The 142,833-nt window shown below is 36.6% G+C and overlaps 13 protein-coding genes, 1 long non-coding RNA gene, 1 other non-coding gene and 1 pseudogene across 26 annotated transcripts; 7 read left to right on the forward strand and 9 right to left on the reverse strand.

Annotated features, from left to right (window-relative positions):
- Positions 1–11,732: 11,732 nt before the first annotated feature.
- Positions 11,733–13,125, reverse strand: LOC103928859 (squamosa promoter-binding-like protein 3). The gene is made up of 2 exons (XM_009337962.3): positions 12,616–13,125; positions 11,733–12,124 (listed from the first exon to the last, which is right to left on the reverse strand). The coding sequence occupies exons 1-2, from the start codon at positions 12,933–12,935 to the stop codon at positions 11,953–11,955; spliced, it is 492 nt and encodes a 163-aa protein (XP_009336237.2). The 5' UTR covers positions 12,936–13,125; the 3' UTR covers positions 11,733–11,952.
- A 1,707-nt stretch (positions 13,126–14,832) lies between these two features.
- Positions 14,833–19,396, forward strand: LOC103928858 (mitotic checkpoint serine/threonine-protein kinase BUB1). Its single transcript, XM_009337961.3, is given in 15 exon segments — positions 14,833–15,028; positions 15,121–15,212; positions 15,215–15,267; positions 15,511–15,668; positions 15,783–15,867; positions 16,037–16,144; positions 16,239–16,326; positions 17,173–17,276; positions 17,358–17,429; positions 17,512–17,601; positions 17,683–17,840; positions 18,295–18,382; positions 18,469–18,603; positions 18,684–18,805; positions 19,046–19,396. Coding segments are annotated over 15 exon segments (1,593 nt in total). The 5' UTR covers positions 14,833–14,978; the 3' UTR covers positions 19,236–19,396.
- A 947-nt stretch (positions 19,397–20,343) lies between these two features.
- On the reverse strand, positions 20,344–21,942 carry LOC103928857 (leucine-rich repeat extensin-like protein 4). Its single transcript, XM_009337960.3, has one exon. It carries the CDS (start codon positions 21,844–21,846, stop codon positions 20,548–20,550), a length of 1,299 nt encoding a protein of 432 aa, XP_009336235.2. The 5' UTR covers positions 21,847–21,942; the 3' UTR covers positions 20,344–20,547.
- A 2,546-nt stretch (positions 21,943–24,488) lies between these two features.
- LOC103928855 (ADP,ATP carrier protein 3, mitochondrial) lies at positions 24,489–27,795 on the reverse strand. Of its 6 annotated transcripts, none has more exons than XM_048584040.1 (6): positions 27,641–27,795; positions 27,466–27,558; positions 26,981–27,195; positions 25,731–26,223; positions 25,211–25,582; positions 24,489–24,993 (listed from the first exon to the last, which is right to left on the reverse strand). In XM_048584040.1, exons 4-6 carry the CDS (start codon positions 26,199–26,201, stop codon positions 24,694–24,696), a joined length of 1,143 nt encoding a protein of 380 aa, XP_048439997.1. In that variant the 5' UTR covers positions 26,202–26,223; positions 26,981–27,195; positions 27,466–27,558; positions 27,641–27,795; the 3' UTR covers positions 24,489–24,693. The 6 variants fall into 6 exon arrangements, with proteins under 6 accessions (XP_048439997.1, XP_048439995.1, XP_009336234.1 ...); XM_048584038.1 differs by having other exon boundaries at positions 26,915–27,195; XM_009337959.3 differs by lacking the exon at positions 26,981–27,195.
- A 1,557-nt stretch (positions 27,796–29,352) lies between these two features.
- On the reverse strand, positions 29,353–38,407 carry LOC103928854 (transmembrane E3 ubiquitin-protein ligase FLY2). 2 transcript variants are annotated; one of them, XM_048584034.1, is made up of 15 exons: positions 37,769–38,407; positions 36,848–36,920; positions 35,871–35,998; positions 34,961–35,076; positions 34,754–34,814; positions 34,456–34,522; positions 34,297–34,374; positions 33,630–33,787; positions 33,482–33,541; positions 33,293–33,398; positions 32,433–32,600; positions 30,949–31,277; positions 30,342–30,458; positions 30,098–30,261; positions 29,353–29,732 (listed from the first exon to the last, which is right to left on the reverse strand). In XM_048584034.1, the coding sequence occupies exons 1-14, from the start codon at positions 37,937–37,939 to the stop codon at positions 30,160–30,162; spliced, it is 1,734 nt and encodes a 577-aa protein (XP_048439991.1). In that variant the 5' UTR covers positions 37,940–38,407; the 3' UTR covers positions 29,353–29,732; positions 30,098–30,159. The 2 variants fall into 2 exon arrangements, with proteins under 2 accessions (XP_048439991.1, XP_009336232.2); XM_009337957.3 differs by having other exon boundaries at positions 33,293–33,386; positions 37,769–38,406.
- LOC103928862 lies at positions 38,310–44,539 on the forward strand. The gene is made up of 2 exons (XM_048583832.1): positions 38,310–38,393; positions 43,877–44,539. Exons 1-2 carry the CDS (start codon positions 38,310–38,312, stop codon positions 44,288–44,290), a joined length of 498 nt encoding a protein of 165 aa, XP_048439789.1. The 3' UTR covers positions 44,291–44,539.
- On the reverse strand, positions 43,050–43,122 carry TRNAR-CCU. The gene has a single exon. It is a non-coding gene; the product is annotated as a tRNA-Arg (tRNA).
- Positions 44,540–45,046: 507 nt separating the features above from the next.
- On the reverse strand, positions 45,047–48,832 carry LOC103928853 (GTP-binding protein At2g22870). 3 transcript variants are annotated; one of them, XM_048584143.1, is made up of 7 exons: positions 48,647–48,832; positions 48,396–48,472; positions 47,800–47,975; positions 46,905–47,609; positions 46,746–46,815; positions 45,580–45,742; positions 45,047–45,496 (listed from the first exon to the last, which is right to left on the reverse strand). In XM_048584143.1, the coding sequence occupies exons 4-7, from the start codon at positions 47,374–47,376 to the stop codon at positions 45,287–45,289; spliced, it is 915 nt and encodes a 304-aa protein (XP_048440100.1). In that variant the 5' UTR covers positions 47,377–47,609; positions 47,800–47,975; positions 48,396–48,472; positions 48,647–48,832; the 3' UTR covers positions 45,047–45,286. The 3 variants fall into 3 exon arrangements, with proteins under 3 accessions (XP_048440100.1, XP_009336229.2, XP_009336230.2); XM_009337954.3 differs by lacking the exon at positions 48,396–48,472; XM_009337955.3 differs by lacking the exon at positions 48,396–48,472 and having other exon boundaries at positions 47,800–47,989.
- An 878-nt stretch (positions 48,833–49,710) lies between these two features.
- On the forward strand, positions 49,711–51,867 carry LOC125477182. 2 transcript variants are annotated; one of them, XR_007258348.1, is made up of 3 exons: positions 49,711–50,185; positions 50,424–51,542; positions 51,689–51,867. XR_007258348.1 is itself a non-coding variant. In XM_048584148.1 (2 exons), exons 1-2 carry the CDS (start codon positions 51,277–51,279, stop codon positions 51,729–51,731), a joined length of 309 nt encoding a protein of 102 aa, XP_048440105.1. In that variant the 5' UTR covers positions 50,357–51,276; the 3' UTR covers positions 51,732–51,867. The 2 variants fall into 2 exon arrangements, 1 of the variants encoding a protein (XP_048440105.1); XM_048584148.1 differs by lacking the exon at positions 49,711–50,185 and having other exon boundaries at positions 50,357–51,542.
- Positions 51,868–53,872: 2,005 nt separating this feature from the next.
- LOC103928851 (beta-glucosidase 42) lies at positions 53,873–61,959 on the reverse strand. Its single transcript, XM_009337953.3, has 13 exons — positions 61,656–61,959; positions 61,095–61,161; positions 60,909–60,967; positions 60,503–60,578; positions 59,843–59,917; positions 59,613–59,700; positions 57,313–57,538; positions 56,616–56,731; positions 55,521–55,735; positions 55,402–55,436; positions 55,232–55,334; positions 54,919–55,027; positions 53,873–54,281 (listed from the first exon to the last, which is right to left on the reverse strand). Exons 1-13 carry the CDS (start codon positions 61,761–61,763, stop codon positions 54,086–54,088), a joined length of 1,473 nt encoding a protein of 490 aa, XP_009336228.2. The 5' UTR covers positions 61,764–61,959; the 3' UTR covers positions 53,873–54,085.
- Positions 61,960–81,134: 19,175 nt separating this feature from the next.
- Positions 81,135–83,994, forward strand: LOC125477064. The gene is made up of 2 exons (XM_048583833.1): positions 81,135–81,342; positions 83,084–83,994. Exons 1-2 carry the CDS (start codon positions 81,135–81,137, stop codon positions 83,992–83,994), a joined length of 1,119 nt encoding a protein of 372 aa, XP_048439790.1.
- A 9,159-nt stretch (positions 83,995–93,153) lies between these two features.
- LOC103928850 (protein ASYMMETRIC LEAVES 2-like) lies at positions 93,154–95,735 on the forward strand. The gene is made up of 2 exons (XM_048584111.1): positions 93,154–93,542; positions 94,855–95,735. Exon 2 carries the CDS (start codon positions 94,873–94,875, stop codon positions 95,614–95,616), a length of 744 nt encoding a protein of 247 aa, XP_048440068.1. The 5' UTR covers positions 93,154–93,542; positions 94,855–94,872; the 3' UTR covers positions 95,617–95,735.
- A 16,177-nt stretch (positions 95,736–111,912) lies between these two features.
- On the reverse strand, positions 111,913–115,500 carry LOC103928861 (annotated as a pseudogene).
- Positions 115,501–115,565: 65 nt separating this feature from the next.
- LOC125477047 lies at positions 115,566–116,332 on the forward strand. Its single transcript, XR_007258282.1, has 2 exons — positions 115,566–115,693; positions 115,882–116,332. It is a non-coding gene; the product is annotated as an uncharacterized LOC125477047 (long non-coding RNA).
- Positions 116,333–119,034: 2,702 nt separating this feature from the next.
- On the forward strand, positions 119,035–120,472 carry LOC103928849 (F-box/kelch-repeat protein At3g23880-like). The gene has a single exon (XM_009337950.3). It carries the CDS (start codon positions 119,104–119,106, stop codon positions 120,247–120,249), a length of 1,146 nt encoding a protein of 381 aa, XP_009336225.2. The 5' UTR covers positions 119,035–119,103; the 3' UTR covers positions 120,250–120,472.
- Positions 120,473–120,540: 68 nt separating this feature from the next.
- On the reverse strand, positions 120,541–127,443 carry LOC103940906 (switch 2). 3 transcript variants are annotated; one of them, XM_048583978.1, is made up of 8 exons: positions 126,820–127,442; positions 125,803–125,909; positions 123,886–124,531; positions 122,379–122,626; positions 121,864–121,990; positions 121,516–121,791; positions 121,153–121,420; positions 120,541–120,999 (listed from the first exon to the last, which is right to left on the reverse strand). In XM_048583978.1, exons 1-8 carry the CDS (start codon positions 127,177–127,179, stop codon positions 120,659–120,661), a joined length of 2,373 nt encoding a protein of 790 aa, XP_048439935.1. In that variant the 5' UTR covers positions 127,180–127,442; the 3' UTR covers positions 120,541–120,658. The 3 variants fall into 3 exon arrangements, with proteins under 3 accessions (XP_048439935.1, XP_009349363.2, XP_009349364.2); XM_009351088.3 differs by having other exon boundaries at positions 123,886–124,813; XM_009351089.3 differs by having other exon boundaries at positions 120,896–121,039; positions 123,886–124,813; positions 126,820–127,443.
- Positions 127,444–142,833: the final 15,390 nt, after the last annotated feature.

A 142,833-nucleotide genomic window follows, 5' to 3' on the forward strand; every position in this document is an offset into this window, starting at 1 on the left:
CTTGCGTCACATTCGGGTGTCGGCCATCACGTGACCATTCCGATGTCCGTGGGACATTAGGATCGGGGCGTGTCAGTTTGGTAGCAGAGCATACTTACGACTTCATTCTTCCATTTGGTAATCTTAATCCTTCTTGTATCCATAATCTTCAGTCCTTCTAAATCTTGTTTGTTTCTTATCAGAATCATGGATAATCTTGGTGGGAATGTGCCTAGACGACCTCATTTTGGTCTTATGGGGGGATTTCAGCAGTTAACCAATGCTTTAAAGAATGTTTTTCCTAATAATAATAGGCTGAGCCGTACAGATATGGAAATAGCTCATAGCAACGAAGTTTCGGAACCAAGGGTAGTTGGAGCTTGTGAGGAGGCTGAAGATTGGCTGGAGAAAATGGAGGATACTTTAGAGGCCATGAAATGCCCAATGATTGAATTGGCAACTACCGCTGGCTATTTCCTTAAGGGACATGTGAGGCTTTAGTGGAAATCAGCGAAGAGGTATCGTCCACCTGGTTCCTTGATGACTTGGGCCATATTCAGGAAACTTTTTAGTGCACACTTTCTGAGCCCCAACTATCAGTTAAGGAAAAGGCCGGAGTTCCTAGAGTTTCGGCAAGACGGTCTGAGCATCACAGAGTTTGATAATACCTTTCGACGCCTGTCAAGACATCATGAGGGGACTTATGGGAATCTGTGGGAAATGATGATACAGGCATAGGTTGCATTGAATCTGGACTATTGCGCGCTTATGGCCGCACAGAGGCTTAGATCCTACGAGGAGATGATCGAGACGGCCTTGAATATCGAACAGTCGAGATTGGACAGTTTTAATCAGGACCAGCCTTAGATTTAGAACTAGCCTTGGAGACAGAATTGACCTTAAAATTAGAACCAGAGAGGTTGAGGTTTTCGATCTTGGAGTATGAGGGAACCAGCTAGCTTTTCTAACCCTATTGGCCCTAAACACTCTTATTCATTTAAACAGCAGAGCCAGGGTTCAGGATCATCGAGTGACGGCTCAGGCAATGAGTTGGCGAGGCGATCGTTTAACCACTTCACTACGCCGATCGAGGCTTGCGCACATTGTGGTATGCGTCACCTGGGAGATTGCGCTGTGAATACCGCCACTTGTCACAGGTGTGGCGGTACGGGGCACTATGCTCGTGTTTGCCCTTCGGCAAACCCTTCTGAGAGTTATGCTTCTGGCTCAGGTTACAGTGGGGGTGATTATTCGACCACTCAGTATTATGGTGAAACTTAGAACTATGGCAGCAGTGGTAGACAGAGTATGGCGGCAGTGGCAATGGTAGTCAGAGTTATGGTGGCAGTGGCAGTGGTAGTCAGAGTTATGGCCACAGCATACTGGAACAGCTTCAGGTAGCCATAATCAGGGGAACAGAACATGCCATAACAGCCAGAGTCCTAGGACTCAAGGTGGTCATAACAGTGGTGCAGAACGTCAAGTCTATGGGTGTATCAACGCCATGACTCAACAAGAGGTTGAACAGGACCCCCCAAGTCATTACTGGTACGTTGCTCATTTGTGGTATTCCAGCTAGAGTTCTGATTGATTCGGGTGCCATATTTTCATTTGTATCTCCATCTTTGGCATGGAATATAAACTCGCAACCTACCCTACTTGGTTTTGATATGCTAGTACAAATGGCACATAAAGATCTTTTTTATGCACAGTGTGAGTATAGGGATTGCCCAGTGATAGTTGAAGGGGAACTCATGGAGACTAATTTAATTCCCTTTCAACTTGCAGGGTTTGATGTCATTTTGAGGATATGGACTGGTTGTTCAGGCATCATGCTTATGTCGATTGTAGGGAGAAGTTTGTGACATCCAATCGACCTGGACGACTGTCAGTCACATTTCAGGGTGAGCAACGAATCATTCCTAATAGTATGATTTCTGCTATTCAGGCAACTAAATTGATGTAGAAAAGATGTGCGGGATTCTTAGCCCACGTAGTTGCGAGGGATGAACCTGCTTTGCGTCTTGAAGATGTGCCAGTGGTGAAGAAATTCATCGATGTGTTTCTGGAAGATTTGCCAGGGTTACCACTTGCTAAGGAGATTGAATTCACCATCGATTTACTTCCAGGTACAAACCCTATCTCCTTACCATATGCCGAATGGCACCAGCAGAGTTAAGAGAATTGAAGATTCAACTCCAGGAGTTAGCGGATGAGGGTTACATCTAGCCCAGCATGTCTCTTTAGGGCACTCATGTTTTGTTTGTTAAGAAGAATGATAGGTCGATGAGAATTTGCATTGACTATAGACAGTTGAATCGGGTAACGGTGAAGAACCGTTATCCTCTACCTTGGATCGACGGTCTGTTTGACCAACTGAAGGGTGCTCAAGTATTTTCTAAGATTGATCTTCGATCGGGTTATCATCAGCTACTGATCCATGAAGAAGATGTGCCGAAGACTGCCTTTCGCACTAGGTATGGGCACTACGAATTTCATGTTATGCCTTTTGGATTAACAAATGCACCTGCAACATTCATGGATTTGATGAACAGAGTCTTCAGACCGTACCTGGATCGGTTTATAATTGTGTTCATTGATGACATCTTGATTTATTCCAAGAGTGTTGCCGAGCATAGGAAGCATCTGAGGTTAGTGTTGGAAAGGTTGAGAAGCAATTAGCTATATGCTAAGTTCAGTAAGTGTCAGTTTTGGCTGAACCATATCAGTTTTCTCTAACATGTAGTCTCTGCTGAGGGAATTAGTATGGATCCTCAGAAGGTTTCACCAGTGTCTACTTAGGAGTAACCGAGAAATGTTACTGAAGTGAGAAGTTTTCTAGGTCTGGCTGGCTACTGCAAACGTTTTGTGCAGAACTTCTCGGTAATCACCTTGCCTCTTACTAAGTTGACTAGTAAGGGGGTCAAGTTCGAATGGGATGAGAATTGTGAAAGAGTTTCCAAGAGCTTAAACAGCTTCTTACTCAAGCTCTCGTCCTTGCTCTTCTAGACGGCGATAGTGAGTTTAAGATTTACACTGATGCATCTCTATCAAGTTTGGGTTGTGTATTGATGCAGCATGGGAAAGTCATCGTCTATGCTTCCAGGCAACTCAAGAATCACAAAAGAAACTACCTCACTCATGATCTGGAGCTCGGAGCAGTAGTTTTTGCCCTAAAGATTTAGAGACACTACTTGTACGGTGAACAATGCCACATCTTCACTAATCACAGGAGCTTTAAACATGTCTTCGCTTAGAAAGATTTGAATTTAAGGCAGAGAAGATGGATGGAACTCATCAGTGATTACGACTACACTATCGAATATCATCCTGGACAAGCCAATGTAGTGGTGGATGCATTTAGCCGGAAATATCATGGACAATTTGGTTAGCACACTTAGCCAGAATATCTTCGAGAAACTGACATTACCGTGGAACCAGAAGAACAGGGAGCTTGGTTAGCACACTTCCAGGTTAAACCTGTTTTGGTGGATATGGTTAGAGAAGCTCAGAAACTTAATCAGGAATGTGCCGACATAAAGAGACAGGTGCAGGATAGGAAAAGAGAAGATTTTATAATCCAAAAAGATGGAGCCTTAGTGATGGGAAACAGGTTGTATGTGCCTAAGGATAATGAAGCGGTGAAAAAGGAAATCCTTGATGAGGCTCACATTTCAGCGTATGCCATGCATCCGAGAAACACCAAACTGTATCACATTATTCGTCCATTCTATTATAGGTTGGAATGAAACGAGATGTGGCAGATTATGTGAGGAGATGCATTATCTGCCAACAGGTGAAGGCAGAGAGACAAAGACCTGAAGGGCTAGTACAGAATATCCTGATACCAGCATGGAAGTGGGAAGACGTCACTATGGACTTTGTGTATGGTTTGTCAAGGATGCAGTCCAGACTTGACGACATTTGGGTGATTGTAGGCCGACTCACTCAGACTGCTCATTTCTTGCCTGTTCGACATACCTATTCACTAGAGAAGCTGGCAAAGTTGTTCATTGATAATATTGTTAGACTTTATGGTGTACCCGTTTCCATCGTTTCAGACAGAGATCCCCAGTTCACCTCAAGGTTTTGGAGAGCTTTTAATGCAGCCATGGATACTCAATTATTGTTTAGCACTGTCTACCATCCACAGACTAATGGTCAGTCCGAACAGACAATTTAGAATTTGGAGAACACGTTGAAAGTATCTGTTCTTCAGTTGAAGGGAAGCTGGGATAACTATTTGCCGTTGGTTGAGTTTGTATACAACAACATTTATCATTCCAGTATTGGCATGACATGTAACAACCCGTCCAGGAATTTACGGAAGAAAAGGCTATTTTTGTATTTTCACTAAGTTTGAGGATACTTTCCTTTTTAAAATTGTTTTTGAGCCTTAATTGGTGAGCCCAAGGGGCCTACCCCCCTGTTTTGTTCCCCGATTCCCTTTCCCTTTCCCTTTTCTTTTATTTCTTCTTACTCTCTCTCTCACCCATTCTCTCTATCTTTCTCTCCCTCCCTCCGAGCAGAACACACACCCACACACACACACACACCAACAAACCCTCATCTCCCTTATCATCAAACACCACAACGACAACAACATCACCATCTTCACCATGTCAACTCTCTCCCTCTCTTCGTCTCTGTGGAGCACAGAGGAACTCGGACGAGTTCCTCATCCTTTCGTTTTGGGTAAGCCTCAAAACACTCCAAATTCTTTTCTTTTTATCCCTATAGTTATGTTCTGACCCCGTGGTTGTGTTTTGGACGTCAAACCATGAAGAAACCACCTCGGAGACATTTCCCAGTTTTCCGGCGAGCACCGCCCCTTTTGAGGCAATTTACGGCCAAACCACGGCGAGTTGGCCAGCATACGAGGTATCAATCTCTTCACCTCGCTGAGTACTACAACTTTCCTTTTTGTTTCACTCAATTTCATTGAGTATTGAAGAAGTTATACTCATTTGAATCTTACCCAGTTTTCAGGCGACCTCAGTGACTTTCGAGGTGCTTTCCAGCCAAACCACGGCGAGTTAGATGTCGTGTGAGGTACCATTCTCTTCGTCTCTTCGAGAGATACGATTTTCATTTTTGAATCACTTGATTTCGTCAAGTATTAGCAAAGTTATGGACGTTCAAAGTTTGTCTAAATTCCGGCCGAATTCCGGCCTTCTTCTCCGGCGTGAAACCCAGCCCAAGAAACCACCCAGGCCTTCGGGCCGCTCCTGCTAAGCCTCAAAACACTTCAAATGCTTTTCTTTTCATCCCTATAGTTATGTTCTGACCCCGTGGTTGTGTTTTGGACGTCAAACCATGAAGAAACCACCTCGGAGACATTTCCCAGTTTTCCGGCTAGCACCGCCCCTTTCGAGGAAATTTCCTGCCAAACCACGGCGATTTGGCCAGTATACGAGTTATCAATCTCTTCGTCTCGCTGAGTACTACAACTTTCCTTTTTGTTTCACCCAATTTCATTGAGTATTGAAGAAGTTATACTCATTTGAATCTTACCCAGTTTCCAGCGACCTCAGTGACTTTCGAGGTGTTTTCCAGCCAAAAAACGGCGAGTTAGACAGTCGTGTGAGGTACCATTCTCTTCGTCTCTTCGAGAGCTACGATTTTCATTTTTGAATCACTTGATTTCGTCAAGTATTAACAAAGTTATGAACGTTCAAAATTTGTCTAAATTCCGGCCGAATTCCGGCCTTCTTCTCCGCGTGAAACCCAGCCCAAGAAACCACCCAGGCCTTCGGGCCGTTCCTGCCAAGCCCAAAACCCTGGGCAGCCCAACCCAACATTTTTTCTTATTTTTATTTTTGGTTTTGTTAATTTAAAGGCATTGGGCCGTTTCTTTTAGGGCCTCCGGCCTGTTAACCCTAAAACCCTTTAGGCCCAAACCCAAGTCCAACCCTTTAACCCAATCCAGATCCAAGCCTAAACCCGTTTGACCTGTTGACCCGGACCCATACCCGGTCAACGGTCAGCGTTGACTTTGACTTTGGCCGTCAACATTGACTTTGACCGGTCAACGTTGACCGTTGACTTTTTGGGTTTTCGTGCGGGACCCCTCCTAGGCTAATTTCAACGTTCTGAACCCATTTCTGATGTACGTTTTTCCAAATTCAATCGTTTGAGTAGAGTTTGACTAAATGTACCATTTATGTGCTTAGGGGCAATTATCCGTGGCGTTTCCTTCTTTGCTAGATGGCGTGGCTTTTCGACGGCGAAGTACTATGAGTGGACCCCTTCTAAATATGCATGTTTTGATAGTAGAAATGCATACATGAAAAGCATGATTTGATGATTATGTTTTACGAGATAACATGTTTACTGAGGCTAGTTGAATTACTACTATTTTTCCTATAACCCATGTTCTTATAGAATATCTGATGGGTGACAATATGATATTTAGAACATATTTAGAACACCTCTTTATAGTATAGATGATGCATGACTTTATACTATGAAGTTGATTTTCAATATATGTATGTTAACTGGTTTTGTACTTACCTAGTGGTCATTTCCGCTACGGGACGTAGGGATAGATCCGGTCCATCCCGGGCGACGGTTTGGTGTTGGCATTGGGCCTGGAGTGTGTTTTCCTCTGACTGTCTGCTCAGAGACGGGGAGCCGGCATGGGGCCTGAAGTGTATTTTCCTTTGACTGTTGGCTCAGAGACGGGAAGCCGGCATGGGGCCTGAAGAGTTATCGGACATTCACTAGTGTTTATTATTTATGCGAATTATGATTTAAGACATTGCACGACATGCTAGGTTTCGGAAAACCTATGTTTATCATTATATATATGTGTTTTCATAAAACCTGGGGGTTAGTATGTTGATAACTGTTTTATTATATATATATCAACTTGGTCTACTCATGTTTGTTTTGCGCCCCCTTCAGGACTTAGAATCAAGGCATACAATCCCGACGTCCAGGCACTTCCGCATCGGCACCTTCGAGTCCTCTCGGTGTAGGACCCATTCCTTCGTTTCATTCAATTTTATATTATTTTCTTTTAGTGTTCTAGATTAGAAGTGTGCTCTGAATACGGTCCTTATTTGCATATTCATTATTCTTTTATATTTATAAACCTTATTTACCCCTTGTTTTCAGCATTTGCACTCAATAAATGGCTTTCGTCACCCTCGGGTGTCGGCCAGCATGTGCCTATCCTGGTATTCGGGGAATATCGGGGTCGGGGCGTGTCATGACACCTTTTGAAGCACTTTATGGGAATGCGTGTCGAACGTTGTTATGTTGGACAAAAGTCGATGAAAGGGTGTTAGTGGGACTAGAAATTGTTAACACCATAAATGCTAACATCCAGCTAATTAAGAAAACTTGAAGGCAGCACATGATCGACATAAGAGTATTACAGATCGCCATTCCAGGGATCGAGAGTATAAGGTTGGTGACTTTATTTTCCTGAAGTTGTCTCCCTGAAAGGGCGTAGTTCGATTCGGTAAGCGAGGAAAGTTGAGTCCTTGATACGTCAGTCCCTACCTGATTACAGAGAGGATTGGTGCAGTTGCTTATAGGTTGGAGCTACCACCAGAATTGTCACAGATTCACAACATTTTCCATGTTTCCATGCTTTGGAAATACTTGCCAAATCCCTCTCATGTCATTCAGCCGGAAGCACTAGAAGTGAATCAAGATGCAAGCTATGTGAAAAAAACCAATGGCTATCATTGACTGACAGGATAAAGTACTGAGGCACAAAGTTATCCCATTGGTGAAAGTAGTGTGGAGAAACCATGCCGTCGAGGAAGCGACATGGGAAACGGAGGAGTTGATGAGGAACCGAAATCCATTTTTATTTGGTTGAGTTGTAATTTCGGGGACGTAATTTTTATAAAGAGGTAGATAGTGAAACCCCACCCCCATTATTAATTTGTAATTTCATTTTGTCCCTGCAAGTTTATAAAAATGTGTAGTTTGGTCCTCTATCCTAATTTAATCCGGACCCTCAATCTAGATTTCCCTTCTCCCCCACGCTGCCACATGGCACCACCCTAACTCATCCCATATCTCTCTCTCTTTCCCTAAGCTCTCTCTCGGGTCTCCCATTCTCTCAGCCCTCAACTTTTAGTCTCTTTCCGGATCACACCCACCACCCCGACAACGGCGCAGCTCCACCACTACCTCCGAGTACCTTTCTTATATCTCGCTCGTTTCTGTGAAGTTAAGAAGCCCAGATATCCAGCAGAAACCCTAGGTGCACCTGTGAGTCTCGAGGTAAAATCCAACCACTTCCCGCCCACCACTTGTCGTGAAACAGGTACCAACTCCTTCCTCTCACCTCCACCTTTATTTTAGCACCTAGATCAGAGCCTAGGGTGTTTAGTCGCCGTCAACTGGAGTTAGGAAAGCTCCGACGTTCGTTTTCGGTTGAAACCAGGCCTTTTGAGCCGTGCCAAAACTTGGGCCTTAGGTCTGTTACCCCTTAAGTCCAACCCAAAATCATTTTATTAATTTCTTTTAAGCCGTGCCAAAACTCGGGCCTCAGGCCTTCAGCCCAAGGCTTGTTAAGATAAAACCCAAACCCTTTTTCTTGTAGGCTTTCAGGCCGTTTATACCATGGGCCCTCAGCCTTAGGGTCGGACCCTAAGCCCATTCCCTAAAGCTAAACCCAGCCCACCTAAAACCCTAAGCCCAACCAAGCTAACCCACTAAGCCCTAACCGGCCCAACCCAAACCCTTGACCTGGTCCAATCCTAAACCGGTTTGACCCGGTTAACTTTGACCCTGGTTGACCCGACCCGTTGACCTTGACCCGATCAATGCTGACCGCTGACCATTGATCGTTGATGTTGATCGGTCAATGTTGACCGTTGACTTTTTGAGTTTCTTCCGGAACCCCTCCTAAGCTAATTTCGACGTCCTGGACCCGTTTATTACGTCCGTTTCTCCAAATTAAATCGTTTGAGTATAGTTTTGTTAATTGTACTTTTTATGTGCTTAGGTGCAATTTCTAGCGGCGATTCCGTTATTCCTATTTCGTACGGCTCATCTACGACGGAGTATCTGTGAGTGAGCCCTTTCTAAAATGCATGTTTTAATAGTAGAAATGCATACATGAAAAGCATGATTTAATGAATACATTTTGTGAACGTTTTATGAAAATTGATTATCATGCTATACTGAGCTTATTTTGGAATACCATATTTTGTATCGAACCCATGTTCTTTGTAGGATATCTGATGGATGATGATATACTATTTAGAATATGTTTTTACACACTTCTTTATAGTATAGATGATGGATGACTTTAAACTATGAAGATGTTTTTTCAGATATATGTACCTATGTTTGGAAAGATTATGTTCAATGATTTTGTGCATATCTAGTGGTCACTGTTTTGCCTCAGGGCGATGATACTTATATTGCCTTCAGACAAGCATGTGTAGGGCATTGTTCTGTGCATATGGAAGATGATACTTATATTGCCTTTAGGCGGGCGTGTGTAGGGCACTGTTCTGTGCAGAAGAGAAATACTGATACTGATACCACTAGCTAGCACACTATATACAAGATACGTTTTATGAATATTTTATGGCATGCTAAGGTTTTCGGAAAACCTACCACTTACTATGCTATTAGTTTTCATAAAACTTTGGGGGTTAGTATGTTGATAACTGTTTTATTTATATATATATATATATATATAACTGTTTTATTTTATATATATATATATATATATATACATATCAACTTGGTCCACTCATGTTTGTTTTGCGCCCCCTCAGGACATAGAAACGAGGACTACGATCCGACGTACGAGGCATTCCCATACCAGTGACATCGTGCTATCTCCTCTGCTTGACCACTCTGGTAATAACACATTCCGTTGTAATCTGATTTAGAATATGCTCTGAACATGCCATGCATTATCTTTGTGAATTCGTTGTTGGCAGTTGAATATTATTTATATCACATTCTATTATCTTGCTACAATTTAGGTGCATGTTCTCAGCATTTGCATTCATAATGGTTTGCGTCACCTTCGAGTGTCGGCCAGCACGTGACCATCCCCATGTTCGTGGGCCATCGGGATTGGGACGTGTCAAATAATGTAGTTCAAATTCGCAATAATTGAACCTAAGACCTCTTACTTACAAGTGAAGAGGAATACTACTAAATCATAGTACTAAGTGGCAAAACAAACAAATTGATAATTAAATAAATAAAACAACATATTACTAAAGTGTTCCCATGTTTCCTTTGCTTTGTGTACTGCTCTTTTTGGGAGAGATTTTTCAAAGTACAGGTATTCAAACGATTCTTCATATGTTATAATATAAGCGAAGAAAATAAAATGAAATTTGTGGTTATTTATATTAATGAGATTTAAAATAAAACTTCATAATTTATGAGATTAAAAATATTAAAGATAAATTATACTCTCCAATATATTGTGTGTGTATACGCACGCGCGCGCGCACACACACACACACACACATGGGTACGTTCATAAAAAACTAACCAAAAAATTATTATACCAAACCATGTGTTCATTTTTCAAAAACACAACAAAAAAAAGTATTAGGCTTAATAATATTATTAAATTTCTTCTATTAAACTTGACATAGATACATTCTCAAATCAACGAAATAGAATGTACCCATATAAGTTTAAAAATGGATTACATAAAAGATTGAATGAATTTTATATAAAAAAAGGGGTACATTTTATATTAAAAAAAGAGTACATTTTTCATATAACATATTGATATATTTAAGAATGGGTACATATCAATTTTCTATAAAAATTTAATGGGTACAAGCTTATTCTAATTTTATTTTTTATATTTTGGAAATGTTTGAATTGAAAATTAATTAGGAGTTTAATAAGGGTATGAGTATTAAAATTCTAAATCAATTATTAATTTTTATTATGAAAATTATGTAACTTACATGTATTCATTAATATATTAATGATAGAGATTTTGATCAAAATCTAAAAACTAATAAGATTTTAATCAATGAACATTAGAAACTAAAGATCGAATACTAATTTTTCCTTTAGATAAACCAGTCAAAATCATTGCCGACATAAAAATACCACACAAAGTGAAAAAAAAAATTAAGTATTTAGGTTGAGCCTTATTCACCAAGAAAAAAAAAACCTTAAGGACATTATTCGGCAAAAATGCAAAAGACTCGATGACATTAAACGCCGAAATAGTGTCTTGAAGTAGACGTTCTTAGAATTTGGCTGATGATAACCACTACTTGCTTGCTCCAGTAAATTACGACAAAAATGCGCATGGAGGGACACTCGGACAATTAAGTTTTGGTTTTAGTGTCGTTATCGTCCCGTAAAAACTTGTCATGTGTTTAAAAAATGCACTTTCTATTCAATGAACAAATGACACATATTGACATGTGATGATCTCTCGTACCACTGACCTCGGTTTCACAATTTTTCCAACTTGGACATCAATGCCGACCCTCCGGATGTCCACGAGTAACAGTTCCATCAACATTTGCTTGTCCGAGTCCAATTGTCCCACTTAAGCTTAAACCACCAAAATTGTCCCACTTAAAATAACAGTTCCATCAATATTTGCTTAGTCAGATTACACAAAGCTTAAACCACCAAAATTGTCCCACTTAAAAAAACAAAAGAGAACATCTAGAGAAAACAACTCTTAAAGAACTCATTAGCATATTTCTCCCATTTCGATTACAAATTAATAAACGAGCCGTTAATGTTTTCTTGTGCGACCTCCGACAACAAAGTATTGAGGCTTTTTTATTCCAGTCCATTCGATGCATTCTCTTTCTCCTTCCAGATAATTCCGCATACACAAGAAATATACCAAAAGATAAATCAGCCGAGTAGCAGCAATCCTAGCACAGTACATGAAATTGATTTGTCTTACAAGCCAAATATCCAACATCTATTATTATTATTGTACATCTTTAAGTTGACAGAAGAGAGGGAGCATGCTTGTTCTAAATCTTATTTGATTTGGAAGTGCTTGTGAGTGGACTGAGTCCTTGTACCAACATTGCGGCTTGAGCCTTCCACAGCATGAGACTCGGCTGGATTCTTCCTTCGTCGTTCATTGTGTCCTGACAAACGCCTACGACAACTCCGTTTGGTGTCGTCAAACTCTGATAGCTCATGAAATCTGCAACACAACAACAACATTCTGCATCAGGATGCTTGTTTATTTATTATCTATGCAATGAGATCCAAGTCTTCGTCGATCGAGCAATTTTTGTTTACTTTTAGAGTAGCAATACATATCATCAAATTGAGGAATCTTCACCTACTGCTATACAAAACATGTTATATAGAAATAGATGAAGCATAAACTTGTACCAGCAAACCGCTCTGACGGTATTCTTGCTAGATATATACTTAAATGATTCAGCCTCATTACTAATTGGAAAGAGTAAATTAAGAACGTACATTCACAGAACCATACAACTTTGTATTGTGAACTTAATATTGTCAGCGATCGATATAAGAAAACGAAGAAATGTAAATTAAAGAGCAGCAATGTACATGATCAACCCCACACACACACACATATAGAAGAAACCAGTAACTACAAATTATGCAATTTCTGCAAAATCAATATATAAACTCAGAGAATAAAAATGAAAATTGCAATACCTGCTGCATTGCTGGCAAAACCTTTGGTGGAGGCCAGCGACAAGCACAACCTGAGACTTGGAATGAAGGTCACAAACCTTATGCTTTCTGTGATATTTCTTTTCATCACTCAGATCAGCTGTGCACCTGTCTGCCTGACACCGTCTCATTGCACCTCCTCCTCCTCCTCCTGATGATGACGACGACGATCTCTTACCTTTCTTCTTCCTGTCCACTTGCAGCTCATCATCAAATTCCTCCTCCTCCTTCTTCACCATCACCACCACATGCGGCTTCTCCTTCATCTGCTTGTCCGAGTCCAATTTACTCATCCCCTCCATCAATGGATTGACCCCAGTATTATTATTTGGTTTGGTTTGGTTTGGGAGTTGGGATGTGGTGCAACGAGGGGAGGGGGAAGGAAGGAGAAGCGTAATAAGTAGAAGTGATGAAGGGGCAGGAGGAGTGGGAGAGTGAGTGAGTGAGTGAGGACCACATCAATCTCCTCCATAATTCATTTTTCTGAGGAGTTTTGTTTGCGTCTTGTCGTTGTTTAGCAGCTTCTACTTGTACAACAATAATGCGTAGCATAGGGCATAGCATAGGCCATAGGGGTCAGAGACTCCAGAGGGGAAGGGGTAATACCGAAGAAAAGTTAAAAATAAGCAAACCCAAAGGATTTGGGTTTCAATCTTCCATGTCTACAAATCAAAGCATGCCAACTATGCAGACTTTTTTTTAAACAAAGCCCTTAGCCACTTAATAGCACTCCAATATAAAATTTCGAAAGGTTGTTTAACCTATTCAGAATGGGACACTTAAACCTCTATAAATAGAGAACGAATTTTGATGTTTTTACTAACGTAACTACATACAAATGTTCAAGGAAAAGCACCACAAATATCTCTACATTTTCATTGAAAACCAAAGCACCAAAAAATTCTTCATGATTTAATAAAAACAAAAATAAAAATAAAAATTAATAAGAATTGGTGAGAATTAACATGAAATAGAAATCAAAATCATCATCCATCCATCAAAAAGAGCTTGTGCCTTTAAGGGTTTTAGACAATAAAACGTAGGAGAAAGATAGGGTTTTAATTATTTGGTATAAGTTTACTGGTAAATTTTAGTTTATTTTTGTACTTACTAGTAATTATATAAAGGGCGGATTCGTGACACCACTTTTTTTTACACAATTTTTTACGCACGTTTTTGTGGACCCACTTCGTAATGTATTTCATCAATCTGAACTGTCTTATCTTTTAGGTCCCTCAAAGATCATGTCTACCAAAAATCACCCAAATATGAATCCATATGATTGTTGAATTAAGAGTTTAGGCTTTTTTTTTTATTTTTTAAGAACCGCATTCGTCCATTTTTTTCACTACAAATGAATTTCTTAATGGTTTTGGATTTGTATAATTTTTTGCAAGGATAATACATGAATGGTATCCATATGATTGTTGGATTAAGAGTTGGTTTTTTTTTTTTTTTTTTTTTTGGTTTTTGTAAAACTGTATTCGTCAATTTTCTCTCACTTTAAATGAATGTCTTAATGATTTTGAATTTATACATTTTTTTTGGATTAAGAGTTGGTTTTTTTTTTTTTTTTTTATTTGTAAAACTGTATTCGTCAATTTTCTCTCACTATAAATGAATGTCTTAATGATTTTGAATTTATACATTTTTTTGCAAGGATAATATATGAATGATATCCATATAACTGTTGAATTAAGAGTTTAGAGTTTTTTTTTTTTTTTTTTTTTGTAGAACTGTATTCGTTTAATGATTTTGGATTTGTACTATTTTTTTGCAAGGATGATATATGAATGATGTTGTAAAAGATAGATGATTCAGATCGTTAAAATATATTATGAAGGGAGCCCACAAAAACATGTGTGAAAAATTATGTAAAAAAAGTGGTGCCATAGATCCGTCACCATTATACAATAAAGTAAAAAAAAAAAAAAAGGTAATGTTAGAGAGACCAAAATTTTAAATTAAATGATGTGTCACCAATAAGAAACAAGCATGATAATTAACACTTAGTTAATAATCCATTCATCAACAACTACATCATTTGGTTTGCAAACTTGGTTTAAAAAATTTGATCTTCCTAGTATTATAAAAAATAATTCACATTTAAATTTTAAGCTGGAGTGTATAGCGAGGTTATATTGGTTCAACTCAACTTTTCCAAAGAAACGTTACAAATTACAAACCCTTCCTTCCAAATTCAAAAACACATTTCCGCGCTTCTTTTTCATTCTCTGAATGCGAATGAATGATATCTCACTCAGCTTCGCTCTTCCTAATTTCCAATTCACGTTTCTTCTCATCTCATCTGTCGTTTTGTGTACATAAGAAACACAGCAGAGGCCATGGACTCCGACACCACTCCTCTCCACGACCCTCTCTTGCCCTGGCTCTGGTACTCTCTCTCTCTCTCTCTCTCCTCTCTCTCTCTCGCTCTCTTACCCTTCAATCTCTTCAAATTGTTACTGAAATTAGTTACCGAACCAGGTCCGTGAAGCAAGCCCTAGAAGATTTTCACTCCGGAAAGGATTACGGGTCGGATCTCACTAAGCTTCTATCCGACTGCATCGCCGCATTCAGGACAATGCTCAATACAGGGGCGACATCAGATTTCTCAAGATTTGGTTCCTCTATGTATGTATTAATACACTCCCTCTCTAATTTCTGACTTTTTTCATACATTTTGCTTGAGTATTTTTTATGGGTCAATTTATTTTTATTACTTTCAATTTTGGTTTTTGTTTAGCTGCTTTGATTATGCTAATAAATATCAAATTTGGTACATTTTTTGGGTTAAAATTTTGAGGAGGTTGTTTAGTTTGTTTGTCAATGTGATTGATATGGAACATTTAATTACTTGTCTATGTGGATTTGCAGATGGATACCAGTGAAGATTTCGAAGGCATTTTTCTCGAAATGTTGCACAGGGAGATTTGTGTTGGCCACTCCTTGCTTTATGTCTGGTACGCAACCTTTCTCGAAGCCAAAGAGAAATTGTACGATGCACACATGGTTTATCAGATGGGTATTTCAAGGTCCGCCTCTGTCTCCCAACAGGATTTTGCGTGCGCGTGCGTGCGTCCCAAAATGGAGGTCTGCAGTTTTGTTGTTGAATATAATTATGCTTATGATGTTTCATGTTGTGGTAGGAATGCTAAGCCAGTTGAGTGGGTGGAGAAGGCGCATGCCTTATTTCTTGCTCGGATGTATAGAATAGCTTCTTCAGCTCAGAAGGTAAGTGAACCTTGTTTCATGTACGTGTAGGCAATTGATATGTTTTACCTTCTCTTCTTCATTGCTCTATATTTTTTTACAACTATTGCTTTAAGTGTTTTGAATAGTTGCAAAGTAAATATGTTGTTGGATGTACAAAAATTGATCAGTTTGCATTTCCTTCGTGCAGATTGGAAACGATGAAGCAGTTCCTCTTGGGAGCCTCATTAACCCATGGTCCAGCTCCACCATGAAAGACCTTTTGAAGAAAGTTAATCATCAACTTACAAAATATGATGTGAGATACTTTCTTCCTCATCAAGTCATCATTGGATAATCTCTAATGTTGTTGGATTAAGAGTTATTTTTTGGATTTTGCACATATGACTCAGGGATACCATTCTATTACTAAAGCTTACTCGGGAAAAGTGGCCTTGTCTTCTCTCAAGAACTCGTCCAGGAACAAAACTATTGAGATAGGTGATTCACATTACTGGTTCATTTTCTTTTCTATGTCACAATATATGAGTTTAGACGTAAATTTTTACTTCTGAGTTCTAACTTCTTAGCTAAGTAAGATGGTTTTTAACTTTTCTTACGAAGTAGTCCATGAATGCTAGGCTTCTAAACAAAAAAACTCATAAGTATCTTGTGCTGAAACCCACTAATGCTTGGTTGAACTTGGATTTAGAAGAAGACATTTCTCAACATATGAGATTTTAGAGAAGGATAGACATTTAGTCTTTTCTACTGTCTGTTTGCATTTTGCCTTCGATGTATAAGAAAGACGTTTATTCTCATTTTTCAATCTCATCAAGCACACATCCTTGAGTATCCGGTTATCAGATAGAAATGATGTTGGAGGATATGTTATCATCTCTACGTTAGGGACCTGTGACTGTTATGGTTTTTGCCAATACCAACAAGCAGTTCTATTTATACGCAACGCAACCTCAGTTAGCTGTAATCTCAACTGTTTGGAGTTTGCTTCATGGACCCTTACGGGAAATGCAGTTCACATCCTGATCAAAAGTCTTCTCTCGAAGTTGTAATGCATCACTCATTTCTCTTTTATTTTAATTTTAATTATTTATATTCTCTATTTCACTCAAGAATTGGACTGTTACCAACTTCACCACTAGGTGTTACCACCTGAGCTAGGGCTGAGGGAGCTAGAATCTTCTTGGATATTCAGAACATTTAGTTCAATCAAATTAATTGAGTGTTTCGGTTTTTCAAATATTCTTCCATTTTATCTATTGATGCACCATTTGAAGGTAGAAGATTAACGTATTATGTTCATTACCCATATCGTGGTACTCATAGGTCGTACGAAGTACCAGATCACTGGTTGTGCAGGCCAGGGTGGCTTTGCTCAAGTATATAAAGCATATGTCAACTGTAATCCTGAAGATGTTGTTGCATTGAAGGTAAAATCTACCAGACTTCTTACTCTCCTAATGATGACCAGTGTATAACCAGATAATTTCAGTTTTGGAAATATGTGGCAGATACAAAAGCCTGCTTTCCCTTGGGAGTTCTATATGTATCGTCAACTTGATCAACGGATCTCAGACAAGGAAGTAAGCATTTTCTGATCCTCCAAGTTTTTTATTGGTAGTTGTTGGTTCTGTTTATTTTATAATTGATATGTTATTGTATCAGAGGTCAAGCTTTGGGTTTGCTCATAGAATGCATCTCTATCCCGACTGTAGCATTCTCGTCTCCGACTATCTTTCTAGTGGAACACTTCAGGTTAGTTAAACATACATCATACCAATTTTCATGTCTGCCATACTCTTGTCATGCTTATTGTAACCTAAAGATCTTGTGCAGGATGCAATAAATTCATATGCCTTCAAAGGCAAGTCCATGGAAGAAGTGTTATGCATTTATTACACCATAGAAATGCTCTACATGCTAGAAACTCTGCATGGTGTTGGCATCATTCATGGAGATTTCAAGCCTGATAATTTGCTTATTCGTTATGCTAGGTAACAAACATTCTCCCTTGTAGATCTTGAGCATTACGACAGCAGACTGGTACTTGAACATACAGAAAACTGGACCTTACTAATTATATTTTACTCACAATCTGATTTTCATCTCCCTTTGTTTGTCCCCTCGTAGAGGTCATTACTTACTAGTAACATTGTTTGTCATTCTTTCTTTTTCTAGTCTTATTCTTACTGCATACTCTGGTGATAGGACATGTTTTTAGCTTAAGTTTCTATTAGTTAACCTATGCCTTGCGTGGGAGACAGTTTCTTATCTTCAATAGTAACGTGGGACAATTTTATTTCTAGGTAGAACTGCTAGCTCATACGTGCAACTTATTTTAAGAAGTCTAATACAGAGAGGAAAAAAAATCCAATTTTCATTTAACAGCTTGATTGTGTGTTATGAAGCTTACCCATTTGCATCATCAATTAAATTACCATTGGGCAGGAATGGCCTTACAAAAGCCGGATCTCGTGACAGAACTGACTTTACAGAAGAAGAATTTCGTGAGAGAAGTGGTCCGTGGCTTGATCAGGTTATTTCTGGTTGCAAAAGACTAGTATCAGATTGAAGACTAGTATTCAGCTTAGTTTTTATGATTAATCTGGGGTTATCTTACAGGGTCTATGCCTTGTCGACTGGGGAAGAGGGATAGACCTGCATCTCTTTCCTGACAATGTGGAGTTTACGGGAGATTGCCGGACTTCTGGATTTCGTTGTGTGGAAATGCAAGAGAATAGGCCATGGACATATCAAGTATAGTCCACGTTTTTTTTTCTATTCTAAATTCAGTCAACATTTTCTTATATCTAATTTGTGTAACTTCTTGTTACCAGGTAGACACGTACGGACTCTGTGTTGTTGTCCATACGATGCTGCATAATTCTTACATGGAAATTGACAAGAAACCATCACCCGAAGGTGGTCACTTCTATCTGCCCAAGTCATCTTTTAAAAGGTACCATTCTCTCAGTCCTGCATACATGACCACTTGTCCATCTTATCGATTTTTGTTTCTCTCCAAAACTTGATCTTTACTTTAGCAAAGGTTGCCTAAAAATGAGAAAGTCTTGCATTGGGTCGTAACATGAGCAATGCGAACGCAAACACATCTCTTCCATCTCTTATCTCTACTTTCCCTCTTTAGTTTACGTTTTGACGATTTTGATTTCAATTCTTGTCGTTCAAATGAGCTCAGATACTGGAATGTTGAACTCTGGAGGAACTTCTTTAAGAAACTGCTTAATAGTAGCCCCGGCTGTAACCACAAGAAGCTGTTGCAGGATCTGAGGGAGTCCTTCCAGGATTACTTGTGCTCGGAGCCTCAGCTTATAAGGAAACTAAGCGATTTGCTGGTCAAGCAAAGGGCCTCACTGTGTTCTGCTTAATTACCCAATCGTTCCTCCTGGCTGAGCTCATCTCAGGGAGCATCTGTTAATTTAACTCCCAAACTTTGTCGGACGATTCAGGAGATGTATGTTGTCTCAAAGGAATGCGCTTGTTGTACATGTGTTTACCAGATTATGGAATGAAAAATTATCTCCAAATATTTTGCAAGCGCCATACGATTTTGTCCAGGGAAACAAACTAACAAATCGTAAAAGCAAACAGAAACAAAAGACACCAATAACTCGAAACCCTAATGCCAACGCTAAAATGCAACAAGAAGGAAAAACAAGGCTGCGGAAAATTACATAAAGCAATGACTAATTAAAGCAACCTGCGCAGCGACAATTAGGGGTGGAAAAAATTCCCGAAAATCCCAAACCGAACCGAAAAAATTCCGATCCCAAATCAAAAATTTCTCAAATCGAAATTCCCGAAATTTTCGGGATGCTATCCCGAACCAATCCCAAAATTTCGGTATGGGATTCGGGATTGACTTCTCGATATTTTGGGAATCCCATACCAAACCGAAAATATATAATATTAATTATTATATATATTTATACATATATATATATTATTCTTTTATAATTGATGCTAGTAGTTTCTAATTCATGCTCAGCAACCTAAAATGCCCTACACCTTGCATATTTTTCTTGTTCTGTTTGATATTCATGTGGATTTTATTATTGCTGCTGCCATGGCTGATGATTTCAGAAGGCTTGATTCTTTTGTCTCTCAATAGATTGCAAAAAGAGTTTAATTAATTTGAATTTTGACTATGATAAAAAGAGTCAAGCATGCCAGTGTTCAATTAAATGGTAGTGTGAATGAAATGAAATTCCTAGTTCATAAATGTGTTCTTGAATTATATATTTGAAGAACAATTCATAATTTCATATTTCAATTTGGGATTCCCGATTTGTCCCAAAATCCCGAAAATATTTCGGGATTCCCGAAATTTAGGATTTCCGAAAATTTGGTTTGAGATTGGTCTTCAAATTCCCGTCCCGAAATATTTCGATTTGAGATTCGGGATACTAGTTTCGGTATGGTATTTCATACCGAACCACCCCTAGCGACAATCTAGTTAATGAAAAAAAAAAAACCAAAGGAAACCGTTAGGTTGTTTCACCGAAAACTTCCAGATTAACTATACAAGTTTCTCGACTCCATTGGAACTTCATTGAACAACTTTTACATGATCCAGTATTAATTTACAATATCAAACTGTATGAAATGGACTTGTCCCCTTATTCTTGGTTCTAGACCAATTGACATTCTTAATTTTATGATGATTATTACTAATTTAATTCATGTATAGGTAGGAGCTGCCGCACTAGGAGGCGAAGACAGAGGCGTTGCTGCTGGCACTGCAGCAATGCTTGGGGCGGAAGCAGATGCACCACCACTGTCACAAGGATATTCGAAGCAATCAACGGGATGCTCGAGTATGGCATTACATTCTTTCTGGGTCCTCTGGTAAGGTTTCTCGGGGAAACAGTTACGGCGTTCATCAAAGGCAATGCCTTTCGATGTCAAATTCTGGCAGGTCCCCTCTTCCTCGCAGAAATAGTTGTAAGAGAATGTGAAATTCGCCAAGTTTGGCAGACAACAAACTCCAGCGGGTACAATCCCGGTCAGCTTATTGTGGGCCAAATTTAGTTGCTCCAAATGAGATAGCCCCGCCAAGCTGTAAGGTATAGGACCAACAAGCTTGTTGGAGCTCACATCCAACACCCTCAGTTTGTACAGAAACCCAACTTCTTGGGGCAAACACCCTGACAAACTTGTGTTAATTAACAGCAGTTCCTCCAGAGTATTTGCGAAATTGACTATGCTTGGGGGAAGGCACCCGCCAAAGTTGTTATTAGCAAACACCACTACACTGGCTGAGCTTCCACCCAATGTCGCTGGAATGACACTGGTTAAGCGGTTGTTATTAACAAATATGGCATCGAGTTTTTTACTGAAAAGTTCTGGAGGTAATGGCCCTTCAAACTCGTTGTACCGAAGATCAAGATAACCTAAGGTAGGAAGAGAGAGGACAACTGTTGGGAAAGGGCCTACAAATCTGTTGTTACTAAGATCAAGCTCGAAAAGGAGCGTAAGGTTGGCCATACTTTGAGGGAGGATGCCACAAAAGCGGTTGCTATTTAGATGGATAAGTGCAAGATCCGACAACAGGCCAAATTCCTCAGGGAGAAATCCGGCGATGTCCCTATGGTTAAGGTCGATGCCAGAAACAACTTGGATATTTGGGTCATCAAGAGCTGGTGAACAATACACACCCATGTAGTTACAAACCGAAGGACCAACCCAATTGGTTGTGATGTTGTATGGATCAGAGTAAATTACGTGCTTCCATGCTTGGAGAGCAAGAAAAGCTCGGTAGAGTCTTGGGTTTGAATCATCGGATGCTGCAGCAGGATGTGGATGGTTGTGGTGCCCGCGGTGGCTATGACGGTGATGAGAGACATAGACGTGGCTGCTGCTGCGCTTTGCAGCAGCAGCCAGACTGAGATTGCTGAACAGACAAGATAGAACTAGAAGGAAAGTTAGGAGCAATGAAAATACATGGCAGGCAATGGAAGAAAGTGAAAAGGAAGACATTCTTCACTCTATCCACACACCTCGGTGAGTTGGTTTGAGATCGATATGGTAGAGACTTGTAGAAGTAGTAAAGAGCTTCTGTTTATATATACCTTCGGAGCTCTCCCTCCCCGCTTCCATTCAATTCAAGTAATAAGTAGCACGCGCTAGACATAATATCCTAGTCTCATGTTTAATCATGTTCGTGTACATGTGACTCAATGTAGACAGATCGAACTGCTTCACAGACAAGATGATAACACAGAAAGAAAATGTTACATGGTATAGACATACAAGTTACAGCGACAGTTAACCATTACAATTGGCCCGAAAGATAAAGATGAATGTTTTTGTGTTTGACATATGAAAATATGATGGCAACACAGTTTGACAAAGTGGTGTTTTATAAAATATAATGGCTGTAGGTAGAATAATTGATAAGGATTAAGGACCTAACTCCTCCTTCCTTCCATGTAACTTTCACAGTTGTTTCAAGTGGAGCTGGAGAAAGACAGCCTCAAACTCCCCCAAGACCTGGAGAGGGTGGATTTCTTCAAGCTCAAGGAAATGTTGTTGTAATCGAAGTGCGACCGCATCAAGTAGTTCAAGATATGAAGATCATACGTCCCTGTCTTCCTTGAATGTTTGTCTGCCTAAAAATGTATAGAGAGAGAGAGAGAGAGAGAGAGAGAGAGCAAGTCTTCAAATTAAAGCATTGAATCTTAAGTCTGCACTGCATTATAGAAAACCAGCCATCTGTTAAGGTTGTCTAACCATAATTTGTTATATAGCTGGGCAGGAATTTCTAATATTAGCAATAAAAACCAAGACCCTTTTGATAAGCACAGTACGGTTCTCCTAGAATCCATGGTCCAAGAAAATTATGGTCGCTCATTATTCAATCTTAATCCAACGGTAAATGATCATTTAACTTTTGTTGTAGTTGTACTTTCTCCTCCATCATTACGTTAAGATCGAAAGGTGGGGGACCCTCAGTCTCTTAAATCGTAGGGTCTAGGAGAATGGTACTCTTGATAAGCATTTTGTTGTTCATTTTTTTTGTGCTTGGAGAATGTACGGAATAAAAGAGAAATGAGGGATTAAGAAAGGTGACTGGGTACAGGTAAAATAAATAAAGAATGAATGAAAACAAAATCTTAAAAGAGAGAACAACTTCAAATAGTTTTTTGTTTTTAAATTTCTCTGTCTATCATTATATATACATTTTTTTTTACATCTCTCTCACGGTCTTTCCTTCACTCCTCTTCATTCCTCTTTCCCACCATATAATTTTCTTATATCAATTTCCAAACATCTCTCAAATAAAGGTAGGACCAACCAGAGGGGGCGTTGAGGGTGCAAAAGGTGCAGTTGCACAGGGTTCCAAATTTGAAAGGGCCCCCAAAATTTTTGTCACCTAAGATTTATATGTAATAATATTCTATATTTAAAATTGCTTTTGTTATGAAATAATGTTCTATGTTCAACAATTGATTTTGTTAGCACGTTAAAATTTCATCTTACACTCCTTATAAGAGTAATTTTTCTTTTTTCTAAATACAAAAATTTAGAGTACAATAAGATATTTTGAGTACCAATAATACATCATAAAAGACGGTATTTTTTCAATATTATTATATAATAATGTTACATATTGAAGTGAAACTTTAAAGTTAGAGTTTTTGAAGTTTGTTTTCTTCTTTGGTTGTTTAAGATTGAACTGCTTTTGATTATTTAGTGAATATTATGTTTGTAGCTCTTTTTACTTATTATTAATGATATTTTTAAATTTGCAATCAGTGAATGCTAAATTTTGTTTTGATTTAAGTGATTGTTTTCTAACGTCAATACATTGTCCTACATTTTTTAAGACTTATCTTAAGGAGGGGCGCTTTTATAAATTTCGCACAGGACCCTCAAAATCTCAGAGACGGCCCTGGGACCAACCAACATTTTATGGACTACATGTGAATTATATCTCTGATAGAAATAAGGTCACCACTATAAGTAAGTCCCACCTCTATTACAGAGGTGCTTTACATGTAATTTACAAAATCTCTCCTTAGCATTTTCCAATCTGAAAACCAAAAACCAGAAAATTATCAATCGGCCCTTGGGTTTTAGGATTTAAGGCCATTCACCTAACATTCACCTCTTAAAAATCATTCACCTCCAAATATCTTAAGATTCTTTCGATGAAAATACTGCTCATTTGGATATGCTTTTAAAATGATTGAAAGTGCTTTTAGAGAAAATGTTTTATTAGTTCCAAAAGCGCTTAAAGTGATTTCTGCAAGAAGCACTAGTTATGTGCTTATTCCAGGATGCACTTTAAGTGCTTTTTTCAGAATTTACTTGCATTTTTACTAAGAATTGATTAAAAAAGTATTTTCACCAAAAAACACATCCAAATGAGCTCGTAATGTTGTTGCACCAACTGCTAACTACCTGGGCAATAGCCTACTAGCTTGAATGAGTTAGGCCAGACCGTCTGATCACGTGTCTTGCCCAACCAACCTCACAAAACAATGCAACACCATATATGGGCATCCCTACCCAAGAACCGGCGCCCACAAGAGAAGCAGCCTAAAAATAGCAAACAGGAGGCATAAAGGAACGCGAAATTTAGAAGAAACCGCTATCTATTCTCAACAAAGGAACGATTAAAAACGTAAAAGCACTTCCATTCAGAGCTCAAGTACAGATAACAATCACCCAAAATTCAAATTTCTTCATCCTTGTAACTATTACTTTCTAATAACAGATCCACAAACATTTGGAAACATAAAGCACTTCCGTTCATCCAAATTCTTCAACTAGAGTCGATGCTCACACAATAACTAATGATTGCGTCAACATAGCATATCATTAACCACCGCCGCCAGACCCATACTTTTTGCCAAGAAGTACGACTTGCAGCTTGTCATAGCCAGCAAGTACACCGGCACCTGCAACAGCACGCAATATGTTTGCTCCAGCACCCTTAAACAGTGACTTAGCACCTTCGTTTTTTATAATTTGCTTAAATGCATCCCAAGAGCTATTGTATTTCACAGCTTCTCCTGAGGTCATCATCATCCTTCTACGCACCGTGTCCAAAGGGTAAGAAGCCAATCCAGCACCGATCGTAATTCCCCATCCCAGAAAGAAGCTAGCAAAGAAGCTATCCTGTAAATCACCATGTGAAAAACAACAATGAACATCAACATGCCTTTGATGTGTTATATTAATGTAAACACTGTCCCTTTACTACCCATCAATTTATAATGAAAAACAAGGGAAACATCAACAGTATAAGGGAATCACACAGCCGAAACTATCAAATAGCTCCCCACAAAAAAAAAAAAAATCCCTATAGGGAACAAGATAAAAAGATTTAACATACCCGCAGGCCACCAGTTAGAACAACAGGTTTCAGAGAATCGTACATGCCAAAGTAAAGCCCACGGTACACGATAATTCCAACAAGAGAGATGTTGAATCCTCGATATAACCCAGCAATGCCATCAGACTTGAGGGTTTTCTTGTAAACATCAACCAAACCATTAAACTGCCTTTCACCACCCTTCTTGGCAGCCTTGGCATCATTTGCCAAACGTGTTCTTGCAAAGTCCAGAGAATACACAAAAATAAGAGATGAAGCACCAGCAGCACCACCTGATGCCAGGTTCCCAGCGAACCACTTCCAGTAGCCATCTTTATCCTTCTTGAAGTTGAAAAGCCTCTTGAAGTAATCCTTGAAAGCAAAGTTAAAGGCCTGCAACACAAGTTTAACCAACTTAGAATGTCAATTAAAGGGAAATGCTCAATGGAAACACAACAACACAGATACATGGGAGCATGAAGTAATACAGACAACGTCGGATGACTAAAGATAAGTAGATCTCATGTGAAAGAAAATTGACCTGGGTAGGGAAGTATCTGATAACATTGGCAGTGTTTCCTCTCCACAGAGAAAAAACACCTTCATCCTTAATTGTTCGGGCAAAGCAGTCAGTTATACCCTTGTATGGTTCAGAAAGTCGACCAGCCTTGATCATCTCATTTTGATTCTGTATCAGTAGTTTAACACGCTCAATAGGAGCAGCAGCAGTTTTGGAAACAGCAGCAGATACACCTCCCATGAGAAAATCGATAGCAAAACCAGCTGCACCTTTCTCTGCCGGGGCCTGCACCATAATTGGGGACAAAGAAGAGACTTGTGCAAGGGCAGTGCTGTCAAAAGTTGGCAGCAGGGGGCTCTGCAAAGCTCCATTGGCATACGCACCATTCACCCCATAGTTTCTTGTGTGAATCCTGGGGGAAAGCCTACATATGAGGTAAGACTGCCCATGTATTTTCTGAAATACCGATGGATACGATGACCCATCATCCATGATTATAACTCAAGTCAGTGACCTGCACAAGAACAACATGATTTCAAATACAGGCATGCCTAATACATCTACAAGAGATGTCCGTATTGAGTATTCCATAAATGATACACATGATGCAATGACAAAGCAAAATGAAATAATATAATTCTTCGCACAAGCTTAACCAACGGAAATTTTTTTCTTCATAAAATAGTCAGCTGTTGAAAATTATAAAGAATGCTCCGGTAAGCAGTGTATTACAAATACTTACGTATCCTGAAAGCAGCGTAATTCTACGCAGATCCAAGATTCTAACATCAGGTGGTCCTAATCAAGGTACGCTAGGCGCTATGGGCTGGGGCATGTGCCTAGAGCCTAGATGGGTCCTAAGAGCTTAGGCAGATTTAAGTAAATTTACTAGTCATATAAATAAGTGCCTACTTACACTTAAAAAAACTATATTTGTATTGAGAGTTTGGGTTTACTATTTTAATTAGGTTTATTATTTAACATATAACATACATAAATATCAGAATTTTGCTTTAGTATTTTAGTGATTTTGATGGTACGAGATGAAAATTAAGTGATTATAAGTTTGTAGTACTTTACGCAATATCTTTCAAAGATTGTATAAATTTATAGTGAATTAAAAAATAAAAAAAAGGTGTGGTATAAAAAGTATTGGTACAATAATACACCATCACTTTACTAATTAAAAAGCTAGATGGCACAACCTAATTGGATAACAATTTAGAAATAAAAAAGGGAATTGGCCATGGGATGGAGAGAGAAAGTCTTTCTTCTTTGTTGGAACTTGGAACCAAAGTTCAAGAACAGCATAGCCATGGTGGTCTTCTCTGTATTCCTCTTCGTTGTCTTCTTTGTTCAAAGCTTTTGTTTCACAGCATCTGCCAGCTATGATGGTCTTCTCTCTTCCACCACCTACCCAGATCGCTGGGTGGTCCTCGGAGGTCCTCACAGACGCTTCTTCGGACTTCCAGTTGGTCCGAGATCACTGGGTCCATGAATGGGTCAGCCCCTGACACCTACTAAATACTGGTATATTCTACAATAATTTGAGCCAGATTACGTAATTGACTAAGAACTCAAGTGCAATTTCCAAAAAAGTTTGAACTTCAAAGTTTGGGCATCTCGGCAACCAAAATATTAGCGTGATCACAAACAAGGAAATTAATTAATGATCAGAGTGTTAGAAATTCCATGCATTTTCATAACAAATGCAAAAATTAGAGGTGTTAACAACAGTAACAGCAAAAACAACTACCAGATAAGATCGGCTGCCAAATTTAACCACAATCAACAAGTCAACACATTCCCTTAAACATCCGTAAAGGGTTGTTTGGTTGGCGAGAAAAGTCTGGAAAATGAAGAAAGCACAATTCTCAACAGGATTTTCTCGGGGAACCAAACAAAGCGGAAGAGAAAGAAAAAACCATAACCTGAGAGATGATCGGCGAGGAGGAAGAGAGTGACAGTCAGTCAACGAAGAGAGAGGGAGCGTCGAGCAACCGAGTGCTTCTCCTTCAACTAGGAAATGAAGTGGGCGACATCAGGAGACAGGGGACAAGTAGGGTTTTCTGGAATGACTCTTTTACCCTTATTCTGCCATTTAAATTATCGGCTTGGCCATTTTAGCGCCCTGTAAACGAGTAAAACAGAAGTCTAAGAACCTACTAATTTAGTGCTTGTTTGGATATGTTTTTGAAATGATTGAAAACTCTTTTGGTAAAAATATTTTTAGAACTAATCATTTGTAAAAATATAAGTAAGTTATGGAAAAATACTTCAAGTGCTTCCTTCCTGAAAAAAGCACATAACAAATGTTTTTAAATACTTTTGAAATAAAAAAATATTTTCTCTAAAAACGCTTTCAATTATTTTAAAAATACATTCAAAAGAGCCTTTATTATTTACCAAGAAAAAACCCTACTGATTTATTCTCTAATTTTGTTGTTTTCTCTATTGCACATGCAAAAGAGAGCATTTTCCTTTAGTTTTCTGCTAGTCTCATTCCGCACGCTCATGTGTGTGACAATTTTTTTATTTTTTTTTATTTTTATTTAGTTTGAATATTTTTTTGAAAGTAAATTGTTTATTTTAGAATTCTAATTGAGGAGGGGTATTTTGGAGATAGTGAAAGCTTTACTGTTTTGACATGCTCCCTTTATGTATTAGTATATTACATATACAATCAGTTTTCTTAGCTAACATGGTCCTTGCAATTTACATAACTTCCCATTTTGATTCTTAAGATTTAAAATCAGTACAAGTGATCCTTGAGATTGTCCATCATCAATCATTTTGATCATTCCGTGAATAATTATGTTAAATAAAGATTAAAATGACAAGCTACTTAGTACTACGGTCTGGTGATATTTCTCTTTACTTGTAAGTGAGAGGTCTTAGGTTCGATTGTCGCCAAAGGTGAATTTGAACCACATTATTGCTAGCCCAGTGTGAGGCTAATCTTACCCCCTCCCTCTTAGTGTGGATAATATCGTTTGTTAAAAAAAAAATTAAAATGATAAAACTACCCTCAATTTAATAAATAATATGCCAAAATGATTCGACAATAATTGAGGGTATTTTTGTCATTTTATTTTTATTTAATGGAGATTTTCCACAGAAGGACCAAAGTGATTGATGATAGACAAACTCATAGACCCAATTCTATCGATTTCAAATCTCAGAAATCAAAATGAGGAATTATGCAAATCTTAAAGACCATTTTGGGTAAAAAGCCTACAACATGATGTTGAAGAGTTGATATTAAAGCAAACCCATTCCGGCAGATTCCCTGATACCTTTAAGGCAGGGGTTCGAAACCAGTTGAGAGCACTTTGTGGCCAGAGGCAAGCCGAACCGCAAGAGAGATTAGACCCACCCTTCAGTGTGTTGGGACACTTCATGGTCTTCACCAAAACACCAAACATATTCTCTCAAACGCCAGTTCCTTCGGAATTATTGGGCAAAACGCTTTATGCAAGAGCAACTCCAATAGCCAGCCTTCCGAACTACGAGTAGCTAGTTACTTGGTTCGTGTGGTGCAAGTTCAAAAGAAGGATATGATAAAACCCAACACGATTCACTACCAACATTGTCCCAACTTAACTATATATTACTAAGTGTAGAGTTCCATACAAGACCTCGGTGATATTAAGAGTGAAACTCTCACATATAAGCTGTATATTATTTTGTTACATTTCCGACGTGAGACTTTATTCTCCAATAGAACTCGTTAGTGCAAGTCTACAAGATCCTACAACAATTGTTTACTACATATACATTATACAACAATTGATGGACTTGGCAAGAATTTGCACCTAAAGAATTGCTTCCTACATATGCATTATACATTATACAACAAAACCAAACAAAGCAAAAGTGAAAAATTAAAAATTGTTGGCTCAGGTAACAACTGATGCAGAATCTGTTACATTTTGGAAATGGAAACTGATTGATTATATGCTGTATCTCATCCTTCTTCCTTCGGAAGGTGCGCTCAACCTGAATATCGATTTAATGCCCAACCTGAAACGGAATACAGAATTACAGATTTTACATCTTATTTCGAAACTGGTGGAAGGAAATAGATGGTGAAAAGCCAAAACAACAGAACACGAGTGAATAAGTTTTGCTAAAGTCAGAAAACCGATGTATAATATTCGACGAAAGAGAATGAGTTGAACTGAAATATGATTTCATCGAAATCAAATTTTAAACTGACATGTCTTCAATGTTGGATTTACTACAATTTCGCGTAACTGGCTATTGATGAAGCTCATGGGATAATCCAAGCAATTATTTGTGTGCGAAGAATAAATCCAAAAAAGAAAACGTCAGAGAAAACAAAACTCGGAATATTTCTGCTAAATTGCTGGCATCAACGACTTTACCAGAATTAGTGAGTTGGGCGATGTCAGTTGATCCTATACATGATAAAGACAGACTGGAAGGATCAGGCTGGTGGCAGTGGACGCCGACAAGTTGGGCACTCCATCTTTATATCCATCCACCTTTGTAAACAACCCGAGTGAAAGCAATGATCACATGGTGTCACCTGCAAAGGAAATAGAACATTAAATCAAGCACCTAAGTTTGGGTACTTACATTACAATATAAAACATGCCATCACAATACCATGCGATCGTTTGAACGTTGTGTGAGATCAACTGCGGTCATGCAAATGACACAATCTGTGGTGCGATTCGTATTCTGATCAAGCCTTCTACAGTAGCTATATTTTTCAGGTAGAATCTGCAACCCATCAAACAGAAATGAGATATAAATATAATTACACTTCCACACACCAAAAAAAAAAAAAAAAGGCTTGTTATACTAGCTGCACATAAACTACATTATTTTGATAATAAAAAAAGGAGCTCAAATGTTAACACAAAATTGGGGTGTGAAGCACGATATTGTTTACAGACCTTCAAGATGGGAATTTAAAAAGCATTTAGTTACAATCTTTTTTATGTGATCATAATATTAGTATTCTATATGAAAAGAAGTTTGTTACTGTGCGATTGAAACAAGCAATTTGTATTATATTCCAAACGAATAAACCTGCTCCTTGCTTGGGGGCAATTCCTCAACAAGTTACCCATATAATTAACATTCCTTCATAATACAGCAATGATGACTGTCTTGATGCGAGGTTGTTTGTGTGTCATTGTGCGTCAAAAGCGGAGTGTCAAGGAAAAGAATTCCCAGGAAGATATAAATGACCAGAGTTAGATCGAACCTGACGAGGAATGAACCACCGCGAGCCAAGATAGTGCTGAAGAAGAAGAATGGATGCTTGCAGTCCAATAAATACACCCAAACAAATACACCAACTCTTGTCAGGCTCAATGCGCATGAAGTTGTTAGGGCAACCAAATATGTATAATGGGATTGCAAGCCGCGTAACAGTCATGCCCAAGATGTAATGAGGATGCAAAGGTTTTCTTGAATCACGAATGACATTGGTGATTATTTGAGGTATCCAAAAGGAGTACATAAGGAGAAGAATAGGTCTCAGGAAGTTATGGAACTCATACATGAGCAGAATGCCTCCCAAAAGAATCCCATCTGCAAATAATTATACAGTTAGATAAAGCCTATAATTTGAAACAAAGACTCATAAGCTAGAATATTTTCAGTCAACAGTATAAACCTAAGAGGGAAATCAAAGAGCACACATCATAGGTTGCAAAAGAAAGAACATATTTCTTAATTATTGGATTTAATTTCCTGGTGTTATGGAATTAAGATTACTTTCCCATTTCTAGTAAATTTAGGATTCTTTTTCGTTTATTGTAGGAATAGGTTATTATAAATAGGTGCGTTGTAATTCAATGTTGGGAGATTCAAAATAATTGATTAAACAAACCTTCTTCATGCGTATCTTCTTTTCTAGAGTTCTGTTCTAATGATGTGCTTCTAAATTCTCCTTGACCTATCTCTTTCGGTTTTTTAGATCCAAACCCTGATTTCTGGTTGCTTGTGCTACATCAATTGGTATCAAAGTCAATTAAGGATGAACAAGTACTAGAATTTAGGGTTTGGAAGGGATTCTAGAAGAACAAGAATTAGAGCTCAAGATAAGAGAATTTGGAGAATTTTAGAATTCAGAGACAGAAGAAACAGATAGGTCGAGGAGAGATCTAGAACAGAAGGGAAGATTAGGTTTAGAAGACAGAGGCAAGAGACAACTCAGGGAGATGATTTCATTCATCAATCAAGTGTCTCAATATTAAATCGCAAAACACCTGTTCATAATAATCTAATCGTACAACGAACATGAAGAATCCTAAATCTACTAGAATAGGAAAGTAATCTTAATTCCATAACAATTATGAAATTCAACAATGGAGGAAAATAAATAAAAATATTCCTAATATATTATTCTGTATCAGATACATTGGATTTAAGGGGCTGTTTGTAGGTCTACAAAGTCATCCCATTCATTGTCTACGTTGCTTAATTGTTTCTTTCCATTAAATTAATCAAGTTCTATTTTCAGAAAAACTAATCAAGTTCTACCAAATTACATATTTCTTGAAACAACAAGAGAACTGGTGACAACCCTCCCCAAATTATCCTCCAGTCTTTTTTGGATGCAACTTTTCTACCTTATTGCACTGGGTAAAACAAATAACTTACCAAATGGGCTTTAAAATCAAAACTTGATGAATGGCATTCCACATGCAAACAAAGAAGCATATATTCCAAATTAGTACTTACAGAAACGGCTATATAGAACTGAAAGCTCACGCCTCATCGTCTCCCAACCTTCCCCGCTATTTGTAGGCCTCCTGGCTTTCCATATAGCAAGAAGATATCTCATCTCAAATATTGAGAAGACAACAAACTTGAAAAAAGCGGCAGTCGCAAAAGCATTAAACAAGGATTCTGTATGAACAAGAAACAAGGTTAAAATATATAGTTAATAAGGAGAAAAAAGAGGTTAATGTCTAAAAATACTGTTAATAAGCAAAAACTAACATGTGATAAACAAATGAGGTAATTATAGAGGACATGGGCACAATAATATTAAGCATGTGAAGAAAGATGCTCAAAAATAGGACATGTAATCTATAAACATAACAGACGATACACGTGTATCAGTCTGTAACAAACTCAATTTGGGGTCTTGAGAAAAAGATTTCTTATGTGGAAGCATGCACTTTGCAGTGACATTTTTGAAAAGCCCACCAGGATTTATTTTCTTCAGAAATCTATGTTCCAAAAAGCTGCTAAAGTTAGTGAAAACAATATTCAAAGTAGTTGCAATCAGTTTCTTATCTTAAATAAGAGCATTTATCTCTATTTGCTGCTTTACAACAACAAGGCCCTAACCCACTAAGTGGGGTCAGCTATATGATTCCTGGAATGCCATTGCACTCAGTTTTGTGCCATGTCAAAAGACACGAGTTGCTCATTGTAATCTTAACCCCAATACTTCCTGATCACAATAATTTTAGCTTTTGTAGTGACTATACTTAATCACAACTGCTTCAGAGCAAGTGTCTGGCTAGTATACTAACACTCCTAGGATTGGAAACATTTACAACAAGCAGGTAGTGAATCTCAACCAAACTTACCAACAAGTATTCCTGCAGTCAAATGTAGAAGGCAGAGATAAGCATCCATGATAGCCTGTTGGCCAATCATTAGAATCGAAACTTTGGCAGCCCCCTGAAAAGTGCACTTGTAAATACAAATGGCATGTATTGTTAAAATCCCCTTTTTTTTTTTTTTTTTTTTTTGTATGTTCAGACAAAAGTTCTTACTGAATGAGTGTTGCTATGTTCCATTTGCCGAATTAAGAGAAGAACTTGGAGAAAAGAGACCTGAGGAAATACGTTAAGGAATATGCTAACACAAATATGGCATAAAACATTGAAATTAACCTGAAATACAATGATAAATAAAGGATACAAAGGTGACCATCAAAGTATAGTTCACTGCTTTGTTGTAGTACACCTCCACATTGACAGAAGTAGCATTTAATATCAAGGGAGAGAAGCAATCTCCATCATCATCCACTGAAGGACTCTCCATCAACGATTCTATATGGTATCGATCACGATCTCCATCTAATAAAGATTTGTAGAAATTTGAATGAGTCTTGAACTTTAGAAACAAACAAACAAACAAATAATTATGTCCATTCACAACCTAGACCAAAAGGTTTTGACCTCCCACATGCACAAGCCCCTCCATTCATTAAGTTTATCCATTTATTCAGTAAAAAAAACTAACAAAAAGTAGGCACAATTAAACACTAAAGATGCTATGAGCACGTTCAGTATTAAAGAAAATAAAAGATTATATGAAAGAAACGAATCATGACATGGGCAAGAATTACACGATGAAGATGGTACATTACATAAGCATTATGTCCACTTATGTGAAAATCATAGACTATCAATTAAAAGTGCTTCTGAATCGTATCTTATCAGGAAAACTGTTGGCAGGAAATGTGAAACTAACTTTAGAGATTCTGTCCAAAAAGATTAGAGATTCTGTAGTTTCCAAGAAAAGGGATGGTGGGGCAGCAATTAAAAGGGAAGAAAGAATCCATACGCTGAGAAAACTCAAATACCATTATGGGCGGATGAGACACGTGAAACTTGGCCCGCGATTTCTATATTACAGTGTTTCTCCATTTCATAGATTGGAGCTGCAGTATGAGCAAAATAAAATTATCATAACATGATAAAAGCAATATGAAAATAATTCATAGTGAAGTATAAGAAATTACAATGTTTTTTCCTCCATATCTTATCTCTAGGAGATTCTTGGAAAACCTGGGAAGAGAAAACTCCAAGCTGTTGCAAAGGTAACATGTAACGTGTGAGTAGTTGAAACCTCTGTAATTGCATTTCACTTTCTAAATTAATGACTATTACAAGCACTAACATCTTTCATATATTTTTGGCACTCCAGATTACAAAAATCAACATGACTAGCAGCACCGAGCAAACACCAAGGGATAATGCATACGATTACAGAAAGCGGAGTTATAAGGCTTCATAACAATGAATTGAACAAAAAATTACCATATGATACGGATTTGACAATAAATATTCTTCTGCTTGGCTTGACTCTCCCTCTTTTCCACTGCAAAATGATAAGAGCACATATTTTGTTTCCTTAAAGAGATGGAGCACATATCCATAACAGAAGATATTAAATGCAAGCGGGTTTAAACAATTAATCAATGAAATGGACGAAAAGCCTTCAATAACTGAACCAGGAAAAATTACCTGTGAGCTACCATTCGAAGTTGTCTAAATGGCCATATAAATACACCCTCCACCCTGATTTGAACACCACCAACATTGTGTTCATTGTCAAACACATCATGGAAAATAATTACCCCCTATTGTCAGCCAAATGAAGAAGTAGACTGTTATTTTAAAAAGAACGATAATAACTTGAAAAGTTAACACTAAAACAATTGAAAGAAATAGTTCTATAGTTATGTAGTCCATGAGAAGATAGCATATTTGAGCCTTTTGGCTGCTCATTTAATATATGACAATTTAAAGATGATCAGAGCCCATCACAAGGATATCATACAAGTGCAAATGCACCCCGATGTGATATGGAGAAACTGAAGCAGGTGCAGCAGGAACTGTATACAAGATTCTAAATTTAACACTTGAGAGCTTCAAAATATCTATTAACTCATAATGCAATCTGAAGCAGGCCCTCAAGCTAACAAGAAAAGATAAAGTGCTAAATCATCAAGCCTCTAACGCTAGAGGGAAAATATTTGACTGCTAATCCATGGAGAACATATCTCACAAGAGGAATTTATCATGATATAAAGAATCCTGAGGCATTGCCACATTGGCCTGTCCTGGCAAAGGCCTCCTAGGTTTATGCCATTTGTGTGCATGGAAACCACCCATCTAACATCTATACATAACTAAATTCAGTCACATTAGACAAAACTCACCCTCCCACCACCTGTATGTATAGATAAGCATATTCATTAACAAATATATATATATATATATATATTGGACGTGCCATTTGTCTTGCTGATATCATGCATAATTCCGGTCTTCGTTCTCGATAAAACCCTCTTTATATGTTATGAATTAAGGTATATATACAGATGCAGACCTTACTTTGATATGATAGTCAGTATGGGTTCCAACTGCTCACCTGCACGTAATGTACGCCAGTTATTTTTGTCGGCATGCTAACCAATTCAATGATACTGTTGCCATGGGAATTCCTAAAATCCGGAAATCTGGAAGAGCTATTTGTTGAATCAGGAAACTTCCAAGTCCCTGCAACTCACATGTAAATATATTATGTCTCAGCAGGTCAAGAAATCATTTTACAGGCTTAGTTTTATCCATTAATGTTTACAGTAAGGTTCTTGAAAATCATGTGGACAATGCGGAAAACATTGATTCATGCCGGAGAAGACAGAAAGAAAGGATTCATACATTTCAAAAGATTCATTGCCGTTAATTATTTAGATAATTCATAATCTTAGACTGTATCTAATGAGACTGTGTTGTATGGAATATGTCTTTGGGTTCCCTTTGGATGTCTGTATCTTCAGAATGTATGCATACAATCCAGAGGCTTATGCCAGTCATCATCCATTGGGATAGAGTTCGTTTTCAGGCTGTATTGTATGATTGGAATTCTACTGCTGTACGCTAGGTTTTGTTGGTCTGCTGACATCTCCTTTGCTTAGCTATGCAGTCTTTGTTGGTTTGTTTAGCTAGTAAGCCTAGTATATTCTACATAGATTAGCAGTCTTTGTTGGTTTGTTTAGCTAGTAAGCCTAGTATATTCTACATAGATTAGCAATCTTTGTTGGTTTGTTTAGCTAGTCAGCCTAGTTTATTCTACATATATTTGTGGGAAAACATTTTCCCTGTGTTGTCCTGTTCTTGTTTAATGAATTATGTTTCTTGAATTAAGAAAAATAGCATGGTTAAGAGAAAGAATAAATATTTTGCAACTTCTGCTTCTAATCCAATTACTTCAGCAATAAGCTTCATGATACAAAATTCTAATGAGAACAATAAGAATATCTTATGATCCAGTTAGCAATGAACAAACTTTGAACAAGTAATAGCGGCAATAACTAACATTATTCAAAAGTATGATAAGTTACAAACCTCTGTAAGTTCCTGTTATATTCCATGTAGAAAATGGTCCCAAATCAATTTCATCTTTTTTAACAAATAGCCACTGCAAAAAGAAAATTTTTGAGGAATTTAAAAGGTTGGTTTGTTCAATTTCATACCATTCCAAAACAAATTTTGGTCATAAACCTACTTCCTCATAAAAAGTATACGGATATGTCAAACAAATTATATCAATGCCATGTAATTGAAAAAATTACTGATTAACAGCAAGCGACATTTTTCTTTTATTTGGGGAGGGGAATGGCGAGAGTCAAACTCTTGCCGTGTTGCGGGGATAAGTGTTCTTTTATCTAAATTATAAGCCGCCACATACAGATGCATTTAATGCAGCCCATAAAATGGGCACAACCAAGGAAGTAACAAGCAGACAGAAATATTGCAGGACATGTAAGTCATTGCTCGTATAGTTTAAGTGATTATATCAACATTCCAAGTGAAACACCACTATTGCGGTTCTCTAACTAAACTAACTCGGAACTAAAAATAACGATGGGCTGCAGAACTCAGTATCTACAACTAAATTAACTACGGACCATGACTTTTTGAAGCAGCTGGGTTCATAACAAAGGTTCACAACATGAATGTTTAAGTTTTCTAGCAACTATAACACCAATATTGAGCTCTCCATTAACCTATCTCTAGAAACATGAACTTTGATTTTACATTTATCATCGCATCTACATCCTTCCCATGAGTTAATATAGCTAGTAAATATTATATAAATATTTACATACACACAAACACAAATAGCACTTGGCAGATCAAATTCACATTTCCAACTGAAATTCAGAACCTTTACCCTAAAAACGTCATAAAATTCAATCACAAACAACCAAATGCAACAAAACTAAGCATAGAAAAGAAAAAAAACCCAAAATTTCGACTACCAACCTCATCGCCCCATGATCGAGCTCGTTCCCGCAAGGGTCGAAGACCGGCCACCGGCGGCAAAAGCACAAAAGCAACCCAAACCCAGAATACAACCCAGTACAGCTTGCTCCGCCGAGACCACAAACACCCCAAATTCCTCACGACCCCCGAACCAAACCCCATAAATCCCATCCCTGAAATTCAACTCCGAATTTCCACCGCCACCGCCAAGCCTCTGTGTTGGGAAAGAAATCGAAAAAACGAAGAGAAAAACAGGAAACACATTGGAGTATACAGCTTATGAGAGGGGGGTTTTGCTTCAATTGGAGTCAAGGATTGGAGGAAGTTACCAGCCGATCAAATGGAGAAAGTGAAAGCACAACGACTAATTGACTTCTTAATTATTCTCAAGCAACAACAAGGAAAACTAATAACAAAGGAATATCAAATTAGAATAAGTATTTAATTTGAATATCTATTAAATAATATTAGTAATAATTATTGTGGGTTGGAGGTTAAGAGGGTTGGTTCGAGAGCTTAAGAGGAAGACGAAGGCGTGGAAATGGTGGTTGACATGTCCACTGGTTTTTGTATTCTGGTCTTTGGTAAATGGAGGTCAGAGTGGGCGAGGCTTCTTCGGGGCAAGGTAGGTGTACGCGCCTCATCAAAGAGGAGTTTTTCACCGTAACATGGTACATTAATTGTTTTTTATATACGTGATTGAGGAATTTTATTTTTTAAATTATTAATTTTTTAATGTATATATTTTAATATTTATATAATGACACGTGAATGTATCTTCCCTTGTTCGGTGCCTCGATAAAATTGATGAACGGGTTAAATTGATAAAATTAAAAATTTATGTGGTATAATATGGAAAATTAAAATTTCAAGACTTATTTTGTAAATGATTTCTAAAGTTTAGAGTGTAAAACGGAATTAATACTAAATTTTTCATGTCAACTCATTATTTTACTAAACAAACATTAAATACATTTCTAAGACCATCTCCAGGTTTTGAGTTAATTTTTAATTTAAAAAATTTAGATTTTAAGTGAGAAACAGTTTTTCCACTCAACTTTTTTGGGTAAAATTTTTAGTCCGAGATTATTAAAAAATAAATTTAGGATAATTTTTTTCTTAAAATGAACAAACGATATTATCTACATTAAAAGGAAGGGGATAAACTTAACCTCCTAATGGGTTAGCAATAATGTGGTTCAAATTCGTCTTTGGTGAGAATCGAACCTAAGAATATTTAGATTTTGATAAATATTGAAAAATTACTAGACCGACACCATGAAACTCGTGGAAGTCTATGAAAGAAATTTTTTTTAATTATTTTAGTCGTTGTATTTAAATTTGAACCGTTACATTTGTTCATATTAGATCTTAGCCGTTGGATTTAATAAATTTATAAATATGAAATTAAAAAAAAATTACACATATATGCAGGATTGGAAAAAGTTCCTGAAATCCCGAACCAAACCAAAAAAGTCCAAAACCAAAATTTCCGAGATAATATACTGAACCGACCCGAAATTTTAACACGGAAATCGGTATTGTCTCTTCAATGTTTCGGTAATCCCATACGGAACTGAAAATAAATTATATATATATATATATTATTGTACATTTGAATTGTTGCTAACTACTAGTAGCAATATAATTGGTGTGGTCTACAGGTAGTTATAGCCATTTGCTCCATTTGTTCAACGCTACCGTCCAACTCTGGGATTTCAAAAATTTAACTCTACCATTTGGTTTACAGAGAGTAACCATAGCCCTTTTATCGCCACATCTACCAGTACGAACCTCTCACACACTTCTCAACCAAATGTGTTTATTTCTTCAACACGAAATAAAAAAATTGTATTGTTAGTTTTCCAACATATTAGGTTTATAACTTATTTTTTTTTCTTTTGGGTTTGTTACTTATTTTATTTTGGTTGCATGTTAATTTGACTTTGTGTGAATGATTGTTATTTCAATTTGTATGAACTTTGAGACTATCGAAAATATTTCGGGAATCCTGAAACTTAGGAATATCGAAATTTCGGTTTGGAATTGGTCTTCAAATTTCCGTCCTGAAAACTTTCGGTTTGGGATTCGTGTCACGCCCCGACCTGTGAATAAAGACTATTCACGAGTTAGGGTGTGAGTCATATCTTAGCTATAGAAATAAATTCTACAACCAAGATATGGTGGAAAATAAAATTAGTTTGACACGATTACACCATACATCATATAACAAATCTTACATAATAAAAGCTTGAGTTTACTACATATAATTTATTGAGTGCGCAGCGGAAATAAAATATTAGTATACAAAATTAATTCATAACAAAAGTACCAACTAAATTGAAATGAGTAGCTCTTGCAAATACATAAAATGTATGCAATGAGATGCACAAATGTACTCACTCCCTTCTAATCCCGTCAACACATACCTAAGGCACCCAAGCTTGTACGTTCCATATTATGCTCATACCACTTGGCTCCGAATACCTTAGAATATGAGTTAACTCCCGTTCATCCCTTAACCCCAATTTTTGTAATTAAACTCTCATTTTCCACTTTATTATATAGGCACTTCCCTTGACGCCCAATTGTATATTCAAGCCCTTCCCCCGACGCTTGACATAAACAAGATTTCATTATTTTTATAATCAACAATTTGTATACTCAAGCCTTGCACCCTATGCCTGACATATACTAGGTTCATTATTTTATATTCAAGGCAAACTTCAGCCCTTGAATATCCTCACAACTTAAACACTTTACTTAAGTGAGCACTTGACACAACACAACTCTTTTTCTTGCTTTGCATGAATAAACATGTATATGTCAAGTTCATATAGATATCCATACTCACATTTTATCTAACAAACGTGCAAGCTTCAATATAAATCAAATTGATTAGTAACAAAAGTAGTATAATCATAATATTAATAACAAAATAATAATCTTCAATATAAATGATAAGCAATATGTTACCATTTCCTCATTTTTTTTATATACTAAAATTCTACATATGTAATAGAGTCAGGATTGCTGAAGCCAAAGAAACTCGAGATCTTGGCCATGCAAAGAGGTTGGCATAGAAAGCTAGCTCAACTGAACATTAGCTGTTCGAACTGGGGTACAAGTCAGCACATAGATTGGATTGTCGTTGTTTTTGGATATGTTATACAGGAGATGATAAGGAACAACTTTTGTGAAGGAAGTGTTTCGATCAGAGCTACAAAAAAATGAGGTTTTGGTACTCATAACATGGCTGTCCAGTTTTTTGCGGGATTAGAGACTGAGTTGGTATTTCAATTATTGGACGGTTGCACCGTTGGATTTTCCTGAAATTTGGATATATCATGGTAGAGAGACAGACGAACAACTTTCATGAAGAAAGTACTATGATAGAATCTATGAATGATGGTGTTTTAGTTTGTTAAATAGGTGGAAGAATTTCTAGTTTTTGGATATCTTTCTTTTGATAAATGAAAATGACGATGAGTTTGGTGGAGAGATTTGTTGGGTATTGTCTCATGTATTTTTTTTGGGATTTGTTTCACAATTATTGTACATCATTCTCAAGTGAAATAAATGGATATTTTTGATGGTTTGGTGGGGATGCTTCTTATGGCAATGATCTCAAAATGTAAATGCATAAACAACACAAGATTTAAGTGATTCGCCAAATCGACTACATCCACTGGGGTTTTCTTTCATTGTATTTCACTATATATGAGAAACTTACAAATACAATGAAAGATGGCTTAAAGCCCTAAGAACATGTACAAGAAAAATAGAAAGGTAATATGAAAGGGAGGATGGTTTTTTGTTAGAGTTGTTCTTTTTCTTTTCTTCTTCTTCTTCTTCTTCTCTCTTTTTTCCCTGTCCTCTGTTGGTTTTTGCTCATTTCTTTATAAAGATTGCATGACATCTTCATTCCCATCTAGTTGAGGAGAAAGCTTCCAAGTGTGCCAATAGAAAGAAACCAAGTATTGTGCTAATCATTACCATGAAATGTGTTCCAATAACAAGGCAACAAACGTTGTCCTAATCATTAAACATGATATGTGTTCCAATGGAAAAACAACTAATGTTAGATTAATCATGAATTAATGAATATCATGCAAGATGTTCCTTGCATCAAAGGCCACGTCCAAACTCTAAGGAATATGAATCCCACCCATTCTCACCTCATTGGAAGATTTGGAACAAAATTGAATAGAGAATATTGTAGCCAAATGATTAAGATTCCTCTTAGCCTACTGAATCAACGCTCTAAAACCACAAAACATTGCCAACTCATGCACTTAGACACGTATAAGCCAAAGGCTTCCCACCTCCACATTTAGAGTGGTGAATAATCACCAAATCATTAACTCCTAATGATTTCAAACTTGCTAACTCACTCTTAAGTAGACTTCCATCTCTTCACCTCATCATTAACTTCTATTAATTTCCAACTTCCACCTCATTCTTGGGAGAAAAATGAACCAAGCAAAAACTACTTAAATAATCCCACCTGAAGCTTGGCTATAGCAATGATAATTGCCATTAGCAAGTAAAAACAACTTTAAGGCCTACCAAAAACAATCTAATACATATATAAGTTATGTACAAAATTACAAAACCACAATGAGGATGGCAAACACTAGAAACCTCTCTAGTTGGAGAAATTTGAGTTTAAAAGTACTAGCTAGGCTTAGATATATTCTTGTAGTGAAAGAATCTCTGCTAACTTACATGCTAAAAATACGAGTTTTTTTTGTACTCATAGCGTATATAAGGAACCCAATAAAATTATTACATAAAAATAACTTCGCACATACATACATATATATATATATAACTATTTTTTAAATACGAAGTATTACAATTCGGGATCCCATACCAAACCACCCATTCATATATGGTGGGCCGTCCCACTAACTCAACGGGAATTTTGGTCTAAATTTGTCCAAAAAAAAGAATTTTGGGTTAAAACTCATATTTGACTCAATGGTTTGAGCAAATTGGGTAGGTTTAGAACCTAAAATTTGAGTTTTTCTCCAACGGGTTAGAGTAGGTCTAAAGAGTAAAGGAGAATAAGTAGCAATTTATGTAATTCGAAAAAGAGCATTGGAGATGTAAAATGAATAGATGGAATATGGAGATGCTAGGGAGTGGTTTAATTCTCAGATTAAAGTTCTTGGAAGGGGTGCCAAAACTGAGTAATGCACTGGTTGACAACCTCCTCCTACTAGATAGGTGAGACCATGAGACTCCAATGGTGAAAATGACAAAACATAGTCATAAACGCGCCAGATAGGGGTCGAACCTATGACCTTCTGCTTAGGAAACAGACGCTCTATCCACTGAGCTACAGGCGCTTGATGTCATGGACGTGTATTTGAACATGGTATTTCAATTTTCAAATCTCTGTTAGCCGTTTTCTTTTCTCCTCGCACCTTTTGGTTTGACCACATTGCGAACTTCTACATTATGGAATTAGATCCTCTTAGGATCACCTCATTAGGAATTCAGGAAATCAATTAATATCAATCATTTATCAAAGATCGTGTGATTATAATTGAATGTTTTTTATATTTTCAAAAGTAAAACAGTCTAATTTTGCTTGAAAAATATAAAATAAAAAAAATTATGACCGCACGATCTTTGATGAACGGTTATTATTAATTGATCCCAAGATCCCGGTGAGGGGCTATAAAGAGGATCTAATTCCGTACATAATACAGTCGTCACAGCTGACGGCTCCAGATGAAAAACGTGATTGAAATTCTATGCTTCTTCTTCTTCTCCATCTTCCCTTTCTCCAGCAGCTTCACTCGTTGCCCTTCTTTGCTCATTTCCAATCTATATATAGTGCTTCTAATATTTTCGTAACACAAAGAAAACCAAATCCCAGAAATAATCTCACACTTTTAAGTCCTCAAAAACCCTAGAAGTTTCAAACTTCCACCCCCAATGGAACCATTGGGATCTTATTCCTCTTCCTCTTCAGCCTCCTCCACCACCAAGTACTTGTCCCAAACCATCCAACCAACAAAGGGTTCAACTTCAAACTCAAAGCAGCTTCCCCATCACCATTCATCACTCCACTCGGTTCAATAATCTTCGTCGAAGCCATGGAAGAAGCCTGCGGTTGCACCACTCCCACCAACCCCACCAAGAATCTACAAAGTTGACCCCATTAACTTCAGGGAGCTTGTCCAGCGCCTCACCTGCGCGCCGGAGTTTATGGAGACTCGGTCTCTCCAGAGCGTAGCGCCTCCCACGATCGATATCCGTGTGTCTTCTGTACCAAATCATGTCCATTCTTCACCAGAAATTGGCTCTCCATTTTCTGTTATGTACAAGGACTTGTTGGATACTTTGGAGCTGAGTCCAATGCCTCGCCATCAGAAGGTGCATGATAGCACAGTGGACTCATCAGAGACTGAATTGGCAGTCCCCGTCTTCCCATCATTGGTTTTCCTTCCCTCTGCTCAGCCCAGGGACCCTGTCCAGTATCACCCTCGAATAGTATTTTTGCGATGAGGCTTAATGTCAAGGTTTTAGGGACTGGGCGGCCTCTACTAAATGGGTCAATAGTATCATAATTTAACCACTTACAGACTTACTAAAGGTTTCGATGCAATTGAAAAGTGATTATATTTTTATTTTTGTAGGTTTTCGATGTGGGACATTTCACATTCTTTTACACTTAAAATTAGTAACACTTGAATTGGGATCACTAATGGAAAATCCCAAAGTGAAGTCCCGAGCTAGGGACACCCGCAACCCCGAAGTTTGAGGTCTCAAGTCGGGAAACCCGAATGAAATAATAATTAAGGATTCTTGATGTGGTGTTGTCTTCGGGTGTGGCCCACTAATGAGTGGTCTCAGGTAGGAGGGATTTTTCATTCCTATCAATTCCCTTCAAATTCCCTCAAAATGAAAAATCATTCATATCTAATTTCATTATACCTTGAATTTTATGAGTTACCGAACTCAATCCATTCCTAAAAAAACTAGACAAGCTCTGAACAAAGGGCTTAAAAGAAGATAACAAGGTCTTTTGACCATAGCACAGTCCAAGTCGTGGCAAAAATATATCATACACGGTCTTTTAACTGTTTTTACCGCATATAATATAGCATTTTAACAATTTAACCCGCCCAGCTAACTACCATTTGAAAAATATCATAATTTACTAGTTCCAATTGCATCTTTAAAATATTACTTATATTTACTTTTTCCCATTCCATAGATAAGGGCACACAGATGAAACTGAATATGTGTTTCTGCATAATCTGAGAAAATCATCCATCTATATATACGCAAAGAACAACACATCTTCCAGTTTCCACAGCCACAATTACAAATCTGAATTACTTTTAGCCGGGGAATTCTTTCAAGCGTTTATGGTAACCAGTAACAAGACTGTTAGCACAAAAAGTAAAAAAACTATGAGCAGCCTAGCGGAAGTTCCTTGTTCTTCATGTCCCTTCTGAAGTTGAGGATGATATCGGCCAATATTATGGTCGTGCAGAGCTATTGGTCCCAGTAGTTTCTAAGTTGCGACATGTGGAGCAAAAGTTCATCCCTGCCCAAGCCAGTTACACTGCTAGTCATGATCCACGGAGGAGGTACGCGGTAGTTGTCATTGATAAACTGTTGAAAATCCCTGAGGTTCTCATCTGCCCTTTTACCTTTGCCCGCCCTCATTTTGTCACACTTGGTGAAGACAAAAGTCATGGGTATCTAAAAGAAGAAAGAGCATACAAATTATGAGCAATTTATGAAGAGGTTAACATAAAGGTAATTCATATCGAAGAGCCGTGTACATTGTTACGTCCAAGCCAATTAGCGCAGTCTAGGTCGATTTTCTGAGGCGGAACACTAGCATCAACAAGGAGTAGGACGGTAACAAGAGTATCTCTGCTCAAAAAGAAACCTTTTGTGAATGCAGACCAATCCATTCGAGCAGCATCTGGAGCTTTAGCAAACCTACCAACAAAGAAATCACTAGACATAAGAAAATGAAAAAGAGGAGGAGGCAAATGTATTTTATCAATTACTGTATATCGATACAGAAACTATAAAGAATACTGAAATAACAGGATTAATTCCTTATTGTTCTGCATTAAATGTTTTACTTATGTATGAATTCAACAAACATTAGAAAAAAGCAATTAAAGGAATTTAGCAATCTCGTAAGCAAACAGCTGGTACCAGAACAGCAACCCACGTTAAAATTGAAAGTTTTAAACTTCAAAAGAACGACAACCAGAAAATGGAAAGGGCCACCTAACTATGCTCTTGACTGATCGTTCAGTGATAATCTCTACGTCACAAAATAAGGTCTCTTAGTCAATGTTAGCATGAATTATGTCTAAATTTGTTAAATGAGGATAAAGATGAGTACATGCTCAGCTATGTCCATGGAGTTCAGCTTATATAAAATTCAGCTTAAACTACAGGTTCATAAAAGTAACCATTTTCCAGTGTCATTGAGTGACATGATGGAAATTTAGTAGCTTAGATTAAAAACTATTGGGCCCATTAAGAATAATATCATAGGACATAGATATTCAGCATTTGTAAAAACCTCAAGTCACCAACGCCCTGACCCCGACAACCTGGGACTTGGGATACTACAGAGAGTTGGTTGGCAAGTGTGCTGTATTCATTACGATGCTGCAGGCAGTGGAATACATGTCATACATTATGCAGGATAACAGTTTGTAAGTGAAAACTTAGTTTCATGTGTGTAGAGCGTCTTCCTATACTAATTTGTATTCTTCATTAGTTCACTGATACATATACTGACTTGCATTGTAGGAAGAAACCCAAACCCAACTGATCCAGCGCTAATTCCCATAAAGTTTGAAATTTTCTTGAGCGATGCACAAATCAGTCCAAACAGTCGCAAATGGAGATAACATAACCTAGGAGATAAAAGGTCAAAAGCTGAAACTCTCTTTGCATACAAAAGAAGGAAGGGCCTTACCCATAACCAGGCAAATCCACAAAGTACCAACTTTTGTTGACCAAGAAATGATTGATGAGCTTAGTCTTCCCTGCACAAATTTCACAAAAATAAGCAAAACCCAGATACCAAAACACATTCAAACTTTAAAAAATTCGAACCTTTAAGAAAATCAGAAACCTGGTTTCTTAGATGTAAGAGCAACATCCTTCTTGCGAACCAAGGAATTAATGAGTGAGGACTTGCCCACATTGGACCGACCCAGAATAGCGAATTCGGGTCGATCATGTTTTGGGCAATCCTTAGCTCTGGCACTGCTTTTCACGAACTCCACCTCCTTAATCTTGGCATCACCAGCGTACGGTCCGAGCACAATGTTCGAACCGGGTAGGACCATATTTTCGGTCACCTCCTCGGCCGGGTCGACCCCGGGCGACATGAACAGGACGTTCTTGTCCAGGATTGTTGAGTTAGCCTTGGCCTTTGGAGCAAGGACATGGCGTTTTGGGTTTGGGTTTTGGCTCGGATGGGTTGGGTTTGAGAGGAGGGTTCGGAAGGAGAGGGTGGAAGGTTGGGTTTTGATAGGTGGGGAAAGAGGCAGTGATAAGAAGGAAGTGATTTGCAGGGTTAGGAGGCGGTTTCTGAGTAACATTGTATGGGTTCAAGAGAGGTTTTATTTTGTGAGGTTATGGAAAAGGCTATTTTTGTGACAATGGAGGCTTGGATTTTTTCTATTACTGTTCAGTTCGGTTCTGTTTATCTTTCAGTTCTTTTCGATTCGGTTTTGTTGGTTTGGTTTTTTTTACCTTAAAATTTTTTAAACATGGAAATCTGCAAATTGGTACTCCAAGTCTTCAAACAATTGAAACTCCATCATTAATTGACCTGTAACAAATAAAATTAATGGGGTAGATGTCATATGATGCATCAAGGTTTATGAGGATTTGAGGAGAACGAGAATGATAGCCACTAAGAAATTACCCCAGTCATTAAGGCTCCAACCAATATGCTAATCATATCTTAATTCAAGTCTTTGGCCTTAGAGAAAACACATTAATCATAAAGAAAAACTTACTTGGGAAACTAGAAGCGGAAACACCGACCCTAATGATTGTTCAGCTTTTCTATCAGCAGTCATCAAGGTAATGACAAAGCGAGGATGGTTTGCTAGGAGCCGAACAATCTTCCAGAACATTTAACAAACACCTTCCCTGCATCCCGTGTATCAGCCTTCAAATTGTTCACCACGTCCTGCAATTTCGAAACTTTAACAATAAACATCAACTTCTACGATGAACAACACTCAACTCAACAAATCAAGGTTTCCAATTCACTGAAATTTTACAAAGCAGGGTTTAACTGGGTTTTTTTTCCCGCACTTTCTATAGAGATAAAACACAGCATGACAGTGTTTACAAAAAATCAAAAGCAAACTCGATAAAGCTTCAAACCTTCCTGCGACTAACTTTTTTCATTAATGAAGCATATAACGTTGAATTAGATGCCATTTCCTTCGACTAACTCTTTTCAATTCAATTGAATCAGTTCAATTCAACAATTATATAATCATTATTATTACATTGGAACAAAATTCATTGAATGCACACTTGTAATATCATAATCCATACAAAAAAATTAATTGCTGAAACAGAAGTGTAAATTCGATCAAACCGGAGAGTGCTAACTGCAACAGCCCATCATTCAATAGTTACAATACTAGCTAAAGCTAAAACATGAACCTCCAGAAACTGAAAACAAAAATAAAAAGACATTCTTCATTATATTTCAGTTTTACATTAAATTTGGGTAAAAAGTAGAGATTAATGCGTTGCCAAATGCATCCCTATTGAAACTTTACTGGCAGAAAGGATGAAAGGGAAAATATTGAGCTAAAGTGGAGACAGAGAAGGGTAAGCGCTGACCTTGATGGTGGTGAGCGCACTGCAGTACCTGCTGCAAGTGAAGTGGATGAGGTCGGCAGAAATGGATGGCTTTCAAGTTAAAACCCTCTTCTTCTGGTTTCTGCTTCTGGATATGGAGAGAGAGACCGCAAATTGAAAAAACAGACGGGGATGTAATTCTTTCGGGTTCTTCATTTTTAACTTTATTTTGTATTTATTATTTTTTTTAAAGGAAAATACTTGACCCCATCCATATATTTCATTATTTGTAAATAACGTATTTTTACGTAAAAATTTTAGAACAAAAATCATTCTTTTTTTTTTTTAATTTTCATTAAATATCATCAATGTATTGAATCATCTAAATTTATAGAACAAGTTAACTGTGAGTGTTAAGTAATATATTCATAATGAACCGTTCATTTATTTGATATATTTTGACGACTAAAATTCTTCGATTTGAATTGTAGCAATGACCAAGGACTAAAATGGGACAACACATTATTAAGTTCGAGGACTAAAGAAACTAACATGGAAGTCTTTCAGACAAATTATTTTTGGAGAAAGAAACAAAGTTTTATTGCTTCTGAGAACAAAGAAAAACACAAGTTAAAATCGAGAAAACAAATAGAGTCCCCCTGAAATTGAGACAGTTAGAAAAACTTTTATTGCTGACTGTTGCAGCTTTCCAGTCAAGCCAAAAACTTGTCTCCTCTGCTGCCGGAAAATCCTCATAGACTATCCTATTTCTTTCCATCCACATTACCTAGAACATAACCAAAACCGTGCAGCCCCATAAAGTCTTAGTTTTCTTCCCCAGGTAAGAGCAAGCTATGGATACAAACCAACTAATCCGAAATTCCCTAAACAAATGCAGCCATATATTCAAAGTCACCGGACAACGTAAAAATATGCCATCAGCAGACACCATTGAGGGCATAGGTTAGAATTGGGTCTCCTTTTTTGAAGCATGTTGCAAGTGTTAACCTTCCCATGAGCCGCTAACCAAGTAAAGACTTTGACTTCATGGGGCGCTTTAAATTTCCAAATCAAACCATAAGGCTGAAACCCATAGATTCATTCCTTTTTTTTAAAACGCAGCAACAAAATTTCATGGATAAGCTACCTGATGCAGAATGCACTTATACCAAATATGTCAAAAGATATGACAAAGCTACTTATCCATGAGTTCTAAAGAGACCGAGGCCCAAAATGATGCCCAGAAGTCTACCTGATGCAGAATGGACCAGGATTATCGTAATATAGGGTTTTCTGGTTCTCAAGTATTTTTACTTATGCGTTAACTTTGCTTATGCTCCGGGTATTATTATCTCAGGGTTTTCAAAGCTAGGATTGTTTTAGTAATTTAGTTACACAGGGCTTGTTATCCAGTTTTTGTTCTATAAATCAAGACCTAAGAAAGATAAAAAACTGATGCAGTTAACAAATAAGGGAGATCTTTTATCATCTTCGTCTGAGATCTGAGCACCGTGCTCCGGCTTTTGTTGTCTACATCCATTCATAGAAAACTTTCTAGTTTTTTAGCTAGTTCCAGTCAGGGTCATATGCTTTCTCAATATGAAATATTGTTCTTAGAATTCTGAATACTTTCTTAACTCAAATTTTGTTTTTGGGTTATAATTTGGGGATTTAGGTAGTATTATTTTCTTTTCCAATGTCAGTAATCTCAGTTATTTTTCTATTTTTAGTATTGCTTTTTTTTATTTTTATTTTATTTTTTTATGATGTCAAATTCATCTATCCACTCGTCTACTTCATGGTCTATCTTTGTGTGCAGATTCTATTCTTTTTCCTGAAGTTCCAATTGCTCTCAGGTTGTCCAGCCATCTTCTGCTTGGTGTGCCCCCAAGTGTAAATTCTCATGTTTTAGCTCTAGTTATCATGGTAAAATTGAACGCTGAAATTTGTTATTGATCCGTCTGGAATCCAATAATCTGTAAATATGATTGCTGGTGGCGATTCCTTATTTTAACTTATAAGCAAAATTAGTTTTTTCCCAATGTCATTAAGCTGCAGAAGAAAGCTATGAGTGGTATGCCTGTTATCATATTAAAGTTGGGTGTTTCTGTCCTCAATGATTTGATTTGTTCATTTGGAATTTTTTTTCTTCATGTTGAAGAGGTTGGTCCCTGTTGTGCAGTTATGTGGATGGTTTTGTGGTTTCTTTATTTCTTTGATCCATGGAATGACTTGGGACACTACGAATTTTCTGATGTACCGTATTCATTCTCTACTATTTCAGTGGTGATCCTCAAACATTGGGCCAATCAGTAACACCTCTGGAAGTGCATGATATGTATGAGGGGATACCTGGAACTTCAGAAACCATACAACTCCTCGTCTTTCTTTTTAAAGTCTTGTCCTAATTATTCTTCATTTACCATGTATAAGCAAGGAGGTTCTATTCTGTTTTTTTTTTTTTTTCGTTGTTGTTGAGGGGTGGAGGGAAGTGCGATTCATGTACAATTCTGTATAATACAATTCTTGCCTCCAGATGAATTTTTTTTTTTTATACCCCTTTTGAACAGAATGATGTCCTAGCTGCAAATACTGATTTTGTTACATATGCTCAAGCTCCATCAACTCCTGGACTATTTGAAGAGTCAAACCTGTTTGCGGTTCAGGAGCCTATGGCCTGCAGCGATCACTTGGATTTTGAAGACCGTAATTTATCAAATTTAGCATCCATGGGCGGCTCAGAAAATGCTGGTCGTATGTCAGGTCCGCGTTGTGGGGATGATAGTACAATGGTTTCTCCCAACGAGAATGGCTACCATTTGGGCGATATGGAGATCAAACAAACAAAGCCACAGGAGCATGAGCTGATTGAATCCATTTCTCCAGTATTAGAATGTTTAAATGGGACAGTTGGTGCATTGGATAGCCATATATACTGGTACAGTAATTATACTTAGACGTATGTGTATCCAATTACTGCAAGTCATTTATTGGTTTATTTTGGAAGACCAGTAGAAATGTGAACGATTGATTTACTTCACAAAATCTGTACAAGCCACCTGAATTCGTTTTGATGTTTATCAGGCATGTCAGCAGAACTGATTTATCTGCACACTGGAACATTTGATACAAGTACAACAAGGGTTTCCGAAAATGAGCAAAACAATGTTTCTGCGGTACCATTGAAGGATGTAGAATCCTCTCTGGAGCCAAATTTTACTAAAGAAATTGAACCCCTTCGAAGCACTGAACCTGTAATAATGAGATATTTACAAGGTGTCAGCTGATGTTTAACGTCCGGTCAAGGCTTATGGATAAAACTGATGATGAAGATGCGTTGCTACAGATGGATGCATTATGCAGGTCACCAAATAATAAGTTGGACGCCCAACCCATGGAGGTGGATGCACTGATAGTGGAGGCAAGCATCCAGGAAGAAGTTGATGCCATTCAAGTTGTTGACCGTAATGTCGAAATCAGAGCATGCCGTGCGCTGAAGATACTCGTCTTCTTGAGAACAGTGGATGCTCTTCCCGCACCAGGTATGCATGCTTCATAATAAAACCCTAAACCCTCTATCCACTTGGAGAAAATGGTTGTGTACTGGTAAACAGGTTTTTCATAATTCTCATGTCATACAATTCGTAAGTTAAAATTGCTGATTGTTTTTCTGTGATATCGATTATCTATTATTTATCATCAGACATTCTGATATCAGCTTTCTGTTATTATTAAAAACCAACTCTTGAGTTTCGTATAGGGCTGTTGCCAAGTGTCTCCAGACTTTACTTGAGCTTTCGTTTTATTTGAGCTTCTTCTCTCATTTCTCCCATGTGAACGCCCCATATATGTTTCAAATTGAAAAAGAAAAAGAAAATAGTAATAAAATAAGGCTTAGTAGCCATTAAGTTTAATACTGTGTTTTCGTATATTTAAATGTTCTTGTCCAAATTGTGGGTGTGTAGTTTGAAATGCTTAATAATCTGGTTCGATCGTGATTGTACTCACTGTTTTGCAGGTTCTCAAGACAAAGGATTACATCCATGTGGAACAGGCAAAGCCCTTTGACAACGTCAGCATAAGATCTCGAGTAAAACTCATGAAGTCAGACTTCTGATATCTTACATAGGAAAGGCAGATATTGTTGAAAAGCCTTTACAGTTTAGTTTGTGTGATGCTCAATTAAGAATTGGGAACATTCTTTTCCTTCATTAGGTATTTTCTCAAAAGAATCTTCCTTTTTGTTCGTAAAAAAATGATTCCTTTTCGCCTAGTCTAGGAATTAAGTTCGCGTTAGGTTGTGTAATTGATGAGAGACACATCATGTTGATTGTAGCGGTGGATTATATCAGTATGATGTATATATATCTGTAAATTAGTATCATTTGTATTGAAGGTGCTAGTATTTCATTTTCCAATAAAGCCTTGGCCCTTTGACCTTTGCTATGTCTAGCCTTGACAAACGAGTCATTTCTTTCGTGTTTGGGTCATGTTGGACACAACTTGCTTTCTTAACATGTTGATAAGAGCTAAGGACAGAATCATTTAGCCACATTGATTAATTTGATTCGGTTACCGCATCGATTTGTAAAATGATTTAGTTTAGAGGTACACAGATCGTCCATAGCTGGATGAATCAATGTGGTAGGTGAGACAAATAAAGGGTAAAGTAAATAATACCAGGATTGATTTTTTAGTGTAAAAATATGATTTTTCGTTAAAGTGATCAGTACCGTGGGCTTTTCGTTAAAACTTCCAAGAAGAAAAGAGCAAGAGATAGTTTTAGAGTGAGAGAGGAGGAAGGAGAGAAAAGAAAAAAGTGAATTTACATTTAAAAACTCTAAAATCTCACTTTTTATGTTTTTAAAGAATAAACTATATTTTTGAGGTAGTCTTGAGTTCGGTTTATTAAAATAATCATACCAAACAAGTTTTAAGGCCTAAAACTTGAAAATTATTTTTGAGATTAAAAAGTTAAATTCGTATTAAACATGCTCTTAAATTTTTGCGGTTTCCAAACAGTACTTATAACACCAGTGTACAGCTGCACTGCATGCTATAGGGTTCCAATGCCCAATTGGGGTGATATAAATATTTAGAACAAATAGCTAAATAAATAGTTTGTGACATTAAAATTAAAAAAAAAGATAAGAGAGTTCGCAGCACTCCATCATCGGATGGTTCCAGTCAGTCATTGACGTAAAAAAAAAAAAAAAAAAAAAAAACAAAAAAACAAAAACATAAAAACAAAAAAAACCAAAAAAAACAAAACAAAACAACATTTCAGGTTGGCATAATTATTAATTAGGGATAAGAGTGAGTTGGTACATAAATAAAAGTTCCGGGTAACTTTCAAAAGCCAGAGAGAATTTCCTGGGGAGTCCCTACCTGTCTTCAAAACAACGGAAGCATCAAGCAGCTAAAGTTGGTACAATGCATGGGTGAAGTCCATAAGGCTGGCCTTAAGGACATAATTGTCCATTACTCTTCCTTTCCATATTTGCCTTCAACACCTTTGAAGAACCTCATGAACCAGTAAGCAGAAGATTTCGGGTGTCTCGACAGCCCATTCTTATAGTCAACGTAAACCAAACCAAAACGCTTGGTATATCCTTGGGCCCACTCAAAGTTATCCAGTAACGACCACGCAAAGTATCCCCTTACATCTACCCCATCCCTGTTCACAAACTAATATGAGTTAATTACTTTTTCACAAGGTGAAAATATGCACTAGACATGTGAAGATGTTCAAGATGGAGAAACAAAATGACCAACTAAATCTTTTCTTTGGTTACTACCAATTGAAGATATTTTGTGAAATGTGACATCTATGTCTTTCCCCGTTTGCAGTTTCCCACTACAAATAAATAGATGAATAGCACAAGCCACCGGTTATAAACCCACCTCCCATTTATGCAAGATTTTGAATTTGACAGGATACTAGGGTTTAGAAACCTAACAGCCATGGATAGAACCCTGGGGATGCCTGTGGATTGGGTTGGGTTGGGGGTGTGTATCAGCCACCCACGTGTCTCCTAATAACCCATCTATGCCACCTTAATATTACAAGCCGTGTACACATGCATATTTTCACGCATAAATAGATGCGCAACACAAGCCTCAGCCTATACATCAAGACAATGGATGCTGCAACTAAGTACTCATCCATCTTGGAAAGGTCGCACGACTCCATGCAGGGGCTGAATGACATGATAACCTATATGGACTTTGTAAAGTCTTTCATGCAGGACTTACTAAAGAATGACTTGAAAGCTTGTTCATATGATGAAATGGATGAAATGAAGTCAACCTACCTTATCGCTTTGGCAACTGCTGAAAGGTATCCCTTAAAGTAACTAACTCTCAGTTTGTCATCCAGCATTTCATGAAGTGGGGAGGTGTCATTATCTTCGTCATCCATACCTGTAATTTAAAAAAGAAATTAAAAGAATCATAATGTTGAATAAGTACAAACTCATAGTTTTCCAGACCAATAATCAAAAGAACTTTAATTCAATATATTTCACCTCAGTACATATTTCATTTATATAATGGGCAAATGCATTAGACCACAATTGAAATTCTAGATTCAATTTTGTTTTCCAAGGAAAATCTCTCCAAGCATACCATTCTCAGTAACATATATTGGGGGATTATTGTATCTCTGCGCTATGTAATTCAGAACCTTATGCATGCCCCAAGGAACAACATACAGCCATTCTGATGCTGCCTGTCAAGCAAAATATTTCAGAAGACTGGACAGTTAGTGGAATATGTCTGCAGGAGAGAGTTCATACCTTCTCACCAATAGCCTCACCCCCTTCCCATTCATCTGATGGTAAAGAGAGAACATTATATAAAGATCAAGAGAAAATTTGTTGTGAAAACCAATGACATAGTAGTTACAGTATTTTACCAACTCTCTCTATCCCTTGTGCTTTATAAAAATCACCCTCATCATGGTCATCTTTTCCATGAGCAATAAATCTTGATGTATAGTGATTCAGACCAATAAAGTCTACTGAGTTCTTAAGCAACTCCTTATCTTTCTCTGAAAATATGGGAAGCCGATCTCCAAGTCTTTCGCGCATAACTTTGGGGTATTCGCCATGATATATTGGATCTAAGTACCTGCGTTTGGAATCAGTTGAGACGGATTCTAAACAATACTAAGAGGAGAAAACCATTTAAATTCATCTAACAAACTGCCTGGTTTGGCAGCAAGCAGAGCTGGAGAAATTGCTAGAATCATCTGCACCCATTCAATGATGCGGCCCATATGCTGTTTATATGTCTCAAGAGTAGGTTTTATATCTTATAAGGATTCAAATAGAATGCATCTTTCAATTAATATGGTTTCACCAGAGGGCAACAAGACAATTTGGTTGCATTTCAAGTAGAGGGGAATACTCAATATAAACAACACGATAAATGAAAACTTATGGTTCTGCTCAAAACTAAAATACAAACATTGTATTTCTACGTTGTTTTGTCATTAATTACAGCCCTGCTCTCACCAATTAAATAACTACACTGAGACCAGTTACTCCTGCTAATTTACCATGAGGTTTTCCAATGTCCTTTGACCGTATGGATGCTTTAATCGTGCACATTTAGTGTACTTGTATGAATATTGAATGCACATTGAAATTGTTTGAGAATGAGTGTCTGTATGAGGGCTCATGAATGTGTGTGTGTGTGTGTGTGAGAGAGAGAGGGAGAGAATTAAACAACTACACTGAGATCAGTTACTCCTGCTAATTTACCATGAGGTTTTCCAACGTACTTTGACAGTGTGGATGCTTTAATCGTGCACATTTAGTGTACTTGTACGAATATTGAATGCACATTAAAATTGTTTGAGAATGAGTCTGTATGAAGGCTCGTGTGTGTGTGTGTGTGTGTGTGTGTGTGAGAGAGAGAGAGAGAGAGAGATCCATACATATTATCTGAACTTACATAGTTAGTTTTGTGACCAAACAGTTACATAATTTAGGGAACAAGTAATTACCATCCAAGCTGAAAATCTAGGCGCCTTGCTGCAGCAACTTTATCTTCAATTGTGTCTGAAATAGCCTCTGCCCATTCACAGTCTATGACCAAGCCAAGTTGTCCCCCTTGCTTGTCCTGAAAGACAATAGAAGCGGCAAGAGTAAGAACAATATATAAAATTTGGGTAGTGGAGCGGAGAAAGAAGATACCGCTACTAAACTATGTCCATATTCAGAAATCTATATTATGTATCTTAAACCTTGACTGTCTTCCAATCAATTTCACATTCATTGGACTTTATGTGAAATCTGATTTTGAACCCAAATATTTGAGCATGGTTTATTATGTTTACATTTTCCCATATGATGTCAGTTCTACTTAAAAACATATCCTAAACTTATAAACGATTTATGTGAGCTAAATGAGTTCTTTAGCTTGACTACATGCACCTTCCCATATATGAAAGGAAAAACAAATAAAGGAAAAAAAAAATTGAGAGAACACTAGTGTTAAGATTTGCTTGTTCACATAATCACGATCTAATTTTACACAAGAAGGAAGCTATAAATTACTAAAATGATGACTAATATATTACTTCCCTTGTTGAGTAAAACATCTTGCCTTTAATAAATAAAGTGATGAAATCAATGACAAATACGAGGAGCTTGGTCAATGATAAAAAGAGTAACAAGGAGACAAGCTGACAAGCAGTAAACCTTATACTTGGTTCGGTATATGGAAACAGCAGCAGCATGTGCCAATAGTTGGTGGTGTGCAACCAAATATGGTTCTGTTGACGAGCATTCATGCCTTCCAGGAGCAAATATCCCAACACCATAACCATTAATAGCAGTCTGAAGAGGCTCATTAAAAGTGATCCAGTCCTTTACTCTATCGCCAAAGCTTGCAAAGCAGGTGTCTGCATAGACTGAGAAGTATTCTCTGCATTCACAAAATCCAACTGACTACTTGTATGATAGAATCCCACAGCACTAGATAACATATAGGCTATGAGGAAATTGTCTAACAATGACAAACACATACAAAAAATTACTATATTTGTTTCCTGAAAGTAACGGAAGTTTGTGCTGCATATCATTTTTTTTACTCCCCCTGCCAATACTGATGCATGCAGACAAACTGCTGTATTGTAGATGATTTTCAGATTGCTAATAACCTGTATCCCCTAATAGAACCTTTAATATTAGCCAGAAGACCCTTAATGCTCCTGCTACCCAGAGTTTCTGTTCCTCTTCTATAGAACTACCTTCTCTATTGAATTAGTCATTCTTTCTAATGGGTGCTCTATTAATCTTCATTGGGTCTAGTAACCAACATAGTCCATGTCTCCTTTTTTTTCTACAGGTGCCACTTAACCTTCTCATATATGAGTTAGTTACTCTGAGCCACATTATCTCAACTCTCTATCAATGATGGAGCACAGATGGCACAAATTCTTCTCTTTTGGAGTTCTTTTGACTCACAATTGTCGCCACTTCCGCACCTGTATTTCTTCTTTTGTTATAAATTGTATTCTACGTATTCAGTTTTATATCTACTTATCTTAAGTCTATTGCTTCCGAGGTTTCTCTCCGTAACTCTTTTTTTTAGCATTCTGCATGCTTTAGTCTCTTAAATCAAAACAATATGCCAATGGTCTGACCATATATAAAGCTCATCCTGAATATGTTTAGTCAGTTTGTCCATAAAGAAAGGACCTCTGTGTTGATCCCTGATATAAGTCTACACTAATCAAAAACTTGCTTTCCTCTCATGAAGTTTTTTCACAGAATAGATGTACAAAAAGCAATTTGGGGTTGTCCAAGAGAATGAACAATATATGGTTGGTCAAATAAAAGCAACACATATTAGGTACCGTGGATTGAGCTCTAAAAGGCAGAAATATATTTTAGCTCACGTGCCTTGAGTTAAATACATCCAAAAGGAAGAAAAGGGATGAACTTGCAACTTGGGTTCTTGTGGATTGATTCACAAAATTTTAAGCAGTTCTAAAAGCATTTGAAGTGCTTCTTGCAGGAAGCACTTTCAAGTGTTTTTCCAGGATTTACTTGCATTTTACTAAGGATGAGCTTCAAGAACATTTTCACCAAAAGCACTTTCAGCCATTTTAAAAGCACTTCTAAATGAGCCCATAATTGTTGGAGCTTCTAGATGTTTTAACACTGTTTTGCTAGGCTTTCTTTCTTTTCCTAGGGCATATGGTCTTGTTTTTATCAGTCAATATAATTAGACTTTTAGAATTCCTATAAGTCTTTAATGCGAGTCATTAATTACTAGAGCCCTTGCTTGAGTGATTCTTGAGAACTCTTGACTTGATTCCAAGAGCCCTTGCTAGAGTGATTCCAGTTTTCCATTTCCTAACTTTCCTGTTACCCAAATTATCATACCTGCAACATAAGTTATGCCCACATTCCCACAATTCAACCTCACTAAACACTAACTTTAGCCTGTTGTTGTGGACCTAAACAACCACATAAGACCCAATCCAAAACGTGCAGCATTCTTTGAGGAATCAAGCATCTTACAGTGGTTGTTACCTTGCCGGTGAATCTTTTTTGTATTTCTGGAATTGCGTGTTAACATTTGTGAGTTATTTAATTTTCTTCCTAATTGTTATTTTAATTGCTACCTCAGCTTCATCATTTGCATCCTATATGAGCATTCAATTTATTTTCACAAGTCTATTAATTTGTTTTATCTAGTGCCTTGTACATATGAAATAAGTGTTAGGTAGTCCTATATCATAATTTAATGTTAGAATAATTCCTAACTCCTGCTATAGAGTCTAGTGTTTGTCTAACAGAAATGATTGCAGTTGTTCATGGAAAGGCGTCATGCGATGTTAACAGATCTATCTAAAATTCACAATGGAAGGATCTTACAGCACTCTGCAATTTCAATTTCAAGAAAAGAGTTGGAATGAATTGAGTAGATATCTTCACTTGTGAAATAATAAAACAAAATTGATATTTAAAAATGATGATATAGTACTTACACAATTTGCTTATTCAGCCACCCTCCCCTATTCTCATGAAGGTACAAGGGTAGATCCCAATGGTACAGTGTTACATAAGGTTGGATGCCTGCAAGAACAAATTGTTGAATACACAAGCAAATACACTTCAAGAAAAGTTTTGCCAATTAGAAAAGTTTTGCCTCAACCATCCTTAAGGTTTCCTAAGGAGCCAATCAACCAGAAGAAAATGAAAATAAACAAATTCATACCCTTTTCAAGGAGAGCATTAATGAAATTATTATAGTAAGTAATCCCTTCTTCATTGATTTTGGTTCCCAAACCATCTGCACAAACAGAACCAGAAGAAATATACAATCGTCATCACAACTAAGCTACGTCAAGAGAATGAAACATGGATGTACGCTTCAAGAACTTTTTCAAGTCCTTATCTGAATTCTGCTTGGGGATATAGACTTAAAACATCTCATATTGTAATCTCCACATGTTTTCAAAACTTTAGACAGTTAAGGAGACTTCTGCCACAACTATCTTAAGTTTTCCCAAGGAGCCAATTATAAATATTTTCGTCTAAATATCACAACAACATTGTCCATTCATATTTACCCAACTTGTGAAAGATCCATTCAATTGAAGTTATTATTGACCATTAATCTTGAAGATTTGATCAATAACATTTCAACTTAGCTCAAGCATATATGCCATTCAAATCACCTTCACTACCATATTTAAATGCAGAGATCACTTCCCAGAGGTAGGATGTCAAGAAGAGTCAAATGAGAAGGTAAATGCTAAAAAGGAAATGAAGGTGAGAAAGTAATTTTTAAACATAAAACCAAAGGACAGTGAATTGATAATATCCAGCGTTTTAGCACTAGAAAGAACTCTATAGACGGCAAAAGGTAGCATACCAGGGAATATTCGAGACCATGATATGGAAAAACGATGAGCGTCAAATCCCAACTTGGCAATGAGTTCAACATCTTCCTGTTAGCATTAAATAGATTGTGAGTTGTGTTAAATGACTAAGATGAATTGAAATTTCAGACTTGCATAACTATCTGAACAGAATGAAGAACGGCAAGTGTAAGAATTTTATCATGTTCTTTTAAACGATTATAAAAAGAAAACAATACTAACAGATGAGGCCAGAACTGACCACATTCTTCCCCTTCCTAAACCATCAACATAAATAGGGGGAAATGACATTGAAAACTAGTAGAGACATTGCAAATACTAACAGTTTTGGGAAGATAGCATTGACATAATGCCAAAGACCAAAAGGATTGATTCAGTTAAGACCAACTTTCTACTAACCTTATACCGATGATATTGATCCACTGCAACGTCCCCATTGCTTCCATCAATGATATTCCCTAACAAACCAATACACACGTAATAAGTTCCGTAAGTTGCTAACTAAAAATAGTATCAGATTGGACAAAATCAAGAAAAATTCAGGTCCTAGAAGATATTATCACAAGCTCAATGAAGAAAAGGTACCTTTTGAGTGTGAAAAAGCATCCCAAATGCTGGGACCCCTACCACCGTCCTTGCAGGCTCCCTCTACCTACAAATAAACAAGAAGCTCCTAAACCAAAATTCATAGACTCTGAGTTTTGGAATTCAAGACAGTGCATTAGACAACTCAAAAGTAGAAAATGGGATTTGTTATTTTGCAAAAATATGATTGAAGACAGGATACTCACAATTACAAACACTACATCATCTAGTGTTCACTTGTTTTTTAACCATGAAACAATCATGTACATATTTTGAAACAAAAACTGAAAATTTCATTTACAAAGTAGAAACGTAAATTAAAACTATTCAATGAAAGATTGCTGGAAACCACACCCAATCAAATGCATCGGAAGCAAAATAACTCCACTGTATAACAAACTGATCAAAATAATAAAATAAAGAAAAACGGAATTCAGAATCAAATTAAATTAATTCCAGCAACTAGATTTTGGTCTGGTGTTTCTGCTGCATTATTGGAAGAGGTCCCCAATTTGATGAAATAAATCAATTTAAAAAGAAAGATGAAAAAGAGCCGCTAACTTGATATGCAGAAGTGGCAACGCCAAAAACGAAGTTGGGAGGGAAGTCACTGCGACAGACTTCATGAGTTTCTTCATCATATTCCTTCAACAAGCCCTTCTTTGCCATTCCTACTCCAACTTAGAGCAGCCAAGAAAGAAAGGAAAATACTTGATTTATGGTTTAAAACATATCGGAACCAAAGGACTGCGTTGGATCTGGACTCTGGTTACTGCAAAAATTTATTTTTATACAAGGATCAACAGATCCAGAAACCAAATAATAGGTGAGTCACGAGAACCACCAATCATTGTGATGGGCCCTTACCATAAGTCATTGTCTCCAACCTGCTCCCTTTGTAGTTGCATTAGTTATATATATATATATGGTGACTCAACACCAAACCTTTTGTCTGTTGAGGCTGGTGGATATATATATATATATATATATATATATATATATATATATCCCTTTTGTGGTCCTTGGAGTTTTTATGAAATGGATTAATGGCACGTTTACGTAAGGGTAATCGGAATAAGGAAATGAATTGAATTTCGATTACGGAGTATTCCGGTTTACTAAATATTAAGAAATAAAAAAAGTGGTAGAGTCCACACGAAACAAGGAATCCAATTCCTGAAATTGGAGGAATGAGATTCCCTAGTTTTGTGAGGCATTTGAATTCCCTGAGGGTAAGGGAATCGGGAATGTTATTTCTATTATGCCCTCCTTTGTTTCTTATTATCCCAACATTGCCCTTCATTTGACACTCATTATGTCATTTTTAATAAATAAATAAAACCTATTTATATATTTTTATATAGATAATTTTATTATATAAATTTAATTAAGAATTTAATTTAATTAATTAGTATGAAAATAATTTATTAATGTAAGGGAAATTTAGTCATCAACTTAGTTTTCATTCAGATTGAAGTGAATTAGTAAACAACTTGTATAGACTCAACATCATTCTTGCCATCATTTAATAAATAAATAAAACCTATTTATATATGCTTTTATAGATGAATTTTATTATATAAATTTAATTAAGAATTTAATTTAATTAATTAGTATGAAAATAATATATTTATGTAAGGGCAATATAGTAATCAACCTAGTTTTCATTCCGATTGAAGTGAATTAGTAAACAACTTATTTGGGCTCAACACGATTCCTACTCCGATTCCAAAGAGTTTTAGTAAACAACTTCAACAGGAATTTGATTCTAATTCCACCTCATTTCAATTTCTCCTCAATCCAATTCCCCATTAATCCAATTCCTTTCAATTTGATTACAGATTAGTAAACGCGTCATAAACCTTTTTAGCTTTCTCTGCATTTTCCTTTACTCTGATCCTTTCCCCTCTGTGCGGCTGAGAACCTAGCAATTAGTATCCAGAAACCTAACAATCAGAACCAAAGGACTGTGTTGGATCTGAACTCTAGTTACTGCAAAAAATGGGGAAAACGTCACCACCAGTCATTGTGGCCTTTCCAAAAAGTCGACGCCTGTCCACCCATTCACACAATTTTTAAACAAAGATCTACAGATGAAACCAAATTGCAGGTGAGTCACCAGAAAGAGAAAATAAAATGGGGAAAACGTCACCACCAGTCATTGTGGCCTTTCGAAAAAGGTGACACCTATCCACCCACTCACACAATTTTTAAACAAAGATTTACAGATCCATGAGAAAATTTTCTAGGTACCCGGTACACCAAACAATTGGTGTTCCCTACATATGAACACCTGACAGTTGGCATAGGTTCCATCTTTTTGACACGTTGCCATTTGAGTTATCATCTACCCATTTAATTCGTAAATTTTCTGAAAAACAAATTCAAATAAAAACAAAAAAATGTTAATTAAAAAAATTGAACCTAAATTTTCTCTTGGAGTCTCCGACTTCCGGCCCTACCCCAACCCATCTCTGTCTTCCCCTCAATCCTTTCTTTTTCTATCTCATTCTCTCTCCCTATTTTTTGTTCTTAGCCTCCCTTACGTTGGAGAAGGACACTATAAATTGTCGTCGACCACCCAGGGGCATTGATCGAAGTCAACGATAGTAGCTTTGAAAGTTGGAGTTGTCATCGATCATCCTCGAGCTCTATCACGAGGTAAGAATGGAAGAAGAGAAAGTGAAGAGTATGAGGGATAGAATTAATGGGGTGTCACCGGTGAAATTATCACCGTCGATGGAGGTGGGTCGTTGTCGAAAGTTCATGGTGGCGCTTAGTGGGTGTTTGCTGTGAGTTATTGATGAGCGTGGAGGATATTTCCAAGTTTCTGTTTCACTTTCGGGCATTGTAATCGACAAATTGGGTTTAGTTTTTGTTTAATTGATTTTCTTAAAAACTAAATCAGATAGATTCTTTAATGGGGAAACGTGGCATCTTCCGATTGGATGGGTACACTAACTGTCCATGGTGATGTGGGGTTCCCGTCACCCGAACAAATTTCTCCAGATGCAGAAACCAAATAGTAGGTGAGTCACTAAAAAGAGAATATAAAATGGGGAAAATGTCACCACCAGTCATTGTGATCTTTCTAAAAATGTGACACATATCCACCCACTCACACAATTTTTAAACAAAGATCTACAGATCCATAAACCAAAATGTAGGTGCATCACCAAAAAGAGAATATAAAATGGGGAAAATGTCACCACCAGTCATTGTGGCCTTTCTAAAAAGGCGACACATGTCCACCCACTCACACAATTTAACGAAGTTATATCCTTTGTTATTGCATTTCCAGTGGGAGGCTCTATATGGAGCCAAAAAAGTAGGAAATATAGTCCAGAGTAATGTTATCATACCATGTTTTTGTACAATATTTTTATACCATCTTAGGTGGCATTTGATATGGACAACCTCATCATTTGAATTAATCAGATTTTTAAATTTAGTTCATTATTTGATAAACTAATAATTAAGAAAAATTAATTAATTAAATGATGATTGTAGTATACAAGGAGTCTTTCTCCTTCATTTCCTTAGGTTTTGCAAAATTTTCAAATAATGTGGCCATCCACATCAGATGCCACCTAAGATGGTATAGAAATGTGGTATAAAAACATGGTATGAATAGCATTACTATATAGTCTATTTTAGAGCTTCGACAAATCTTTAGGGCTTTATAAAAGGATTGTAATACAACGTATTTAAAAAAAATGAAAATATATATGTGTATATAGGTAATTATTTTTATTTCAAATGTAAGGATTTTATTGAGTTCCCTTTATACGTTACGTGTAAACGAACTTATACTTTGGATATGTGAAATAGTCTCAACGTAAGTTCATTTTAATACAAAATTAATTAAAAAACTAGCTAGTATTATCATGTTCATATGTAAGTAGAGATGTTTTCTTTGCCACTTAGTACTACGGTCTAATGGTATTCCTCTTCACTTGTAAGTGAGAGATCTTAGGTTTGATTCTCGCCAATGGCGAATTTAAACCACATTATTGCTAGCCCATTGTGAGGCTAAGCCTACCCCCTCCCTCTTAGTTTAGATAAAAATTAGAGATGTTTTTAGTTTGAATTGGAGAAGGGTGATTGTATTACCAATTAAGGGTGAGTTAACAAGTGTTAATGATTGCTGATTGGAGAAAGGTGATTATATGGGATTGGCTTGATATTTTACCAAATAAGGGTGAGTTAATAAGTGTTAATGATTGGTGATTGGAGAAAGGTGATTATATGAGATTGGCTTGATATTTTACCAAATAAGGGTGAGTTAACCAATGTTAATGATTGGTGATGATTAAACACCCCTCCCCCCCAAAAAAAAAATAGAGAGGTGGGATTCTATATCCCTTAGAGTTTGGACGTGGCCTTTGAGTATTTGTCCACATGCGTGGTAATGATTATAATCATGATTAATTACTAATGTTTTCAATGCTTGATGTCCAAGTGTTGCAAAAAGAATTGAAACGTGTCACTGAAGGCTTAATTGAGGATTCCATGTCTTTCTCCATAAAGGCAGAGGGCAGAAAGAATGCGGGAGGAACAACACCACACTAGAAAACAACACAGTAACAACAAGCAATATCTCTCATTCTCAGACCACTCCCCACCATCCTTTTCTTTTACCTTGGTCATCTTCATTGTATTTTGTAAATCAATCGTGCATGGTGAAATCCAAATGCATATGCAACTCTAGTGGACGTAGCTGAATTGGTGAACCACTTAAACTTGGTGTGTCGTTGTGTTTTACTATATTTATATTACTTTCTGCCTCTATCCTCTCCCAACAAGAACTATGAAAATACAACACCAATCAACAAAAAAAAATAGCTACTTATGTGCAACTAGATTAGACATGAATCACAAAGCAAAGAGGGAAGAAAGTATTTGAAAGCAAAATAACCACCACCAACATATCTAATTCCTTACATATCAAGTTTCTAAAAACCAAAACCACAAACTCACATATCGTCATAAAATGCCATACTACATATTCAACACCATCAAAAGTTGCATTGTTAGCAAGAAGCTCGAAGTGTCGGGGACGCCAACCTGCAACGACAACGTTGCCTTTGGCCAGTCAACCTCACCCCAATGGGAGCCATGGCAGACATCGACGATGTTGGGGTCAAGACTTGTACAACTGAGCAAGTTATATTCCAACAAAATTGCTTTATGAAACCCAAACAGGGTTATGCATCAATATCGCCTAGAGAAAGATGGAGTAAAATGGTAAAGTAATATTTCTCAATTATATTGTTGTGTGTTATTAATATGTTATTATTGATAATATAATATCATTTTTGCTACTAACTATTTTCATTAGTTTTGCATATTGTATGATTATTATAGAGCATGCGATTTGTAACAACCCCTCTCTAATTTTACGATTTTATTAATTTTAATGAGTGAATTGACGAAAATGCCCCTTGAGACGAGATCGTTGACTTTCCTTGACCTTCATTTTGTGATGTGTACGAGCTACTATTTTACCGTACTCTCGAACTACTCGACGGTACAAACGTGTAGGCGTAAGCGAAATTGAAATTGGAACTACGACGGAGGTTTTATGGAACTACAAATCCGGAAAATACTTTTGTATAGAATTACTATTTTATATTTATATATTTTTCATAATTATTATATTGTTATTTTAATAATATTTTATTGTTATATTATTATTATAATAATATTTGGAGAATATTTCTAATATTTTAATAATTTATTTTGGCCGCAGGGCCTGCATCTCATTACTTTCCACTTCTCTCTTGCCACGTGTCTTCCTCCTAGCTCTCTGGAAACCTATCATGTTCTCATCTCTCCCTGTTCTTTCTCTCCCTCACTCTTTCTCTTGAATCTGTTCCTCCCTCTACAACATTTATCGGTCATGAGGTCGAGATCGCCACCACCACCTAATCTCAACACCACCAACCTACACACCTTCTCCCCCTCCTCAATTTAAACCAAAATATAAAAAACAAAGCTCAAATATCGAACCCACAACGTACACCTGAGCCCAGTTTTGTTGGGTTAATTTTTCGACGATGGTGAGTCTCAAAAACAACTTAAAACTTAGTGGATCATGTTTTGGTATGTAATTCTAGCTTTTCTAAGGTTTTTGGTGGGGGTTTTGGTACATAAACAGTGTGGGGGGAAATTTCCCAGCTTTCCAACAGATATCCGGCAATTTCAAGCCTTTTTCCGGCCAACTTCGACCACAGTCGAGGAATCCAATGGTATATTTCGACTCCTTGTTTCTTGGGCTTCATTTTGACATATTGGATGACCAGGTTTAGTGAAGTTTTGTGGTTGATATAAGCTGAGGGAATTCTGGTTTTCTTCTTCTTCGAACTGGCGACCAGACATGCGATAGGGACCGAGTCGACCCGACCACAAAGAGAAAAGAAAAAAAAAAGGCCTAAGCCCAAACATGGCCCAACCCCGCCCATGCCTTTGGGTCGATGTTTCCAACCTAGCCTAGTTTCGAACTGGGCTCAGAATATTCTTAGGAATATTCTTGAAATATTCCTTGTGTTCACTTTTTCAAAATTTTCTCAAAAACTCTTATAAGCTAATTTCGATGGCCCGAGTCCCTTTTTCACATTCATTTAGTGAAGTTCCAAAGATTTAATGTAGTTGACTGGCTCGATGTCTTAGTTGACTTTTTAGGGTTGACTGTTGACTTTTTTGTTGACTTTTTACAAAATTTTCCCAGGACCCCTTTTACCGTATTTCAACGCTTTGATTTCGAATCCGCACTTCATTTTTCCAAATTTAGTCATTTAAGTTGAGTTTTACTAATGAGTCCCAATATTATGCTTAGGTGCGATTACTATCAGAGACTTCAGCTTTCCCAGCTTGAATGGATGTGACATTGCAAGTACCTCTGAATGAGTCTTTTCTTTTATATAGTGTGTGTGTGTGTGCGCGCGCGCGCGTGTGTATTTGTTAGTTTCCATTTATATATTTGATAAAAAAATTTCTACGTTACACCTAGATTAGGGTAACATATATAAAATTACCGTATTGACGAAATTCATGCAATTATACTACGTCTTACGAGATGCACAAGTATGCATATTAGTATGGATGCTTTAATATTGTTTACGGTTATGAGTAGTTTTTCATTGACTATGGTTATTGAATTATCAAATTATCGATTTACCATTACATTATCATATTTGCATTATCTGCTCATCGTGTGCTGCACTGGTATTAGTACTCGCCTGGGCCAAGGCCAGTCATGTACGTGTATGTTCACATCACACCGTGTGCTTACTTTGGATCCATTGTAGGTGCCAGTCTTATCCTAGATTGCTATAGGCAATTAGGAATCATATGTGATGCGCATATCGCCAGTCTTCACGTGATTGTAGTACTAGAGCGTAAGTCATTATTACACCCAATCCTGTTCATGTCAGAATATCTTTGCATGAACTCATGTGTCAATATATGTCAATGAGCACTCTATATGATATGTTTGTTTATGCGAGAATATGTGATTACAGACGTCATGTTATTTATGAAAGTTTGTGAAGTATTGCATTCTTGAGATACTGCTGGCTATTGTAAGTATTTTCATATTATACGTAGTATATCTATTTAGGAAACTATACTTATTTTATGACGAGGGGTTATTATGTTTTTGAAAAGGTTTTTACAAAGCTTTATTTTTTAGGCCCACTTACCCTTATTTTTCGCCCCTCCAAGTATTAGTGGCAGAGCTTTTGTGTCGACGAGGATTTCTGGCAAAATGTTGTTGTGGGAATACTATCGGCGGTATAATTCCCCTTTTACCTTTACTGTACTTTACTTATGATATACATCACATGTGAAATAGGTTCATTTCTGCTCATATGCACACTCTTACATTTAGGCACTTTAGGTTTAAATTTACTCACATTTTCCACATCACTACACTTTATGGTTTTGTCACCTTCCTGGTGTCAGCTAGCACAACTCGATTCAGAGTCTAGGTGGACACTCCGGGTTGGGATGTGTCACGATTAGTGATCATATCCTTATTACTTTGCATATTCATAAGCATGCAAAGCAAGAAAAAAAAGTTGTATTGTGTCAAGTACTCACTTGTGTAAAATGTTTGGGTGGTGAAGATATCCAAGGGCTGGCCTTGAATATAAAATAATGAAATCTTGTATAGGTCAGGCGTCGGGGGAAGGGCTTGAATATACAGTCAGGCGTTAGGGGAAGTGCATATATAATAAAGTGAAAACTGAGAATTTAATTATGAAAATTGGGCTTAAGGGATGAACAGGAGTTAACTCATATTCTAAGGTATTTGGAGCCAAGTGGTAAGTATGGTACGAGACTTGTAGGCTTGGGTGCCTTAGGTATGTGTTAGCGGGATTATAAGGGAGTAAGTACATTCATCCATCTCATTTGCATTATTTCATGCATTTGAAAGAATTGTTACAATTTAATTATTATTTTGTTGGTAGTTTTGATTGTAAAGTAATTTGTGCACTAATTTTATTTCGCTGCATATTCAATAAATTTTACGTAGTAAACTCAACATGTTTGTGTAATCGTTACAAATTATTTTATTTTATGTTCCACCAAATCTTGGTTGTAGAATTTATTTCTATAGCTAATAGATATGACTCACAGCCTAACTCGTGAGTAGTCCGCGAGTTGGGACGTGACAAGAATTTCTCCCAACGTTACTACAAAATTATCTATAACTGGCGGTTCAAAAACTGACAAAAAAGGTATATTACTGACAGATTTTAAGCAAAATCTAACAGAAAATGAATGCAGTGGCGGATATAATAAGCGACAGAATTGCCACTGTTAGGAAATGAATTTTCCGACAAAAAATACTCTAAAACCGACAGAAATTATGTCGGATATAACCGAAACTTTTTTCAATGATCTAACTGTCAAACTTATTTGTACACACTCCGAAATTGCATACATAAAAAATCGTAAAAAACAAACATTCAGAGAATAGGTAACGGAACAAAAGTTTTCAACGGTTCTAAACGAAAAATCACAATTTAACGCTTTATTTTAGCTCCGATTTTAATGATTTTTTATAGCTACACTCCTCAACCCCATAAGAATGCAATGAATAAATTTGATCTTCAATTAAAAATATTTACACTGGTGGATATCACAAAATGGAAGTATAACATTAACTCTTAAGTGTTTGTTAAATCTATCAATTTGATAGGATATGAATTCTACGAAACAAGTTTCAACGATCCAACCGTCAGATATGTTTGTGTATACTCTGAGATAGCATGTGTAAAAAATCGCAAAAAAAAAAAAAAAAAAAAAAAACCATTCAGAGATTATTCTGGCGGCCATCCAAAATTTTGCTTTGTTCGTGTCGGTTATATTAGACAGGGCCATGAGTGAAAAAAAAAAGAAAAAAAAAATAAAAAATGTGTTTATTTATTTATTTTAATCAATATAATATTTTAAAAAATTTGTTTCTGTGCCAGACAATGTGCTTTGTCACGCATTGAAAAAAATTGTTTGAATTTCTTTGTATCTTGTTGCTTGCCTGTGAGGGAGCACAATCCTTATTACAAAAATGATAGAGCTTTAGATTGTAGTCTGTTGTTATTATTCTCTCAGAAAATTTATGGCTTGTGGGAATTCGGTTCATTAGACTTTAGGGTCATGAGTGAAAAAAAAAATATTTAAAATATGTGTGTATTTATTTATTTTTAATCAATATAACATATTAAAATAATAAAATTTTCATTTATGTCGGTTATAACCGTCAGAATACTAAAATAATAACCGCCAGAAAGTAAAATAATAAAATAGTCAATTTCTGAAGGTTATAACCGCCACAATTAACTTAAAAACCGCCAGAAACTTCAAAAATATTTAAAAAAAAAAAAAAGATTCAAAAATACTGTCGGTTATAATTGACAGTATTTTTATGATATCCGCCATTAAATATCCGCCAGGACTTTATGTCGGATATAACTGACATGATTTTTCTAATATCAGCCACTAATTAAATGATGTGTCAGATATATTTTATCTGATAGGATTTTTCTAACATCTGCCACCATCATCCGCCACCTAAAGCTAATATTGTAGTAGTGCAACGAGGGGTTATTTCCTTCATGCTCTATATGGGCCTATATATATTTATGTAGTAATTTGATTACGCGATAATTTTTTTTTCCTTAACTTTTCTTAAATTGATTTTTGGACTTGCTATCTTAATTTTTTAATGAACCTTTCAACCAAAAAAAAGTTAAAAAATCTGACAAAGTTAGATTTTATCACTTATGAACCGCTCGTTAGATTAGATTCTTTTATCTGAACCTCATCCGTTAAAGATACAAACTCCTACTTCGCCTTCAGAAATAATTTGATTTTCATGTACAACACAACAATTTACCTAGCACCAATTGGTAAATTAGTACCATATAATTAAAAAAAAAATTATTTGAAAATGTCACCCACCAATGCCATGAACCTTAAATCAATTATTTTAATTTATATGAAATTTAAAACAATCATTAATTAGCCAAATTGTAATAAATTACAAACAATCACAACCAAATGTTTCATCACACATAAGGGGCATTTTAGGACTACAAAGGTTTATAATCTGAGTCATAAAGCAAATTTAATGATTTTTTTTTTATTAAACCCAATAAACCGGTTTAAGTTGGGTAAAAATATATATGATGTGTTAAAGTTTTAAGGGGAAAATCCAAAATTTTTAGATTAATAAAAGTGAGCGTTTTTAGTAGAAAAGCCTTTTTTTTTTTTTTTTTTTTTTTTTTTCCAGCAAACAATATTATCTATACTAAAGGGTAGGGGGTCGGCTAAGCCTCACAATGAGCTAGCAATAAAGTGGTTCAAATTCGTCTTTGGCAAGAGTTGAACCTAAGACCTCTCACTTACAAGTGAAGAGAGATACTACTAAACCATAGTATTAAGTGACCTTATATCACTTTTTTAGTACAATAATATATTTTACAATAAAGGGAGGGGAAGTTCGGCTAAATCACACAATGGGCCACCTAATTTGGTATCGAATTCGCCATCCACGATATTCGAACCTAAGACCTCTCACTTACAATTGAAGAGGAATACCACCAGACCATAGTACTGAGTGGCTAAGTGGCCTTTATATCATTTTATGTCTTAAGCTTTAAACATACAAACAAAAAGTAGGAGGATCTTTGGAACAAAAATATGTAAGAAAAACGAATTAAAAAAAAAAAAAAAACAAACGGAGAGTATAAGTGTATTCACAAGTGGAGAGAGTGTGATAAAATTTGGCTCATATGTATTACTACTTTTCTCATGGGACCCACTAATTTTTGGGGCTAGATGTAACCCAATTTTATGCTACCCAAGAAAGGAAGTTACTAGCCCAAGTGGTGGATCTAGCCTCATTTTCCGGCTCATTGGGGATGATATTTCTCACTAAGGCTTAAGATGTAGTAGCCTCATGAAGGATAAAGCCCCTATTGGGGATGCTCTAAGTATAGAAAAAAGGAAAACAAGAAAAGAACCCTCCCTCGCTCAAATAGGTGAATGCTATAAAATTGAGCTGCTCAAATGGAAAAGAATTCTCTCTCAGCAATGAATTCCTCAAAAACCAAAAGATCTATAAACCCATTTTCCCTCTCACCTTCAAATTAGAGAAACCGCACATCAACCCAAAGCTCCGAGTTGCATAAATCGACTCACTGAGTTACAGCTGACCCATTTTGACAGTGGCGATGAATGACCACAACATTGCATTGTTTCTGGCAATCGGAGATATATGTTCTTGTTTTTGACAATTGGAGAATTATGTTCTTGTCCCCCCCCTAAAGTTTAGAAGATAACAGAATATTTAACTCTGTTAAAGTGTATGAGTGGGTGGACAAGTGTCACTCTCTTAGAAAAACCATAGAATGGGCCCATCCCTTTTTGGGTGCAAAAAATTTGTACTCCTAGAAAGGCTTCTCAAAGTGGGCCATTGCAGCCACTGAGGTCATTTGTTATCTTTTATCATATATTATTAGAAATAAATTCATATTTTATCTACATTTTCATTTTTGTCTTACTTCGTTATGTTTTCCCTATATATAAAGATCGAGCTTCTTTGGTTTATGTTGTGTCGTTAGTGGTAATTTGTTATTTTGCATTTTCACATTTGTTGGCACTTTTCTATAAGATATTCCTTCATATATATTAGCAAATGTAAATAGCAAATTTGCAAGTTCATTTGAATAAAAGTAAGGTTAATCTCAGATTAATTACTACCCTTCTATTTCTTGGTTTTCAACATTTGGTATATCAAGTTTTTTTTCATCCTAGAATGATACTTGAAGTCATAATCTAATACATTTTTATACAACATAGACAATTAGAAGAACAAAGATGATCAATCTCACAAAGATAGGCACTAAAGTTTAGGGTTTTAGGGTTTAGGGTTTAGGGTTTAGGTTTGAGGGTAAGGTTGGGCACGGGTTGGGTCGGGCCCAATTTTGGGGGAACCAGACCTTACCTGTTTTAAACAGTTTTGGGGCGGGGCAGGTCGAGTAGAAGGATTTTGAGTTTTGGAACCGAACTTAACCCGGCCCATTTCAAACGGGCCAATTCGGGGCAGGTCCACGGGTCCAACTTTTTTTTTTTTTTTTTAATACATCATTTTGTAAAATGGGGCTGCAACCTGTCGCTGCATTGCAGTGCATAACAACACAGATTACATTTGTAGAAGTATTGAAGCACATATTGTTGAAGCACAAATGTGCATATCAGCACATATTAATATAATCCCAAATCATTGGAATTAGAGTTCTCAAGGATACCATGATCCCATTTTAACAATGGTTAAATTCCCAAGCTGATACCAGTTAATGCTTAATCCAAAATTTTGACCCCTTCCACCTAAATCATTTGAACAAAAGATTTGAAATTGGAACATAACAGAGGTCAAGATTTCAAAACCCAACAAAATCTCTAAATCTAGAGAACCTTTATTTAATTTTAAATCCTAAATCCCTAAAACATAATACCTTAAAATTCAATAGGGCTGTTAGCAAAGCTCGACTGAGCTGCAAATATGAGTCTGAGTTAGATGGAGGAGATGATTGATTCATTGTTTTGAGTCGTTCGACTTCATCGTTCTTCCTTTCGAGTTCGAGAAAGAGAGACAGATTTCGAGAAAGTAAGTGACAGAGAGACACAGCAGCATCGGTTTAATGTTACATTAGAAATCAAGTAGCTCCAGATCATCGACCATGATTACACTTGCCATCCTAATTCCTTGCATGCGTTCAAAAATTAAAAACACAAAAAACAAAGAAATTCGCTATAAATTGAATGAAAAAAAATGAGAGAGGATTTTAGTTTCCCTGGATTGAGATCTGATGATGGTGGTGGCAGACAGAGCTGATGATGATGGTGGTGGACGAAGCTGGGACAGTGAGAGCGAGTCGGGATGAAAGATCGCATTGGGAAAAAGGAAAACTGAGTGACTCTTTTCTGAGTATATGAGAAGACTAAAATGAGGATAAAACCAATTATATCTTGTTAGAAATGGGCCGGGCTGGGGGCCCGTTCCCTCCTATTTATGGACCCGCCCCGAACCGCTAATTTAGTATACCTGTCTTGCCTCGCCCCGTTTTGTGTTTTGAAATTTAGGACCCGCCCTAAATCAGGGGTACCCGCCCCGACCCGCGAGTCCAGGACTCATTTGCCCACCCCCAGTTGAGGGTTTTGGGTTGAAGGTTGATGGGTGATGGTTGAGGGTTAAGGATTGAGGGTTTTAGGGTTCTATGAGTATAGTGTTTAGGGTTTAGAGGTTTATGATTTTACAGGTATATTGTTTAGGGTTTAGGGTTTTAGGGTTTTAAGGTTTATAGGTTTGGGGTCTACGTAGGTTAATTTTAAGGTTCAGGGTTTAAGGGTTTAGGTTTTAAGGTTTATAGTTTGGGGGTTAAGGTTTAGGGTTTAGGGGGTTAGGATTTAGGGTTTTAGAGGATTAAGGTTTTAGGGTTTAAGGTTTAAGATTTAGGGTTTAGGGTTTTACGGTTTAGCGTTTGACTGATTCTTCTTTACTTTTTTCTTATCTCTGAATTCGAACAAAACTTAATAAATCTCCATAATTCTCGTTTTTACTCAAATACCAACATATCTTTTGCTCAAGCGATGGAAACTTTCATCTCTTCATCACCAAAAATTTAGAACTTAAGAAATTACTCCAAAATTTTGCCTTGAACGTTTCCTATGTCATAGGTTTGTTCGCAAGAATAATTGTCTTTTCCGCTGTCCACCAATTCTTAGTACTCTCAACTACGAAGAATGTCGTAGTACACACCTTCCAATCTTCCGAACATTTTATCACTTCTAAGACATCATTTCTTTCTTTTGCCACTTAGTACTACAGATAGTGGTACTCATTTTTACCTGTAAGTGAGAGATCTTAGGTTCGATTCTCGTCAAAGACGAATTTGAATCACATTATTGCAAGCCCATTGTAAGGCTTAGCCCAAACTCTTAGTATAGATAATATCGTTTGTTAAAGAAATACATCATTTTTTCTCTAGCCAAAACTCGACCTCATCATTTGACTTTCGGTCATCAATTCAACAGGCTCCGGGACTCATGACAATTCCTGCCCGAATGCGGCCTTAATTTCTAATGGTGATTAATTGACCTAATGCCTCATTTAACTGTTGTAAATCGGGTACATCAGTTTAGTCCTACCCAATACAACAAGAAATGGAAGATTATTAAAATTGAAGACATGAATGAAGGCTTGGAAAGTGCTCCATCTGCTTTTGTTGGCTTATTTGTTGGAAAAAAAAAATGTTGGTAAGCGAGTTATTCGTGTGGCCCACGAATGAATAATTCACTTCTTTCTCTTTTTCTTTTTCTCTCGAACAAATGGATGATTAGATTTAGTTATAAATAACTAGCATATGAGTATAGAAAAAAAAAATTATTTTTGTTTTTGAAATAGAATGAGAGATCACATGTAGGTGAGGCTTTGAAAAAAAACAAAATTTGGTTGTTGATAGGATTAAAAGCACACCACAAAGTAGCACACAGATGTCCTATTAATTTTCCTTATTAACAATAATATTTGTCAATTGTAGCATATGAAAATAAGGGTCTTTCCCGGCAGAAGATTGTTTTATCTAACTACTTAAAATGTCACAAAAACTGGGCTGCTGTCCCTACTGACCAACCATCGAAAAATAATTATTAGACTGACGTACACTTATCTAAAGTCTACGAAATTTTATATGCAGATACTAGACACACAGAGCTACACTTACACAAATTTTTGGGATTTTTGGAGTTGATTTGATATTTAAATTAAATCGAACAAAAACAAGACAGAGACAGATTTTTAAGTAGTTCACAAATTAAGAAAAAGGAGTTAGGGGAATTGCTATCCACCACCAAATAATCATGCAAACATGTTATGTTTCATTCAAATTCCTTTCATTTTTGGACGAAGATGCCCAAGTTGGCTCAATGTTAAAACTCAACCTATTACTCTTTCTTATGTAGTATGTTAAGAGAATGACGTTTTCAACTTAACTTAGTCCCTAACATGCAATCTAGAATGGCGTGTTCATAGATTTAACAAGTAGAAATCATTAAGAATGAAAAGAGTTTGAGTCATCACAAGGCATCGTAAGTACTAGTGTTGTCTTACTTATCCTAGAAATTGATTCACATGTTAATCGCAATTAACAAGTACTACACTAGAACATATGTAGGTCCTCATTCGACAAGGGCAGGCACACACATATTCATAGCATTAGAATCCTAGATATGCTTACTAAGTATGCATCCATAGAAAACACATAAAGAATTCATCAATGAGACAAGTAGTGAATCAATTTTCATCCATTCGTAAAAGTAATTCAAACGAAATGTCATAACAAACTTGCAATCATATTAGGGGCTTCAAAATAGCCCCTAACTACTAAAAATTAGTTACACATAATTCTCAAATTAAACCAAAAGAAAGACATGAGTTTGAGAAGATAAAACCGAGAGAAGAGAATGCCAAGATTTCCTCCTTCCTTTCTTTCCTTCCCCAAAGCAGCAGCCTTGCCTTTTTCCCTTGCTTTGCTTCTTTTTTTCTCTATCTTTTTTTCACCCTTTTTCTCCCCCTTTGTTGCTGCAACTTGTAGTCTTTTCTTCTTTTCTGCTGCCACAGTTTTTTCTCCATAACTCACCCCACTAACAGTCATTTAGTGATGACAATAAGTGGGAGGAAATGCTAAAACAATTGTAACTCTTTGGGCAGCCTTTATGCCCATTACTCTCACTTAATTTTTCATTTCCTCTAATATTTGAATAGGTGTTAGCTGGTTTGTTATTGGCTGCATCAGTTTTGGCTGTTAGTTTTATGGGATTTATTGCTTTCAATGCTTTCTTGTCAGTTACAAACTGCCCAGCCTTCTGAGAACCTTTCAGTGTTTGAATGACCATAGCTTTTTCTAGAAAAATGATATTAACAATCCGCAAAATGCTCCAGAAAATAGACATCCGTAGCTTTCCAAGCATATAAGACTCATTCTCTAATTCATTCTGAACTGTCCGCAACTTGCTTCCAAAGTCAGCTGACCTGCACAGGCAGTTTTGACGAATTTATTACTTAAAATTCCACTTGTGTTATTTTTCTTTTCTTTACTTGACAAATCCTACAAAACACAAAAACAAGGTAAATAACTCAAAAATATAAGGAACTAACTAAGAAAAGACAAGTGAATTTGATATAAAATATATATAAATATGAGCTTATCAGTTGTGTGAAATTACATTTCTACCCTATATTTCTTATTCATGTTCTATTTTAATTAGAGGGTTAAACTGGTAATTTCATAAAATTTTGATTGACAATGAATGTTTTATTAATTAGTAAAGATTAGATTAGAAATTCTAAATGTGATTTCTAAATTTTGTCAACTCACCTTTACTCATTTTGTGTCATATAAATTGAATTTACCCACCTTTAAACCCAAAAACTTCCTTAGGCCCAATGCAGCCCAATTCACAGCCGTAGCGATCTCGATGATGTGCTCTTTCACATTTATCACCCTCAGTCACTCTCTCTCTCTCTCTCTCACTCTCTCTCTCTCTCTCTCTGATCACAATAAAAAAAAATTAATAATAATAAAAACGGCTTGAAAACTTTGAGTTTTAACGATAAGAACAAAGTAAATGGTAACGTGAATAGTACTAATATTAACTTTTTAGTATACAAATATGGTTTTTCATTAAAATGAACAGTACTAATAATTTTTCGTTAAAATTCCCATAAAACAATGGTTGTTTTTGTCTTGTTATACCCTTTTGGCTATTTATATTTGCTTTGCGCCCCTCCTTTCTCACCACCTTCACCTTCTGCACTCGCCCTTTTATGATTGCTCTGCTATCCCCTTCTTTCATCTCGTAAGAGCCTTCATTGTCAGCCATGTGAATTTAATGCAATTATCACGATTCTCTTAGGATTTTGTGCAATTATATTGGATTTTTTGTGATTATCCTTTGAATATAGTGCCAAAAGTATCCCACAAGACGGATACTTGTATCCCAACAGTCGGATACGAGTATCCTAACAGTCAAACGTATTTGTTGATTCTAGTACGTATTCATCGTGCATCCGTTCATATCTGTCACGTATAATATTTCTAGCGTATCAGATATGTGATATGGGTGTAAACTACCATGTTCATGCATCGTAGATTCCAAGTAGGTGCAAAGGTTGTTTAAGATTGGGTTTTGACGTGCATGCCTTTTATTTTTATTCATATGAGATATTGGAGCATTTTGATATGAATGTTTAACTGTGAAAGTAGATGGAAAGTAATATATACCTGTGCAATTGAGAATGATGGAAATGTATGAATGGGCACAATTATGATCCGTGAAATTGTTCAATTATGGGCACAATGATCCAATATTCCCCAGGAAAGCTCCATATGTGGGGTGCAAGAAAGAATTAACAATGATGTAAATACATGTTTGATGTGGATATTGGCCAGGTACGCTACAATTCTATTACACATTGGCCAAGGAAGGGTGTTCTTATGGTAGAGCTTTGAACTCTTCTCTTTTTGTGCAAAAAGTTCGAGTAAAACACAATTTAGTTGGACTATTGTATCCTGCAGGTGACAAGTCAAGAGATATACTACTGCATCGGTTTATAACTTTTGTCAAACCGTAGTGGGCTTGAATTTTTTTAAAGAGAGTGAAATACCTGCGTCTCAGCCTAATTGTCTACATTCTTCTTAGAAGAATATTACAGTTTCCTTGTAATTTTCCCAACAAAAAGAAAGTGTATGTGAATGGTCGCACCATTTTTCTTTCTATATAAGATGCCAGTTTCGGTGTTCTTAGAACAAAAGAAAATACTTTCGAACATGTTGACTTGTGGATAATAAAAATTTAAAATAAAAAAAAAAAAAAAAAAAAAACAACTGTCGAACTATTGTGTTAGTACTGTGTTGTTGTTTAACAAAGCTATACTATAATGCTCTGAAACTTTGGTCATCTCGCGGTATGGCTATTCAGAACATCTTTAAAGCTTATTTTCGACGTTGGATCCAATAGTCGTGGATTTGAATGTTTCTGAAATACTTTTATTGTTTTTTTTTTTCATGCACTAAGAATTTAAATGACTACGAACTTACTGAAAAGTTCCTGCTATTCATTTTATGCTCACCTTTTTTTTTTCTTTCTAAAAATGTATTTTAGGTGGTGTAGGGAAAACAGCTTGGTTTTGAGTTGCAGCTCTAAATGTGACCAGTAGAAAAGAGTTCAGATGTATGTATCATTTGGGTGAGCTGTCGCAGTATATTGTATAGTTGGTCTCAGTTTGTAGATGATCTTTTTGCTGCGTTCTAAATTAAGAAGACCTTTGACGTAGGCCACATAGGGTAGCCTTTGGTGTCTCAACCTACCTAGGCAATGAGAACCATGTAACATCTAAACATGAATCTTTTGGCATGTGTAAATTTCGTTCATGTATATTATTTATCAAATGATCTAAACATGTTTGTGTAAGAAGCTCTAAGTTTCTTCTGCGAACTCGTTATATTTTTAGGGGTGGATGAGTTATCTTTTGAGAACCATTATGAAACTTGGTTATATTCACATTTGTGGTTGATTACTACTACTTAGTTTGCATTTTGCATTTCAGATTTTTGACCCTTTAGAACGGAATCAATTTTATTTCCAGATCTATTGAAAGTGACTTGGTGCTGCTGTTAAAAAAACAGCAGCATGCTTGTTTTAGACTTCAATTTTCCTATACTCACCGAACTTGAAAACCCACGAAATTTTGATACAAGTTAGTCCTATATGTCTACTTTGAATCTGAAAAATTTCACTCTTTGGTTAAACGAACTATTTTTTTGAAGAGCTTTTGTTTTGTTTGTTAAAGTTCCGCTGATAGTTTTGGTTACTATATTTGTTGAATTTAAATTTTTTTTGTCAGACTCTTTAGCTAATAACTTATTGACACTCTTAAATTATCATATTGATCTTTTTATTCCTTTTAATCCTACTCCTCGAGTTTTGTCCTAATAACTTATTGACACTCTTAAACTTATCATCTTGAGAGAAACTTGCGGCTTCTGAGGAGTGGAGCTGTTGCAAGGTTGTTGCAGCGTTGGTTGCACAGTTAGTGTGGCGGGAGAAAGAACTTTTGAATTTGGTTTATCACCCCCTACATCTGATATGATTAAGCAAATTTCGTCGCTTTGTGTTTGTGTAGTAGACTGTAGACATTGAAATTGCCGGCTAAGTTTCCACGTGGCAACCTCTCTTTAAGCCGATGCAATTTGGTTTATCGTGTAGCGTCTAACTCGATCCATCCATGTGTTGACCGATAAGTTAAACCTCCTCCTCTATCGGATCGACCAGTGTCCTATATACATATATGTTGTAGCTAATTGCAAGAAGAATTTTGCAGCTGCAGTTAACCAAACCCAAAAGAGCTGGAGCGACCTATACCCTTAAAACCCTAAACGCGGGCCCGTAGATATATATATAAACAGTACCATGAATTCGAATTCTAAACCGAATGGCGCAAGCTTAAGGGGTGGTAGCAGGAGGAGAGTTCCCGGGATGCCTTTGATCAACGGAGGACGGAAGGATGACAGATATCATGATCAAGATCTTATTCTGTTCCAGGAGTTGCAAAAGCGCGAAAAAGAACGCAGTATCGTCAGCCTCCTCCAACCTGTTTCTGACGAGTTTGAGCCAAATGGTACGTACGGTACTGCTGCATATTATTAGCATATATATAAATATTAACTCATAATCATTATTTTAATACATATTGAGTTTTAGGAGTTAAAAGTTATATTTTCAGAATTATATATGAATATTTCATATATCCTTCATTCGTTTCTTAATTTGATTCATGTACTATAGCTAGCCCTTTGATTCATTTGCTATAGCTAGTCCTAGCTCTGGTACATTTGTTTTGTTGGTGATAAAATTTACTTTGAGACAAAAAAAAAATTGCACGCAGGAAACTATCAGCTATACAGAATTGCGTCTGTCAAAAAGGAATTTGAAATTTTTGCCCAAAATGACAAGAACGACTATGATTGGTAGGCCTTCTTTATTGATCCTCTTTTTTACTAATCCATTTATTTGATGTCAAACTAAATTTAATTTTAATTCCTAGTTTTGTCTTTGTTTCTAGCTTTTTATAGAGAGAGAAGCGACATAAAATATATAAATCAAAGCTAGAAAAGGAGTGATCAATCCTAAGTTTTTAAGTTTTAATTACTAAACAAATTATGAGTTTTTAATTATAAAATTCCCTAGTTGTTGACTACTAGTAGCTAATATATCATTTGCTCGTCTTATGTACATCAATCAAGGTTGAAAACACCACCTGCAACTCCTCTTTTTCCATCTCTGGAAATGGACACAAATGGCCCTGAATTAGTTGTTCAAAGAGAAATACCAAGCCTTCAACCTCTTTCGCGGGTATGTAAATGTTACTCACTAGCTACTAATATTGACAAGAGAGCACTTTTTTTTCTTTCATAAAATTCATACAATCTGTTTTTGTTATCAATGTTCATAAAGTTCATATATCGAAATAATTAATTGTGTTTTATAACCGAAAAAAATAATATTTTTTAGTAAGCTATTAAGACTATAAGTTTTTGTAATTTCTTATGGCTCGTTTGGATATGCTTTTAAAATGATTGAAAGCGTTGTTAGAAGAAAAAATTTGGGTTCCAAAAGCAATTTAAGTACTTTCTGCAAGAATCACCAATTATGTGCTTCTTCTAGGAAACATTTTAAGTATTTTTCCATGATTTACTTGCATATTTACTAAAGATTGGTTTTAAAAATATTTTCACAAAAAACGTTTTCAGTTATTTTAAAAGCACATCCAAACGAACTCTTAGTCAGTCAAAAGTGAGACCAAATTTCATTAAGAGACAATTGAAACAATAAATTTTAAATTATGCCCATTGAAGTTTAGGTCTTCGAATTAAAAATCGTATCATTCCATGTCATAATTTGATTTAATGTGAAGCATGGTTCTTTTTAACTGGCTCTGTTAGTTTAAAAGATAAAAATAAAAAACACCACGTGCTTTTATGTTCGTAATTTTTTTTTTTTTACCAAATGATTTATCTTACACTAAGAAAAGGGAATGGACTTAGTCTTAAAATGAGCTAGCAATAATGTGGTTCATTTGCCTTTGGCGATAATCAAATCTAAGACCTCTCACTTACCAGTGAAGAAGAATATTACTATATCGTAGTACTAAATTGCATATGTAATAGGCTAAAACACTAACGTAATTGGTTAAAAGTACTAATGCTCCACATTAACGCAAATCCAAATATCACGTATTTGTAATTCTAGGGAAAAAGCTCCGACTAGATCATAATTTAGAGATCATTCACATGCGGCGTGCCATAGTAACTAATGGAAGGAATTACTAGTAAACAAACATGGATGAAACCAGTTTGCAGGTGGCAATTGCAACACAGAGGCAGTTGAACCAAGAAATGGGAGGCCAATATCTCCAAAACCAAAACCGAAAATCCCGGTAAGGAGAAGTGTCACCCCGAGTCAAAGACGAAGCAGCTGCAGTAGCACAGGCACAAGTGTATTATCCAAGGTCCAAACAAAAAACAGAACGACACCAGTCGCAGTTGATCCTCGCCTGAACCAGAAACCAGCAACGAATATTAATATTATTAGGTCATCAGCATCCGTTGACACAAGAGCAAAAAGATCAGCAAATTATAACGTGGTCGGTGAAACATCAGCTCCAGTAGATTTCTTATCCTCCTCGGACTTGGCAATGGGATTGGGAGGAGTGTTGAAGATGGAATATTCGAAAACAAAGCCAACGGGGTCAGCAACAACTACTACTACTAGTAGTAGAGGTGCCTCTGCTGCCTCCCCTGATCATCTAATTGTAGATGGATTTTCTAACGAGAAACCAGCTAATGTGAGGACAGAACAACGCTCGACTTCTCCTACGCGAGGAGGACGAGGTAGAACTAGTATGACTCCGACTCACCTGATACAGTCCAAAGCAGCTGCACCACCAACTGCTTCAAAACCAGTAAGGAGGCAGTCATGCTCACCAAGCGTCTCTAGGGGTCGGAAAGTACTGGAAGGCACGATCCAGGTGCAGGACATTACTACTATGAAAATTCACAGCAGCTTGAATAATACTCCAAGTTTAAAAGGAAGAATTCAAACAGGAAACAATGGAACCCAAGTTCTGGGAAGCAGAATGGTGCAGAGAGTGATGAATGCTAGAAAAGAAGTTACTCATCATGAAGAAATAAAAGATCATAAAAAACCAAATCCGCGGTTTCTGATTAATGAAAACTCTGGTTTTGGAAGAATGCACGGTACTCATGCCTAGCTAAGACTACAATGGGCCATGGACATACCTCCAATTCTCAAACATGCATGAATATGGAACGTACTTATATATGCTGCTTAACTTTTTCATGCTTTCGATTTCATATCTTAGTAATTTGTATCCTAAAAATCAGAGTGGTTTATATATCTCCCGTTCAACCATAAATAGTTTTACGGTTAATTAAATGATGATGATGTAGTTCTCGAGCCTCCCGTTCAACCAGTAAATAATTTTACTGCCAATATCACTCAAATTAATCTTATGATAGATTAAGTTATCAACTTAAACGATCTTTATTACATTGAAAAACAATAATTCTAAGAAGTGATTAAATTAAAAAAAATTCTCACGTGAAACCTTCCATATTTTCCCTTACCTTCTCTCTCCTCTCCCCTTCCACTCTCCATCTCTTAGGATTGTTCACTCCCTTCTCCCCTCTAAGTTTTTTCTTTTTCCTTTTTCGCCTATGAAAAAGGGAAAGGGACCTGTTTCAAGTTTTTCAACGTCGTCGGACAATTATTTTCGAAACGCGCAATCTTTTTTTTCTTTTTTTGTGCTTTGTAATTAACTGAGTTTGAATATTACTGATAAAAGTTTGGATAAAACTGGTTTTATGCAATTGGATTTGCTGGGTTTAGACATTTGATGAGGAGACTAGGTTTTGGATATGGAAGGGATTCGACATGTTGTGAAACCTTTTTTATTTTTATCAACTAGTACTTTGTTTTCGTGTAAAAAAATTATTTAATTTGACAATTTAATTTACAGTATGTTGTAGGCCTATTTGATTGAACAATCTAGGGTTTAGAGAGAGAGAAGGGGCCAGCTATGGTTAGAGAAAAGAGAGAGTGATTTAATGGCGCACCCAAACACCCGTAAGTGCGAGACATCATGCTCGTATCCAGTGACCAACTATAACGGTGAATGTGGTTGGGTAGCGGTGGGCCTCTGGCGGACCAGCATAGCTACGTGCAATATTGCATAGACCCAGGCAGATACCGATAGTTTGGTTCTCATAACCAAAGTTCGAGCTATCGATTGAAGGCGCTTTATGAAAGCTTCTGCCATGCCGTTTTGGGTGTGAACATAGGGTATAGGATGTTCCACATAATCCCTACTGACATGCAATAATTGTTAAAAGTATGTGACGTAAACTCTCCAGCGTTATCCAGTCGAATCAACTTAATTAGATAATCAGGGTGGTGAGCCCTTAGCTTAATGATTTGAGCTAGGAGTTTAGCAAACGTGGCGTTGTCTGTGGACAACAAGCAAACATGTGACCATCGTGTTGATGCATCAACCAACACCAAAAAGTATCTAAATGGTCCGCATGTTGGTTGGATAGGTCCACAAATATCCCCTTGAATCCTCTGAAGAAACTTAGGGGGGTCGTGAATAATCTTTGTATGTGAAGGTTGAGTATTCAACTTCCCTAAAGAACACATTTTGCATGGCGGGAGTCCTACATAGGGATGCAACTTATGCCCATGTGAAGATTTGAGGATACGGCGTATTTGGTCACATCCAGGATGTCCCAAACAATCATACCAAAACAACAAAGTGTCCTGGAACACATGCATAGGGCCGGCCACACTGTGGGATTCTATGCCGCGAATGGTTGTGATGTACAATCCACTCGGCAGACATTCCAACTTCTCATGAATACGCTTCTGGCCATATTCATATGAAGTGATACAAAGAAATTCAGAACCAGTATTTTCAGTGATTTCAATATGATATTGATTATCTTGAATATCTCTAAAACTCAGAAACGTTCTTCCGGAACGTGGAGAATAGAGTGCCTCCTTAATGATTAAAATTGTACCATTAGACAACATGATACGTGCCTTTCCGTATCCTTCAAGCAAGTTGGATGAGCTTGAGAGAGTTGTCAAATGAGCTCTCTTGGGTATTAAGTTAGTAAAATAGTGTCGTTCACGCAAGATGGTGTGCATGGTTGCACTATCTACCAGACAACTAACTTCCCCACTAGACATACCTAGAAAAAAAATTGATTGAATTGGTCACATGCATAAATATAAGTCCATTCATTCAATTAAGCAATTCGGGAAAATAATATCCATTCAAGTAACAATCCATAATTCAAAACAAACCAAAACCAAACAAATTATTCCAATTACTTAGAAAAAAATGTTCAAAATTAAACCATAAACCTAGAAAAAATAGGGGGGATAGGGCCGGCCACTCCTAGTGGGTTCGGCCACTAAGGGTAAACACCCTAAAAACATGTCTAATTTGTTCATCCATAGGCGCTGACGCCTCCTGAAAATCCAATATCTCTATTAATGTAGTTGCATATTCCGGATGATCCACATTGCAAAGTTAGACTCACGATGGAAATGATATTTGGCAATAGCTTCAGAGGAAGCTCGGCATACGCGTGACCAATGATCCATTGATCCATAGCGATACACATGTTCAGTTCAGTAGAAGCAGGTTGAACATGAGCTTTGCCCTTGTTCTTGAAGTTTGGGACCTTAGGGGCTAGTGGTGAACACTGCTGGGTCACATTTCATCCCTTAGGTGTGGCACTCTGTTGACCCGCCCATTGGCATGGCTATGACGATGCTTTAGTCATTTATGGCTACTAGAATTAATGGTATGCGCTTCAGGCACGGCGTTCGAGCCAGTAGGTCTAGCTTGATGATTCTTCATCAAAAGCTAGTTTTGCTTTTCAGCGATAAGTAAAATAGAGATCAAATCTGAAAACTTGGTGAATTTCTGTGCCCTATATTGTTGTTGCAGGACAATATTGGTGACATGGAAGGTTGAATAGGTCTTCTCCAGGATATCTGATTCGGTTAGTTCCACTTTACAGAATTTCAACAATGAACGGATTCTACAAACTTTAGAGTTGTATTCATTCATGAACTTAAAGTCCTAGAAGCGAAGATGCTGCCAGTCGTGTCTTGCTTCAGATAAGTATATGTCTTTCTAGTCATTGAAACGGTTGGCCAGAGCAAGCCAGAGGGTGCGTGGGTCCTCCTCAGCGAGATACTCAGTCTGCAGTGCATCATGGATGTGTTTTCGAATAAAGATCATTGCAATATCCTTCTGAGCTTTGTCAACAGGTTTGTCGACGATAAATGTCTCGATGGTGGCTTTTATACCCTTTGCAGTCAAATGGAGCTTCACGTCTTGAACCCACTTCAGATAGTTTCTTGCATAGACTTTTAGAGCGGAGAAACCCAGCTTTTTCAAGTTTGACATGCCCCTAAAACAGAGGGAAAAACATAGGTAGTCATATGGTAAGCCATCGACATATATCGTAGAACATGCAGGTTTTATAGACATGTATTGGTTTAATTTATGCATGAAAACTACAAGTTTCATGTGGTATGTTTTAAATGAAAACTTCACGTTTCAAAGGCACTAAATTTGAAACTACAGGTTCAATTTAGTTTTATGAACAAGTAGTTCATAATGAGAGGTTCCTACAAGAAACACAGAATGCAATATACTAATTTGAATATAGTGGATTTGAGGTTCTTCGAGGTTCTTCGGGAACTCAAGTATGAGAGATTCGTTATTATGAAAGTATGTGACGGTTCAAAGTATAAAAATATATTATTGAATTGTTAATGTCCAAAAATGATCTTCAGGTCAATAATTTTGGATTCATTGTCAGATTAATGGACTGTAGGTCACTTTTAATTAATTCAATAAATCGGGGCATGCGGGGTCGATTGTACAAGCTAAATAATATTATTGGGTGTAAAATATATCCCGAAAAATAATTGGGCTCGAGTTGGGTGCCTTGAGTAAAATGCAAGGACCAAAAAGGGCATCGGGAGTGGGCTGCAAGCCACGGTGGGTGGGAGAAAAACCCCAGCCGCAGTTGGGTTTTAGTTGGGGTCGAGGGAGATGGCACGGGGCAAGGCCCAGCAAGGTTGCTGGCATTTAGGTTTGACGCAGGAAGCCCCGCCACATAGGTTGGCTTCGGTTTGTTACAAGTCGTGACACAGGGGCCAAGCAAACTAGGCTTGTGGGCTGTGGACCAAGAAACTAGGGCTGCAGGCCCATGGTTGTGGAGTAGCAAGCCCAATAGGGGCTGCGCAGGTAGTCCAAGAGCATTAGGGTGATGCCATCCCACGGTAATACCAAAAAAATACCCAATTTTTTGAACCTAGGGTTTAGGAAACCCATATTTGCTTCTAATTTAATTTTATACAATGACTCACATACTCCACATAACAATTTAATTGTGCGATGCATGAAACAAATATATGAACATATACAATATATATATTGGAAGGAAAATATAAACATAGAGGGGTTCATGCATCATGGAGAATGTTTTCATACTTCGTGGACGTTCAAATATATTGTTTTATTTTAAGCGTACCTGATTAGGAAAAAATGAATAAACCTTTGAATTTTGTGGAAGATAGCCTCCCTTTACTATCCGTCAAATTCCTCAGCTTCTAGCAAGAGTGTGCTGATAACGTATTGTAGGCCTATTTGATTGAACAATCCAGGGTTTAGAGAGAGAGGGGGCCAGCTATGGTTAGAGAGAAGCGAGAGTGATTTAATTATGAGGTGTGTTTGATTCACCTCATTGTGCCTTTATTTATAGTATTAGGATAGGTAAAAACCTTTCCCTTTAGGATTACAACATTTATAGGTAATCTACTCCTAATAGGAATATAAGATACATTCCAAATCTACTAGGATTTACACAATCACATTTCTATTCTAAATATGATTGCAACACAGTAAGATTAATATGAGAACTCATATAGAAAAAGACCTCACAGGTCCTCAAAGTGAAGACATTAGGATAACAACTCGTAAAGGGTAAAAGGAGAAAGAGGGCATTAATTTGTTAATTATTAGGGTAGGGGTGGGCAAAACAATTGAAGAACCAAGAAATCGAATCGAATCGAGGAAAAAGAACCAGAAGAAAACCAAGTTGATCAAAGCAAACAAAAACCAAACGAATACCAAACTGGCTTGATTCGGTTTCAGTTTTGATTTTGATTTGGGGATTCTAAAAAACGGTTTGGACTGAACAGAATCAATATAAATATAAATACATGTGTATTATATTTTTGGATTAAGTACCTAAAACTCCCCAACCTTTTAGTGTCATTCTAAATTGGCCTCAACCTTTTTAGACATTCTAAACAAGTACCCAACAGTCTCAACCTATTAAAAATGTCACATCTGTTAAGCCCAGTTAATTTTTCAAACATAGATTATATTCAAAATCCACCAACTAGATATGTCTTGGACAATATTAATAGTAGTTGCCTCAAAATCTAAATTTAAACATAGATTATATATTATTGAACCCAATGATCAAACATGTATTGAATTGAATGAAAATGGACCCAAATTGAAATACATCATGATGGCAATCTCTTAACATATAAGAGGGTTAAGAATTCAGATAGGGTTTCACAGAGTTTGTTTATGCTCATGTGATTTCCTCATTTGCCAATTCTCAGCTCTCGTAAAGCTTTTAGTTTAACTTTGTTTATGCTCATGTGTGCCCGCATCATGGCAGTCCATACCATTTTAACAACCACCATGACCTTCTTCTTGATGTTGGCAGCTTGAGTGTAGGGTGGAGTTTGAGGTTTTGCGTTGGGGTTTAGAGGTGATGGCATGATGATGATGGTGGTAATTGTTGGTTAGAGGAGGCTATGCTTCCTTCCATGACCTTCCATTGATTTTGGAGACAAAGTAAGCTTAGTTAATTTAACAGATTTTTAATTGAGGCTTAATAGATGTGACATTTTCATAAATTGAGTACCTGTTTGGAATATTTAAAAATGTTGAGATCAATTTGAAATAACACTAAAAGATTGAGGGGTTTTAGGTACTTAATCCTATATTTTTTTAACAACATATAGCCCTTATGAAGTGCAAATTTATTATTTTTCAAGCCCAATATTCCTAAGCCTAATTACCAAAACCTAATCTTCTACCCTCCCTCACCTCAATCCTCAAAAGAGCCATCTCTCTTTCTCTCTTCCCTTTCTCTCCCTCATTCTCTCTCTCTCTCTCTTCCTCCCTCACCACACTTAACCAACAAGCATTACCTTCTTTTCTATATCTCCATCTCTCTTTGTCCGCGTTTTAGCCTCTCTATCTCTTCTTCTTTTCTCTCTCTTTAGTCCCGTTGTCTGCACCTCAAACTCTCTCTTCCTCCTTTACCATACTCGACTGACTGGGCGATTTCTCTGCCATCTCTTCCTGCAGATTCAGTCCCTACCTATTAGGTCTAATCCTATCTCAAGGTTGCGAAGCCAAAACCCTCGCCAGCATATCTAGATCTGATTTTGAATGGGAAATATACTTAAAATCGAGAACCAAGCGAATCGAACCGAAACTGAGGCGGTCCAATTTTGTTCGGGTTTCCCTTGCAATTTTCAGTTTATGAATAAACTAATTATAAGACTCCAGTTTGGTTCACGATTTTAAGAGTGAGTCGGACTGAACTGAACTATGTCCACCCCTCATTTGTGGAGAATAAGGGTTTTATTATGGTCATATATATTTCTTTCCAAAACATACATGAAAGAAATTTCTGGATAAAGAAAACACAACCAACTGATCGATATGAAAGTGTTAAAAAAAACTCTATATAACACAATTTAGGTCTCACTACAGTGCTCATGGTTGATTAATGACGTTTGTCTCTAGGATACAACACCCATATATTTACAATATTAGCACACCAAATCATAAGACACTACTGAATCACAATTGTGTAGAACTTTCTCACGACTCACTTAATCACAAATTATGATTGACGCAAACAAACTTGTACGACTCAAGTAATTAATTTACTGATGACTCAATAACGAAGCATTTATACAAATGTGGAAGTGACTCTTCATAATAGTTGTGTCTTTCCTTGAAGAGCAATGAAAATGCATATAGATCGAGGAACCCAAACCTAACGGATAAACAACCTCAATTTAATTCCCAAACATGCGGGATTGAAACACAGTTTCAATCATGCGACGTAGCAACAATTAAGTAAATCAAATAAGAAAATGAGAAAACACGATTTTCATTTGCATGGTAAAACTCCACACACGATGGAGAAAATCCACGGGCACATTGGTATTAAAGAATCCACCAAAGTCAAACAAACAAGCACAAAACTCATACAAGACATAAGTTACTAGACACTAACTAGAAAATTGTCTTGCTGTGAATTATGGAACACTTCACAAAATTTAATAAAATGAACCTTCATAAAGGCTTCCCCGATTTCTCCTACCTGGTTTTCATAGCATTGTGCCGACACTCTGTTACAAGAGTCCACCGCCTTGATTAACTCCTATTCACATATGCAAGTGATCACTAAATGCTTGACTTAACTCTAAACCTAGTGAGATAACTTGAGCTACGAAGACAATATATATTAGTCATAAGTGCAATAGCAAGAAATCAATTTTTATTATTATTAACAAACGATATTATCTACACTAAAAGGGAGGGAGGAAGATGAGTTTAGTCTCGCAATAGGATAACAATAATGTGGTTCAAATTCGTCTTTGGTGAGAATCGGACCTAAAATCTCTAATTTACAAATGATGAGTAATTAATATTACTAGATTATAATACTAAGTGACGCAAGAAATCAATTTTAATAAATATAGTGTATATATCAATTTCTATAACGTACAAATCATTTCCTTAGCCTTAGGACTGCCTTGTGAGCAACTGAGCATCATCTTTACATGCATATTCCGCGCCATTTGTTTTTCCGGCAAAGAATTAGAAGCGATCGATAAGAAAAATAGTACCAAAAAGAAGAGAAGACATTTGCATGAACCCCTGGATATAATTTTATGCATTTAACCGCTTCTCTCTCCTGATTAATAGTAGACTGCTAGAAGGGAAAAAATATACAGAGAAGGGGGGGGGGGGAGAGAGAGAGAGATAGCAAGAGAGTTGAAACAAATATATGGATATCCAACTCCAAGAGAGATTTATACATGCATATAGTATTATCATCGTATCATACATAATTCATTTGCGAAGAATAAAGTAACGGTTTTTTTTTTTTTTTTTTTTTTTGGAAACAGAATAAAGTAACCGTTTGGAAGGGTAGGCTTTGTGTTTGTGGTGTGGAGATCGGTCCTCCATCCCTCCATTTTCATCACTACACTGCTAGACTGCTAGTGCTAGTCCACTAGTGTAGGACAGTAGTGGTAGACCTAGTAAAATTTCCATCAAGAAAATAAAAGTTTGACCGAAGAAATCGAGGCCACCGCACGCACGCAACTAGACTACTCGCCCTTTTCCATAATTTCTTCTTATTATTATATATCTTTAATTGATAAATATATATTTATCATTGTTTATTATTCTTGCTTTTTGCTAAACTTTCAGGAGAAGCAAGGGAATAAGAATAGAAGTTGAGGGAAAAGGATCCTCGCGGATCATTTTCTTGGGGATTCAGAGGATTTTATGATCATATCCGTTCATCGTATATTGTACAATTAAAAATTATTTTAAAATTTAAAATTTAAAATTAAATATAAATATATAGTACCTAACGAAAATTGATCACATGATGTACGATGAACGGTCACGATCACGAGATCTCTTGAATCCCTAGGAAAATGATGCGACAAGGATCCTTTTCCGAAGTTGAGAGAGTTGATAATAGGAAAAGGATCCTCTCCGGATCTTCTTTGTGGGGATCCGGGGAATCCATCAATTACGACCGTTCATCGTACATCATGCGATCAGTTTTCGTTAGATACTATTTATATTTAATTTAAATTTTAAAATTTAAAATGATTTCTGACTTTACGATATACGATGAACGATCGTGATTGATTGATCTTTCGGATCCTCATAAAAAAGATCCGGAGAAGATCCTTTTCCTTAATAATATTCCCTTCACCCTCACGGTCAGAGTTTTCGAGTCACCTCCTCTTAATTATTCTTTATCTCATTCTTGTCCTCCATCAACACCCACGGCCTGAAGAAGTTCATGTGCAAGGTCACAGTTGGTGATGGGTTAGGTGTTTTGTGCGAGGACGGGTAAGTAAAAAAGTCTTATATTGGTAAAAGAAAAAAAAATCTTATAATGATTTATAAGAGGTTGAGTTACTCTTCATATTACCAATTGATTTACAATAGAATCTCAACTTTTTTTTATGGTATCAGAGTTATATTAACCCTTCACACGTTCTCCATGTCATCCAAATTATATTATGTGCGTGCCTTTATTGTTTATTTCTTTTCATTTTTAACATGTACACACAGTACACTGGGTTCAACGTTTTACTTCTTTTTTTCTTTTTTGACATTGTTTTAACATGTTACTACAGGTAATTAAGTTGGTTCATCCCAATAAAGTCTTCTTAATTAATTAAACTTTAAGTAGTCATATATATATTTATATCTTTTTCCATTTTCTATATATAATTTTTTTAGTATGAAATTCAAGCAAGATCTGCGTCCAAAGCTTTCATCGAGAACGGTGAAACTTAACCCCATTTTCTTAAACTCCTTCCATCACGAGATCCAATCTCTCAGGCTCAAACCCACGGGTAAATAACCTTTCTTTTTTTAATTAAATATTATCACTACTGTATGCTTCCTTCCTTCCTCTGATAAAAACCCTACAGAGAGAGACGACCCTGCAAATTTAAAGTCCCGTTCAAATCATCTCTTCCTCTCTCCTCCTCTTCATCTTATCTTCTCTCCGTTTTTATCTAGTAGTCGATTATTCCCTACAAGAGAAGAATCGATATTTTTGCACCGCTACCTGCCGCTTAGGGTTTCTGGGGTGGTGAGAGAAATAGCTAGACAAGAACTACTACTCTAGAAATTAATATATAAATATAAATATATACATATATATATATATATAATGTCTGTGTGTGTGCGTGTGTATATATATATGTATCTTACTATTTCTCACTTCTTTCTCTTTTATTTTTTGCTGGATCTCCTTATGGTTTTCAAGAACATACTTATACACATACATGTTATCTGTAATATTCTTGTTCATATGCATATTCTTTTGTATATCTAACTGCCCTTTTACAGTTCGGTAGACCAGATCTTTTCAGACGAAAAAGATTTCATTTTGGTTCTTTTTTTTAAACGAATTAAAAAAGAAGAAGAATATCAGTGATATATGTCAATGTTTTCTTTTTATTCTTACTTTCTTCTTCTGGCAAATAATACCATATACCAATTTTACCTGACCATCGCGTTCACGCGAATTTTGAATCATTACTTAGTTGATTTTCTTGGGGAATTATTCAAGGTAATAATTAAGAGGGAAATCCACCTTTGATTGGCCGGCGCTGATCTTACTATGGCAAAGCCGCCACTATGCCATAGATTTCGCATTTTCTCTCTTTTCTTGTTCGAATTCATTTCTTATTAAGTCCGTTTGTTTGTTTAATTTTTTTTCCACTCGTTGTTTGTTTAATTTCTTTTCCACTCGGGTTGGGCCTATTCATTCATCATGATTCATTGAATATTCCTTTTCTGCCGTACCCTTCTCATCTTTTTTGCAGCATTTGTTATTCAGTGCAAGAATTCAGATCAGTGTTTTGGTGAGATAATCATCAATACCACTTAATTACTGTCCGTCATGGTAACGGGACAAGTTTAAAGATACTGATAAGAAAATTAAACATTGACCGAAAAATTATTGTTCCATCTGTGATTCTGTGAATGTATAAGGTTTTTTTTTTTTCTTTTCTCATTTCTTTTGTAGTTAACCTTTTTTTTTATGCCATGGGAATTTTAGTTTTGGAATTTTCGCGATCTTTGTATGCTGATGATGGTCTTATTTAATACGTATAATATATATGTAATATTAATGAATGGATTGGTCAAATACAGAGGAGGAAGAGGTGGAAGATGGCATCGTTGTCGACGAATTCGCCATGCGCGGCGTGTAAGTTCCTGCGACGCAAGTGCCAGGCAGAGTGCGTATTTGCGCCATACTTCCCACCGGACCAGCCGCATAAGTTTGCTAATGTTCACAAAGTTTTTGGGGCCAGCAACGTCACTAAACTGCTCAATGAGTTGCACCCACACCAGCGTGAGGACGCCGTCAACTCGCTCGCCTACGAGGCCGATATGCGCCTCCGCGATCCCGTCTACGGCTGCGTTGGAGTCATCTCTCTCCTCCAAAACCAACTCCGCCAACTTCAGATGGATCTGACCTTTGCTAAATCCGAACTCTCCAAATATCAAAATCTGCAGGGTCTCACTGCCAGTCACGGACTCATAGCCGCCGCCGCTGCTGCCGCCGCAACTGCCACTGCTGCCACCCACACCCACAGTAACAATAACAATAATAATAACAATCACGACCATCATCTACATTTACAGTCCTCTTCACTCAACAACTTGGGGATGGGGATCAATGTCAATTCAGGCGGCGGAGGCCGAGACCAGTTTTTTCCCAGAGATCGAGATCATCATTCCTATCATCAGCAACAGATGATGATTAGGAGCTTTGATGGCGGAAACAACTACGATGCAAGCCTTCTTGCCATGAACGCTGCTGCAGGGGGCATTTATGGCCAACTCAGTCAACAGTTCCAGCAAACTAGGGCTGCTGCTGGTGACGACCGCCGAACCATTGATCCTTCTTAATTAGAATTTCTTCGTTTCCTTATCTACTCACAACAACTTCGATCAACCAATCCCATCAAATTATTTAAGGTACGTCCATTATTTGTTTATTTAGAAAAAATACGATATTCATTAAGAATTAAGTATTATACATAAATATACAATTACAAATTTTATATTTCATTTCCACAGTAATATCAATTTGGTTGTGATCCATTTATCAGTTTTATTGTTGTTGTTCTTGTTATTTCCAGCTTTTGATGATTGGATATATAAATGCCTTTAATTAGTACTGTATGATCACTTTTGTAGGTCAATTATGCGCTAATTGACACAGGCCAAATGCTGATCAAATAAAAGTTTTCAAATTTTTAATTTTATGGTGAAAATTAATTGTTGAAGTTCACATTTAGTTATTAAAAAAAACATATTTTAATATTTTCTTCTTTCAACAGAAAAGTAATTTATTATTGTTTACTATTAAAATGACCTGTAAAATACTCAAAATTAACCATAAACACTAGAGTGATTTGATAGATATCCTACATTTGTTAAGGATATACCGAAAATACTCTAAAATCTTACAGCCGCATAACTTAACCAAAACTGTTCTTACACCCGCACTCCCTAGTAATACAGTGTTTTAAAAAGTCGATAGCTTCCAACCGAAAGTGAGTAAAGTTTCAGCCAAGTTATGCTGAAACCGTGTTGAATTTTTTGCAAAATGTACTGAGGTAGTGTTTTGGGAGGTGCTTACCTAAATTGTTTTAAAAATCAGTATGTACTAAATGAATATCTCCATTTTTTTTTTTAGATATCTATCGAAATGTCTTCACTTTTTCGGTATAGATCTACCAACATATCTTCATAATTAAGAGAAATATCTAATAAAATACTGTCTCGTGGTTTAGGGTTTGACCACCGTTATGACATTGTTCCAAATGATGCAAAATGGGAACAAAAGAGATATATATACCTTATATGCAGTAAACAGTCGATTTTGTATTCTATTTGTCAAGTTAACCGTATCCAAGTGTGTGTGAGTATTTCCGTCACCAGTGGTAGGGGTTTATTTGATCCCACAATAAAGGGTGGGAGCACGTACGAGAGTTTGAAGAAAAAGACTCTTGGCGTGTAGATGTTATTTCACGGTAGGCTTGGGACTTTGAAAATCCTTCCTCCAAACATAACCATGCGACCCAAAATAGTATTTTACACTGGTACATCTAAATTATTAGTATATTCAACAAATTGTGAGTGCCTATAACCCACTCTAAATAATTATTTATTTTTAGAAACTCTAAATTTTTTTAAGTGAGCACATCCGAAGAAGAGTCCAACTTAATGAAGGTAAAAAAAAAAAAGACTTTTTATCACCATGGCGAAAAACAATCATGTCTAAGCACTCTTGTGTGGTTCCGATCCCCACGTATGCCTCTTCTCCCATACCGCCAATTGTTTAACTCATTTACACTATCGTTTGTCAAAAAAAAAAAACAAACAAAAAGACGATACAATTCCCCATTTAAAACAAAATAAATTCTTACTGTGAAAGAAAAAATGATTATACCGAAAACAGACTTTAGGACTTTTTTACAACAAAAGAAAAACAGCCTTTGGGACTGTATATATATATATTACCCGAAGTCCGGACTCGGACTATTCGCTGGAAGCAACCATTATGCAAACAGCCTTATACTGCGCACGGTTGTATTGTATGACAATCTCTACTCATGCGAAAAGCTAGCTAAATAATTTTGTGATTAATTAGGTTTTTCTTTATAAGTGATACATGCATAGTCCCATACACTCATGATTTTGTTAACTCTTTCTATCCATTTGTTTTGGCACAGATATGCAGGGTATATTAACTATCAAGAAGAAAAAAAGTTCGAGAGACTTCAAAATCCAAAAGAAACAGTACGATGAGAGAGAGAGAGAGAGATGGTGGAAGAGGTGACAGTTTAATTTGATTAATCAAATACCCTATTTACAGACAATTTAATTATATCTAATTTATGTCTCTTGGAAATTGTTTTCTCATACACATAGTATATCAACTATATATATATATATTTTTTTTTTTCTTTGCATATATATATATATATAAGGGTGTGCTATCCACACATCCTATTTTACTTCTCACACACTCCTTGATAATTTCTATCCGTTGATCTTCTTCAATTTATCCGATTTGACAGCCAAAAATTAAAAAGGTGTGTGAGAAGTAAAATGGAGTGTATAGATATCACACCCCTATATATATTAGTATTGCAATCCTCCTCCGTCCTCTAAGGAGAAACAAAAAGGGGAAAAAAAGAACAAGAACATGCCCAACAAAAATAAAGAAAAAGGGAAAACAAGTTTGTCCAGAAAGTGTCCTTCAATTCGCAGCAGTCTCACCAGTAAAATTAGGAGACATAGTGCATGGATCTGGAGGATTTGTTTGCACTCTGTCTCAACAGTAAAATTAGGAGACAGATATCTATTTGCAGTAGTCCCATATATATGATCCTATTCCTGTAATAGCTAAGTCATTTCTAAATTTAATTTGGTTATGAAATTTGAAAATCTTTCATATATAATATATGCATGATCATAAATCATAATAATGTTAAAGCATAATATCCCCGTATGATGATATGGTAAGTTTCAAAAAGATGGATGCATTGTAGATTAAGTTTTGTAAACTAAACGACAAGAAAGTTGACGATTTGAATATTACTTAAGTGTTGATTATCGTACTTATCTTGTATTGATGACACATCATTTAGTTTGTAAATTTTGTTTAAAATTTTTGCCTACCTAGTATTATCCTTAGTTTTGTGTGTGAAATAGTTTTATCGAAGAGCAGGCTAGGCCATAAGTTTTGGAGTCATCAATATATAATGATTAATGAGTTACCATTTTAGTTTGCACAATATTATAGTTAACATAAAATTTCTATCATAACTCAGAATTCATTTGACCAACTGGTGAAATGTTGTAAGTTGATTGACAACACTCACTGTAATTTGCAAGTGCAGAATAATCAAGTTTAATCGATCAGGTGTCCTTTTTCCAATATTAGGGCTTATATATATATATATATATTTTTTTTTTGTCCTAGTAGTTTAATTAGACAGACGCGGCAAAAGGAATAGTTAGCCAGCATATATATATGCATTTTGAAATTTATATATATATATATATACACACTGTAGAGAGTATATATATATATACGGATGATAAATGTCTGGCCAAAATTAGTTTGGAAGTCATGGAGACTGCTGAGCAAGCATAAGGCATTTCTTCCGTTCCCGGACAAAGGCAGAAGACAACGCAATAAGACAAAATGACTGACTGACGGACAGGTGGATGGATGGGAGAAATTAATTAAGCCGACCCTCAACCGATAGAGGGAGTGCGTGTATGTGTGTGGGAGCCTAGTTTTTCTCTTTCTGCCAGAAACATGAAAGGCCATTCCAGAGAAGATGTCATGGCCATTTACTACCAGAGGTGGATTGTCTGCCCTCTTATTTTCATACTTTCTTCATGCGTTTCTATGATGTGTGATCACGGTTAAGGACATAAGAATGGAAAGAGTAATAGAAATATAAAATATTGACGTGATTTAACCGTAATTATATAAACAAATAGATATAGGAAGAGTATGAAAATAGAAAGGCAGACAATCCACCTCCTTTACTAACCTCGGTACAGAATACTCACTAATAGTTTATGTAAAGAACGAAAAATAAAAAAAAAGAACTAATTATTAATAAAATCCCAGGTAAAACAATAATAGAAATCAACCTGCACGAAAAAGAGATTAGCTAGCTGGCTAGACTGATCAAAAAGATTAGAGGAGAAGATGTAGACCGACAGAGATCATAGCGAGATAAACATGAACTTAATTAATTGAATAGTCTACGGGCTCTCTAATTTTATAGCTAAGCTAGGCTAGCACTCAACAACGAAAGATAAAAACTCTTATCTAATAATGTATTGTCATATATAATTTTTTTTTATCTAAACAACAATATTTATTGGATCAACCTAAAGGATGATAAACTCATTACATAAAAGGTGCTCTTCATAGTCTCGACTCTCGTGGGTGAAAACCGAAAACCCATGCTTCTATATCCCTTGCTTCCTTCCCAATTCGTTATTTGGTTCCACAGTCAAAAAACGGACGTAGTCAAATCAAATCAAATCAAATCAAAACGAAAAATGATTTCCATGGCAATGCTGACGTACTGGTGCAATGATGGCTTTGGCCTTCAATGCATTTGCCATTTGCCACCAGTCTGTGTCTCTCCTCATAAATTCCCTCTTTCTCTCGTATGCATACTCCTACATACATATATAGGGTATTTTTATCGACATTAAATTTATAGATAAAATTTTATAAACTAAATAACATAAAAATTAATGATTAGTTGACTAATTTTTTTACAAATTTATTCTAAAATTTAGCCTACATAACATTACTTATATACATATATATATATATATATATATATAATCAACGGACAAATATTTTTACAAATACTTTTACACTCTTTTTAAGCTTTTTGATTACATGACATCCAAGGTTCTTATTTATTCATTAAATGACATGAATGCTTATGTGAATTTTAATTACTATTAAAGATAAAAAAAAAAACTAGAAAAAAAACATAAAATCTAGAAAATTAAAAATATAATTAAAAAATAATAATAATTTAACTGAAATTGGTTCTCCCATTCTCATTTCGATTAAGATTTAGATCAGACTTTGAACCCTAATAAAAAAAATCATGGAACTTTACTGAAAACAGCTTCGAGGGGTCGCCCCATTTCTTCTTCTATTATGTCGAAGGCAACCTGAAGCAATGCATGCCATATGCTATAATAAGTTAAGCAAACCCCACAAAGTAGAATTGTATCGCAAATGCAAGCAACTGGAACCAATAACCTTTTGGTAAATTGAGATTTTACCTAATTGGGAAAGGGAGGAACGCCACCTTGAAGAATGCACAGTTCGTTCATATAATCTTCTCTGATAATATCAGGTCTGTTTGCGAGAACCTTTCAATACATGGGTGAAATCAGGCATATGTTTAATCGCACAAGCATATGAATTTAAAGAAGAAGTTTCATGATATTTCTATTAGGGTTCAAAGTCTGAATCCAAGTCTTGATCGAAATGGGAATGGAAGAACCAATTTTAGTTAAATTATCTTCCTTTTTTTAATTATATTTTTATTTTTCCAGATTTATGTTTTTTTTTTCAGTTTTATTTTATCTTTAATAGTAATTAAAATCCACATAGGTATTCATGTCATTTAATGAATAAATAAGAACCCTTGGATGCCATATAATCAAATACTTTTACACTCTTTTTAAACATTTTGATTAAATAAGAACCCTTGGATGTCATATATATTATTTTATCTTTATGGAGACTAAAATTTTAAACTAAATTTTATAAACCAAATGATACGGCCGTTCATAATTGGATTATTACTTAAGTCTTGATTAACTTGCTTATTTCTTATTGGTAACATATCATTTAGTTTGCAAATTAATTTAAAATTTTAATTTCTCTAATATTACATATATATATATATATATATATATGGGTGTGAAATAATCCATATATCTATCTATCTAATCCTCTGATCTATCTATCTAATCCTGTGATCTATTATATGTGAATATGATCTAATATGTATTCATCAGCGATTAGGGGTACGTACTTACTATAATCCTCTGACGCTTCTTGCACTCATGCTATTGCAATACTGCATTACATTCGGATGCAGTATTCATCATATCATGTACGTAGATATGCATGCATATGTGTGTATGCTAAGTGCTAACCCATGTACGTATTTACAAGGGCTTATAATATTTGGTCCACTTTTGTAACATTAGTTTGGATCTAATCTATTTATTCATTTTAATACAAACAATGGGGTCTAGCTAAATAAAAACCTTGCCACCTAGATTATCTAGTCATGTTTGATATTTTCTAATATTACTAACCAGCCGCTCGACCTAAACAGCAGCCTCCTTCCTTCAATCCCTAATTAAATCCTTGCGAGCATTTACTTCTAACTCTAACATTACAAATTACAGGTCCTAAATCAGCTCCCTCCCTTCATATTTGTAAACACCAAAAACCTGTGTAATAAGTTATAAAAATCAGTGAACCAGCTGTACCGATTCTATCATTACTTAACGTATATTCCTATAATTAGTAAACCTGTGCGCTAGAGTTGTGTCCCCAGTTAAGGTAATTGGTTATGTGGTTAATGGTTTTGATTGTGAAAGTGCTTTTTTTTATGATTTACTTTTCTGCTTTAGTTGGTGAACCTAAGCATGTGAAACTTCCTTGTTAGTGAACCTATCATCGTTAATGGCCCTATCAGCGTGGTCTACTAAATAACAGTTTTATGCATAGTTTATTCCTTACTCTAAGCTTGATGCAAGTTAGGTTAGACCATTGTCGAAATTTTGCCGTGTTATATTGAGGATGATACCTCTAATCAAGGTCCGAAGCACACTAACAAGAACGTCTAAATATACTAATATAATCCCGATGCATACAATGTCTCAATAGCTTATAAATAGTGAAAGTCAAATGAGGTAAACAAAGAGACAAAGTGCTCAAAATCAAGAGCTTTAAGATCGTGTAACCGTGCATAAATTTAACACAAGAATTTAGATTTCTAAATATAGCCTAAGGGTGTATAGGGTACTCGGAAAAAAAAAATACAGAACACATCTTTAAAATTAGGTTAACACTATCACTAGTATTAGGGTCTAGTGGTATTCTGCACTTGTGTGAAGGTTTTAGGTTCGATTCTCGCCAAATGTGAATTTAAACCACATTATTGCTAACCTATTGTGAGGCTTATTCACTCTCCACCCCTTAGTATAGATAATATCGTTTGCTAAAATAAAAAAAAAAAAGAAGAAGGAATTAGGCTAACACATTATCATAAAAATAAGAAAGCCAATAGACCTGGATTGATATGCATAAACTTCATGATAAATCTAATAATTGATGACAAACTAAATTGGATCTATATCGAATTATCTCGTATTTAGGCGTGGATTTAAGATGGACCTTATTTGAAGTATGATTGTGGTAATTAAGGATGCTTGATCGTTTAATCAACTAGCTAAGACGACATAATGCAACACAGGGCACCAATTTGCAGTGTATATATAAATTGTTCTAGTTGTTATATACATACCAGCAGTACTGTTAAAAAAAAAAGGACCCGAAGGACAAATGGAATTATATATATACTAATTAATTGATTCATTAGATCTTAGACTTCAAGAAGCAGAGTTACATAGAAATCAAAGGGGATTAGAAGTTGTCTAGGAATCGCCTCGATGAAATAATTGTGAATGTGATGGTGTGAGTCAACTCAAGCTCAAGATGGCCTAGGCAATATATGAACATATATCCTCTTCGGATCTGAGCATAAGGATCAATAGATCCTGACCATTAAATTTGATTCAACGGTTACAATTATTATAACTTTTAAAGAAACTTCCTATTTATAACCGTTGAATCAAATTTCAATGGTCAGGATTTATTGATCCCTAGGTTTAGATCCGGAAATGATCTGTGTCCGGTGATATACGAATGTGTGATGCATGGTTGACATGAGGCCTTTCCTGTTAATAGTACAAGGACCAGTTGGGGTGGGGTCGGGGTCGGGGTCGGGGTCGGGGTCGGGAGGAACAAAATGTTCGGCCACACAGATACCTAAAGTTTAAGAAACGCCCAAAAAACTTTTGTTATTTAATATAAATAACAACATTATATTTGAATATGACTGAAGAATAAAATTACATAGTTAAACACGACAAAAATAAAAGAGAAATTCAAGACCTAAATTCCCCATTTTTCGGAAAGGATAAAAAGAAAATTCCACTTTTTTTATTTTTCTAACAATTTAATAATACTTTACTGGGCCTTACAATTATAAATTAATTGATAATTTTGCAACAAAGAATGCACGGAGATCCATCTATAAGTGAAACTTTAATGTTGTACTTTTTCTAGGTTTTGTTCATTTGGTCTCTTAAGATTGAACTGGTTGTTGATTATTTAGTAATGATTATTTTTGTAGCTTTGTTTACTTATTATGTAATGAAATTTGGAAACTCATAATTAGCATGAGTTTTAAAGTTTGTTTGAGTTTTAATTATTGCTCTCTAGTATCAATATAATAGTAATAGATATTAAAAAAAATATATATATTGGAAGACTATCTTAAGAAGGCTCCTTCACAAATTTAGCATATGGCCTCCGAAATTTCAAAGACTGTTGTTTCTTAATTTGTTTCCACATATTCTACTTTTGTTATTGAATTAGCCGTACACTTTGCATGTTTCTAATGATTCATATGACATCATCAAATAATTCAATTCTTGGATAAGAATATACAATGCACTAGAATGTCCTTGTTGGCAATCCTTGTATTAATTAAATGGAATGTCACCATGTCGATTTACCTATGCCATACAAGTCCTTCTTCTTAAGATAAAGGGCCAAATGGATATATTTCGAGAGAAATATTAGGGAGATGAGGTTATATCATCTCTTTAATAAAGACGAAATCTATTTGGACTGGTGAGTTCTATTTTTATTTCGAAAATAATGTAATGTGGTTCACCAAAATATAATCCCTCTAACATTTGCAGTTTTCACGATTATTATTATTTTTTTTTTTCAAATATCTATTTTTCTAGTTGAGGAAAGAGGCAAATCATATCAGTATATGAGCATGCAAACAAATTGTAGAAAGGTGTAAATATTTAGCATTTATTCCGGGTTGTCCCTCTGCCTCAGGCTCACCGCAGTGAAATACTAATACCCCATTAAAGCACGAATGGGATCCCCATGTGTAATTCAAGGACAAATCCATCCAGTATTTACTACTCAATGCCTAACACAACCCTTTTGCAGTTATTGGACAGTGCCAACTCCAACACTATTCTCTCCTTCTTCTCTCCTCCTCCTCCATGCATCCATCAGACTCTCTTTCTCTCTCTCTCTCTCCAGTAGGCAGGCCGGCATGAATATGAGATGTCTAATCATCAGCCCACACTGATCAATCAGCAAGTATTATTCCAGACAGCCCAGGCAGGCATCAGCAGGGCAGGGCCTTGAGGCTTGACTATTCTCTCCTTCTCTTCTACCATTTACTTAATTCAACAGCCTCCCCTTCTTGGAATTTGGCCTCAACACCCTTTCCAATATTTATATTATAATACATATACATATACATATACATATACATATACATATATATATATATATTATATAAATCAAACTTCCATTACAAAACAAACAAAAAGAAAGAATAGGTAGGAGATAGAGAAAAAGGGGAAAAAAGAACGTTTCATCAGTAGCAACCCCTGTTACATCTTTTTCTTCCCCCCTTCCTTAATTTCGTGCCTTTTGTCCCCCCTCCAAACTCCCAACTCTAAAGTTCTAAACCCTTGCCTTCCTTCACTCTTCAAGGAACTAACGACTAAATATTACTCTCTCTTTTTCTCAATATACTATATATATACATGTTAACTTTGGCATCCGCATAACTAAATCGACAATATACAATGAATGGTACTACTTTTAATTGCATCGAGCTTCTTATGGACAATATTGATGTGGTTAACATTAAAAATGCTAACCCATCTCTCCCTAACTTTAACAGAATATCAAAGAGGATTGATTAAATAGGACCAAGTTAGCGAGTATTTACTTTTCTTTCCTTGCTTGAAGTATTGAGTCTGATTGTATGCATAGTTAGCAAAATACGGAACAGGTAAAGTACGTGAAAAAAATACATGTGTATTATTCGGCAACTTTGTTAAAATAATACTTTAAAAAATTTGGCCATTTTTTAAAAATTTGATTTTATTCAATAATATGTTAAAATATGAGTAAAATGCATGAATTTTATATCTATTATTAAAAACAAAATTTGTGAAAATAACGTGTTTTAACGTGAAAAGTATGTACATACGTGTATCATATGTTAGATTTTTAAAAAACGTGTAATTTAACGAATCAGTAATACTTCTATGGAAAGCAGCCTTTTTTTTTTTGAAAAATACGTACGACATGTATAAAACTTGTATTATACGTGAATTTACTTACTATCGTTACACATGTGGCTCACAATGTGGTCTCACAAGAGAGGGCATGTTGAAATTTTAAAAATCTCACATCGGATTTTAGCATAATAAAATATAATACATAAACGCAAAGTTCCTAATAGCACCAACGTCTTTTTGTAATAAAAACTTTACACTTGTAGAGTTGTACGGACGGTAAAATGTAAGTAGAGAGACCATATTAGTGTGCTTAGTAGGGAACCAATGACTCTCTCTCTGAAATCTTGAAAATGAGTCCATAAAATAATTTTGTAGTCTTTTTTACTAAAATTATACTTGAATGTAAGAATTCATGGTTGAGCTACAATATATGCGCATGGATCGAATTGTAACTTAACATATATAGAGTATAATGATTTGAATCACGCCAATTGCAGAGGATAATATTCGCTATATTCAAGTTCGAATTTATTTTTCTATAAATAGAGTATTTTATTATATTATATATCGTCGATGACCCTATTTATGTTCACTTTTAACTTCATCTAATTTGCTTGGTTTTTTTTTTTTTTTTTTTTTTTTTTTTTTTTTCCTATGAGACTGGGAGGGTTGGTTTGGGCTGGATTGCTGTGTATAGATGCTACAACAGAGTTCGCTTTCGGTTGCGGCTTCCTTGTATGGTCTTCTTGCGCATTTGTGTACCCAAAAAATTATAAAAGAAGAAAAGATGAAAAGGCAAGGCAACTTCAAGCAGTGAGAGGCACTCACTGCAGCAGAAATTTTCTCCCGCGCATTTTTTTTTTTCACAAGTGAACAGTTGAAATTTAACTAAATGAGATTCAGTTAAATCCCAACCCTTCTTTTTTGTCCCTTGATGCGCAGGAGAGCAAAGCTCCTCATTGTAATTATGTCACGACGACAATTTCCGAGCCTCGAGCCACATTGAGTCGAAATCGAGCTTCATGCTGCTGATCGTTAATGAATGACATCTCTACTGCAACGCTTATCACAGTGAGACTGTTGGGGGTTTAAAAATGCTTCACTACTTGGAGAGGTTTATCTCACAAAGAAAAATGTAACGCAGCGGAATTGATAGGCAAGAGAAAGAAAGAATTCTCAAAGTATTACACAAGGTTTTTATTCACTCACAAACTTAGTACAAGAGGAAATACTCAAACACTCTTAGAAGCTTTGTTGCTTCTTCTTACTTCTTACTTGACACTCTCACTTCTTGCTACTTGCTCTCTTGGTTGTTACAAATGGTGTGGATGCCTTCTCCTTTTATAGGCATGGATGAAACCTTGGAGAAGCATGAAAACATCATGCTAGAGATATCTAGATAATTCCACTACCTTCCTAAGCTAGAATTATCTACACTAATCTTGTATGTTGGTGGAATCCTCACCATTCTTCTAGACTCTTCCACCAACTTGAACTTTGCTAGAATTCTCTAGCATGTGCATGGATCTTTCTTTGTGTATGGGCCGGATCAATTATCTTTGGGCCAAGACAAGATTACAATTCAACATCCCCCCTTAATCTTGTCTTGTGACGCCAATTGAGTTTCTTAGTCTGACAAAGTCTTCTTGTTTGAGTGGCTTGGTGAATATGTCGGCAACTTGGTCTTGAGACTTCACGTATTCCACTTGCACATCCTTTCTTGCAATGCACTCTCTTAAGAAATGATAACGGGTATCTATGTGTTTGCTCCTGTCATGGAATACTGGATTCTTTGCTAGAGCTATTGCAGACTTGTTGTCGACATAGATCTTTGTTGGCTCTTCTTGTCGCATTCTTAATTCTTTCAGCAAGTTTCTCAGCCAGATTGCATGGCAGACACATGAAGTAGCAGCTACATATTCAGCTTCGCAGGTAGAGAGAGTGACAATCGGTTGCTTTTTCGACATCCATGTGAATGCAGTGTCTCCCATGAAGAACACAAATCCAGTAGTGCTTTTTCTATCGTCGGAATCTCCTGCCCAATCACTGTCGCTATATCCAGCAAGTTTGTAGTTATCAGAACTTGAATAAAACAAGCCAAAGTTAACAGTACCTTTGAGGTATCGAAGAATTCTTTTGGCCGTTTTCAAATGTGTAGTTGTGGGATTCTCCATGTGGCGACTGATTAATCCGACAGCATAGAGAATATCTGGTCTTGTGCAAGTCAAGTAGCGCAAGCTTCCAACTAGGCTTTTAAAAAATGTTGGATCTACACTTTCTCCTTTGTCATACTTGGTTAGTTTGACTCCGCACTCTATTGGCGTGCTCACGGGCTTGCAGTCGTCCATTTTGAACTTTTTCAGTATCTCCTTTGTGTAGCTTTCTTGGGAGATGAAAATTCCTTCTTCGTTCTGCTTGACTTCAATGCCTAGGTAATATGCCATCAACCCGATGTCGGTCATCTCAAATTCTTTGGTCATCACTCTCTTGAACTCTTCAAACATGCTTGGATTACTCCCGGTGAAGATTAGATCATCCACATATAAGCACACAATCAAAATATCTCCATCTTTGACTTTGACGTAGAGAGCATGTTCATGAAGGCACTTGATGAAGTTGTTTTCTTGAAAGTACTTGTCGATGCGACTATTCCATGCTCGTGGCGCTTGTTTTAACCCATAAAGGGCTTTCTTCAGCTTCAGAACTTTGTCTTCATGCCCTTTGATCTCATAGCCTGACGGTTGCTGAATGTAGACTTCTTCTTCAAGAACTCCATTTAGGAAGGCGGACTTCACATCCATTTGTTGAATCTTCCAACTGTTTTGAGCTGCCAAAGAAATTAGTAATCGTATAGTTTCTAACCGAGCAACGGGTTCGAATACCTCATCATAGTCGATTCCGGCTCTTTGACTATAGCCTTTCGCCACTAGTCTTGCCTTGTATCTTTCGACCTTTCCATTGGCATTTTTCTTTGTCTTGTACACCCACTTGACTCCGATGGCTTTGTGTCCTTTCGGAAGAATAGCGAGTTCCCATGTATCATTCTTCTGGATTGCTTCAATTTCTTCATCCATTGCTTTCCTCCACTTAGTATCTTGCACTGCTTCTTGGAAGTCGACTGGTTCACAATCAGCAAAGAGACAGAAAAGTGTAGGATTATCAAGTCTTTCAGCTACCTCATAAAGATCTCGTATACTTCTTGTGCGTGGTACTTCTCTTTCATTTAGACTCCCACTTGACAATGCTGATGCTGATGAATTACCATGATTGGTTGATGTTGGTGAAGCAGGTGGAGTAGTGGATTCTTGTTGAACCTCTCTTGCTTGCTCCATCATCCCTTGTTCATTCTCTTCTTCAAATTGAGGAAAGAAGTGAAGATCACCTGCATGCGGGCCAAAATCCCATTCTCCTTCTTCATCGAACATCACGTCTCGACTGATCACCGTCTTCCCATTGTTTGGATTATACAGCTTATAGCCTTTTGAATTGGTGTCATAGCCGATGAAGATGAACTTCTCACTTTTGTCGTCAAGTTTGGTTCTCCTCTCGTCTGGTACATGTACATGGGCTATGCTTCCAAAAACTCTTAGATGAGAAATATCTGGTTTTCTTCCACTCCATGCTTCTTGCGGAGTTTTTCCCCACACACTCCTTGTTGGAGACCGATTGGATAGGTAGACAGCACATGCTACAGCTTCTGCCCACAATTCCTTAGGCAATTTCTTGCTTTTGAGCATGCTTCGAGCCATGTCGAGGATGGTTCGATTTTTTCTTTCCGCCACTCCATTTTGTTGAGGGGATCTTGGAACTGTCAAAGGTCGACGAATTCCATTTGCTTCACAAAACTCTTGAAATTCCTTCGAAGTGAATTCTCCTCCTCGATCAGATCTCATGGCTTTGATCTTGCAACCACTCTCTTTTTCTACAGCGGCTTTGAACTTCTTGAATGCTCCAAAGACTTCTGATTTCTGCTTCAAGAAATACACCCAGGTTTTTCTTGAAAAATCATCAATGAAGAGAAGGAAATAATTATTTTTACCCAAAGAGCTTGGTTTTATTGGACCGCACACATCGGTGTGAATGAGCTCGAGTGGCTTCTGGGCTCTTATGGTCGACTCCTTTGGAAAGCTTTTCCTGAACTGTTTCCCAAGTAAACATCCTTCGCAAACTTGATCAGGGTGGCTGATACACGGTAAGCCTCTCACCATCTTCTTCTTGGATAATAACTCCAATCCCCCAAAGTTAAGATGCCCAAAACGAAGATGCCAAAGCCAAGATATGTCTTTGTAACATATCTTGAGACACTTTGCAACATCGTTTTGAATGTTCATGGGAAACATCCTATTTTTTGACATTTTCGCCTTGGCAATTAATCTTCCTTTGTCATCTCTAAGAAAAAGGATATAATTTTTCGTATGAAAATCATAACCTTTTTCTAAGAGTTGACCCAAACTCAAAATGTTACTTTTCATATTGGGCACGTAGTAGACATTCGAAATTAATTGGTGACCGCCATTTTCCAAGGGAATAAGGATGTTACCTTTTCCTTTTACGGGTATTTTGGATTCATCTCCAAAAGAAACGTTGCCACTCACTGATTCATTGAGCTCTACGAAGATGCTTCTTCTTCCGCACATGTGGTTGCTAGCGCTGGTGTCAAGGTACCATGTATAGTCTTGGTCTCCATCATTGTTCTTGCATGCTAGTAGCACAACACCATTCTCTTCTTTCTCTTCTTTCACATAATTGACCTTCTCATCAAGTCTGCTGTTTGGAGCTCTACATTCCCAAGCATAATGCCCAAACTTTTGACAATTATAGCATTGAACATGAGATTTTTCATACCTTGAGTTTGAGCGTCCTCTTCCGCGACCTTTTGTTGAGCTTTCTCCTCTTTCGTAGTTGCTATGGTTGTTTAAGTTCCAACCACATCCACGCCTATGTCCACGTCCGCGACCTCGACCACGACTTCTTCCGTATCGGCTTCTCTCGTTGTCGAAGCTTTCTTCTTTCTTCTTTGGCTGAACATGCGTCTTAAGAAGCTGCTCATCATTCCCTTGCCTCTTCTTATGTTTCTCTTCATATGCTTGTAGCGAACCCATTAATTGCTCTATACTAATTTCTTCCAAGTTTTTAGTTTCTTCAATCGTCACGACAATGTGCTCGAACTTGGGGTCCAACGAGCGTAGTATCTTCTCCATAATTCTAACATCTTCTAACTTTTCTCCGTTTCTTTTTAATTGATTGGAAATGGCTAAGACTCTTGAGAAATAATCAGAGATTGATTCAGACCCTTTCATTTGTAGAGATTCGAACTCACCTCTTAATACTTGAAGACGAACCTTTTTCACTTGTTCGGCTCCTTTGTAAGAGGTTTGAAGCTTCTCCCATGCTTGCTTGGCAGAGGTTGCACTCGAGACCTTCTCAAAGCCATTGTCATCTAATGCTTGGTAGATGAGGTAGAGAGCCTTCTTGTCTCTCTTTCTTGAATCTTTCAAACTCTCCTTCTGGGGTTGAGACAGAGTAGCTTCATCTTCTGGCTCAGTGTAGCCTTTCTCCACGACTTCCCAGACATCGTGTGCACCCAAAAGGGCCTTCATTTTGATACTCCAATTATCGAAGTTGTTGCTGTCGAGCACTGGAACTTGGAAGGCTGCCATAGCATTGCTAGCCATAGCTCTGGTACCACTTTGTTGGGGGTTTAAAAATGCTTCACTACTTGGAGAGGTTTATCTCACAAAGAAAAATGTAACGCAGCGGAATTGATAGGCAAGAGAAAGAAAGAATTCTCAAAGTATTACACAAAGGTTTTATTCACTCACAAACTTAGTACAAGAGGAAACACTCAAACACTCTTAGAAGCTTTGTTGCTTCTTCTTACTTCTTACTTGACACTCTCACTTCTTGCTACTTGCTCTCTTGGTTGTTACAAATGGTGTGGATGCCTTCTCCTTTTATAGGCATGGATGAAACCTTGGAGAAGCATGAAAACATCATGCTAGAGATATCTAGATAATTCCACTACCTTCCTAAGCTAGAATTATCTACACTAATCTTGTATGTTGGTGGAATCCTCACCATTCTTCTAGACTCTTCCACCAACTTGAACTTTGCTAGAATTCTCTAGCATGTGCATGAATTTTTCTTTGTGTATGGGCCGGATCAATTATCTTTGGGCCAAGACAAGATTACAATTCAACAGAGACTACATGTGTTATCTTGTTCTGCTATATAACATTCAAAGAATATGACCAAGAAAAATAGGTTATTGATTAACAAATCAACTTGCATTGGACCTACCTAGCTACTGTTATCTCGCTTGAACTACCTAGCTTCACAGACATCTTCTTCAGCCCTAAGAGAAACATTTCTGTTCTCTGCTGTAACCATCAGTTTGAATGCTTTTCAGATTTCAGATATTCGAAAAGAAAATCACGTAAATAACCAGACCAAGCTTACTCATATGCACATTTAGAACACAAGAGGAACTGAAACCCACTTGAGGACAGGGTTGCAACTGAAATAAAAGAAGCTGGAGGCACAATTAAACAAAATTTCCTCTTTCATAACAAATACTGAAGCTCCAACAACTCGCCTGAGCTTTAACTGCATCTAAGCAAGTAACATTAACCTTCAAATGGCTTTTAAGAACATAAATCACATCAAAATCCAAACAAGAAAAAAAATTAAAAGGTATAAAATTTATAGTAAAAACGAAGTCAAAGACTGCAGCTATTTTACTCCATTGACATCAAGATGGAGCAAATGGGCACCCAGAAAATAAGAGCACAATTGCATGTTGCAAGGAAAGGGACATAGTCCCCACTTTTCAGGGGCGTGCCTCTGGCTTAGCTATGAAGTTACGCAAGTGGCCACTAAAAAATTGAAAAAAAAAAAAAAAAATCCAATCTTCATTTTCTATATGATTGAGAAGCGGAGATGTTTAACAAGCACCACGAACAAAACAAACTGCAAAGCTTCACTTTTATTTCGCAAGTCTTCATAGTACCATCCGCGTACCAAAAATCAGATAACCTTTTTAGGCTTCTGCAATCTCTATTTCCCCCTCCAGTAGTTCCTTAACTGCTCTTATAAGACCCTTTGTAATCCCATTGAGATGCAACCCGTTATCCTTCATTTCTTCAAGCAATTTCTCTGCTGTTCCCCAATCCAAAGCCTTAAGACTGAGAGATTGGATCAACTTATTGTACTCATCAACATTAGGTTGGACCCCAAAATGTTTCATCTCACCCAACAACCTTAAACCTTCGTCAAAATCTTCCAGTCTGCAAAATCCACGGATAATTGTATGATAAGTCACAGGATTCAGTTTAGGATGCTTCTTTTTCGCTTGGGATAATATTTTACAAGCCTCCTCCATCAGACCCCCATTTGCATAACCACTCATATTAACAGTGTAAGTATACACTTCTGGTTTCAACCCCCTACTCTCCATTAGCTTCATCATCTTCATTGCCTCTCCCGTATTCCCAGCCTTAGAATAGCCATTGATAACCAATTGAAAACTGCATTTCCTGGATGTGGGCCCTCCCTTGTCATCTCAAGAAGCAATTTTTTGGCCCCATCTAGTCATCATCATCTTTTTTCCTGCACAATCCTTGAACAACAGCTGAAAACGGCTTAATCCCATATTTCCGTGCTTCTCCAGATAAATCACCCAATATCTCTAGAGCTAAATTGACAGTTTCATCCTCCTTACAGAGTGAACTGATCAAAAGATTTACTGGTGAGCGTGGCAGGTTCTGCTTCTTCACCTTCATTGACGAATAAACCAAATGGGCATCTTTAGGTTTTTTGCCATTGCAAAACCAAGATACGATCCTACCGACTCTCTCACCATCAGGCAAGACTCCTGCATCAAGCATCTTCTCACAAACAGCTAAATTTATGTTATTATAGCTAGCTAAATGATTCAAATGTTAATTTGGATAGCCACCACTTCTAACAAGTTAAAACATTTTAATATTAATTTTTTCCTAAACTTAACAACGGAAGCCATTTTTCTTCTCTTGAAGCCCACACAATGAAATTTATATTTTTTTAATGTTTAGTAAAAAATTTGCTTTCTTTCTCCTCCTAGCTAATATAGCTAGTTACTATTCACAAAGTTAAGATAACTAGTCGTTTAACTAGCCTGTTAGAGTTTTTTTAATTTTTAATTTTTAATTTTTTTTATATTTTTTTAATTTTTATTTTTTTTGCACTTTATGTTAGCCAAAAAGTCTCATTTAGCTAGGTTATTGGAGACACTCTAAGCCGTTATTTTACGCTATATTAAGTAAAATACACATAAAGAAATAACATTATGCATGTATATCGACAATTTACCCGACTAAGGCCCTATTTGATATTGTTTTTTTTTTCCCTGCTAAAAATGGCTTCCTTTAAAGTTAAGCAATACAAAAATATGTTTGGTAAAAATAAAATATCCTACTTATTTTAAAAGCAATGACCTCAAACAACAGCTTTTAAAAGCAGCATGTGGGTTACTTTTAAAAGCTGCTTTAATAAAAACGGAGCTGAATCTTTAATGAATATTTTTAATTTCTATAATACCCTTATTAGTTTTTAAAATTCACATTGTTAACGTTCTATACTCACTTTATTTCTTGGTGAATAAAGTGATCAATTGTCACTACCCGCTACTACAAACACTAATCTTATACCACCACTGCCATTACCATCACCGTTACCACCACCGCCACCATCACCACCATAACCACAATCGCTACAACTGTTAATCGTCACTACTGTCACCCTCTCACCATTGTTACCTCTACACCCCAATATTGGCACCACAACCATACCCCCACCATTGTCGCTGCCATCAACACTGTTGCCACCACCACCACCATTGCCCTTGCCACGCCACCACCCCCACTACCATGTCCATTTGTTTCATTGTACAAATTGTATCACTTTTACATCAAAATTTAACAAAGGCTTTTACACTGTTTTTACACTCACATTGTTTTAAAAAATACAGTGTATCAAACACTCAACTACTTTATTGTACATCTATTTATTCTTAAAGCACAACATAAGCAGTTTTTGAAATAGTGTAACAATCCCAAACTTGCCCTAGATGTGGTGAATGTAGACATTAATTTAATTGGTATAGGAATTTTATGCAGATGCTTGAAATGAATTTAGCTTCAGACTTCTCATTTCAAACATACAAACCATTTCAGGCATCTGCACAATTTTTTCAAACCAATTTTGAATCAACTATACTCCACCTTATACAAAACTTCTTAATTTTTCAATTCAAGTTGCACATTTTTAGTCTCTCTCTCTTACACTTCAGTCCACCCTTGCATAAACCCTAGTCGACTCTCACTGTTTATTAGAAAGATTTAGCATAAATTCAATCATTGGACGACTTTCGAAATTTGAAAAAACATCGATCTATATTTTAATTAAGGACTTAATGCACAACATGTTATGGTTTTTTTCGCTACATTGTTAAGGATGAAAGAGAGGATTTTTTTTATTATAATTTTTGTTGGTTTTTATGTTGGCCCCCGCTGTGTGCTTTCATTAAGATTTTGATAATTTATTTTTATCTCCTGAGCACCGAGTGACTGAGAATATGTTATTCTCAGGTCGGTCAAAGGGCTTCCAATTGGTTTCCAGTACCACTGACCTGCTCCTGGATCATTCTTGTGGTCTATTGGGAATTATACAATGCACCTGGAAGTTGGGATCTTATCTGTAATCTCTTTAAGGTAAAGAAAACGCATTTTCCATATTTGACGACGACATCCAATTGTGATTTCAAAACCCTAATACCAGCAGCAGCATGAGCCCCTGGATTTGAAATGCGCCCATCGTTTGCACCCTCCTCTCCACCTATAAAACTGACCATATTGACACCCTCATTACTCATTACTCATTACTCATTAGGTTTTAGGGTTTCAGAAAGAGAGAGATGAAAGTTTGTGAGGCATCTGAAAGCCAACATGAAGAGGATGACGGTGCTCGTAGGGTTTTAACATATCGCATCCATGATTTACCAGATCAGGTAGATTTATTTTTTATTAAAATTTGACCTTCATCTTAATTTTTCGACAAACCTTTGATAAATTAGCAAATTAGCCTTTGAGGATATAGGATTCATATATATATATATATATATATATATTAATTAAAACTTTGATCAGCTGCATATGTTAATTTCATCTACGTGATTTTATGTTTTTGGAATTACAGATGAAAATCTCGAAGAGCGTGGTCTGATCAACAGACACCATTGTTTGGGGTCTCAGTTGAACCGCTGAACCACCCTTCAGGAATCCGGTACTGCAAAATCTCTTCTGCTGTTTGGGAGAATGGCACCGGTGACAAAGAGGCTCGTAGAGTGAAAGCCGTCAAGACTGAAGTGCAAGCGCATGCTCTGAATGGCGGACTGTGACTCCAGGAGACTCTGCTGAGTTCTGATCCAATCATCGGATAACAACAACATCGCATTCACGAGACAATCTCAGTTAAAGAGAAAGATCAGAAGCAAACATCTCAAAAGGAGGACATTGTTTATATCTAGTTGAAAACATTGTTCAATTATAAATATAGGCTATAGTTTAGTTAAGACGATTAGTTATTCATGAGCTCTAATTCTGTGATTGTAAACCTGATAATGGATCACTGAAAGGAAAATTTTCTCCATGCACATTGTTCTCTTTTTTGTTTGAAAGTTTGAAACAATTATGTACCTCTCGTAAGATCTGTCTATACCATTTCTCCTTTCTCGCAGAATAGACGGACTGAGAACAAACTTGATGAGTGAAGATCTGTATGAACTTTGAACAAATTTCTGCTGTGGTGTTAACAGAGAGAGCAAAGACTTCTTCATGGTAAGTAAGATGTCGCGTCTACTTTTAGTCGGTGTGTATTAATCCAAAATATATTTTGAATTGTGACTGTTACCAGCTTGGTTAGTCTTAATCTGAACCAAGCTGCTGGTCCACAACTCTTAATTCATTTGCAAGTCCTATGTTATTTAGAAGTTTAAAGTAGAAAAGATACATACAAGACATATATAAGCTTTCTGTGTATTTTGGCATTACGTACCCTCCCTTCATCTAACAGTAATGAATCAATGTCCTTGCTTGTCTGCCTAAGATTTGACATGTATATGGATGTCTAATTTTTATGTCATTATATGTTACTAAGGTTGGGTGTTTCATTGTTGGTTTGATTTCTTACGATACATGCATGGCAATAGTGTTGCTTAAATATTCGCGGTCTGCGTGCTGTATTTAAAATACCTTTTTTGTTTTAGCGTTTTAGTATACCTCCCACGTGAACACAACAGTTATATTCATTTGGCCCTGGATGTATTTCCTTTTGCAACAAGAGTTATTTAATATTCTCCGCCAAGTTATTGATCAATATGAGTTACATATATGAATATGCTTGACATGGTATGTGTAGCCAATGGAGCAATCTTCTATCCCACCTTAAACAGTGGTAAATTCACTAATTTATTGATCTGGTGTTGATAATTATGCGAGTAAGTTGGAGACGTTTCTCATTGCGATTGGTAGTGGAATAGAGATTAGTTAGGTGCATTTTGTTAAGCAATTGTTAATTCTCATTGTATTTCTAGATGGTGATATATGATGAGAATTGTGGCACAATATTCTTTTTGGAAGTTTATACCTTACGTCTTGCAACTCAGTGCACTGGTTTAAGAGAATTAACAGGGAAGTGTTTTTTGCTCTTAGCTTCTGACCAAATCCTAACTTGGGAGTTGTCTCTGCTACATAAAAGAAAGAATCACATCGAGGAATTTGCAAAACTAATAATGAATCAACAAAAGGACATTTTTTTTCTTCATGCACATTGTACGTCATTTTTGTTTGAAACAATCACTTACAGAGCTTCTTGTTCCTACTCATAAGATCTGTCAAACTCTTTCTCGTTTCTTCCAGTGTAGACCAACTTCGGGTGAACTGGATAATTAAAAATCTGAACCAATTATCTCCTGTTGGACTAAACAAACAGAAAGCCTCGGTCATTTTAAGGTCATTGTAAGTATAATGTCGCTTCTACTTTAATCGCTGTGTATTTATCCAAAGTGTACATGGAATTGTGACTGTTACCAGCTAGAATTTGGTCTTAATCTGAATCAAATGGATGATCGCTCAAGCTCTCTATTCATTTGCAAGTCCTATGTGCTTTAGAACCTCAAAGTGTGGATGCAAAATCTGCCTAGGACTTGACTTGTATGGATGTCTTTCATTGTTGGTTTGATTTCTTAGGACAGCATTAAAACAGTCTTGTTTTAATATCAAAGGAAAACTAATGAAAATAGTTTGAAAACTTTGAGTTTTAATGATAATGACAAAATAAAAGGTAAAATGAATAGTACTAGGATTGACTTTTTAGTGTAAAAATGTGATTTTTCGTTAAAATGAACAGTACTGTGAGCTTTTCGTTAAAACTCCCTAATATCAACAAGAGAAAGGAATTTAATGACTGCGTGCTGTAATTCCTGCATGACAATGCATTGAGCATTAGTGCAACCTGTATTTCCTTTTCCAATGAGAGTTATTTAACATTTTCCATTAAGATTTGTTACATAATGTTTTAAAAAAAACTAGTATTGACACTAGCTTAGGCAGTTTTTTGGACGGGGCTATCAAAGAAAAAACCTTTGCCTAGTGAAAATGGGCTATAGACTAGCCTAGGGGTTTGAATTATTAATTTTTTTTTTTTCAAAGAACAGCCCAAACCCAAACAACATCATTTTGGGCAGAGGTCTTATCAAATTCATGTTTATTTTTTGTTTCTAACTAAGTTCTATTAGTTGTTTTGGTAGCGTTCAAAAAAAAAAAAAAAAAAAAAAACTAAGTTCTATTAGTTTAGTGTGACTTTATGATGTGAATTAGAGAGATAATAATAGTCAAATATTTGATTGCTTGGCATGCCAGCTTGATTGTTCTACAAAAGTATTATATATGATCTATTATAATAAATTTAGATACCGTAAGACTATCGCCTAAGTGAGGCTATCCATGAAACGCCTTGACTTCACCTTTGCCCTTTAAAACATTGGTTACGTATATTTTTCTTCGTACAAACGATATTCTACTATAGGAAGAGTTTCCGTTATTTACTGAACTTGATTTTGATTGCTCTAGAATATAATTTGGCTTTGCTGGGATGAATCTAGTCTTTCAAGTGACACGACGGAACATTTGGAAGTTTGAATCTTAGTTGATAAACGTGTCGTCTTGTGTTGGTTGAACATCAACATCAGCAGCAAAGTTTGAATACGCTTTCTTGTTGGTCCACAGATCTTAACTGGCAAGATAATGATGCCCTGACCAAATTGCTTTAACTGAGGAGCTCTTGAACAATTATTTATGGTCTGGGAGTTTAGGCATCGCAAATTATCGAGCACAAATATCCCGAGGAAATCGACTAACGATGTCAGAATACCTTCCTGAAGAAATTATCATCCAAATTCTTCTTAGGCTTCCCGTCAAACCTTTGATTCAGTTCACCTGTGTCTGCAGATCTTGGAACTCCATCATTAAACACACTAGCTTCATCAACAGACACCTCAACGTTAACCAAAACAAAACCAGCAATAATACCCCTTCCATCCTCCTCAGGCACTGCCCCCTCAAGGACCCCACAGTTGAGCAGTATTCTCTACATTTAGACGATGACTCCTTCCTGGAACACTCAAAGCCACAGCTTCCAGTTCAGAGCTTCAACGAGTGTTTCCGAGTTGTGGGCTCCTGCAACGGATTACTTCTCCTCTCCGACGATTACCTTACAGAAACCAACACTTTTATTCTATGGAACCCCTCAATAAGGAAGTTCGTCTCACTTGCAAAGCCTCATGCACCAACCTCCTCATGTTATTCTATTTGCGGGTTCGGCTTTGATTCGAAGAAAAATGACTACAAGGTAGTGAAACTGGTGTATCTCCGCCAAGATGATCAAGGCCAAGCTTGCCCTGAAATTGGGCTTTATTCACTAAATTCAGGGTCTTGGACAACCATCACAGCAACTGCTCCTAATTACGTCATCGCTCAGACATTTTGGTCTCAAGTTTTTGTTCATGGAGCTGTGCATTGGATTGCGTCTCGTCGAAAAGAAAATGGACTCCGCAATGTAATTTTGTCATTTGATGTGAGTGATGAGACTTTTAAAGAGATCGAGTTGCCAGAAGATTTAGCTTGTGTGTTACCGACCAAGTACATGGCCATTTCAGCTGCTGGAAAGTCTATTGCTGTGAAGAACTATGATCAAAACATACATAGTGTTTGGATTATGAGAGAGTATGGGGTGGTGGATTCATGGACAAAGAAATTCTCCATTGATACACATGTCATCCCGAATTTCCGAGTTGTACAGATTATGGGGTGCAGGAAGAATGGCGAGTTTCTGTTAGAAATGTATGACCATGGAAGGAAGACTGGAGAGTTGGTCTCTCATGATCCTGAGAACAACAGAAATGAATTTCTAGGAATTCATACAGATCCAGGGTATTCATGTATTGAATATTACACGGAGAGCCTAGCTTTACTCGATAGAGCAAGCGAGGTGATGCACATTCCATGAAAGAGGAAGAAAACGAAGAATCGTTGAAAAGTAGCTAGGTGCCATAGCTTTCATTTTTTGTTTCGTGATATATTATACTGTATAAATCCTCATAGAATTAGGGTATCTTTGTATGTGTTTGTCTCTCGATGATGAGATCGAGCTTCTGCTCCACTACGGTGGTAGAGTTTTCATCTGTCTACATGTGAGTTTAAGAAGGGGGAAGATCAGGGAAAGTTATCTTTGTGCTTGCTTTGCTAGCATATATATATATATGGATTTTTGAGAGTGAACTCTCTGGCAGCACGATTGTTAAACGAAGGTCTGACTCAATTGTCGAAGATACAAATGTAGAGAAATTTCTATCACCACCTCTAGGATATACAAAATTGTACAATGAGGGGGCCAACCTGTTTTTGTTTCGCACAAACTAAACTTCGAAAATAATGTTTTCAAGCGTCTTCTTCTTTCTCTTCCTGAAGTCCCCGAGCACTCTCTCCCTCTCCATTGGTGTGGCAGATATTACCCACTTGCTAAATTCAAGCTCTCCCAAACCCATGAACTTAGAAAGGCGGCTGTACTGGATCCTTTTCTGATCCATGGATGAAGGAAAATTTTCCTTCCCACCGATACCATCTAGTTTCTTCTTCCGCGAGACATGAATGCCTGGGTCCACGAGGCTACCATTCTGAGGGATGGTCATTTCTGTCGTCCCTTGAGTTCCAGGTCCATAATTCACAATGTCTTCATTACGATGTGCATACACGATACCTGAGGAGTAAAAGACACTTTCAGTTGCTACAGCCTACATCTGCCAAACCAAATATCCTCAGAACAGGAAAATGAAAAGAAAGCACAATGATATGAAAAATGCGAAAAAAGTGCAACACAAGAACAAAAGTCCAATTTAAATATCAAACTTACCGACTTCTTTGAGCACAGGTTGACTTGTTAAACGCTTCTCAGAATCACTGGTTGATCTGGCCTCAGACACTGATGACGAGGCGACATCCACTTCTTTTAATGAAACATGATCGCTACCAACTTTGGTTGATTCTTGTTTTGTCCTATACAATTCTTTTTGCGTTTGCTTCTCATTCAACTCGAAGATTTCGCTGGTAAAGAGCTTATCTGAAAGGTCACGAAATAAATTGCAGATTCCGAAAAGTTCCCCTTGAAATTCTTTGCAATCCTGAAAGTAAGTCAATGCTACAAATATATTGTAATTGAATGCCAATAGAAAAGTTCCCGAACTAACCAAAAGCAAAAAGAGATTGGTTTCTATACCTGGACACCTTCAAAATATCTTTTCTCCATTTTTCCAGAAACAGCAATGTTGGATAGCTGCTGTTTGTACACCTGACGCGAATAAACAAGCTCATCAAGGGAACCAGCAGAAAGAAAGCGGAAAACCACAACATGTCTCTTCTGTCCGAAACGAAATGACCGGTCCTGGGCCTGTAAGTCTTGGGCAGGGTTCCAGCTTGGATCAAATATTACCACACGATTTGCGCTGACCAGATTCAACCCAAGCCCACCAGCTCGAGTTGATATAAGGAACACCTAAAGCAATAAATGAATGTCAAACAGAAGTTTAAACGCAAACTTCTCCGTTCATATGAATTTGAAACATACCTGTTTGCTAGGACTTGAATTAAAGTCATCAACAAGAGACTGACGCAAGTTGGTTGGTGTTGAACCATCAAGTCTTGAGAAGCAATAGCCTTTGCGTATGAGAAACTTTTCCAGTATGTCCAGCATCCTGGAAGAAGTAATTCTAGTTCAAAAATAATAATTATCCAGATTGATATCCAAAAGGAGAAATGCAAGCACGGACATTTGCCCAAGAAAATATTCATTAAAAGAACGTTGACTATATAATCCATTTATTTAAAAATAAGAATGCAGAAAGTAGATCAGGTTAAACACTTTCTCTTTCTGAGAAAGAAAGACATGTACTGGACAATTAAAACATTGACAATTGACCAATGTATTAAATACCCTAAACAATGCACATGGTTCCTGTGTTAAACAGAAACTTTATAAAATTACTTACCATCTTTAAAGCCCAAAAGAAGACAATTATTATGAAAAATAGAAAGAAAAAAAAAAACAACTTGAGTGCCTAACCAGTAAGGTTCTCAAGTCACCTGACAGAGTAACTGAACAAAAGAACTTTGTCACCCCGTGAAATCCATGAGAACAAGAACTTTTCAAGTGCTCGCATTTTGCCACAATGTTTAACATCACTCAGGCCCATAAAACTCTCATTCTGGGTGTTCCCTCCCACCAATTCAGCATCTTCGCCAAACACAGCGGTGGCAAACTCTGCATCTTTCTTTTGCTTATCTGGGTCATCCTTTGGATTAGGCTTAATCAGCTCCAAGTGATTACTTATCTGTAATGCACAACAGTACCATAAAACTAGGAAAAGTAATGCGATAAACAGTCACCAGGCATACATTACGGACAAATCAATCCACAGTTCTCACCATAAAAGTAAAACATGCCCTATAAAATACAAAAATCCATCACCCCTCTCACATTATCATTCTAACATATATCTTTTTTTTTTTCCCCACTTTTTGAACATTTTTCACTTGAGCACAGTTTTCTAAAATTCTTAATGCTGATGTTAAGCACATGCAGGGCTCTATAACAGAGCAGTGTTGATTTAACAGCCACCAAGGAGATCAATGTCTCAAGGTGCCAGAAATTCAAGAGAAGCCAGCCTCATGTCTTATGTTTATCTTGTGTATGTAAATGTGCACCCTACACATGCTAGACACACAAGGTTCAATTCTTTAAAACAAATAAGAACAACGACAGTTCAATAGCGTAAGAGAGGGTTTTGTTTATCAAGTGGAAACACTATAAAACGTTAAACCAGAGGTCCGTCTAAAGAAAACTCGAGAGTAAACAATAAAATAAATAGAAAAATTGCATATGGATGGACAAGCACAAACAGAAAATTCAATACGAAAAGCACCAGAGGAATCTAAAAAAACGCTACTTCCTAGTTCATTCAATAGGAAGAGAGTAATCTTACTAAACTGTTTAGAATGTAACAGAAATTTTGTAGCCCTTCATGGTTAATAGTTTAATTTCCTTCAATATCAAGTAATCCAGCAACAAAACTATCCACTACAATGTCATAGATTCCTAATGCACTTGAAACAATAGACAACCAATCTATTTTTCCATTAAATGATTAACGAGAAACAGATCATTGGAAGAATCTGAGACTTGAGACTTCCAAATAAAGTCAATGACCTTTTGTTATCGTATAAATAACGCACAGAAAGTGAAAATACCGAAAACACACAGCACAGAAAAATATAATAACTTGGACTTTAAGTTGATTTTCAAAATTTCAAGACAATTGATGCCTTTCTTTACAGTTATTTGTTTTCTCATTCATATTATTCAATCCCATATTAAAGAAATACGATTAGGAAAAAAACTGAAACAATCCTGTGAGCGTTGCCTCTGCACCTTAAACAGTTAAACTCATGCTCAAAAAACTATAACTTGAATAGTTACAACTTATAAATGTGAAAAAAACTTCTGAAACCAAAGACTTCAGTCCTAATAAAAAGAGAGTTAAGGTGAAATAATCAAAGTACTAAGGGCTTAAAAACTAAAAATCTCATTTACCTGTTGGAGCTTGACAAGGCAAGGAAGGACAATGCAGAAGGGGCATGAATCACAACCGTCAGGGTTATCCGTGTGAAAGTATGGCCAAAGCTTTCCATGCGGGATAGTCCTTTTACAGCACTCAGCTTGAGTAAGAGGGCTTCCACAACTACATGGGTTGTCCTTATTTATTAGGCAATGGATATCCGGTAGCTGTAACATTCTCCTATACACCCGTTTTTGCAATTCACTCATAGCACAGAATATGACATTATCTTCCTTCCCCATCATAAGATGCCCAATAGTTTCCTCTTTTGTCCTTCTTAACATATATTTATGAAGAACTGCCGCTAGGTGTTGTTTTCGCTTATCAGCAACACGAACAAATCTTTCAGGGGCAGTTGACCTTTGGCCATGCTTGAGGGGTTCATCATAAAACTCGCGAAAATGTTCACGTGTTCCCAAGGATCCAGGTGCAACCCAGTCAAAGAGATTAAAAAGTTCCATGATTTTGTTCTGCATTATGGTTCCAGTGAGACCAATACGCTTTAAGGTTTTAAATTCTAAACATGCTATATAGAGCTTTGATTTTTCATTTTTAAGCCGATGTGCTTCATCAACAATCACGATCTCCCAATTCACCTCTGACAACTGGCTGCCACATATTCTGTAAGTGTCAAAGCTTGTGATAAGTATCTCAACTTCATGTGATCCTAATTTATCATAAATCAAATCACGATTTGCACCATGGTAAACAGCAACACTAAAGTTAGACCACTTAGAGAATTCATTCTCCCAATTGTGAATAACTGAAGTAGGGCAAACTATGAGAACAGGGGCTCTTTCAGCTGTTTGGTATTTATTCAGTACTGTGGAGTCAATGCAATCCCCATCTTTCCCAAACACAGCAGCCAAGAATGCAATTGTTTGGATGGTTTTTCCTAGTCCCCTGTCCAACGTGTTAGAGAAATCAAGAACTTGCCAACTAGCAACTTGAATGTACAAGTTCTGAGTTGCTAGAGATCAAACACAAATGCATATATGTGTTCATATCTAATGTTATCCTTAGTCAGATATATAGTACGTCAGATTGTCAGATATATAGTACGTCAGATTGCCAATCTATATTACAGTGGACTGTCTAGCAAAAACAAAAACATCCTTTGAAAAAAAAAAAGGCATTTTACCATATAAAATAACTGCAAAACACAAGGAAATGTTTTAATGGGCACTTTACAATACAGCAACATAAGGAAATCAAAGAAACATTCACATTTCAAATGGGTAAAATCATCCCTATGATAATGGGCACTTTACAATACAGCAACGTAAGGACATCAAAGAAACATTCACATTTCAAATCGGTAAAAATCATCCCTATGATAATGCAAAGTCAAGATCTTGACCAAATAATTATAGTCCCAATCAACATGCGTTCTCAAGAGTAACCACACATGCACTGGGCACACTATCAAATTGACAATGGAAAGAGGAAGAAAAACTAACTTTTGGCATTTTCTTTCTCCATGTTAAAATATAATTCCAACGAGAGTGGCAGCTACCAGCTGTTTTAAAGAGAAAAATTCCACTACGAAAATTAGTCCTAGAGCCCCTTTCCATGTTAGGTATATTCTTAAGTTAAAAGAAACTCATGTATCTTTGGTTCATAGTCTGGGTCTGAGAGAACAAGTGCTTCGTCTACAGTTTGGAAAATGCATAGTAAAATCTGCCGGTGATATGTCCCCAAAACCAAACATTCATTTTTCACTAATCAATTACAACATTGAATGAAATGGATAAAGCTCAAAATTAAATTACATTACAATTAAATAAAAAACTAAAAACAATGAAAATGCAAGAGTCCAGAGGACACAACTAAAAGTACAAGGTCAGAACTTTAAGAACTATATAAGATGAAAGTTCACCAGTACTACTTACATGTCGTCACCAAGAATACCTCCATGATTGTTCTTGTACAGAGTATACAGAAACTTCACTCCCTCTCTCTGATGTTCAAGCAACCTGCAGTTAACGGATGCAGGAACCTGAAACGGGAAAATGAAGTGATAATGGTAACTATACAAAAAGAGTCCAACAAATTTATATCTCATACATGCAAACCATTCATATTGTAAAGACCCAAAAGCTATACTTATGGAACTTCAACTATTTCATGAAGATGTAAACCAGTGATTTATACTTTTCTACAGATCCCTTATAGACAAGAAAACTACAAGATAGGAATACAGTTGTGTCAGGCAGTTAATGTCTCAACAAAGTGACCAATAAGAATCCATAAGATAACAAATCATATAGGAAAAGCCTAATTATTTCTTTTGCATTCCACCACACTTCATTACTGTTTTCCTTTCCATTTCATTCACTTTAAAACTTCCAAACCTTACTTTAGCCGGTAACGCTAAATAATGAACTCATTACTCTGTCCGTTGCACAACTTTGGAACTAAGAAGGAAATGGTCTAATAACAATTGCACTTGGAATAAAAGCCAATGTTAGATTTTTCCTAATTACTAGTTAACTAAAATTCTCTTTGACCAATAATAGCCACCATAGGCTCCACTAATTTGGCCAAATCACATACATAATATCCAGGTTTATCAAGCACTTCCATGGTCCCTGAAGTCATATTACTATTCGAACTCCCAATTATGAACCTAACTGTTACGATCACATATTTACTTAAGTTGTAAGGAGCAAACACTGACCGGAAACTTTTGTGTGGCGCGTGTGAATATATAACGATTGAATTGTGAATTTGTGAGACAATGCAAACAGAAAGAATGTACCTTTACGTTCCATACACCAAGCAGATACATTTATGCAAACTAAACTAAATAATGATCATCGTAAATTAAAAACCAAAATTACCGCGAAAACGCAACACATATGCATAAATTTGAAACAATTATGAAAGGCAAAACAAAGTTTAATTACCTGTACAAGCGGAAATTCTCCCTCACAGGACAAGACCAAGGGCTCATATGGTCCTGTGTGATCAAACTCAAAGAAACCCACTTTAGGGCTCCCACAGGCCACTGGTTCTGGGTCGTCTTCTTCTTCTTCATCAACCTCATCCTCACTACCATTCTGGTCCTGGATTTGTTTGGTTTGAATTGGCGGCAGAGACAATGGGTCTTGCAGTCTCAGAAGCTGCTGAGACAGAGACGATTTGGGGGGACGTCTTGGGATTGTAGGTTCTTCTACGGGTTGGGAGATTGAGGATTGTGATTGGGTTGTTAAGGGTGATGAGTTTCTGCAGGGTTTAAGGGCTTCTTTGAAGGACTGGAGGGACATTGGATATTGGCAGGGGGAGAGAGAGAAACGGGAGACGAAGAGAGCAAAACGGCCGCAGAGAGAGAGTCGGTGGGGTGGGCAGGGGAAAGTGCTTTTTTTTTTTTTTTTTCCCCTTTCAGAAGACGGACTATTCACCCGATTCAATTCGAATCAGGATAAACCTAATTCCCAAATTGACCAAATCGCAATTCCTTCTGCTAAACTCGGAATTCAGATCCTAGTGACCCGACCCGACCCGACGTGCTCTACTCGCGATGAAGATGAAAGCTCTAGTTAACCAAAATTGTAAATTACATCGAATTATACTCCATTTTTTAAGTTTTTGATAACGATAATGAAAATTGATATTTTCAATTAAAATAAATAAGGTTACGATAGGAAGATTAAATTTGCAAACTAAATGATGTGTCACTAGTAATAATGAACACGTTTATCAATATTTAAGTAATAATCAAATTATCGTTTATCAATATTTAAGGGGAATTGTTATTAGCACCCCAAAAATCTCATTCTACACTCCAAACTTTCTATATTGGGAAAGAAAAATAAGCTTGTGAAGAGTGTAGAATAAGATTTTTGGAGTGCCAATAACACTTCCCTATTTAAGTAATAATCAAATTATCAATTTTCATATCATTCAGTTTACAAAATTTTGCCTATAAATTTAATCTTTTTAACATTATCCAAATAAAAATGAGAATTGCCACCATCTACACTTCCAAGCTCATCTCCTTCTCATTAATTCTACTGCACTTCTTCGGCATTGTCACATTCCTCCTATTTAAGTAATAATTAAATTATCAATTTCCATATTATTTAGCTTACAAAATTTTGTCTATAAATTTAATATTTTTAGTATTATCCAAATAAAAATGAGAATTGCCACCATGTACACCTCCAAGCTCATCTCCTTCTCATTAATTCTACTGCGCTTCTTCGGCATTGTCACATTCCTCCTCTTGTTGGTCATTCATGTCTACATCATTGCGTTCTGGCACTTAATCTGCGTGGTCTCCATGCTCAAGCCTGTATACGGGTTCACCTTCATGAAGAGGAGCTATGAGGTGTTCAAGAAGAGGGTTGGGATGGCCTTTGTGTTCGTTTTCGAGTACTTGACCATTTATAGAGTTGTTGAAGTGCCATTTTCGGGTCAGCGGTGCACGACAGGGGGTTTTTGTGAGGATGTAGTTGTTGATTGTAAAGTTGGTTGGATTGTTGCATAGTGTGTTTTACCACGTCTGCAAAGATAGAGATTAATTCTTCAAAATAACAAAATTTAGAACTTGTTTGGATGTACTTTTAAAATTCGGGTTGGTGGTGCACGACAGGGGGTTTTTGTGAGGATTGTAGTTGTTGATTGTAAAGTTGGTTGGATTGTTGCATAGTGTGTTTTACCACGTCCGCAAGAGATGGAGATTAATTCTTCAAAATAACCAAAATTTAGAACTTATTTGGATGTACTTTTAAAATGATTGAAAACATTTTTAGTGAAAATATTTTTAAAACCAATCTTTAGTATGTCATATCCTCAATTGTTGGATTATTATAATGGTTGAAATTTAGCAAAATGTAAGTATACGCGCGAAGCCTAAATGTAGAGACTCAGATTCTTGGCATGCATATAAATGCCAAATTGAATTCTAAACTTACACTATTTTAACTTCTAACATACTCTTGTTTAATTTTATTTGTTATTTTCATTTTTTTAATTCAATATGATAGCCCAAAAAAAGAAGGGCGTGTTAAAAAAAATGTGTGAAACTCATCTCTTTTAGGAAAATGGTTTAACTTTTGCTGTTTGCTTTTATTATATTTATGCAATCAATGAAAATGTATTTTATCAAAGGTTTTTTTTTTTTTTTTTTTTTTTTTTTTTTTTAAAAGGTGGATAGCATTTTAGTTTCATTTTAAAATTTACATGTTTTATTGAAGAAAAACAATTTTATATCTTAAAATGTTTCAATAAAAATGTCATGTTTATAGTGATGGCCACTTAGCAGTAATGATAACTTTTTAAAATTTGGTTGCAGAAATTATCATTTTTAAATAAAAATTTTATACGTATTGATCATACAACGACACAAAAATAACATAACAAAAACACAACAGACATAACAGCACCTAATAATTTTGAAAAAGAAAAGTAGGATCACATAGTCAAAAACAAGAAATTTAAGAGAGGTATTACTGACAGAAATTTTATACGCTGGAATATTAAATTCAAGAGAATTACAAACAAATTTTTTCCTCAAATAACAAAGTTACCCAGAACCAAAGTACTCGCACCAATACTAATTATAAATATGGAAACCATTAACGCAGCGTCTGATCCTGGTGCTGAGTTATCCTGCGGAGGCTGTACTGGTGCATATGGATCCCAATCCGCCGGACACGGCGAGACAGTAAGCGGAGGCTGTAATGGTGACGGGGAAGGAGAATATCCGTATGGTGTTGGGTTTTGTTTCTGACGGCCAAAGCCACTACTATGAGCTTCTGACCCTTTTGGCAATTTTCAGCATTGCGGCTGATGAAGAAAAATGGACCTGATCGGTCGAACTTGAAGATTGAGTCCCCATCTGTTAAAGACTGTTTTGGAGTTTTTGTGTTGCATGAGTCGTGATCCTCTTTTGCCACCACCAACACAGAATTTGACCCTTTTTTGCACTTGAAACAGCATATATGTATCCACCAAAACAAAAGATAAAAAGCTCAATTATATATACATATATGCTGTGTGTGTATATTTTTACGTAATTCTTAACCAAACCATTAGTGTTGGTATGTCGGATAACAAGTTAATAGAATTGTGATTAATTCTGACTTAGTAAGGTTTAATAATACTGAACTAATGGAGGGAATTATTAGAGCTCAAAATTTGAAATAGATGAGTTGGTTACAAACTCTAATAAACTGATAATGACTGACAACCCTAATACGTGGGTTGGTCTCTGTTCTCAGTATTATTGTTCAAAAAACACACAATTTCTATTGAAAATGAGAGCAGTTCTGAATACAAAAGAAAAGAAGATCAATTCCCATCGACATCCATGATGTCTCCTCCGGCGAGTAACTTTAGGGTTTACTGCATTTGTAGTTTTGATTTAATTGATTAGATCTTGGATATAAAGTCCTACATGTTGACAAATCTATGATAACATTAAGAGAGAGAGGCTCACAAAGTGTATCATTGACTTGAAATCTATGCCTTTCCGCCCAGTGATTGAAGCTCTCGCAAGGGTTTAAAACCCAACCATCTTTGCCACCCACAGGGAACTTGTTGTCAACAGTATTACTATATGTATTGCAGAGAAACCATGAAAGGAAAAAGTATCAAAGAGAGAGAGAGAACAAATTTAGAGAGAGAAAGAGGAGGGAGAATATCAGCTTTTTCATTACATTCAATTGTGGCCAACTTGTCTTATAAATACCACACACTCATAACTAACTCCAAGAGCCACCAATACATTTGTGACACATGACTATAACCTCCACACATTTATATCATACACTTATATTCTAACATTCCCCCTTAATCTTATGGGAGGTACTACCAAGCATAAGATTGAAACAATGAGAACTAAACAAAGGAAAACACAAGCCCTTGGTAAAAATATCAACATGCTGATCTGCAAAATTGACAAACTGCAACGAGCCTTGCTGAACACGTTCACGGACGAAATGACAATCAATTTCTATATGTTTAGCTTTGGAATGTAAGACAAGATTCGTAGCCAATGCCATGGCAGAGATGTTGTCACAGCGAAAAAGAGGAATATCATTACAAGGAAGATGTAAATCCTTGAGCAACTGTTGTAACCAATCCACCTCTGCAGTGGTGGTTGCCATAGCACGATATTCAGTTTCTGTGGAGGATCTACTAACAGTCTGCTGTTTCTTAGAGCTCCATGAGATATGATTACACCCCAAAAACACTACAAAACCTGTGGTGGATCTCCTGTCATTGGGATCACCCGCCCAATCAACATCCGTGTAGGCTTTAATATCCAACATACCAGGTTTAAAACATAAACCAAGAGACATGGAACCTCTAAGATATCACAAAATTCGTTTGACAACAACAAAATGACTCTCTAGAGGTGAGTGCATGAACTGGCAAACTTGATTGACTGAATAAGCAATATCCGATCGTGTAAATGTCAAATACTGAAATGCCCCAACAATACTTCTATAAAGCCCAGGATCATGAAACGGAGAACTTCCATGATTGAGTAATTTTTGGTTTGGATGACAAGGAGTAGTACAAGGCTTGCTATCCAACATATTGGTCTTCTTGAGTAAATCAGAAACATATTTGGATTGATGCACAATTAAACCATGAGGTTGATATTCAATTTGAAGACCAAGGAAATAATGGAGAAGTTCTAAATCCGTTATATCAAATTCACTAGTTAACTGATTAATCACAGCTTGAACTTTAGTCTCATTATCACCATTGAGTATTATATCATCAACATACAATAATAAGACAACCATAGATTGTCCATCATGCTTCACATATAAAGAAGGATCAACATATGAAGGCTTGAAACCTAAGGTAAGAAGAAACCTGGTAAAACGTTCATTCCAAGCTCGAGGGGCTTGTTTAAGGCCATAGAGAGATCTTTCCAATTTGCACACAAACTCAGGGTGATCCGGATCAATAAAGCCTTGGGGCTGACACTTATACACCTCTTCATCAAGAAACCCATGCAGAAAAGCGTTTTTAACATCAAGCTGTTTTAATCTCCATCCTTTAGTTGCAACTAAAGATAACATGAGCCTTACTATGGTTGGCTTAACCACATGGCTAAAAGTTTCATAATAATCAAGGCCTGCTTCTTGGGAAAAACCTTTGCCCACTAACCTGGCCTTGTATCGAGCAACTGTGCCATCTGGATTATTTTTGATCTTGTAGATCCATTTACAACCAACCAATTCTTGTTAGTTGGAAGAAGGACCAACTGCCATGTTTTCTGTTTAACTAAGGCTGCCATTTCCTCTTCCATGGCATTACTCCACTCAATAAACTTCGCAGCAGCTGTGAAAGATTATGGTTCGTTGACCAAAGAAGAATGAACCTGAGCAAGAAAAACCTTTTTCTTGAAAATGCCAAACTTTGACCTGGTTTGCGTCAGATGTGTATTAATTTGAGAAACTGAAACATGTTGCAGTTTTGGGACTTGAGAATCGATGACATCATGATGAATGTCTGATTATTCCATTGATTATGGAAATGTGTCCATAGATGGAGAACTGGGAGTAGGGACAAGATCACCATGTATTCGAGAGTAGGATTGAGTAACATTATGGTTTGCAGAGGTATGGGGAGGTGAAGTGGAAAAATTAACATGGGGAAATGGAATGGGAATAAGGGAGGGATGTTGAAAAGTATTAGGATGAGTAACCTGAGATTGTGACACATGTGATGGTGGACTAGATGAATGCATTGGTACACTCGGAAAATTATCTTCATCAAAGACAACATGCCTAGAGACAATAAGCTTATGATCTCTAATAGCATAACAAATAGACCTTTTGTATTGAGCTGCATATCCTAAAAATATGAACTGTGTGGTTTTTGGGGCCAACTTATTTTGTCTATATGGTTTCAAAGTAGGATAACAAGCACACCCAAACACCCTTAGATGATCAAGTCTAGGTGGAGAGTGATATAATACTTCAAAAGGAGACTGCATTTTCAAGACAGGTGTAGGCATTCGATTAATAAGATAAGTGGTTGTGGCACAAGCATGAAACCAAAATTTAGAAGGAAGGGATGCTTGTTGAAGTAGGGAGATTGCAGTCTCAACTATGTGTTTATTTTTCCTCTCAGCCAACCCATTCTGTTCAGGAGTATTGGGACAAGATATTTGATGCAAAATACCTTTGGTTTTAAGAAACTTTTGAAGGACAGACCCAACAAACTCCCCACCACCATCACTTTGCAACACTTTGATATTAACAGTGAAGAAATTATGAATAAAAGCATGAAACTGAATGAAAATTTCACAAACTGCAGCTTTATTCATTATGGGAAAAATCCATGTATACCCGGTACATTCATTTATAAAAGGACACATAGTATCTATGACCTTTTATAGACATGATAGGTGCAGGTCCCCACACATTAGTGTGTATGACTTCAAAGGATACATTGGATTTGGCTGCTACTAATGGAAATGGCAATTTGGTAAACTTGCCTTTCAAGCAAGAAATACATGTTTGGGGCATGGAATTACAAGGAAATGAAATAGTTGACTTACTAAGAGCTAATTGGACTATAGAATTAGTTGGATGACCCAATCTGCAATGCCAAAGAGTAGCATGCACTTTCTGTCCAAGATATGCTGCAGGTTTGAACGATGGTTGTTTGAACAATGGAAGAGGGTAAACAGCGTTGTTACTTAGTCCTTGGAAGAGTACCTTGTTGGTGACCTTGTCCTGTATACACACAGAAAATTCATTAACAATACAGCGACAATTATTGTCCTTACATAGCTGATACATGGAAAGTAAATGCTGAGATAGTTGTGGGACACATAGCACTTTGTTTAACTGAAGTTTATGATAAAAAGTAAGAAGACAATACTGTCCTATATGAGAAATTAGTAAACCTTCACCATTAGCTCCAGTGACAGTTTCATGAGAGGGATATGGTGTAGCAGCTTGCAAATTCGACAAATCAGAGGTCATATGATTGGTGGCACTAGAGTTTAGTAGCCAAAACTCTTGCTGTGGTGCAGAAGGTGAAGGACTGGTTCTTGTAGTGAAAGCCACAAGGGATGAAGCTTGTTGTGCCGCAGATGGAGTAAGCATGTACTGTGGAGTCACATGTTGAACTGGGTGATGAATTAGAGAACCAGAAGCCTGAAACTGCTGGCAATAGATAGGTTGAGACATAGACATGGAAGAATTGCCCCTATCAAAACATGTGGTTGCAGTGTGACCCGTTCGATTGCATATTTGACATCCACGTTGAAAACAATGTAGTGTAAAATGGCCCTTTTTGTCACAAATCTGACAAATGAGCATAGGATTATAAGGTGGCACGGATGGCATCTGAGGACTAAAATTCTAAAAATTATTCTGATACTGAGACTGAGCATTTGTTGGATTAGAAGCTTGAAATCCAGAGTGAAATTTCTTCCCCTTGCATTTATACTTGAAATTATTCCTCGTAAAATTATTGTAAGTACCAGACCCTGTTTGTGACACAAATGCATAAGGTCTAGTGGGAGAAGAAAGAGGCAACTGCGGAAACTGTGTGTATTGAGGCACTTAACCTATTGAAGCAATATTAGGCATTTTAACTAAATGTGGCATCTGAACACCTTGGACCATTTGAGAATCTGGAGAAATCTGACAAGTTGAAGAACCAATAGGAAAGTTGCCAGGTGGTTTTATACCAGATGTCCCTCTTAATTCATGCATAGAGCCTGAATTATTGGCATACATTGCAGTCATCAACGACTGTTGAAATCCCTCTTCAAGTGTTGCTTCTTCATCTTTTAATTGGGACCTAAGTTCCTTCAAGGAAACAAGACTTTCTCTGCCTCGAATAATAGCTTTAATGGTAGTGTATTCAGATGGAGAAACAATGACAATGTCTTCATCAGAGATGACTACACCCACTGCAGTTAACTGATCTCTGCTATCTTTGATCCTTTGAAGATACAGATCAATGGATTCTGCCCCTTTCTTAATGTTCTATAAATCAATTTTCATTTGTACAATATTTGTTCTTGTCATGCTTGAGAATCTCTCTTTCAAATTAACCCACATTTCTTTGGAATTTTGACATCCAATGACACAAGATAATGCAGCAAGAGACAAAGTGGCAGTGATAAGAGTCATCAAGACTTTATCATGAATTTTCTAAACTTTATAATCATCAGTCATAGAAGAGGTATCAATTATAGTACCATCAGCAGTTTCAACTGTAGTATGTTTTGCAGGGCAGGGGATAGAACCATCAAGAAACCCCAGTAAGTCAATTTGAAAGTTCCAAGTAACATAGTTAGAATCATCTAACATGATTGTAACAGTGTTGCCAACACTTGGTATCAGGGAAGAAATAGGCGATTGAGTAAGAGCTAATTGGGCAGTAGTCACCATATTAAAACACCAAGAAATAATCTTCGCTTGCACTGTAAGAAATCAAGTACCATAGACAAGAACTGATTGTTGCATACAAAATAGGCACCGTAATTGACCAGTAAGAAGCAGAAAGTGTCACAACACACCAACAATTCTTCGAGAAATCAACAAACACACCTACAATTTTAGGAAATCGACAACCAACTACTAGCGTTAAGCAACCAACACCGCAACGCACAATAAGATTCATAGCAAAACTGACAAATATAAGCAAGAATGCAAGAAAAGCCACAGATACCTTCAACTAACACAATGAATTGCAACTTCTCCCAAAAATCCCCAAATTCTAGGGTTTGAGGAGGTAACCGACCTCGATCAGAGAATAACCGACTTCGAGCAAGTAACAGAGCACGACGAACAAAAATGAACAAAAACAGAAGCACCAGGATCGTTAGACGACGGCGTCAGCCATTGTTGGCGGCTTTGAGACCATGTCAACAGTATTACTATATGTATTGCAGAGAAACCATGAAAGGAAAAAGTATTGAAGAGAGAGAGAACAAATTTAGAGAGAGAAAGAGGAGGGAGAATATCAACTTTTTCATTACATTCAATTGTGTCCAACTTGTCTTCTAAATACCACACACTCATAACTAACTCCAAGACATTTGTGACACATGGCTATATCCTCCACACACTTATATCATACACTTATATCATAACACTTGTAAGCTTGAGAAGAGTTACTGGCCAATGCCACCACCAAAATAACAAGAAAAATGCTCACAAATAGTCTCTCAGACCCCATTTTCTGCAACTGAACTAATTAATTAGCTAGAGAGAATGAGAGAGATGGGATTGGTGAGAACTGAGTGCTGGGTACAGCTATGTGAGAACATATATATATAGAGATTGAGGAGGATATGACCGTTGAAAAGCATGCAAAAATGGGAGAGATTTTTCAATATGACCGGTACACAGGGTCGTACACCACGTGTCACTATACAAATGGGGGGATATGTGTGTTAAAAAGTTAATAATTTAAAATATAAAATTTCCCACCACTTATATAAAAACACCCATATTTTCGTCACAGTAAAAAATTTCTCAAAAAATGGGGGGATTACAATGAAAATCATTGCTGGAAATTGGATACGTGTTATAAATTTTGCCGCTAGGCATTTCAACAAGCTTTATAACCTTATCCTCTCAAGGTCTGCACGTGGTGACATGCAAGAGACCCAACAATCATCAAAAGTTTAGAATTCATTGTCCTATTAAAAAGGTCATTTTCTTGATTACTTTGTTTTCTGTTTTGTTTGCAAATCGGCTCAATTTCAAGTTTAACGTTTGATAAACAAGGATAATTGACATATGTTGACCTTGATATCTCTAAATATCAGGATAGGCACGTGTTGACCGACACCCAAGGATGACGAAGCCATTTTAAACATGTGTACAAATAAAATATGTAAATAGAAAAGAATTATGCCAATGCGGAAACGTTTTCAAAGTATACAACTAATTAAGAACAATGTGAAAGAATTACAATAAAAATGTACGAATAAGGAATGGGCCTTACACTGAGAAGACTCAAAGATACCTATGCGGAAATGCCCTAACGCCAAGATCGAATGCCTCAATTCTAATTCCTGAAGAAGGCACAAAACAAAGGGTGAATGGAACAAAGTTTATAATAATAATACTAATAATAAGAAAACCATTTTCTTTCTAAACATACTAACCCCCTGTTTTGAAAACACATATATTACTACTTAGCAAACCCAATGAATAAGCCATCGATATTATAGTTTGTAGCCCGTAATGTCGAGAACTCATTGTTGTCTCGGTAAACAAGTAAGAAATCCCCGAGGGTGCAACAATACCATTTTGCCCCTTAATGTGAAAATGTGCACACATTGTCCGATTTATGCCTCGATTACGCTCCTGCACTACCCCAAAGCGCACCAATCATAGCTGCTAGAAGTGCTTCGACATCCACGTACACACGAACAATAAGGTTATGGAATGAAATAGTTGAAAAATGTGTAGAGGCGAACACTTTGTCTTAAAACATTTCTTTTGTGACTATCCACGATGATCGCTCTTCTGATCGAGAGGTATAAGATTTGAAACCTATAATAGAGGAACAATATCTCTGACACATCCTTAGAATGACTGTTTTTCATACTCTTCGGTCTATCTTATGTTGCCCACAAACCTCCATACTTCAGTGGTGCCATACCCTAACTCGAAATAATGAATATCATAGTAGGAAAACTCTAATGAAGGTAGGTGTTTGTACCAACCACACTGAAATTGCAGAACATATGAATGCAGTAAGTTCTCCAAGGTATGGATAGTTCATTCAGACTGGCTACCAGTCTGAGGATGAAATGTGGTATCAGACAATAACTTAGTACCCATGACCTTCAAGAGGCCCTCGAAGACTTAGAAATGAAACGCGTATCCCGATGAGGTACAATAGTGATGACAACACCAAGAAATCGAATAATGTAGTTCCCACATGCCTCAGCGAGCCGATCCATCGTGGATTCCTCATAGATTTAGCGAGAAACCATGTCGAGAAAGTTAAAAGAACACTCAAGAGTTTAAGTCCATTAATCTAGAGTACAAGATAACTAGATCGAATATACAATTTGATGCTTAAATGCATGTAAGTACCAAACTTGATTGGGTAATAACAATTTGAAACGAACAAACTGGAAGATTGGCTAACTCGGTTTCCTGGTGATCGAAAGTCAGGTTGCAAAAGTATTCGAGAGTTCTGCATAAGGTGGGAATATGATTGATTGAAGAATGTTGGAGTATATATATGTCTTTCTATTGAGGTGATTAGCAACTATGTTTGCACAATCGGGGTGGTACACGATGGTATAGTCATAAACATTGATATGCTCTATCAATCACCGCCACCAGGGACTTAGCTCATTTTGAGTGAAGATATAACTAAGAAGTTTGCAAGGTTGACAAAGATTTGATGCATTACCCTAAGGGAAGGTGTCATTAGATTTTCAAGCCAGGATAGTAGCAGATGACTCAAGGTCGTAGATAGGATGGTTCACTTCAAGTAGTACCAATGATGAAAGACATAAGCATTCATTATCATGCTACATCAACGCATAGCTAAAACATCACCATAGGATTTGAAATTGATCGATGTCATCGAAAGGTGTAGGAACAATGGTCGGGTGAGACAACACTTCAATTGTTAGAAACTTCGTTCACATTTAACATCATAACAAAACTAACTTCTTCCTAGCAAAAGGAAATGGAAATAAGACTATGGTCACACAATCGTTAACAACTGTTGATAGAAATCGACAAGATTGATGGTATTTCGTAATTCACGACACTCAAGAGGATTTTTGATTTCCAACCTTCACAATCTTGGATTTGGTAAGAATACCTTCGGCTACACCCACGTCTCTCAAGAAAGGTACGAAATCTAAGCAAGGTCGACATTTAAGGAATTTGGTATAAAGCTGGCTGTTGATGTTTATTAAATTGACCTCATGGTTGAAGTAGATAATGATATTATCGTTAAAATAACCAGTGAGAAATTTCTTGAGGGTCCATGTTAATTCCCTCACTGGAACAACAAGCCTGAGGAAATTGATTCGGTCTACAACTGGTGCTTTCTTAATTTTTTCCAACACGAACTTTGGATGTTTTAAGCAATCTTCTGACATGTATTGCCTCTACCTGCCATTCTTAAGGAACGCAAGTCGCAGGGTACCATTATAGCCTCCAATCTTCAATTGGTCCCAACTAGACTTCATCCCACTAAGATTTCCTCTAATTCATGTCATTTCTATGTAGAATCGACTCTGCCCGCCATTCCTAAGGGACGCATGACGCAGAGTATTGGTCGGATGTTGAAAGTCATTCGTCAATCAATTACATTAAACTTGAGGCACAATCCTGACACAAATTTCTTATACTTTAAATAGGATGTGACTATTCAGGCAGAATGAGGATTGCACAACCGTGCTGAAGGACATCAATAAACAGAAGCCATGACATCCAAATGATATCAAGGCCGACACACTACTAAAGTAGGAGAAGATCCTGAGTATGCTCTGAACAAACCTTGCTCTGGTACCAAACTGATATGCCCCAACCTCGATATCTTAAATATCAGGATAGTCACGTGCTGGCCAACATTCGAGGGTGATGAAGCCATTTTAAACATGCATACAAATAAAATATGTAATTTGAAAGAATTATGCCAATGTGGAAACGTGTTCAGAGTATACAACTAATCAAGAACAATGTGAAAGAATTAATATAAAAATGTACGAATAAAGAATGGGTCTAACACTGAGAATACTAGAAGATACCTATGTGGAAATGCCCTGACGCGGGGATTGAATGCCTTGATTCTAACTCCTGAAGGGGGCACAAAACAAAGGGTAAGTGGACCAAAGTTTATAATATAATACTAATAGTAAGAAAACCATTTTCTTTCTGAACATACTAACCCCCTATTTTGAAAACACATCTATTACTACATAGTAGGTTTTCTGAAAACTCTAGCATGCCATGAGAAACGTTTGTAAAACAAGTACTTGTAAACCATTGCTAAGTAATGGTAATATAGTCGCCTGAACGTAAATTTGTAAAACATCTGTAATTCAAATCAATGATGTACTTAACTAGGGGTATCATAGTAGCTCGAAGGCATAGCCATCACTCGAAGGTGAAGCTGTACGACACTGGGTTACGCTTGTGAAGAATTATAGGGTCCATCACCCGAATGTGAAGCTGTATAACTTTGGGTTACGCCAGAGAAGAAACATATATGTATATGTAATGGGTCCATTACCCGAAGGTGAAGCTGTACGACTTTAGGTTACGCCGGAGAAGAATATACATCACACATCGACATTAGCCGTGGCTAGTGAAGTTGTCTGACACTGGTTTCGCCAATGAAGCTGGGAGCATGTCATAAATATCATCAACTGCGTTCTATGGCCATAGACATCTACATACTCGTGTTATGTGGATGTGCTGTATGATAACCTACTAGATAAGCACATAAAACATATCTCAAGATCTTATATCAAATCACCGGAGCTCAAATGCTCCAAACATCAATTCATAAACCATATATAAATATATTCATAAATCCGTAAAACAAATCATATTCGTAATCCATATAATTTCATATACGAAAATCCAATAATTCATAACCTTTCGTAAAACGTAAATTCGATAAATCATAAATAATGCTTACAAAGTAAAAGCATGCTTTTCGTGAATGCAAGCCTAATACTTTATAAAAACATGCAAGTTAAGAAGGGGTCCACTCACAGATATTCCATTACTGGGAACCGCTTGAACTAGGGAAGACGGGGTCACTTCCAACCGACGCACCTAAACACAAATAGAGACCATTTAATAAAACTCTACGAAAACGATCAAATTTGGGAAAACGGACAACGAATTTGGATTCGGCACGTCAAAAAACCTAAAGAGGGACATCCCTCTATGCGCACCCACGCACCAATCGTAGGAAACAGGTAATTAGGTCTGGGTCGGGTCGAATCCGCATTTGATCTAGGCTTTGGGTTGCCAGGTTGGGCCGGTTGCTGGGCTGGATTTGGGCTAGGGTTAATGGGCCTAAATTTTTGGTTGCATGGCATAAAGGTTTGGGTCGGGTTATTGGATTAGGCCCGATTATTGGGTTGTGGGTCAGGTCGACTCGGATTTGGTCGGAATCTGGGCAGCGAACCAGAGCTCCAAATCGAGCTCAAAACTCAATCATCTCCTATGTTTTACCTACCAAAGTGAAGATAAAGTGTAGATTAGGATTATACCTTTCCCCGGATCAGCTGTCGCTGGAGTTGGCCAAAAAATGGTTCGCAAGCCGTCAAGTTTTCACTGGAAAACTGGGGAGAGGAAGAACATATATGAATATGGTTAAAACCCTCGATTTTCAACTCAAAAACCACCCAGATAACTAGAAAATCTCACAAGAAACTGAGATACATCCTATTCACGTCAAACTCAACTTGGTTTTGTCGAATTTCAGGTTAAATCGCCAGAGAAAATGGTGGCTTCATTGTGCATGCGCTTCTGTAGGGTGGTCTGGTGTGTAGTCGGCCTCTTGAGGCTTAGTTGCAAAAGAAGTAAAGAGTGTATGAGATAGGTTTGAGAGAAAAGAGGGAGTGAGTCGAGAGAGATGAGCGAGCTAGGGGGAGAGAGGAGAGAGAAAAAATGTTCTAGAAAGAGAATTCACGGGAGGGGAAGAAAAAAGTAGGCTGGGAGACAAACCCAAAACAGGGGTGGGCCCCACAGGCACCCCAACCAATGTGAGAAAAGACGAAACGAGAAAATATCTTGCGGGACGTAAAATTACCAAAATACCTCTACGTTTCAAATTCCATAAAATCCACATTCTAGCTCCAAATTCGATTCTGCTTGCGCCAACACCTTCATAGCGACGAATACTACAAGGATACACCAGGGAAAAGAGCCATATAGGACACGATAAGGTGGTCAACAAAAGTCAATGTTTTTGCCTTGAAGGGCATTTTCGTAAATTCATGCTTTAAAATTATAAAAACCCAACATATTTTGGAACTGGTCGTTACAATAATGGCTCTTAATTACTTATAATTTTGTGATTAATTGTTGTTATATTGCGAGGTCGAAGCTACTGGGAAATGCATCAAAAGTTATAATTTAATTTAATACCATAACCTATGATCTAGTGCCAATTATTGATAGCAATTTCTCTAAGTTTTGTATTAGAAAAAGATTCTAATTTTATAAATTTGGTTGTTAATTTGGGCTAATTTCTATAATGGGCACATGATAATTACGTATCTAACTCGCCATTTATGAGTTGAACATGGGACATTTACTTATAAGTGAAAAAAATACCACTAAACTATAATGCTATCCTAGTAAAAAATTCTCTCTTTTTAAAAAAGGAAGATATTAGTGTTTTGTGATACAACGATATATTTACTCTAAATAATGAAGAATAAATTGGAAACGAACTCGCCATTCACGAGATTTGTATATAAGACGTATCACTTACAAGTGACACATACAAGTAAAGAGAAATATCATTAGATCATGGTACTATCAATAAATTAGTGTCCATACAAGGTTGCATCTGATACCATTGATGATGATATATGCATGTATTTATAAAATATATCTTCTCTATATTTTAAATATTACAAATGGCGCTTTACTACAGTAGCGAAAAACATTTATATTTATGCACCATGGTGTATTTTTGATCCCTATCAATTTTCCTTCTCTAAACAACTACCTATCAAACCCACTCACGTAATCGCTCTACTTAAAAAAAAAAAAAAAATACAATTTACACAAAATGTTGCTAAAATTAGCATACAACGAAAACTTGATGGACAAAGCCTTAGTGCTCTAGTAGTGCAGGAGGCGGAATAAGGAGTTAGGATAGCTATAACATGTCTGGGTAGGATTAGTCAGGACAAGTCCATCGTCCAGTGTTCAATTATTTCCAGTAACCATAAAACTCGAGTGGCCGAAGTA

This window comes from the organism of the source record quoted next, unplaced genomic scaffold (assembly GCF_019419815.1).
Source record: "Pyrus x bretschneideri cultivar Hongxiangsu unplaced genomic scaffold, Pyrus_bretschneideri_v1 Contig20, whole genome shotgun sequence".
Taxonomy (NCBI): domain Eukaryota; kingdom Viridiplantae; phylum Streptophyta; class Magnoliopsida; order Rosales; family Rosaceae; genus Pyrus; species Pyrus x bretschneideri.

Coding starts and splice junctions, on each gene's coding strand:
- LOC103928850 (XM_048584111.1), top strand. CDS start 94,873: ATGGCATCGTTGTCGACGAATTCGCCATGCGCGGCGTGTAAGTTCCTG.
- LOC103928855 (XM_009337958.3), bottom strand. CDS start 26,201: ATGGATGATGGGTCATCGTATCCATCGGTATTTCAGAAAATACATGGG. Junction 25,583..25,730: donor TCAGATACTTCCCTACCCAG/GTCAATTTTCTT, acceptor CTTGTGTTGCAG/GCCTTTAACTTTGCTTTCAA. Junction 24,994..25,210: donor TTCTAACTGGTGGCCTGCGG/GTATGTTAAATC, acceptor GGTGATTTACAG/GATAGCTTCTTTGCTAGCTT.
- LOC103928853 (XM_009337954.3), bottom strand. CDS start 47,376: ATGTTACTCAGAAACCGCCTCCTAACCCTGCAAATCACTTCCTTCTTA. Junction 46,816..46,904: donor TCTTACATCTAAGAAACCAG/GTTTCTGATTTT, acceptor AAATTTGTGCAG/GGAAGACTAAGCTCATCAAT. Junction 45,743..46,745: donor GTGGATTTGCCTGGTTATGG/GTAAGGCCCTTC, acceptor CTTTGTTGGTAG/GTTTGCTAAAGCTCCAGATG.
- LOC103928851 (XM_009337953.3), bottom strand. CDS start 61,763: ATGGCAAAGAAGGGCTTGTTGAAGGAATATGATGAAGAAACTCATGAA. Junction 61,162..61,655: donor TTGCCACTTCTGCATATCAA/GTTAGCGGCTCT, acceptor GTTTATTTGTAG/GTAGAGGGAGCCTGCAAGGA. Junction 57,539..59,612: donor TGGCTGAATAAGCAAATTGT/GTAAGTACTATA, acceptor TTGTGAATGCAG/AGAATACTTCTCAGTCTATG.
- LOC103928859 (XM_009337962.3), bottom strand. CDS start 12,935: ATGGAGGGGATGAGTAAATTGGACTCGGACAAGCAGATGAAGGAGAAG. Junction 12,125..12,615: donor TTTTGCCAGCAATGCAGCAG/GTATTGCAATTT, acceptor GTTGTGTTGCAG/ATTTCATGAGCTATCAGAGT.
- LOC103928854 (XM_048584034.1), bottom strand. CDS start 37,939: ATGGGATTTATGGGGTTTGGTTCGGGGGTCGTGAGGAATTTGGGGTGT. Junction 34,815..34,960: donor CTTCGAATGGTAGCTCACAG/GTAATTTTTCCT, acceptor ATCATTTTGCAG/TGGAAAAGAGGGAGAGTCAA. Junction 34,375..34,455: donor GATATGGAGGAAAAAACATT/GTAATTTCTTAT, acceptor CTCATACTGCAG/CTCCAATCTATGAAATGGAG.
- LOC103940906 (XM_009351088.3), bottom strand. CDS start 127,179: ATGTCCCTCCAGTCCTTCAAAGAAGCCCTTAAACCCTGCAGAAACTCA. Junction 124,814..125,802: donor GGTATTCTTGGTGACGACAT/GTAAGTAGTACT, acceptor CACGTTGGACAG/GGGACTAGGAAAAACCATCC. Junction 121,421..121,515: donor GATATTTTGAAGGTGTCCAG/GTATAGAAACCA, acceptor ACTTACTTTCAG/GATTGCAAAGAATTTCAAGG.
- LOC103928862 (XM_048583832.1), top strand. CDS start 38,310: ATGGTGGTTGACATGTCCACTGGTTTTTGTATTCTGGTCTTTGGTAAA. Junction 38,394..43,876: donor CGAGGCTTCTTCGGGGCAAG/GTAGGTGTACGC, acceptor TCTTCGTCGAAG/CCATGGAAGAAGCCTGCGGT.
- LOC125477182 (XM_048584148.1), top strand. CDS start 51,277: ATGGCCTGCAGCGATCACTTGGATTTTGAAGACCGTAATTTATCAAAT. Junction 51,543..51,688: donor TTGGATAGCCATATATACTG/GTACAGTAATTA, acceptor GATGTTTATCAG/GCATGTCAGCAGAACTGATT.
- LOC103928857 (XM_009337960.3), bottom strand. CDS start 21,846: ATGTCTTCCTTTTCACTTTCTTCCATTGCCTGCCATGTATTTTCATTG.
- LOC125477064 (XM_048583833.1), top strand. CDS start 81,135: ATGAATTCGAATTCTAAACCGAATGGCGCAAGCTTAAGGGGTGGTAGC. Junction 81,343..83,083: donor TGACGAGTTTGAGCCAAATG/GTACGTACGGTA, acceptor ACCAGTTTGCAG/GTGGCAATTGCAACACAGAG.
- LOC103928849 (XM_009337950.3), top strand. CDS start 119,104: ATGTCAGAATACCTTCCTGAAGAAATTATCATCCAAATTCTTCTTAGG.